This window comes from Gracilinanus agilis, chromosome 1 (assembly GCF_016433145.1).
Source record: "Gracilinanus agilis isolate LMUSP501 chromosome 1, AgileGrace, whole genome shotgun sequence".
Classification (NCBI taxonomy): Eukaryota; Metazoa; Chordata; class Mammalia; order Didelphimorphia; family Didelphidae; genus Gracilinanus; species Gracilinanus agilis.
Genome location: NC_058130.1, coordinates 255,176,983 through 255,321,161, shown reverse-complemented (window position 1 = coordinate 255,321,161; position 144,179 = coordinate 255,176,983). Strand labels below are relative to the sequence as shown.

At 39.3% G+C, this 144,179-nt stretch overlaps 5 protein-coding genes across 5 annotated transcripts in view; all 5 read right to left on the bottom strand.

Annotated features, from left to right (window-relative positions):
* LOC123231279 (integrin alpha-X-like) overlaps positions 1 to 19,202 on the bottom strand; it is a 39,039-nt gene extending 19,837 nt beyond the window's left edge. Inside the window, exons 1-13 of the mRNA XM_044657535.1 lie at positions 19,172 to 19,202; positions 13,376 to 13,481; positions 12,655 to 12,758; positions 12,100 to 12,170; positions 11,697 to 11,811; positions 6,397 to 6,527; positions 4,718 to 4,863; positions 4,091 to 4,244; positions 3,644 to 3,794; positions 3,131 to 3,204; positions 2,826 to 2,955; positions 2,517 to 2,659; positions 2,169 to 2,309 (exon numbers count right to left, since the gene is read on the bottom strand). Coding sequence (XP_044513470.1) covers positions 2,169 to 2,309; positions 2,517 to 2,659; positions 2,826 to 2,955; positions 3,131 to 3,204; positions 3,644 to 3,794; positions 4,091 to 4,244; positions 4,718 to 4,863; positions 6,397 to 6,527; positions 11,697 to 11,811; positions 12,100 to 12,170; positions 12,655 to 12,758; positions 13,376 to 13,481; positions 19,172 to 19,202 — 1,497 coding nt within the window. The remainder of the gene's footprint in view (positions 1 to 2,168; positions 2,310 to 2,516; positions 2,660 to 2,825; positions 2,956 to 3,130; positions 3,205 to 3,643; positions 3,795 to 4,090; positions 4,245 to 4,717; positions 4,864 to 6,396; positions 6,528 to 11,696; positions 11,812 to 12,099; positions 12,171 to 12,654; positions 12,759 to 13,375; positions 13,482 to 19,171) is intronic.
* Positions 19,203 to 31,612: 12,410 nt separating this feature from the next.
* LOC123231278 (60S ribosomal protein L37a-like) lies at positions 31,613 to 31,894 on the bottom strand. Its single transcript, XM_044657534.1, has one exon. The coding sequence runs from the start codon at positions 31,892 to 31,894 to the stop codon at positions 31,613 to 31,615; it is 282 nt and encodes a 93-aa protein (XP_044513469.1).
* A 1,966-nt stretch (positions 31,895 to 33,860) lies between these two features.
* Positions 33,861 to 80,306, bottom strand: LOC123231277 (integrin alpha-M-like). The gene is made up of 30 exons (XM_044657533.1): positions 80,258 to 80,306; positions 78,523 to 78,628; positions 77,748 to 77,851; positions 77,240 to 77,310; positions 76,987 to 77,101; positions 70,143 to 70,273; positions 69,775 to 69,920; positions 63,961 to 64,114; positions 63,577 to 63,727; positions 62,952 to 63,025; positions 62,590 to 62,719; positions 62,329 to 62,471; positions 60,222 to 60,362; positions 59,897 to 60,106; positions 54,399 to 54,529; positions 54,107 to 54,264; positions 49,893 to 50,047; positions 47,906 to 48,037; positions 47,745 to 47,818; positions 43,706 to 43,847; positions 43,480 to 43,596; positions 43,318 to 43,397; positions 43,096 to 43,179; positions 41,878 to 41,956; positions 40,748 to 40,855; positions 40,508 to 40,585; positions 39,864 to 39,977; positions 39,624 to 39,725; positions 38,975 to 39,085; positions 33,861 to 34,052 (listed from the first exon to the last, which is right to left on the bottom strand). The coding sequence occupies exons 1-30, from the start codon at positions 80,304 to 80,306 to the stop codon at positions 33,972 to 33,974; spliced, it is 3,471 nt and encodes a 1,156-aa protein (XP_044513468.1). The 3' UTR covers positions 33,861 to 33,971.
* A 9,161-nt stretch (positions 80,307 to 89,467) lies between these two features.
* Positions 89,468 to 114,139, bottom strand: LOC123250500 (integrin alpha-D-like). Its single transcript, XM_044679600.1, has 30 exons — positions 114,109 to 114,139; positions 113,394 to 113,499; positions 111,911 to 112,014; positions 111,750 to 111,820; positions 111,057 to 111,171; positions 107,723 to 107,853; positions 107,338 to 107,483; positions 104,687 to 104,840; positions 104,076 to 104,226; positions 103,446 to 103,519; positions 103,062 to 103,191; positions 102,793 to 102,935; positions 102,001 to 102,141; positions 101,681 to 101,890; positions 100,448 to 100,578; positions 100,171 to 100,328; positions 99,860 to 100,017; positions 99,555 to 99,686; positions 99,323 to 99,396; positions 95,292 to 95,433; positions 95,094 to 95,210; positions 94,910 to 94,989; positions 94,689 to 94,772; positions 94,010 to 94,088; positions 93,258 to 93,365; positions 92,984 to 93,061; positions 92,681 to 92,794; positions 92,444 to 92,545; positions 91,769 to 91,879; positions 89,468 to 89,548 (listed from the first exon to the last, which is right to left on the bottom strand). Exons 1-30 carry the CDS (start codon positions 114,137 to 114,139, stop codon positions 89,468 to 89,470), a joined length of 3,456 nt encoding a protein of 1,151 aa, XP_044535535.1.
* Positions 114,140 to 141,225: 27,086 nt separating this feature from the next.
* The window catches only part of TRIM72 (tripartite motif containing 72), a 14,000-nt gene continuing 11,046 nt past the window's right edge, over positions 141,226 to 144,179 (bottom strand). Inside the window, exon 7 of the mRNA XM_044657532.1 lies at positions 141,226 to 141,964. Within this exon, the coding sequence (XP_044513467.1) occupies positions 141,396 to 141,964 (569 nt within the window). The 3' untranslated portion in view covers positions 141,226 to 141,395. The remainder of the gene's footprint in view (positions 141,965 to 144,179) is intronic.

Sequence of the window (144,179 nt, the reverse complement as noted above, 5' to 3'; positions counted from 1 at the left end):
ATATGCATTCTAAAAATTAGAAAGCCAACAAGTAAACAAAATTAAAATAAATATGAAATGAGAGATTAAAAATTAGAGAATAATTAGTTAAAAACAAAAAAAAACTCCATAGAAATAAAACTAAAAGCCAGTTCTTTGAAAAGACCAATAAACTTTTAGCTAATCTGATTAAAAAGAGAGAAGAAAATCAAATCAATAAAATAGTAAGGCAAAGCTAGGTGGTTCAGAGGATAGAAAGCCAAAACTGGAGACAGGAGAATCTGAGTTCAAATATGACCTCAGACACTTCCTGGCTATATGACTCTGGGCAAGTCACTTAACCCCAGTTGCCCAACCCTTACTTATTTATTATGGATTTAAAGACAGAAGGGAAGTTTCTTTAGGAAAAAAAAAGAGAAAAAAGAAAATGAGCAAAGTGAAATCAATACAAAAGCAGGAGAAATTATAAATAAGTAATCAGAACCTGTCATATACAGTTATATACTAGCAAAATTGATAAAAATTGAGCCTGCAAAAGAAATAGGTTAATAGGGAGGGGGCAGTGAGGTGGCTCAATGAATTGAGAGCCAGGCCTACAGACACAGGAGGTCCTAGGTTCAAATCTAGCCTATGACACTTCTTAGCTATATGATTCTGGGCAAGTCACTTAATTCTAAGAAGGAAGGGAAGGATTAAAAAAAAGAAAGAAATAGGGGAATACCTTCGAAAATATAAAATACCTAAATCATCAGAAGACTAGATATAGACCTGAAAGAAGGCACTCTCAGAAAAAGAAATAGATATAGTTATAAGGGAAACACCAAGGAAAGCTCCACTAACTTTGCTTCATCTCAGCACCTAGTTCTTGCATCCGAATGTAATCTGCCTGTGCTGGTGGTTCAAACTCATTCAAATCAGCCAAATGCTCTCTTTATCTTCTTAACTCGTTATTGACCATTTTGTTATGTTCTCCAGGACAGAGATCATTTTTCTTGGCTGAGAAAGCTGAAGCCAAATGTGAGTTAAGTAATTTTCCATAATCCAATATTACCATCCTATCTATTGCCAATAGGGGTCCTTTCCTTGGTCCTCCTTTCTCCAATGCCTATATGTGTGTCAATAAGTAAGAGGACATGGATGAAAATATGTATATATTAAACACACACAACATGTATATACATGTATACATCCACACATGTAAATATATGTATATATAACACATGTATATATCCTCTTCTTATGTAATGCTTTATATATGTGTGTACATTTATATATGCATATATTATATAATACACAAACATACTTTTACATCTATAGTCTCCTTCCCTTTTGTCATTTTTAATATATAGGTATGTGGGGGATCTGCATATGTATAAGTATTCAAGCACATATGTACCCACAATTATGTATATAAACTTTTATATACATACACAATTTATATATATCTTCATTATACTGGGCTCATTCTCTGATTTAGTCCTCCTGACACTAATCTTGGAGGCCCCTGTATGCTTTAGTATTTATCTGTTGTTGCTTGCTCTTGCTTCTGTCTTCTATCTACATCATTTTAAAATCTAAATGGACTTATGAATTTTCTCTGTGAATTCACCTTAGTCTCTTTATTTATTTATTTATTTATTTGTCTGCCTGCCCATTTATTTATTTGTTTATTTATGTGTTCATTCATTTATTCATTTATTTGTTTGTTTGTTTATTTATTTTTGAGCCCTTACTTTCCATCTTAGAATCAATACTGTGTATTGGTTCCAAGGCAGAAGAGCAGTAAGGGCTAGGCCAGTGGTTCCCAAACTTTTTTGGCCTACCATCCCCTTTCCAGAAAAAATATCACTTAGCCCTCTGGAAATTAATTTTTTTTATATCTTAATAGCAATTATTAGGAAAGATAAATGCACCTGTGGCCATCACTGCTCCCTTGGGCAGCACCCACCAGGGGGTGGTAGCACCCACTTTGGGAATCACTGGGCTAGGCAATGGGCATTAAGTGACTTGCTCAGGGTCACACAGCTAGGAAGTGTCTGAGGCCAGAGTTGAATCCAGGACATCTTTTCTCTAGGCCTGGCTCTCAATCCACTGAACCAACCAGCTGCCCCCCTCTTTAATCTCTTTAGAGATGTCTTTAGACAATTTTCCTTCGCTAAACTCCCATCCCTACCTCTAAACCTCCTTACCTGTAAAGGTAATATGCAGATGGACACCTGGCCTCCATGGTTCTGTTCATAGTAATGGGGAGCTCCAATGAGGATCAGGTCAGTGTTGCTATCTCTGTTAATATCCACAGGACAGAGTGTGGCCCCAAAATAGGAGCCAATCTGAGGAGACAGAAGCTGAAATCACATTCCACTCCCACTCCAGAGGAAAAAAGCCACTTTAATCCCAGAGTCTCCTAAGTACAAAAGTCTTCTTTTGAGCCCCTCTCAATACCTAGAGTGCTCTCTCTCATAGAACTCATAGAAGTTTTTCTCTCCCCACCAGAACTGCCCCTTCTTCCTTGTAACCCCAGGTTCTTAGTTCTTCACCTGTGTCCCTTTGACCTCAGCCTTCTGTACCCAGGTTCCACGTCTCCTGATGAAGAGTACAACCTTCCCCACGTGCTGGTATCGGGGGGCTCCCAGGACAAGACTTGGAGCAGTATTCCAAATGAATGCTTCAGTAGAATAACCTGAAAAGACAAGACCTCAATCTCAATCTTTACCTTATGGCCCTCATAATGTTCTTCCACCAGGATGTTCTTCCTCAAGCCAATCTCTTCCTGGACACCAACTTCCCACCCCTACTTGGTCCCATCCCCTTAGTTCTTTTCTTCTTCCCAGTCTCTCTGTACTCACCCAGGTAAGCATTGTTCATGTCCGTATCCACACTGGATGTCTTGATAAAGGTGGAGGGTCCAGTTAGGGAGTACAAGAAGACACCGCCTGACCAGTCAAAGCTTCCCACGGTTCCAAGGGCTGGCCCTTCCTGGGAGAAAAAGTTTCAGAACTGGGGATGTTTGGAGAATGAAGATACACTATCCCAAACAGAAGTGCCTGTCATTGATGGAACAATTTTCTTCTGGACCTTTCTTTTCCTTTCCTCTCTTCCCTATTCCCTCCTCTCCCCTGTCACCCTGCCCTAGTGATGGATCCACACTTACTGGTGTAACTGCAACACTGAAGCCCTCCTGAGACATTTCATGCTGGAAGGAGATACTGTCCCTGGACTTGGTACCTGTGAAGAGTAAAGGTTCTTAAATATTTTATGGAAAAGAATTTGGATAGTGAAGAGAGATGGGCACGAGGTTTGGAAGTGTAATGGCTAGGATGAGGGATTCAATATAGTTCTAGATTTTGTAGGGAAGGAAAGAAACAAGTATTTATTAATTAACTACTATATGCCAGGAATTGTGCTAAGCACTTTACATGTATCTCATTTGATCCTCTCAATAATCCTGCTATCAGGGTCCCCATTTTACAACTGAGGAAAATGAGTTATTTGCCCAGGGTCACAAAACTAGTAAGTGCCTGATTTGAATCCGGGTTTTCCTGACTCCAAAGCCACTGCTCTATCCACTGAAGAAACCTGGACTAGGGATAGGATGCCTACATCATGGAAGATAGGTTTTGGGAATGAAACATTTTAAGGGCCCAGCAGTGGGGCTCTGACTTACCCTCGATGGCAAAGATCTTTTCTTTTAGCTGATTTTGAATGTTGCTGAGTGCTCCAAAGTTGTCAACCCAGAATATGTGATCCTTTGAGGGTTTTGATGCTATTTCATTTAGTTCTTCTCTGGAGGCTGGACGTCCAAAAGCGTATCCCACCTTCGACAAGGAAGAAGAGGGTTAGAGCCATAGGGAAAAGGTCTTCACCCCAGGAAGTTCTGAGGGGGGAAAGGCTTATGTCTTCCAAGTTAGGACAAGGTTTGCATACTCTTGAGAACAAGAGGTTGGGTGAGAGATAAGGAAGTTGGGCTTGACAGAGGGCCTTACCATTGGAGGACACAAAGAGAGGAAGAAGCTGCCCCCATTTTGGAATAAAGTTATGAGAGAGAAGTTTATTCATGACTTGGAAAGGAAAGAGAGAAGAGATTTGGGAAAATTTTGAGGTCCTTCTGTACCCCAATTGCATATCGGATTATTCCAGCTTTCTCTGCTTTAGGAATGACATGACTATATTCCAAGGGGTCGTTATATTTCTCTCCATCTGTGATGACAATGAGGATCTTAGTGGCATGTTCCCGTGCTCCACTTGTTTTCTGAAAGAGTTCATTTCTGCCCAGGGAAGAAAGAGGACCAAATTCTTGTGGAGAATTCATACTCACTGAGATTGACCCTAAGTAAGAAAACTCATTAGGTCTAGAAACATAGTTGACCCCAGGGAAAGAATGAGCAGGAACATAGCTGCTCCAAGGAGGGAAGAGACCAAACCCAAGTACAGTTCAACACTGAAATATAACCAAGGAATGGGTCAACACTATTCTCTTTGTGTATCTGAGGCTGAATCATTCAGTTCTTCTTAAACTAAGTGAAGGAGATCTGGTCCTGAATAAGGTTCTAGTCCCAGGGACATCAGGAAAATGGGCTTTTTTTTTTTGTCTCTACTTCCCTACTTTCCAAAGTTGCTCCTTTCTATCAACAGGAGCAACATCTTTTATTCCAATATCTCCTTTGATACTCTCAGCAGAGAGCAAGGTAGCTGTACTAGGATGGAGTTAGACGTGGCATGTCAGACGAAGGAGACTTACATGGCTTTTTTGATGCCTGAGGCAGTTTTTGTCATTCCACGAAGTTGATGAATGTTGTCTACCAGCCTTTCAACATCATGACTGTGCTTGAATGTGTCAAATGTGAAATGCGTGAAGAATTCGGTTGCGTACTGCATCAGGGCAAACTGTGGAAACCAAAAGCCCCCTTGAGATCACTCTATTCACATTTTCTATAAGGAAGTAGGATGGTGAGGTTGGGGGAGTGTGTGTGTTTGTGTGTGTGTGTGTGTGTGTGTGTGTGTGTGTGAACAGACCATCCTCTTTTCACTACTCCTACAAGAAAGTTTGATGGTGAAGGACCTATAGCTGTGTCAGTCAATTCACATTTATTAAATGCTTACTAGGTATCAGGCATTGTGCTAAACACTGGGATACAAAAAGAGGCAAGAGACAATTCTTGTCCTAACAATCTAATGGAGAAGACAACAAGCAAACAATTACATATCAACAAACTACATATATGTGTATATATGATAAATAGGGAACAATTAAAAGAGGAGAGGCACTAGAATTGAGAGAGCCTGAGTCCTGAAGAAGATGAGATTTCAGCTGAGACTTAAAGGAATCCAAATAGGTGGAAGGCAGAGATCAGGAATCAGGAGAGCTTTTTAGGGATGAAGGTCATTCGGAGAAAATACCTGGAGTTGAGAGATGGAGTGTCTTGTTCAGAGGAGAGCAAGAAAGCTAGTATCATGGAACATGTATTATATGAATAAGTGGCAAGGAGTACAGGGTGAAAAAACTGGAAAACTAGGATGGGGCTAGGCTATAAGGAACTTTGAATCTCCAAAAGAGATTTTGAATTTGATCCTACAGGTAGCTATTATTGAATAGACATGATTTAGGGAAATCACTATGGTGACTAAATGAAGGATGAATTGGAGTGGGAAAAGACCTGAGGCAGGGAGTCTCACCAGCAGGCTGTTGTGATAGTCCAGGTGTGAGACAATAAAGGTTTGCACCAGAGTGGTGACAATGTCAGAGGTGAGACAGGACATATTTGAGAGATGTTGCAAAAGTGAAATCATTAGGCCTTGGCAACAGATTGGGTATATGGAAGAATAACTGGTGAAGAGTTAAGGATGACATCCAGGTTACAAGCCTAAAGGACTGAGAGTATGGTGTTGCCCTTGACAGTAAGGGCAATTTTAGTATCAGGGGAAAGGTTTTGGAGGGAAAGATAATGAGTTTGGTTCTGGATGTGTTGAGTTTAAGATGTCAAGTGGACACCAAGTTTGAAATGTCTGAAAGTTTTGGAGGACAGAAGAGAGGTGTGGGAAGGATTGGGAGATTTGAGAATTGTCAGCATGGCAATGGTAATTAAATCCATGAAAGCTAATGAGATCACCAAGCAGGAAGTATAGAGGGAGAAGAAAAGAGTCCAGGACAGAAACCAGCGGTACACATATGATTAGAAGGCATGATCCAAATGAGAATTCAGCAAAGGAGACTGAGGAGTGGTCTGATTGGGAGGAGGAGAACCCCAAGACCAGGTGTGGGTATAAATAAATTGAGTCAGCAGTGATTTGATGTCAACAACTGAGAAGAAAGGTCTTCCTGCATGTCCCAATACCTGCTTCTCTATTATGCTCCTTGATTTGTGTCCTCGGGTTTCCCTCCACATAACCAAACTAAGGTAATCTGTCCCAGCAGCTTACCTGTGTGCTGGGTTTTTCAAATTGACTTATCACGGCTTTCACAAAGTTTTTCATTTTCTGAAAATCAGGTGCAGAAATGCTTCCAGAGCCATCGATCAGGAACGCAATATCAGTGTCTTGTTTGGGACACTCTGGAAGAGAGAAGAAGGGTAGGAGTATCAAATGAGAGACTATTTTGTAAACCTTAATGTACCAGATAAATGCTATCACTGTTAACATCATTATTATTGTCATACCTATTTCACCAGAGCTACCCACTTCCCAACTAGGTGGTTCAATGGATAGTGTCGGGCCTGGAGTAAGGAAAACCTGAATTCAAATCTAGCCTCAGACACTTACAAGTTCTGTGACCCTGGGCAAGTCACTTAGGTTGTTTACCTCATTTTCCTCTATTGTAAAATGGGGACCTTGGAGAAAGAAATGGCAAACCACTCTAGTATCTTTGCCAAGAAAAATCTCATTAAAAAAAGGATCATGAAGAATCTGACAGGACTTAACAACCACATTCACTTCCCTTTAGTAATGTTATCACTAGAATATACTCTCCAGGCCTTTCCAATCCCCTATCAGGGGGAAAAAAAAAAGGCAGGATTGTAGATGGAAGGGGACTTCAATCCCGGCATTTTAAAAATATAGAAAGAGTCCCAAAGAGAAGTTGCTTATTCATGATCTCATAGGTAGTGTCAGAGCTAAGATTAGTTCCTCTAACACTGACCCAGTCAGTCCTGTTTCCCACTTTAGTTCCCTTATTTCCCTTTCAGAGGGTTCTCTAATGTCTACCAACAAAGACTCTAAATACCCAGAATTTAGAAACTTCCCCTTTCAAATTCAGAATCCTTCCCACTCAACCAAATACAGGCAGGCACCCACTCCATTCTCAACTCAACTTCCTTCTTCTCAAGACAAGGGTCCTTCAACCCCTTCCAAAGCACAAGGGAAGCTCTCTCCACCAGAATGGGAGGAGTTCCTTCTCTTGTTTCAATACCCTTCTATGTGTCAAACATGGGTGGTTCTGGGTATAAAAACAAAAGGGAATAAATAGTCCTTTTCCTCAAAGAACTTATATTCCCTGGGAGTACATCAAGGGCCTCTTGACATTAAGAAGGAATGCCCTCTAAGTGGAAAATATTCCAATCATGAAATTTCCATTCTCTATATTCTGTCTAGGGCTCAAGATAGTGGTGATGGGACCCAGGCTTTGATCAGGTACCCTGTATTGATGGATTCTCCCAAACTGGATTACCTACCTTTTTCTGGCTACCTGTCTATTCCCAGAGTTGAATGTCCAACTCAGAAGTAACCTGCTCTTGTCAGTCTGTGACATGTATATTAATCCTGAGCGTCATGTCCTATAGAATGAGGGGTTTGGACCAGATGGCCTCTAAGGCCATTCTGAGCTCTCAGTCTATGATCTGTGTTCTTGAAGGGTAGTTGAAGGTCCACTTCCCAGCTCTCCATTTGGATTGGCATGTTGCAATGGCAATGGTTTGCCTTGTTCCCTCCTCAGCCCTCCATCCACACACCTTCTCCAATCTTATTGCACACCACATCATTCCTATCAGATGCTGTCCAGTCCATCTGAATTACAGAGGAATCTGGCCAAATTTAAATGACCCTTGGGCCAAGTGACCTCTACTCTCCTAGCTTTCCCTCTCTATCTCCATAGACCCATTCATCTAGCACACTATGACATTTCCAAGTATGTTCCAGCCTTAGCTTAGGTCCTACCTTTTACAAAAAGCCCTCCCAGTTCTGCCTTCTCCCTCTCCTCCAGGCAGGTCAGTGGCACAGGATAGTGCTTGGAGGCAGCAAGTTGTCATTCAATCACGTCCTTAGGCAAATGGGTTAAATGACTTGTCAAGGGTCACACAGCTAGTAAATGTCTCAGGCTGGATTTGAACTTACAAAGAAAGAAGAGACTTCTTGATTTTAGGATTGGCACTCCATCCTACCTGCCCTTATTCAGCAAGGCCTGTGTTCAAATCCAGTGTCAGAAATTTACTAGCTGTGTGATCCTGGGCAAGTCACTTAATCTGTCTGCCTCAGTTTCCTCACCTGGAAAATGGGAGTCTTAACAACGCCTGCCTTACAAGGTTATTGTGAGAATCAAATGAGGTAATATTTATAAAACTCCTGGCACATAATAGGTGCTTGATAAATACTTGTTCCCTCCCTCTGCCTCTCTTTTCTTTGAAATTTCCTTCTATTTACACAGGACATATCTTGTTCTTTGCATACTATCTCCTCCATTAGAATGAGAGATCTTTTTTGTTTTTCTGTATCTCCCCAGCACTTAGCACAGGGTCTGACTGACACATAGGAAGGGCTTAACATGAATGCTTGTTGACTGACTACTTATGACTCACCCTAAAAGACATTCCATCCCTCTCCTCTATGCCTTTGCAGGGTCTCTTCCCCTCTGCCTGGAATGTACTCCCTTCTCACCTTTGCCTTTCAGAATTTACCTCCCTAGTTTCCTTCAAGGCTCAGCTCAGGTGCCCCCTCCAACCTGAGACCCATACCAACCACCAGGTCATCAGTGAGTGGCCTGCTACCCCCTCCCCTGAAATTACACAGTATTCACTTTGCCTCTATTGAGTACTTACTTATCTGCAAACATCTCTCCCCAGTGGAACCTGAGCTCCATGAGAGCAAGGACTGCTTCTTAAACTTTAAGCCCTTCTCATCCATCTTTGAATCAATACTGTGCATTGGCTCCAAGGCAGAAGAGCTATAAGGGCTTGGTGATGGAGGTTGAGTGAGAGTCATACAGCTAGGATGTGTCCACCTTGCTACTCTGACTGCCTTTTTTTTTTTTTTTTTTGTCATTTGTCCTCAGCACTTAACCCAGAACCTAGGGCGCATATTGTTGTTTAGCCATGTCTGACTCTTCATGGACCATAGCTATCCATGGGGTTTTCTTGGCAAGGATACAGGAGTGGTTTGCCATTTCCTTCTCCAGGGGATCCAGTAGATTCTTTTTGTCAGGCAATTGAGGTTAAGTGACTTGTCCAGGGTCACACAGGTAGGAAGTATCTGAGGTCTGATTTGAATTCAGATCTTTCCAGCACTCTATCCACCAAGCCACTTTCCTCCTAAGCATACAGAGGGTTAAGTGACTTGCCCAAAGTTCATAGAGCTAGGAAGTATCTGAAGCCTGATTTGAACTTCTTGATCTTGATCAAGATCTTCTTGACTCCAGGTTCAGTGCTATTAACCACTGAGTCACAGTTGCCTCTGTAAGGCACATAGTAGTTGTTTAATAAGTGCTTGTTCTATGAATGAATACTCTTCAGTATTTTTCCCTTTCCCCTTCCCATCAGGAGTATCCATGATCAGGTGGCTTAGCAGCTAGAGAGTCTGGCTTTGAGACAAGAGGTTCTGGATTCCAATTTGACCTCAGAAACTTCCTGTGTGACCCTGGGCAAGTCACTTAACCCCCATTGTCTAGTCCAGTGATGGGCAAACTACGGCCAGTGGGCCAGATACGGCCCCCTGAAATGTTCTATCTGGCTGAGGACATTATTCCTAATCTGAAGAATACAATGAGTAGGATACAATACAGTGAAACTTCGAAAGAGTTGCCTTAGAAACAGACTGACAGATGAGCATTTCCTTTCCTTTGGCCCCCTCTTTAAAAAGTTTGCCCATCACTGGTCTAGCCCTTGCTGCTCTTCTGCCTTGGAACCAATACTTAGTACTGATAAAGGTTTAAAGTACTGGTAAGGATTTAAAAATAAAAAATAAAAACTATTACAAAGGGGGGCAGCTGGGTAGATCAGTGGATTGAGAGCCAGGGCTAGAGACAGGAAGTCCTAGGTTCAAATCTGGCCTCAGACACTTCCCAGCTGTGTGACCCTGGGCAAGTCACTTGACTCCCATTGCCTGTCCTTGCCACTCTTCTGCTTTGGAGCCAATACACAGTATTGACTCCAAGACGGAAGGTGAGGATTTAAAAAAAATTTTACAAAGAAGGAAACTATAAGTAAATTAAGCAAACACAGAATAGTATACTTGTCAGATCTCTGGGAAAGGAAAGATTTTAAAACCAAGCAAGAGTTAGAAAAAATTACAAAATGTAAAATAATTTTGATTATATTAAATTGAAAAGTTTTTGTACAAACAAAAACAATACAACCAAAATCAGAAGGGAAACAACAAACTGGGAAAAAATCATTATAACAAAAAATTCTGACAGAGGTCTAACTACTCAAATGTACGAGGAGCTAAATCAATTGTATAAAAAATCAAGCCATTCCCCAATTGATAAATGGGCAAGGGACATGAATGGGCAATTTTCAGATAAAGAAATCAAAACTATCAATAAGCACATGAGAACATGTTCTAAATCTCTAATAATTAGAGAAATGCAAACCAAAACAACTCTGAGATACTACCTCACACCTAGAAGATTGGCTAAAATGACAGCAGGGGAGAGTAATAAATGTTGGAGGGAATGTGGCAAAATTGGGACATTAATGCATTCCTGATGGAATTGTGAACTGATCCAACCATTCTGAATGGCAATTTGGAACCATGCCCAAAGAGTGCTAAAAGACTGCCTGCCCTTTGAGCCAGCCATACCATTGCTGGGTTTGTACCCCCAAAGAGATCATAGGTAAAAAGACTTGTACAAAAATATTTATAGCCACAATTTTTGTGGTGGCAAAAAACTGGAAAATGAGGGTATGCCCATCAATTGGGGAATGACTGAACAAATTGTGGCATATGCTGGTGATGGAATACTATTATGCTCAAAGGAATAATGAACTGGAGGAATTCTATGTGAACTGGAATGACCTTCAGGAATTGATGCAGATTGAAAGGAGCAGAGCCAGAAGAACATTGTACCCAGAGACTGATACACTGTGGTAAAATCGAATGTAATGGACTTCTGTACTAGCAGCAATGCAATGACCCAGGACAATTCTGAGGGATTTATGGAAAGGAACACTCTCCATATTCAGAGAAAGAACTACAGGAGTGGAAACACAGAAGAAAAACAAGTGCTTGAACACATGGGTTGATGCGGACATGATTGGGTATATAGACTCAAAATGACCACACCAATGCAACTATCAATAATATGGAAATAGGTCTTAATCAATGACACATGTTAAAACCAGTGGAAATGCACGTTGGCTATGGGTGTGTGTGTGTGACAGGGGGGTGAAGGGGAAAGTAAGAACATGAATCATGTAACCATGGAAAATTTTTTTAAAAAATAAAATAAAAAAAATTTTTTTAACTATTACAGTATCTTCCACAAAGGATCTTAGAGCCTCCACATAGTGACTCACTTTGTAGGGCTGCTGGGAACTTCTGATGTTGCTGCAAGTTTGAATTCAACAGAAAACAGAAACCTTTCATATACATGTTCACCCCACAGGCTTGGTGTATTGTGGGTCCACAGGCCTGAGGAGACAAAAAAAAAAGGGTTTGAGGGGGTCAATGGGTCCCAGAGGTTCCACCTGAGCTCTAACCCAAGGTAACTACTTTTTTTTCACATGCAGACACTGTGTCCCCCAGCCCCATCTCTTTTTAACCTCTATTACCTGCCCTTCTTCCCCATCCCCTCCTCTGAGCTTCCCTGGCTTCCTTTAAGTTCAGCTAAAATTCCAACTTCTATAGGAAGCCTTTCCCAATCCCCCTTAATTCCAGTACCTTCCCTCCATTATCCTCCTGTGACCCAGGCCAACTCACCAGAATCTGTGAAGGGTTTGTACTAGTTGTTAGAGAAAGCCCCAGGGACATATCCACTGCCTCTAGAGGGACTAGAGAGACACAGAACATATAGGGCACATGAGACTGAGAGGTCACCCCCTTGGGCTTCTGCAAAGTATATAGTAAAGTAGAAAATATAATGGTTTGGGATCTGGAGGATGAAAGCTCAAATCCCAGGTCTGCCACCTGTGTGACCTAGAACAAGTTATTTAATCCCCCTGGGCCTCAGTTTTCTTCTCTGTAAAATGAGAAGACTGGATTAGAAGTCCTTTCCATCTCTAAAGCTATGATCCTATCATTCTGCAAGATGTGGGAAATTAAAGAAAAGATACTGGGGGTGGGGGTGAGGCAGGGAGAGTGGACAGAGGCAGTAGGTCTTGGAGGCTGATGGATTAAGTAATGGAAAGCAAAAAGTCTGAATTCCAGTAGAAGCATCAAGTCTCTGAAACAGAACAAAAAGCTCAAGGACAGGAGAGAGTCAGAAGCAGAAAGCAGGAGAGAGAGTATGCTCCCAGGACAAGAACCTTTACTCACTCTGCATGGGGATGGGCTCACAATTCCTAATGCCATATTCACAGTTGTAGAGTCGGCCTGTCTGGTTAATGGATGTCCTTTCCAGTGGGGCTCCTACCACCAAGCTGTGGGGAGAAGTGGAAACCTGGAGCTTATTATGGGAGCAGGAGAAAGGAGAATCACAGAAGAACTCTCATTACTAGGACCAGGGAGAATAGACAACATGGAGGAGAAAGCCATATCACCCTGAGAAGTGTTGGAGGGGAGATTTACTTAAGACTTCCTAGTGCCATTTTGAGAATGTTCCCAATTTCAATACAGAGACTAGGTTATTTGTGACTTTTCCTCCCTCCCAGAATAAGAGAAAAGTTTTGAAAGAAGAAATCCTAGGGAAGATGAAGGCACGTAGAAGGGAAGGGGAGGGGGAGGGAGTAAGTATATAGAACTTACTATGTGCTAAGGGCTACGGTAGAATAAGTATATAGCACCTACTATGTGCCAGCCACTTTACAGTTATCTCATTTTATCCTTGGAAAACCCTGCAGGGTAGGCATTATTATTTTCCTCATTTTATAATTGAGGAAACTGAGGCAGAGGCAAAACGACTTACCCAGGGTCACTAGTCAATATCTGAGTCTGGATTTATCAGGTCTTCCTGATTCCTGGTCCAGCATTATATCCATTAGGCCATTTAGCTGTTAGCCTAAGCCACCTCCAGATTACATTATGTCCATATCCTTACCGAGAACCCTCATACAGGACCACAGTATGCCCAAACTCAGCTCCATCTGCCTGGAAGATTGTAGGATATTCCGTGTCCAGATTGAATCCATTAGAAGAGGCCAGAGCTAAAGGGAGGAGAGGAAAGCAATCAATAAAGTGCCAGTCACTGTATGTGCCAAATGTTGGGACTACAAAAAAAGGAAAAAGACAAGGAGCTCAAGAAGTCTGACAGGAGAAAGAACCTGAAAATGGTTTTGTATAAATCAGAGGAAAACAGGAAAGACTGGAAAAAATCAACAGAGGGAAGATACTGGAATTAAGGGGGATTGAGAAAGACTTCCTACAAAAAGTGAGATTTTAGCTGGGACTTAAAGGAAGCTAGGGAAGCCAGGAGGTGGAGATGGGGAAGGGGAAAATGGGGAACAACCAGTGAAAATGCCCAGAGTTGAGGTGAAGCCTCTTGTTGAAAGAATAGCGAAGGGGCCAGAGTAGTGATTCCCAAAGTGGGCGCCACCGCACCCTGGTGGGTGCTACAGCGATCCAGGAAGGCAGTGATGGCCACACTTTTTTGTATTACATTCTATTCTGAGTTCAGTAAATAGTTTCATAATTTCCAGGGGGTGCTAAGTAATATTTTTACTGGAAAGGGGGTGGTAGGCCAAAAAAGTTTGGGAACCACTGGGCCAGAGAGTAATTTATTTTCCTGTCAGCTATTCATTTCAATTTATTTGTTTGTTTACTTATTTTTTAAAAACCTTACCCTTCTTCTTAGAATTGATATTAAATATTATTTCTAAGGCAGAGGAGCAGTAAGAGCTAGGTATAAGGTTAGGTGACTTGCCCAGATTCACACAGCTAGAAAGTGTCAGCTACTCAACTCAATTTAACTTAACTCAATAAATAAAAAATATATGTAATATTACATGTTATATTTTATATAAAATAATTTAATATTATATTTATTATATAGTAGTAAATGTAATATTCTATCACTATTATAAACTCAATAAAAATCCACTATGTGTAATATACTTGCTATGTTTCCAAAGACTCATTTCCTGCTTATGTAATTTAGTTAGGAAGATGACTTGTCCAAAAACAAATATATATATAGTACATTATATATTTTGTACTATATATTATATATCTTGACTTCTGCATTGGTAGAGGTAATTCTACATTTGTGCAGTCTGAAATTCTCCTAACTTAGCACAACCTAACATTCCCCCTCTCCTTCAGTGTTATAAACCCAAACTCTGCTCTTTGTCTGCGCCATAACCTCTGATCCCTGGACCCCTCAGTTCCTTCCCAGGCCATCACTCTAGCACTAGTTACACTCTTCTCCTTTCCCCAACTTGACCCTTTAAATGAACCAGCTCAACTCTATAGTGTCCTCTCCTCTTGAGACCCTTGTACCCTTATCATATCACCCATCTTGCCCTTCCAAGTCTCAGGTTTGGTTTACTCCCACCATCTGCCACTATTGCTGACACACTACTGGAAAAAAAAAAAAAAAAAAAAAAACCTCTAGGAAAAAAAAACCAACACAAAATCATTCTGGACTGTCTACTACAAATCTATGTTACATGACCTCAACTAGGCCCCTCACCATGTCAGGGCAATCCCTTTACATCTCCCTAATTGAACCATTCTCCCAGTCGCCGTGGTGGCTTTTACAAACTTTTCTTTCCCTCTTCAAACCTTTCAAGTTTCTTCTCCCCCATCCCTTTCAGTTAAGAACCTTGCTTCATGTTTTACTGCAAAAAATTGAAGCCATTCACCAAAAACTCCCTCTTCTCTCTTCCTCATATGATATTACCCATATGCCGTCTGCCATTATCTCCTCCTTCACCCTTGTCTGAATAATGCGGTGGCCCTTCTTGCCAAGGAAAACTCCTCTATGGGAATATGTGGTCCTATTCCACCCATTCTTCTTCAGAAAATTGTTCCCTTTGTAACGATAAACTTATCACTCTCTCATCTTCATTTTCTTCCTCTCTATTGGCCGCTTCTCTCCTGCCTAAAAATATACCCATGCCTTCTCCATCCTCATTCTTTCTTTCATCTCATTGTCTGAATTCCAACCATCATCTAACCTAAACTTCTCTCTTCACAGTTTTTACTAACAATCTTTTAATTGCCAGATCCAATGGTCTTTCCAGTCTTCAACTTTATTTCTCTGCAATGTTTGACACAATAAATTACCCTCTTCTTGATATTTTCTTCTCCCTCAGTTTTCATGACATTATTCCCTCTTCTCACCTATCTACTGAATGTTCAGTTTCCTTCCTTATCCCCCACTCCCAACTTTTCAGTCTACTTAAAATCTTGCATCTCTTACTCCTGACTCCACTCTGAAATCTAGTGGTATTGGCCTCGTTGTTTCTTGGGTCTTCCTCCATATCTGGATTGTCTTCTTCTTCATTTTCACCTACTGGTTTCCCTGGTTTCCTTTAAGTTTGAGCTAAAATTCCACTTTCTACATGAAGTCCTTCCCAATGCCTTTTAATGCTAGTGTCTTCCCCATTGTTGATCATTTCCAGTTTATCCTATAGGATAAGGCACTAGCTTAGTGTCTAGTTGTTTGCTTCCTGTCTCCCTTGTTAGATTGAGCTCCTCAAAGCCTGCACCATCTTGCCTGTCTTTGTATTCTTAGTGCAAGAAGACACATCATCCCAATTCCATGTTGTGCACTCTAACTAGCTACTTTGGGAATCAAGCTAAAAAGGTCCAGGTGCAATTCTGAGAGATTTATGACAAGGAATGTTCTCCATCTCCAGAGAAAGAACTGTTGGAGTAGGAATGCAGATGAACGCATACCTGATTTTTCAATTGTTTATTTGGATTTATGTTTTGGGTTTTTGGTTTTATAAGATCACTCACAAAAATAAACATTATGGAAATGTTTTATATGATAATACATGTATAACCCAGATCAAATTGTCTGCCAGCACCTGGAGGGGGAAGGAAGAGAGGGAAGGAGAGAAGTTCTATCATATAATTTAGGAAAACTTGTGTGGAAATATGTTATAACATGTTTTAAAAAGAAAACAGTAAAAAGGTCCAAGTGCCATATTTATCTTAAGTTGGAATCAAATTATGGAGAGCCTCAGGAGTATGGATTTTATTCAGAAGGTGATGGGCAGCTATCAAAAGGTTTTGAGCAAGGTAGATAGAACCCAAATCTGGCATCGATATGTTGGATTACTTAGAAAGGGGTCAGGGAGAACAGTTAGTAATCGAAAGCAATAGTCCAACTAAAAGGTAATGAGACCTTGAACTAGGAGAGTGTCAGTGGGAGTAGGAAGAAGGAAAAAGGTGATATTTCAAAGGTAGAACTAATAGGATCTGACAATTAATTTTATATAAAAGAGAGGAATCAATGATGCCTTTTTTATTTTCAAGGAAAGGGGTCTGGGAAAATGGTGTTGCTACTAATGAAAACGAAGTTTTTAGAAGGAGCAGGTTTTGGGAAAGGTGCCATGGGGATAACTAGATGAAGACACAGTTGGAAATGTAGATTTGAAGCTGAAGATACGTCATTCACATAAGCAACCATTGTCATGGATGTGAAAAAGATTGCCAAGAATGAAAGAGAGAGAGAGAGAGAGAGAGAGAGAGAGAGAGAGAGAGAGAGAGAGAGAGAGAGAGAGAAAAGACAAGGACAAAGTACAGAGCCTTGGGAAGTTCTCATAACTGGTGAATGGGTAGATAAATAGGAACCAACAAAGGGGACCTGAGAGGCATAGTCAGAGTCTGGTTTTTATTTCCACAGGGGGTAATTATCATAAGTCACCTAGTTAGAGATCATTATAGCAAGTAGAGAGCACATAGTGTATAGAGATCTGGGCCCCGAAGATAACTGAGGATAAGCCACTTAACTTCTTTTAGCTTCAGTTTTCTCACCTCTAAAATGAGGAATATAGTAGTATCTACTTCCTAGGATTGTTATGGGGCTCAAGAGAAAATATTTAGGGACAGTTTGTGGCTCAGTGGATAAAGAACTGTTCCTGGAGATGGGAGGTCCTGGGTTCAAATCTGACCTCAGATACTTCCTAGCTGTGTGACCCTGGGCAAGTCATTTAACCCAAGTTGTCTAGCCCTTCACTCTCTTCTGCCTTGGAGCCAAAACTTAATATTGATTCTAAGACAGAAAGTAAGGTGTTAATTGTTTGTTTGTTTATTTTTCAGTTACATGTAAAAACAATTTCTGACAATTGTTTTCCAACATTCTACAATTCAGATTAAGGTGAGAGTTTAAAAAAAAGGAAAATATTTGCAAAGCCTTAAAACAATATTCATGCTAGCTATTGTTATGTCACAAAATAACACATTTTATTTCCTCTTCTTTGGTCCCTTTGAAAAACAAATCAGAATTGACTAGAAATACATGTGGAAAATGGCTCAGGAAATAAATTGAATCATCCAGTTTTCTATAGGCCTTTACAGTTACAAAGTGCTTTATCTACATTATCTGTTTTGGTCCTCACAACAACCCTGTGAGGTAGGCACTTAAAGCAATATTGGTGCTTTAAATTTTTTCAAACTTTAGTCCATCATTGTAAAAGCTGAGGAGAACCATGGAGGGGGCAGGGTTTCTGAAGCCAGTGAAGGAGGCAGTATCTAGGAGGGGTTGGTCAACTAATGATATCAAGTATAGTCCAAGGGTGGAGAATGAGAACTGAGAAATGCTATTATGCCACTGATGATTAGGTCACTGAAGACTAAGAAAATTGATCCAATTCAGTGATGGGGAGGAAAGCAGATGAGAAGTTCTTGAGGAGAAGGAAGTGAGAACTCTTAAGAAAGTTGATTCAATTCAATAGTGGGAAGGAAGTCAAATTAAAAGAAATGAGAGGAGTAAGGTAGCAAATGTGGACAATCACTCCCAGGATCAAATATAAAATCCTGTGTGGTTTTCAAAGTTCTCCATAACCTGACCCTCCTCCCAAATCAACTTTTTGGTCTTCTTATACCTTACACCCTTACTTCCATATTCTGAAATTCATTGATACTGGCCTCTTTGTTGTCATTCTTCAAACAAGATACTTGATTTTCATTGGCTGTCCTCCATAGTTGGAGCTGCCTTCCTCTATCTGTGCCTACAGGTTTCCTTCAAGTCCAAGCTAAAATCCCATCTTCTACAGTAAGCCTTTCCCATGGATGGGACCATGATATGAAGGGGCAACAGATTGGCTTGAAGGTGGTTCTTTTCATGTTTTGTGCAAACAAAGGTGGAGAGGAAGGAATGACCAAGGGGGAAGGGAGGCTGAAGAAGCAAGAAAGAGAAGTCTGATGCTGGATCTTTTCTCTTCCTTTCAGTCCTAACTTCCCTAAGCCTCCTGTATCCCATTCTCAAAAGTCCCTTTATATCCCTTCTCACTGCTTTCTACATGTCCTAGTTTTATCTCTAGCCCATTCATTGTTCCAGAGAATGCTATTACATTGGGCTCTGGCTGATCTGATCCCCTAATTCTTTTCATCAGTCTTCTTTCTCTCCACCTGCTTTTAATTCTTCCCAAGAAAGTTTAAGGGAAAAGGGCTAACTTTGAATCAAGGTAGCTCAATTCTGTTTACTTTAGGCTTCTCTAAAATGCATCCACACAGATAACATTTCTCTCTGAACTTTCTTGAACAGCTCCATATCTGAGCATCAGTTAACATAGTTTGCACTTTATCTGATAGGGACTACATTTCCAGAATCTCACATACTAGCTCTCACTCTCAAAGTTGGTCATTGACTCTCTTCAACCTTCCCTCCCTCCAGGTGAAGCCCATATCAAGCAACCAATAAAGCTGAAGGTCCCAAACTCACCCATTAGCAGGAAAAGGGCAACAGACACCATGAGTAGAAGGTTTAGGGGACTTGTATGTCTTCAGTCTTCAAGGAAATCCCAGAGTAGAAACTGGAACAAAAGCAATAGAGGAAGAGATGGTTTGTAGACCAAATAGTAAGGAAGGGAAGTCTCTTAATGACTCAGAGGTAGAGGCGGAGAAGAAACAACATAAATAGATTAGTTAAGGGGCTGAGTGAACTTCCAATCAATTACTTATCTTCAAAGAAAGTATTTCTGACTTAGACCTTCTCCTTATGGGTGTGACTGACAAGTTTTAAATGAAGCCAGAAGGTCTCTCCTCATAGCAAGAACAAAGGTAGTTTTTAGTCTTTTGGTACTTATTCGTAGTTGATATTTTTGCTATTTAGTTTTTTTCACTAGTATTCAACACTTCCCATGACCCCATTTGGGGTTCTCTTCTCTTGATACTGAAATAGTTTCTCATTCCCTTTTCCAGATCATTTTACAGATGAGGAAGCTGAAGCAAATAGAGTTAAGTGACTTGCCCAGGGTCACACAGTTAGTAAGTGACTGAGATCAGATTTGGACCTAGATCCTCCAGACTCCAGGCCTATACTCTATCCACTGTGCCATCTAGCTGCCCCCTTCCCTGATATTAGCAATCATAATAAAAAGGAAAAAGTTGATAGGTAAGTTCAGCAAAAACAAAAAACAAAAACATAATTTTACAGATTCTCCTCAGGGAATGAAATATGATCATTGATTCAGTATTCGGTTGAATTTAACTTTTGAGTAGTATTTGAAGGTCCTATGATACTCTTTTATCCTATCTCCAAATATGAGTAAAATTTTAAAAATTAAAAAATGTATCTTCCTTTTTAATACCAGAGAATAAATTATAAGACCACGTCTCCTTTCTCCTTTCCAATTCCTCCCTCTTTCTATTGAGAACTTACATTTCCTGACCTCCAGACCCATTATTTTTCTCTATCACATACCCCTTAATTCCCCAAACTCTGAAGTATCATCTTTTTGGGGTTTGTGTTTGAGTTCTGATCTCTCACCCACAAATTTTTTCTTCCTTCCAGTCAAGTCACACCTACAAGTATTTATTAAGCACCTCTGGGCAAACAAAGAAAGATGAAAATAATTATTTCCTGCCCTCAAAGAACTTATGGACTAATGGGGAAGACATTTATGGATGTAAAAGCAAGATATACACAAACATACATACACATGCAGGATAAATTGGAAAGGCATTACAATTAAAAGAAGCTGGAAAGATATTAAGCAGAATGAAGGTTTTTAGCTCAGATTTGAAAGAATACAGGAGATGTGGAGACAAGGGAAAAAGTTCTATGTATGGAGAGATAGCCAGTAAAAATGAATAGGGTGAGGAATGGCATGTTTTGTTCTAAAAACAAGAGCATGGAAGCCAATGTCATTTCTGGAAATATGGGGTAGGGAGGGTCAAGTTATGAAGGACTCCTAGAACTTAAATATTGTCCAGTATAATCCTCTTCAACCTTAGAATTCCTCCTCTACTTCCTCCTAGACCTCTTCCTCCCCTCAAACTTTTAAAAACGACTCTTCTTGGGGCAGCTGGGAGGCTCAGTGGATAGATAGCCAGCCTGGGGATGGGAGGTCCTCGGTTCAAATATGGCCTCAGAAATTCCCTAGCTGTGTGATCCTAGATAAGTCACTTCACCCCAATTCCTTAGCTCTTGCCAGTCTTCTGGCTTGGTATCAATTGTTATTTTTTATGTATACCTTACCTCCCATCTTAGAATTCATAATAAGAATCCATTCCAAGCTAGGCAAGTAGGGTGAAGTGACTTGCCCAGGGTCACACAGCTAGAAAGTGACTGAAGTCAGATTTGAATCTAGGACCTCCCAACCCCAGGTCTGCCTCTCTATCCAATATTCCACTTAGGTGCCCCATTAGTATCGATTCTAAGACAGAAGGTAAGAGTCAAATCCCCTCTCCCCCTTCCTAGCTCTTCCCATTCATTCATCACATATTTATATCAAAACACCTATATTGGGCATCGTGTCCTGTTCCCTATTTAGACTTTAGAGTACTGGTTCCTTGGTGTTGCTGTTCTTTGGAGAAATGTGAAGAGTGCAAGGCTGCCCATTTCCCCTCCAAGCTTTGGAGGGCTCAGAACTCCACTAAGAAAGTCCAGGAGAAGCATTAAGTGGGAGTGGACAGAAAAGCACCAAGGGCAAAGGAGGTATCCATTCATTAAACAAAATACTTATAATATTTTAGGTCTTGTGGTAGGCAGGTACTAGGAAAGATGGAAAGCTGAACAACTCATGGTCTAGTTGAACAGCTTTCCATCTTTCCTAATACCTGCCTACCACAAGACCTAAAATATTATAAGTAAATTACTTATTTGGCAAATTACTGATCTGAAAATATATTTCCATGTCTGGACTTTAAACCTTTTTTAAAAAAAGTAGGGGCTCCATTTTTTGTGATAGCAAAGAATTGGAAACAAAGTAGTTGTCTATTGATCGGAGAACAGCCAAGCAAATTAGGATACAAGAAATAGTGAATGGAGGGGTAGTGAGGTGGCTCAGTGAATAGAGAACCAGGCCTTGGAGACAGGAGGACTTGGGTTCAAATTTGACCTCAGATATTTTCTAGTTGTGTGGACCTGGGCAAGCCACTTAACCCCAGATGCCTAGCTCTTCCTAATCTTCTATCTTGGAACCAACACTTAGTATCAATTCTAAGACAGAAGGTAAGGGAAAAAAAAAAAATGAAATGAAGAATAGGATGAATACAGATAAACGTGGAAAGATTTATATGAACTCATGCAAAGTTAAATAAGCAGAGCAAGATAATATAACATAAAATAATGTAACATAATGTGTGATGTGGTATTTAATATTTTATACTGTATAGCATTCTGAGATTTACAAAATGCTTTCTTCACAACAACCCTATAAAATAATAGAGGTATTACTGGGCAGCTAAGTGGCACCATGGGTAGAGTGGGCCTGGAGTCAGGAAGACCTGTACTCAGATCAAGCCTCTAACTGTGTGTAACCCTGAGCATGAGGTGGAGAAGGAAATGGCAAACCACTCTAGTATCTTTGCCAAGAAAACCCCAAAAGGGGTCATGAAGACTGAAAATGACTTAAAAACAAGAAGTATTATTAATCCCCATTTTTCAGATGAGGAAACTCAGGCTTTGAGAAGTTAAATGATCTGCCGGTGGTTATACAGCTGAGTAAATGAGGCAGGATTCGAACATAGAACTCCTGACCCAAAGTTCAGCTTTCTCTCCACTAGTTAGTTAAAGAGCTTATTAATAATGCCGTTATGGCTCTCCTACCTTGGAACCCATCCACAGAGTTGACTCTAAGACAAAAGGTAAAGATTTTAATTTTTAAAGAATGAATCAATAGTTTGTTTCAGTGAGTCTAGGGTGTGCATTCCAAAGAGAATAATTTTGGGCCCAGGAAGGGAATTAGCAGTAGCACTAATAATCATCATCATTATTAAGAAGAACAAAAATGACTAGCATTATATAATGCTTTTTAAAAAACCTCTTATCTTCTGTCTTAGAATTGACATACATATATATCAGTTATAAGTATTTGAGGTTAAGTAACTTGCTCAGGGTCACACAGCCAGGAAGTGTCTGAAGTCACATTTGAACCTAGGACCACCCTTTCTAGGCTCTAGGTCTGCCTTTCTACCCACTGTGCTACCTAGTTGTTCTATATAATGCTTTAAGGTTGGCAAAGCATTTTACAAAAAAATCTCATTTTACCCTCACAACAAACCTAGAAGGTAGGTGCTATTACTAATTCCCATTTTTTATAGATGAGGAAACTGAGGCAGACCATGATTAAGCCACTCACTAAAATTCACACTCTGGGCCAAGGGGTAATAAGAATAGTTAGGTTAGTCCTAGAAAAAAAAAAATATTTTTTTGTATGAGTTAATTTAGAAGTTGAAAATCTTCTGGTTGGACTAAAGAAAAAAAAAATTTATATGCACACTTGCTTACCTAAACCTATTAGTCCTGAATTTGTATATTCTTTTTGTTATTCAAAGTAAGCAATAAGAAACATACCTGGACCTTCTAGGAAATATGGAGAAATGGGAAAGAAAGGAAAGAAGGAAATGGATGTTAGGAATCTGGAAATGTTAGTAGTAGCAAAGGAAAGTGGGGCCAGGATTCAAGTTCAGGTGTAGCAGTTTTTTGAACTCAAGAAGTCAAGCTGGCTCTGAAGCTCATAATAACTACAATTATTGATAAGAGAGATCAAGTAAGGGAAGAGGTAAAAATGGTATCCCTACAAACTTTACTTTTTATAAGGGAAATAGACAAAATCTGGAACAAAAAAGAATAAAAACAAATATAGGTTAGCTCATGAATGAGAGAATATATTTGAGAATGAACTAGAAAGGATTAGAAACCAGAAGGATAACAAAGTAAAAGAAAACTTCTTAGAAAAGGGTGCAACAAAAGAATGTTACTTAAAATATGAGGTTAGGGAAGGAGAAAGGGACAATTTTGAACAACTTGCACATTTGAAGAAAGGAATACAGTAAAAGGGTATGACAGAGAGAAAAGAAAAGAAGGAATGAACAGTTTAAGTATAACAAAATGTTAAAATAATTAGCTCAGGTCTTTTGAGTGGGGAGGAAGAATTAGGTTTGGTAACCTCTGGGACTAAAGGCAAATTATTCACCAGTGGCTTCTTAGTCAGAGTGCCTCAAAAAGCTGAGTATGTGCTAATGAGACCTAAATCCCAGGGCTGATCCTACTGCATTTATTATAGTAGGCTTTGCAAATATATAATCTCCATTAATCAGAGAGGTTGACTTGGGTCATGTAGCTAGTGAGTATCCATCCAGGCAAAATTCCAGATCTGACTCTAAAGTTTAGTACCCTTACCACTCTGCCCTCACACGCCATTAACAAAAGAACAGCACACATTTACACGTTTCCACTACAGAAAACAATTCTTCCATCAATTCAGGAACAAAGATTATATTTGTTGTGGAGAACTCATGTATTAAAATGGACCTTCTAGGAGTCATGGAAATTATGCATTTGTATAGACTTTGCTGTAATTATCTTAATCAACAATAGTGAATATTAAGGGATTTGAGAGAAAAAGCAATCCAAAGTCCTGTTCTCATGGCTACTGGGGAGACAGGTAAAACTTAAAATGTGGTTGCTATGGGGTGGTGCCCAGTGAGGGTGTATGTCAGGGGGGTGTTAGAAACAGTTGTTTCCTGTTTCAATACCCTACATTTTAGTTGGAACCAGGGTTGGGCTTTTTTTAAGTGGGGTGCCAGTTCAGTCAGCCCCCAGAGACTAGTTTTTTGAGTAGAGAGCAAAGCAGCTGCACCCCCTGTACCTCAGGGAGGAGTGGAAATTTTGTCCAGCAGCAAGTTTGTGTATTTCTTGAATTTTGCCTAACTGCCCTTGGGTTGTAAGTGTGTACCTGGGCTCTGTGTGTGTGTGTTCTCAGCCTTTGTGTCCCTGAGTTGTGTGGGGATTCTTGCTAGGGACCCAGAATTCATACAATCAGACCAAAAACACTATTGTTCTGCATACTTGTCTAAAGACCAAAGGCCCAATAAATTAATATTGAGCCATCAACAAACATTTACTTAGATTGTAAACTATTTGAGGGCAGAGACTGTCACTTTGTTTTCATTTGTTTTTGTTTCACCAGTATTTAGAGTCTGGCATTTGGTAGTTATTTCATAAATATTTGTTGATAAACTGACTGATTTTGTAACTACTCTATGTTAGACTCCATATTAATCCTAACCCTAACCTTAAATTAGTTTTTAATCCTTGCCCTAAATTTATTTCTAACCCTAACCCTACCCTAGATTACTTTCTATGAAGAAAACAAGGAGTCTTCTATTTTCAGTTGGTTTTTAACTTGCAAATGAACTACTTGAGCTTTAGGTCCTTTACTGGGATTAGATCATATAAGAAAAGTTTCCTTCTTACACTTCACAGCATCGGCAACATCTAATAACTTGTAAATTTGCTAGACTGCAAAAAGGTGCAGTCAAATGTAAGTTTACAAAGGTAAAAGGACACTAGAGGATAGGCATAGGGATGGCGATCAAGAAAGATGAGGTTTGAGCTGTGTCTAGAAATGAGAGGATGCTATGAATTGGATGTTAATCTGGGGATGCATCAGGGCAGAGAGGTGGTATAGTGGATAGAGTATTGGACTTAGAATCAAGTAGATTGATTCCTGAATTCAAATCTGGCCTCAAACATTTACTGTGTGACCCTGGGTAAATCACTTAATCCTATTTGCCTCAGTTTCCTTATCTGTAAAAGGAGCTGGAGAAGGAAATGACAAATCACTCCAGTATCTTTGCCAAGAAGTGATTGAACAACAGTTGGGAGTACATCCCAGGCACTGAGGATAGCTGGTGAAAAGGATGCCAGGGAAAGATGGGAGTGTTGTGTATGAGGAAAAGAAAGAATATCATTCTGATTTTAGAATAAAATGTAAACTTCTCTGTTGGGCATTTGGAGCCCTCTACCCTCTCTTTTCCACCTAATTTCCTCAAACATGTCATCTTACTCCCCCTCACTCATCCTTCGTTGCCAGTCAAACTGGCTTTCCAGATATTCTCAAAATTTGAAATTCTGTCTTCTATTTCTTTGTCATCTTAATGCTTGGTGTGTACTTTCTCCTCTTCAACCGCTTAGAATTCCTAGCTTCCTTCAGGTCTCTGCTCTGGTATGGCCTCCTGCATGAAGGTTTTCCCAATTTCCCCCAGAATCTCGGAGTTGTTGTGTTCTCTCCTTCCACAATTTATTTTGTATTTATTTATGTGTATACAAACAGTTCATGCTCTAGTAAGTGGACCATTCTGCAGACTTCTACATAAAGTGATTTTTACATAAAGTCAATTTGCGCTAGGATGTGGGGAAGAAAGGGAGGAAGGAGAACTTTGGCTTGTGGAGGAAGGGGATCTGCACACGGTTCAAGGGCATAGTGGGGCTGGAGACGGGGAAGCAAAAGCAAAAGGAGGAGGAAAGTGGAAGGGGGTAGTGAGAGGGTAATCACGTGGGCAATTGGCCAGTGAGAGGAAGAACACTAGGTGGTGGGGGAGGGGTGGCAAACATGTCGAGGCTGGGCAGGGACAGAGTAGAGAGGATGAGTGACACATGCGGTCAGGACAGATGCAAGCAACTTTAGCAAGGATGGGGAGAAGACAGACTAGTGGGTGATTTGGGCAGAGTGGGGCAAGGGTTCTACTCTTGAACTGGAGGTCTCAACAAGTCCCAAATCCTGCAGCCAAAGGCAAAAGTGATCTCTCCACGTCACTTGGAGGGTGGTTCAAAGTGTTTTTTTGGTGGGGGGGGGGAGGAGGGAGAGAGTGTAGGGCAGAGTGGGAGGCTGCACACGGCCAAGCAGAGGGGCAAGAGTGGAAAGCAAGAGAGCACAGTACTATGCAATAAAGTATAGTATTATATATTTTTTGGGGGGGAAATATAGATTTCTTTCAGAAATCTTTATGTAAAGTCAAATTTACTAGATGTAAGTTTACATAAAGTGAAAACTGTCTCTCTATATTATAACATCTCAATAAAATGTAAACTATCTTTGTATTCCGACTGCCCAGAAGAATGTCTCATATTTTTGAGATAAATTTTTATTGACCTTTTGGTTTTTTTAATCAGAATTTATTCTAGTATCCTTCTGTGCTCCCAGAAAGCTACTTCATATAACTAACCATATATTTTAAAGAAAAAAAAGAGGAAGAAGAGACAGACATATCAACAAAACTGATTGATAAATCTAAACAGTCTAAATATATATGTACCACAACCTTGGACTTCCCAACTCTGCAGAGAAGTAAAGTGGAGGGCATCTTTTTATAGTTCTTTTTTGGGGAACCATATTTGTTCTTTGTAATTTTGCAACATTCACTTTTGTTTTGTGGTTGTTCTTTCTATTTATATATTTTTATTCATGTCGTATATTGTTTTCTTGACTTTTATTACTTTTTATCACATGGTATAAGCTTTTCCATGTTCCTGTGTAGTTTCAGTACAGTACCATTTCATCACATGCTTGTACCATAATTTGTTTAGCTATTTTCCCAATCCATGTAGTGCCTCACATATTAATAAATGTCTGTGGAACTGAATTGAGTCAACAACTATTGTTCTATATACCTACTTTTTCATCTCTGTAAAATATTTATGATAATGATCTACACATACAATGGTAAGCATGTATTGTCCAACTGACAAATGGTCAAAGGATATGAGCAAGTAATTTTCAGATGAAGAAATAAAGTTATCAATAATCATATGAAAAATGTTTAAATCACTCTTGATTAGAGAAATGCAAATTAAAACAACACTGAGGTATCATTTCACACCAATCGGATTGGCCAACATGGCAGTAAAGGAAAATGATAATTATTGGAGGGAATATTGCGAATTAGGACACTAATGCGTTGTTGGAGTTATGAACTGATCCTACTATTTTGGAAGGCAATTTGGAACTATGCTCAAAGGGCCATAAAACTGAGCGTACCCTTTGATTACGTAATACCTCTACTGGGTCTGTATCCCAAAGAGATAATAAAAAAGGGGAAGGGACTTGTACAAAAATATTTATAGCAATTCTTTTTGTAGTGGCAAAGAAGTAGAAATTGAGGGATTGTCCATCAATTAAGAAGTGGCTGAAAAAATTGTGGCATGTGTTGGGGTTAGAATACTATTGTGTTGGGGGCAGCTGGGTGGCTCAGTGGATTGAAAGCCAGGCCTAGAGATGGGAGGTCCTAGGTCCAAATCTGGCCTCAGACATTTCCCAGTTGTGTGACCCTGGGCAAGTCACTTGATCACCCCATTGCCTAGCCCTTACCATTCTTTTGCCTCGGAGCCAATACACAGTATTGACTCCAAGATGGAAGGTAACGGATTTAAAAAAAAAAAAAAAAGACTGCTATTGTGCTATAAGAAATGATAAGCAGGATGATAAAAAAAAAATAAAGCTGGAAAGATCTACATAAAGCTGTTCCAGAGTGAAATAAGCAGAACTGGGAGAACATTGTGCACAGCATCAGCAATATTGTAAGATGATCAAGTGTGAAAACTTGGCTACTCTCAGCAATACAGTGATTGAGGACAATTCTGAAGAACTTATGACAGGGAATGCTATCTATTCCCAGAGAAAGAACTGTTGAATTGGATGGATGAGGGTCAAAGCATACTATCTTTCAAATCATTGCATTTATGATTTTATTTTGGGGTTTGGGTTATGTATGAGTGTGCTGTTACAACAATGATCAACATGGAAGTGTGTTTTGCATGATAACACATACATGGCCCAGATAAAATTGCTTACCATCTCTGAGTAAGGGGAAGGAAGGGAGGGAGAGAGATGGTTTGGAGCTTATAATTTTGGGAAATGTATGTTGAAAATTATTATTACATGTAATTGGGAAAATAAAATATCTTTGAATCAAAAATAAATAAATAAAATTACCTCTAAAAATGAAAAAGAAAAGAAGAGAAGAAATAAGAAACAAAGATAAAACTATAAAACTGATGAAGAAAAAAAGTCAAAACTTCATGAAAACCTAAGAAAGGAAATGGCAGATAATTTTCTTCATTAGATCAAATCTCAATCACACAATTGACTGGGAGGTGTAGAGAAAATGAGGTCATACAATGTTTACTATTTATTGGTCTAAATTTTAAAAATCCTTTATATAACTATGGCAAAATGTTTTAAGTCTCTCCCCATACCATTTTAAATCTCCCATTTATATGGTAAGATTCTGCTAAATCCTACATTGCCTCTTTTGAGCCTTATAATAACTCTGTGAGGTAAGTACTCCAGTCATAAGTAGGTTGAGGTGATCAGGACCTTGTCTCAGGCCAAACAGTTGGAAAGATATCTCTCCTCCCATGTCCACCTTGGAGGGAGTATTCCACATGAACTCCTCCTCTGCCCCTACCCACCCAGGTCCTTGGCTCAGCCTTTTCCTTAATTCTCTCCATCCCAACTGCATTCAGTCATTTTGCATCATAAAAAGCTTAGGTGTCCCAGACATTTCTTCTCCCACATTAGTAGCACCCCAGGGGAGTTCCTCTCTTGTACAATTCTTCCTGATGAACACGACTTTTTCTCTGGCAGCTCTCAACAAAAATAGGGGGCTATTTAAAAGTGAAATACAGGCACTAGAGGGGACAGATTAAGGCAGAAACCTATGAAGGCAGTCGTCCTTATTCTAGAAAGAGAAATTGTCAAGAGGGAGTAATCTATATTACTGAGTGACAGAGACCTTTTAACTTTTCTTGTCTGGATGAGAGAGATAGATAGACACAATAAGAGATCCTTTTCTCTGAACAAGTGTTATGTTGCTTAGGAGAGGCAACCAAAAACCAGGTTGATCTGGAATGATATAGAACCAGTGATGGCCTTAAGAGCAGTGAGAGATCATGGCAAGGGCAAGATCATGGCATGATTCAGGATACAGAAGAAACCTCATGACATGTTTTCCTACCTGGCTTGATTTGTCTAAAAGTAAAACATGGTAGAAAAAGGTTTCATCAAAACCCAAATCAAAACCATTATTAATACAGATGGGGAAAGTAAAATGGAGTAACACCTCTAAATATAACAGAAATCAGAGTAATTATATGAAAGTAAGAGAAAATTTAGAAAAGGTTGCCACACAAAAAATTGGAAAATGAGGGGATGCCCTTTGATTGGGGAATGGCTGAACAAATTGTAGTAGCTGTTAGTGATGCTATTGTGCTCAAAGGAATAATGAACTGGAGGAATTCCATGTGAGCTGGAACGACCCCCAGGAATTGATACAGAGTGAAAGGAGTAGAACCAAGAGAACATTGTACACAGAGACTGATACACTGTGGCACAAGTAGTGAATGTAGTGGACTTCTCTACTAGCAGGAATGCAATGTTCCAGGACAATTCTGAGGGAATTAGGAGAAAGAACGCTATACATATCAAGAACTGTGGGAGTAGAAACACGGAAGAAAAAGATTTGCTTGATCACATGGTTCAATGGGGATATGATTGGAGATGTAGACTCTAAATAATCACTCTATTGCAAATATTAATAATATGGAAATGGGTTTTGATCAACGATGCATGTAAAGCCCAGTGGAATTGCTTGTTGGTTCAGGGAGGGGGAAAGAGGAAGGGTAGGGAAAGAACATGAAACCATGGAAAATTTTTCTTCATTAATCAATTAAATAAAATGAAAAAAAAAAAAGAAAGAAATGGTTGCCACAAAAGAATATTACTTAAACTATGAGGTTTGGGGGAAAGGAATGATTTTGAACAACTTATTTGAGAGAAAGGTTACAGTTAAAGAGAAAGGGGAGAGGGCAGAAGAGAAAGAGAGAGAGAGAGAGAGAAGAGAATTAGCAATTTTAGTATAACATTATATTAGAACAATTAGCTCATTTAAAGCCTCCGGGCAGTATAATGACCTTTGATTTTTCCTCTGTTGCTTTAGGAATTTTATATTAACAAAAAGTTAGAAATACCATCACAATCACAATGAGCCACCAGCTAGGAAAATTTGTAATATTTAGGCAGAGGTTTGACTCTGCCTTAATTTAAACTCATTTATTTCTCACTAATTTCTGGTATCTTTGTGATTGAGGAAAATTTCAGATTACTGTAAACATTTGGTTGAAGAAGCAGCAGAATATATCACCATGCCTATGAAGAGTAGTTACCCATCAGGAAAGTTGAGGAAAGAGTGGACCTTTCTTTGAACTTTCATCAGTCCTGGTGGAATTGTGTATAGCAGGGTTTGGCAACCTTTTTGGCCGTGAGAGCCATAAATGCCACATTTTTTAAAATGTAATTTCGTGAGAGCCGTACAGTGCTCACAGTGCGCGCTCCTGTAACAGTGTCTGAAAAAAAAATTAACTTTATGGCTCCTGTAGAAAGAGCCATATGTTGCCGACCCCTGGTGTATAGGATGGCTTCAGCAAGAGTTCCTGGTTCTGAGATACCCTGAGGGCCACTGGCCATCCCCTCCCTCTCTTTTCTGCTCAGTTCTAATTTCTTTCTTTTTCACTAATTGTCTTTGTGTTCTCTTCTTTCTGGCTCAGCTCCTGATGCCCTAACTCTCTTTTCTGTTGCTACACCTTTGAAATTTCTCAGCTCCTAAATTTACTCTTCCTTTTATAGATAGAGTCCTGAAGATATAATCCAGTTTCTTACTCTTAACAGACTGTTTCTGCCACCTAACTGAACCGCTTTGATTGATTCAAGGAGATATCTGGACCTTGTTTACATGCAGTAAACAACAGAGATGCATTGTTACCTGATAAAGGCATCAGATCTTATCATCTTGACTTTACTTTTTTTTAAAAAAATTACCTAAATTAGCCCACTTATTGCTGGACTTTAGGCTACAGACATTTGCTAAAAAGGTTTTACTAATCTTTCAATTCTTTCAGTCTTCTGATGGCAGAATTGACTGTGACTACAGAGTTGGCATTGGAGGTCCATGCATCATCACCAGGTACTAGTTTCATACAAGATCCATAATACCAGATATCCACAGCTTGTCTCTTCATTTTGGTCTTGCCACAGAAGGAGCAGGTATATTTGGCATGCTGGCCAACTTCAATTTTCTTCACCATTTTTCTGAGGGATATGCTATATAAGTATGTTCCCTGTTTACCAACAATTCCTACCTTCTTGGTACATTTAGCCATGTTGCCATCTGCAAGTCTGGAGCTTGGAGAGGCTTGACATTTATTTTGAATAGAAAGGGGTGTTTTAAATAATTTACTCTATTGGACTTTTCCTCCCCCTCCCCCAATCCCATTCCCCTCAATCATTCATAAAAAACCTGGGCATTGAACCACTCTTATAGGGAAATTAAGGAAAAGCAGGAACTGCTACCAAAGCAGACAGGGAAGATTCCAGAACTCTGGAGAGTGAGTTTCTCCTGGGAGCAGTTGATTTTTTCTCTCTGGAGGGAGTCAGTGTATGGACTTCTCCTGTGAGCAGTTTATCTCCTTGGAAGTGGTTGAGTGTGTATCTGAACTCCTCAGGTGGACTGAGTGGATTTGACCATTACTCCCCTTTCTTGTGGTTGTCCATCTGGTTCCTGTTTGTGTTTCCTGATACTCCTATTCTGCTGGGACTCTTACCAAACTCCTGAAGCCAACTGTCACTGAGAACCTCTCTCTTTTGACCCTTTGAACCTGCTTACCATCCAGCCTTTTTCCCTACTGAGTTATCATCAAGGGGCCGGGATGGGGAATTTGGTTAGTGAGGTATTTGTAGCAGCTGGGATCTTTAGGTAGAGAGAGTTAGAGCACTTACAACCTGGGGAAGACAACTACTGAGTTCTGGTAGGTTTAGTTACATCAAGTAGTCAGATTGTCCCAATCCCCTTCCCTTCCTGCCCTTACTTTAATAAACCCTGCTTTACGTCATTGTGGGTATCCTGTCAGTTTCTCTTATTAGCCTTCCTAAGCCTGTGTACTTCTGATAACTGGCCCTAACCAAGCAACCAGTTGCCTAATTTTTATTTCACCACACATCTTAGAAACAGTGAATTACTCTTTCCCCAGAAAATCTTCCAATCTTTCTAATTTGGTTAGGTTCCAGGTACATGCCTTTCCTTCCTGCAAAGCATTTATTCAACACATACCTGCATGTGGTGATAGGCCTTGGGTGCCAAACTACTCTTCCCCCTTAAACAGTCCATACATCTCAATGTCTCTGATATTCATCCTACCTCACCAGCTTTGCCACTCCCATCTTAATCATTCCATCAAAAGCTTTTGACAGGCCTAAACCCCCCTTTCCCCCTTCCCCAATGGAAACTATCAGCTCCCCCTCCCCCAAACCATCTAGAACTTCCGAACAAAGCAGTCATTCCACCTAGCAGGACATTGTAACTTCTTTCACCTTGACCCAACAAATTCAAGATGGATGTAGTTTGAACCACACTGTCTGTACCATGCTAAGAACTATACTCTCATGAGAACGAGCTGCCCCTCACCACCCCCCCCCAATCCAGGCAGAGACAGTCAATGAAATAACCCTCTACACCCCATCTTTCCCCAAACCCATAAAAACCTCTTATCTCTCCCTACCCAGAAGGGACCCTTTGCCCACATTCTTGGTGTTGGGCCTCCCCCTTTGCCTTTGCTGCGCCTAATAAAACTTGCTGAATCGCCCTACTCTGGTCTCATATTGCCTCTTGTGTCGGACCATCAGTCAGGACTGACAGCTTTCTTGGCTTCCAGTGGAAATACACTCACGTGAGGAAAGAAAAAAAAATCTCACTTCTTTTAATTTCCAGATAGAACAATGAGTTGATGCCCCCTCCTTACACTACCTTGCCATGCCCTGTCCCATGTCCAAGGACAGACACCCACTGGAGGGAAAGGACAGGCAGTAATCTGCCTATTTCAGGATTTATGCCCACACATGAACCACAAACAATTTTTATCTTGCCAGAAGGGCATTGCTAGTTGGAGCCACCTCTGCTCAAGAGAGTTACCCACCAATAGAAGTGTGCACACACTGTAGAGAAACCAAGCAGTTAATTTCATAGAGGTATTTCATATATTCATTCATTCAATGACCTGAATGCATGAATCCAGATATTCTACTCCTTAAGAGAACAAACACATGAAAAAAAAAAACCTTTATTTCCCTCTTCGGCTGGAAATAAGTGGATTGGCACCTGGGCAAGAGGAGAATTGGGGTACATGTTTAACAAAAGGCTATTTATTAGTCTTCTTCAGAAGAGGTTGAAGATGAAAGGAGCTCTTATTCAGGAGGAGCTATGGCAGCTGCATTTTCCCCAGGGTCATTCATCATTTCTTTGTATTGACGTTTGAAGAATCCAAGCTATAGGGATGGAGAGACAGTGAGTTAGTGACAGAGGAATGAGAATCATAGATATTTTCTTCTTTCTCATTTTTTGTATATCAGGAATAAATCAGGGAAATGGGAACTATGTTGGGGAGGTCCCCAGGAAAGAGAAAATTTTGAAGACCTGTGGAGGTGGAAATGAGAGAAGAAGCAGGGACAAGGAAAAATAAGGCAAGGATATAGAGAAAATTGGGGAAGTAGGAAGGAAAACACCAAATAAGGAGTAAGAGAAGCAGGAGGAAATGAGAGATATGAGGTAAAAGAACAATGAAAAGAGAAGTGGCAGCTGGGTAGCTCAGTGTATTGAGAGCCAGGCCTAGAGATGGGAGGCCTAGAGATGGGAGGTCCTAGGTTCAAATCTAGCCTCAGACACTTCCCAGCTGTGTGACCCTGGGCAAGTCACTTAACCCCCATTGCCTAGCCCTTACCACTCTTTTGCCTTAGAGCCAATACATAGTACTGATTGCAAGACGGAGGGTAAGGGTTTATTAGAAAAGAAAAGGAAAGGAAAGGAAAGGAAAGGAAAGGAAAGGAAAGGAAAGGAAAGGAAAGGAAAGGAAAGGAAAGGAAAGGAAAGGAAAGGAAAGGAAAGAAAAGAAAAAGCTATGTTAGATGATAGAGTAAGTGGTTGTAACTAAATGAAGCTTTTGTATACTAATATAAAATTATGACAAATGACTCAAATTAATGTAAGAATAGCAATGAAGAAAAAAAAGGAAAATGAAAACAAAAACAACAAAAAGCTCACTGGAAAACTAACAGAAAAGACAAAGAAATTAGTAAGCAGGAAAGGGCCCCATAACAATAAATACATCCTCCAAAGGAATGGAAAGGAAGGATAGATAAATCTTTAGAATGAAAGAAAAAGTGGTGACAAAAACAACTATACTTTCAAAGAAAGAAGGTACATTCTTTAAGAGCATAGTTTAAAATAAATATGAAATATAAAGGAACATATGATTGAAAGTCATTGAGGGAATATTTCAAGAAGTTGAATGAGAATTGAGAAAGTAAAGATCTAAGTGGAAAATCTCAGTGAAGTAATATACTATGATAGAAATGACTCAGGTTAAAAAAAGGAAGAGATAGAAAAACAAGAAAAATAATTCAGGGAAATAAGTATTATAAGTGTCCAAAAGGAAGCAAGTTATACACCAAAAAGCATTAATTTAAGTGATACAAGACAAAACAATGAGGACAAAAAAATGAAATAATCGATTGAAATACAACATGTTGAAAAGCAAAGGAAATTGGCCTGTGTCCCAAAATTGGATCTATAAAACTTGAATGTAATCCATCGCAGAAAGAAGATGGTTCTTCATTAAAGTAAGAAATTTTTAATCTTTATTAATTGATCCAGATCTAGGCAAAACCTTTGACATACGAAATAACCAAGTAGATGAAATTTAAACAAGGTAATATACGATTGAATGCAAATAGGGAATTAGGAATAATCTTGTGTTAATTGAAAGCACCAGGAATTGTTTTGGGGTTGGCTGTTTTCATTTATTTTTGTGAAATGGTGGAATAAAAAGGGAAACATCTTTTGTTTGTTCTTTTTTATCTTTTCCCTGAGTCATATAGGAACTTGTACTCAAGCTAAGGATCTGGTGTTTTACATATTTCATATCTGTAACATTTGTATTTTGCAAATGTTGTGGGAATTGTTTTTATACATGCCTTAAAAAAACATAGTAGCAATAGTCAAGAAAGAGAGGAAGCTTGACTATATAGAAATTGATCATTCAGTGCTTGTGGAATAATTTCTTTCAGTTTTGAGTCATATACCAATGAATCTTTCTTGTAGTTAGGTCTCTTCAACCAGTGAATCAGTTTAGAATAGATCATTCTACATATTTTATAACTACCGACAGAGCTTTATTGTTTAACTTGAGTTCCTGTGGACTAAAAATGTTCTTTTTATTTTTAAAGACAATCCATCCTTGAATTTAACATAGGATTAAAATATTTAAAATTGAATTATTAACAGATTTATTACCTTTTGAATGTATATTGAAGTATACTGGGTGTTGTTTACTAACAAAAGCAATCTTTGCAGTGCCTCACATGATATAAATACCATTTCTGAATGTTCTCTTCTAAAATAGGGCCTTTGTTATTTTGAAATCACACCTATTATGTTGTTAATGATCTTATGATACTACTATAAAGGTCACTGAAGAAACAAAAGCTAGGAATTTAAGGGAAAGATCCCTTAATAAAAGTCATCTGGAGGATTGAAAAGAAGGTGGTTTGGAGAGAAGTGAAAATTTTTTTTTCTTGAAATCAAGGGCCATAAAGCAAAGTTAAGTAAGATGAGGAAGGGGATAGAGGAAAAATACTAGTCCCTTTCCCACATTTTCATCTAGCTCCTATGAAGAAAGGCAACCAAAAATAAATAAAATTTTCTCAGGACAACATGAACCCTCGGGCCTGTCTTTTGTGTTTTTAGGAGAAGTGGTTGGTGAATGATAATAGATTCTTTAGAAACAAGATAGATTTTATCTCTATTTGGTGTGGCCAAGAGATTGAGTAAGATTCGAATGTTAAAAAACCAAACAAATAGTATGATATTTTGAACTAATGAATAAAGAAGGAAGTCATGCAATAGAATTGAATAGAGGAAAAACCAACAATTAAGACTTTGGATGTTAATAGGCTCAATTCACCAATAAGAAGGAAGCAAATTTCAGGATGGATTAGATAACAAAACCCAATAATGAGTTAATTCCAAAGCTACATCTTATCCCAAAATAGATTCTATGTATCTAATAATCTATCTGAATAGGTACAGTTACCCAAAGGGATAAATAGGCTTCCATCCATTAAGTCTCACAATGATGCTTCATTACAGTAAGGAAGTGATCCTGGATTCTTAAAGACTACCAACCTAGTGTCAATTCCGGTAGATTCTACAATGCTTGAAAAGCTTAGAATATTGTCATAATCCCAGACTAATTGTGCTTTCTAAGATTTAGTCTAGCTCAATACAGAGAAACTCATCAGCAATAGTGTGGGCACTTGATGACTAAATATTGTCATGGCAACCTATGCAACAGTAATCTGTAGGTGTTGCAAAAGGCCAGTGATGGAGAACCTTTTAGAGATCATGTGCCATGCCCCAGACTCCCCCACCCTTACCCAAGACAGGGTAGGAAGTGCTCCCATTGGGCTGAGAAGAGGGATGGGTAAAATGAGGAATGTCCTCAGCAGGGCAGAGGGGGGGAGGGAGCAGCTCCCCCAGTCCCTCTGCCTTTCTAGTAATGAACTCTGGTGGGCAATGACCCACATGCCACAGAGAGGGCTCTGCGTGCCCTTTGAGGCATATGTGCCATAGGTTCACCATCATGGCTGTAGGTGGTAATCTTGGTCAATTGGTCATTGCTTCTTTCTACTCCCTGCTCTTTTCTAGAAGGGTGTGGAGCTGAATATTTCTAGGTCATACCTATCTCCTCTCCTGGGACCAGTTCAGAGTATGACTTTCTCATAGGCTATTTCCCTTTCTTCCCTGCTCCAGTCTTCTCTGAAATTGAACACTAGAGACTAGAAGTTTTGTCAGCCATACTGTCACAACAATTGGTTTGCTTTTAGTCTGAGGGCAATATAATGGACTTCAGGTCCAGATGGCCCCTCTTTCTCTGTTATTTTATGACATTTATATTAGATGTAAAGTTATTAATAAAATCATAACTGCTCAGGCATAGTCCTAATTTGAATAGTATATATTTCCAGCTCACTCTTGGCTTCCTTAATTTTTCTTGGCATAGACTAAGTATAGCAACCATACAAACCTTTATAACCAATTATGAACCAAATTTAGGATAAAGGAAGTAGCTTTGAAAAAAAAAAAGAAATAAAAAAGAAAAATAATATGACAGCATCTAGTTTTAGACAGGCATGGGCAAGGGAAGTCGGGGAGAGAATAGACCTTTTGGAACTTCTCTCTGTCCTTAAAGCCATACTTGGCAGCAACCAGAAGAAACTCTGAATCCTGGAGAAAGCTACATTGGGCAGAAATTTTATGCCAGAGGGGCATGAAGAGCAAGTGCAGGAGGGAACAGAAAAATAACATCAACAGAAACAGTGGTAGGTCTTGTGACATCTGGAATGTGGGTTGCCTTTCCAGAAGATCTATGCCATATATATTTCCTTCATGCATGCCTCTCTGCTAATGTGCCTGGTGTTTCCACACCTCATCCACATACCCCCTCGACAGCCCCCACTGACGGTGTATCTATTTATGAGAGTATGCCTCAAGTTTATAAGGAAAATGTTTTATTGCTACTTTCTTACTCTGCTCTTTAATTAATGGTCTTTGATTTAAATACATTGTATTCTCTGATTGATTAATGAAAGTGTTTTAGTAGGGATTATGAGCTATGGTTTGAGCTATGGTTGTGAGCTAATGCATACTAACAGAATAGCTTGGTAATGCGAGAGTTAGAGGCTACCCTCTAGAGTTATAATTGGTTTTTTTTTTGTGAAGGAGGTTAATCATTATGATGTATTCTATGATGAATATGCAATAGTTTTGTATGATTTGTTCAAAAGCAAATCAATAACATTTTTAAAGAATATATTTATATTTATATATTTGTTGCATATATAAATATATAAATAAAGGATATAAATATATTTATATTACAAAGGGAGAAAAATCTTTAAATTTGAGAAGAATGTTGGGGATGGGGGATGTAGAATAAGGGATATATATTTTTTTAAACTCTTACCTTCTGTCTTGGAGTCAATACTATGTATTGACTCCAAGTCAGAAGAGTGGTAAGGGTAGGCAATGGGGGTCAAGTGACTTGCCCAGGGTCACACAGCTGGGAAGTGTCTGAGGTCAAATTTGAACCTAGGACCTCCCATCTTTAGGCCCGTAGAATAAGGGATATTACCTTGTATAATCCGACTGTGATGAGTGCCAAAACCACCAGTCCCCCAATACTGCTGCCCACAAGGAGGGGAACAGGAGAATGAACTTGATATCTTTCAACTTTGGTCTCTGTCTGGATGTCAGTTGGCAAGAGGTGTTATATAGAGGGAAAAGAAATGTCGATGAACAAAAGTAATTATATTGACTATTTTTACAGCTTTCTCCCAAATTTGTTCTAATACAGTACTCAGGGGATTCTCTATCTAAATTTTGGGTTCTCTTATTAAAATCTTATTCCCCTTGAATCCAAGTTACTAACTCAACATGAAGCCCCTCTATTTTGGACTCCTAAAACACCAAAAGGTCCACATTACTACATGATGCCATCTGGAAGCATTACTCCTTAAATAAGACTTTCCAAATCCAAGTTCTATTCCTGTCTTGAAATAGTTATACTCTGTTACATAGGGTGGTAGATTTAGGATTAGAGGACCTGACTTCAAATTCTGGCTGTGTTACTTGGATGACATTGGGCAGGTCATTTAACTTCTCTGGTTCATCTGCTAAAAGAGGGGGCTGCATTGGATGACCTCTAAGATCTTTTCCAGCTCTAAGTCTTGTGATCTTCTGATCTCATGTGTCAAGAGATAGTTCTCATAAAGACAGATTACCTGGGCTCTTGCAAAAATCTCCTGTCCTGGAAGTAATTCATATATGGACTCATCGAAAATTATTTCAGCCAAGCTGGTAAGCAACAGGTCATTATGCTTTGTCTGTGGGGGAAAGTGAGATGGGGGAAATTACAATAATGAGTTATTTGAGATCAGACTAAGAATACAGAATATGTCTAATTCTTGTATGGGCAGAACAGCTGATTTGAGATGGGAGCCTATTGTTATATGTCTACATACCTGCTTGATCCAGGCAAAGCTCAGGTTACCTTCAATATTGAAGATCAATTCCTCTTGAACATTAAAGGAGGAGATATTACAGTGAAATCTCAGGCAGACAGCAATGGAACAATTCTAGGAGAAAGAGGTGATGAGAGCCAGGTAGGTGGCTTAGGGGATAGAAAGCCAGTCCTGGCGATAGAAGGTCCTGGGTTCAAATGTGGTCTTGGACTTTTCTTAGCTATGTGACCCTGTGCAAGTCACTTAACCTTCATTGCCTGCCCCTTACTGCTCTTCTGTCTTGGAACTGATACTTAGTATCGATTCTAAGACAGAAAGTAAGATTTGTTTTAATAAGAAAGGAGTGATAAGGGAGAGTGACAGATCAGAAAATACAAGGTGGTACTCTATATAATAATAGCTAACATTTATGTAGCACTTAAATATTTGCAAAGCGCTTTACAGTTATTGTCTCATTTGTCTCCTAGATGAGAAAACTGAGGCTGGGGTTTAGTGACTTGCCTAAGGTCACACAAGTGGCAGTAGGATTTGGCTAACTAAATCAGTAACTGGTTCTTATATAGTGTAAGAACATCTGAATTTAAAAGCGAGTCTTCTGTAGCTCCAGACATGCAGGTGCTCCTGGAGTTTAGGTCTGTTCTTACCACAACTGAAGTTTTATAAAGCTGTTTCAGGAAGTCAGAGTGACCGGGATCTCTTCTCTCTGAGGTACATGGAAGATTCTAAGGAAAGAGAGAGACTGTCAGGGACGAGATTAAAATGAGAAATCCTGAATTAGCTTTGAAAGGGAATCCAGAATTGTGTCCAAGAGAGGTCTAAGAGATACTACAAAATCCAAGGTAAGGGAAAAGAGAGGGAGAATCAAAAAGGTAGCAATAGAATACCTGTGAAGGAATGAGTTTAGGATTTTTCCAAATGTCTATCTTGTTCAACTCAACTGGGATCCAGAAGTCAATTTGAATGGGAATTTCCCGATGACCTAGGTTATTCACCTGTAGAGAGAGGTTGTGGATTTTACCATTTACTTCCTATGTTCTCCTATATGTTCCTTTCTAAGGCCAAATAATATATAGCCTCCAGGAAGTCAGCTCTTCCCTCATTTCCAAGATTTCAAGGCTACAGGTGCAGAACTGTAACTAGGGTAAGGTAGTTTGGGCTTTGTCCCAAATACCATCTGGTTGGATTGTAGGAATAAACTCTTTCCTCTTTCCTGTTTCTTGAACCTTGATTATCTGCCAGAATGTTCTACTAGAGGGTAGGAAGAGTAGCTCTAGGAGATGACAAGGGAGTGAGGTTAATGGCAGGGAAGGTTAGGAGAGGAAAAGGGAAAAGGACTCTAATTCCTATTCAGTTCACTCCTAATCCTCCAAACCACTTCTCCCCTTTTTCCTGTTCTGTTCCATTCCTTATTTCTCTACCTTCTTTTAGTTTGTATTCTGGAATGATTTACTGTTATAAAATTTATTTCATCTTATATCTTTTTATCACAGGCCTTCCCTCTTCTGATATTAACTGAAACCTGGCTTTCCCTTGAACATCTCTTGGAACCATCTCCAAAGCTGATTGCTCATTCTCTTATATCACTTGGCACACAGGGCCAAGATGAAGAGTTGACATACTCCTTCATCCCCATAGCCATCTTTAGACTCCCTCTCTACCTCTCTCACTCAGTAGTGATCATTCTTCCTTTAATAATTATTCTTCCTTGTCCAGATTCCTGCTGCCTTATCTATGCCCTTCCAGATCACCTAAGAAATTCAATACCCATTTTCTGCTCCATTTTACATCTAACCCCTTCAAAAACCTGGTTCTAACCAGTTCTTTATCCTCCAGTTGACCAGAATTGCCTTTCTCCAGTTTCAATCAACCATGAATAGGAGTGGTCATATCTTTAAAGTTATGCCCCATCTCTAATCCCTACAACCTCTGCAGGCCCAGTTGCATTTGGCCAAGTGTTTGAATTCCTAGTTACAGCTCTCCCCAGATGTCATGATCTTCTGCACTATTCCCCTACTTGGTATCTGTGCTTCAAAACACGGATGTTCTCCTCTTCTGAGGCTGAGAAGTTGAGATATCTTGTAGATTCTTCAAGGCTGATGGAAGAAAAGATGGGAAATGGTACAAGATTAGAAGCAGTTCTGCTAGATTTTAAGCCTCTTGGAGGCATGGGTTATTTATTTTTCTTTTTTTTTCTCCCCAAACTCTTATTTTCTATCTTAGTAACAACTCTAAGACAGAAGGGCAAGCATTAGACAAATGGGATGAAGTGACTTGCCCAGGGTCACACAGCTAGTAAGTGACTGAGGTCACATTTGAACCCAGGTCCTCTAGACTCCAGGCCTGGCACTCTGTCTACTGAGCCACCTATCTGCCCTGCATGGGCTATTTCTTAACTACCATTCCATTTATCTATAGTATCTTACACAAGATAAACTATCTATTTTTGCTGACTGGATGAATGAAATGTATAGTGTAAAACCCAGCATTAGGAAGACTTGTGGAGCATACACCTCTGTCTGAATGCCAGAGGAGAATAAAAGGACAGATTGGTGATGGACAAGAAAGAGAATATAGAATCAGAGATTCAGAACTGGAAGGGATCCTTTAGGTCATCTAGTTCATTTCTATCATTTTAAAAATAAGGAAACAGGGGGCAGCTGTGTAGCTCAAAAGATTGAGAGCCAGGCCTAGAGATGGGAGGTCCTAGGTTCAAATCTGGCCTCAGACACTTCCCAGCTGTGTGAACCTGGGCAAGTCACTTACCCCCCACTGCCTAGCCCTTACTACTCTTCTGCCTTGGAGCCAATACATAGTATTGGCTCCAAGACAGAAGGTAAGGGTTTAAAGGTAAGGGTTTAAAGAAAAAGAAGAAAAAAGAAACAAGGAAATATAACCTCAGCGAAATTAAGTGACTTGCCCAAGGGCACCAAGTGGCTAAATGGCAGAGCCATTATTTAATTTCAGACCTTTCATTAGAAATTCAGTGCTCATTCCATTGAACCACATTGACCTCACATCTCCTATAGGAGGCAGAATCCAGAGACATGGAAAAATAGAGCAGTAAAAGTGAAAGAGAGGGAGAAAATTATCACCCTGATTATCAAATAAAAATAGTGCCTGACTTTTGAACATACAGCCATATAATACTGCAATTATGGACCAGTCTCAGCATGGTAGGAAGGCTGACTGCATAAGTAGCCCTGTAGGAGCGTGGAATAAAGGGAGTGAGCACCTTCTGATCGTTGGGTGGATGGCATATTTCACTGGTAGCGCCAACTGGAAGGAAGTCTTATTGGTTGTGGATGCATTATTCTCACTGGAGAAAAGAGAAGGAGGTCCATTCAGATGAGGCCACAAGGAAGGTTTGTTTGACTAAGGACATCCAGTGGGCAAAGGGGAGAGTCCTCCCATCAACAGGAGGTAGGGTTTTCCACATAAAGGGCATTGATCTCACCTGACCACATTTGCCTTGAAGACCATTTTGTTTCCAAGTGAAGCCATAGGCAAGACATCAAATGTTACATTGAAGTTGATCTGAGTAAGGAGAGAAGAGAGAAAGTGAGAAGAGGCTAAAAAAACAGGGAAAGAAGAATGAGATGAAGGTGAAATTGCTGACCTCACTTCCTTCCCGAAAGATGGGGTGATTAATACTACAGCTGCTACTTCTTATACTCTCACCCTCAGCTGTCCCTGACTCACAGAGCAGCCTCGTGAAACGACTTCGTGGCTGATTCTGTAGGAGAAAAAGAAAACAGAGATAACTGAGTCTATCACAGAGAGCATAGATCTCTGGAGAGGGCAAAAAACTGGACAAGTCCGATTCTGCCTTAGAGTTGAGTTACCTGAATCATTGATGCTCGTCGAAAGGACAGTCCTGGGGGATGTAAGAAAGTGGCCACGGTCCTATAGGAATCTTCACCTTGGTTCCTCACTGTCACTGATACATTTATATCTTGGAGGCTTCCCACCACCACCATTTGAAGGCTACAAGGGAAATGAAGGAAGCAGTCAGTATTTAAGAAATTAGGGAAGACAACATAAAACAGAACTTTGTACAAATGAGGTATATGCAGGATAAATTAGAGTTTTTAAGGAAGGAAGTGACATGGTCAGTATATGCTTTAGGAAAGTCACTTTGGTGGCCAAATGGAGGGTGGACCAGAGAGGGAAAAGGGGAGACACTTGAGGCAGGCTGACCCTGAAAGTCTGAACTCTTTTATCTCCAGAACTTATACCCAAGACCCACTGCTGTCCAGGTTAATGACTGACTCCTTTACCTAGCCAATTATTTCAGGTAGGTTCCATTATGCTTCATTTCTAATCCCTGCCCATCTTCTTGGCAGTTTTACCAACTGCTTTATTACCAAGTCTTCCCTTCTACCTCTCTCTTCTCTAGTTCTAGAGCCTTGATCAAATCCACTCTGCTAGTATCCCTGGAAGGGCAAAGAAATCTATTTGTAACCCTCCTCAGCATCCTAAATGCTTTCTAGACCAAAGTTCCCCTCCATAGCTACCACTCTTCTTAATTTTTTAATGTTGTTTTCAGATTATAAATCAATACAATTTTAATAACCATTTTCTGATATTTTGCAATCCATATTCTCTCTTTCCCTCTCCCCTTCCCAAAATGGCAGGCAATATGATAGAGGTTGTACATGTGCTACCATACAATATTTATTTACATGTTTGTCATAGTGCTACTACTCTTCCATGTATATTTTCTCCCCCATTAAGAATATAATCACGAGAAACTGTTATCTTAAGCTGTCACTCAGTCATCTGATCAAAAACATTTTTGTACAATGTAGGGAGAAAGTGCCGTCTTCCCAGTAGACAAGACTTGCAATCTGTCTTATCTTCAGTTCTATACCCTGACCTCCCTACCCTACCATATCCAATATATTGCTAAAGCCTGTGGATTTTATCTTCCTAATATCTTTTAAATATATCCCCTTCTTTGCTCTGACACTATCACCATCCTGGAGCAAGTTCTCATCCCCTCACACCTGAATTATTATTATTGTTATTTTTAAAACCCTTACCTTCCATCTTAGAATCAATACTGTGTATTGGTTCCAAGGCAGGAGAGTGGTAAGGGCTAAGCAATGGGGGTTAAGTGACTTATCCAGGGTCCCACAGCTAGGAAGTGTCTGAGGTCAGATTTGAACCCAGGATTTCCCATCACTAGGCCTGCCTCCAACCCCTGGATTATTGAAATAGCCTGGTAGTTGCTTTCCCTGACTCTCACTATTTTAGTCCATCTTCCACTTAGCTGTCAAATCATTCTTCCTAAAGCACACACCAACCCTTTCAATAAATACCAGTGCCTAGTAGGATCAAATATGAAATCCTTTTTGGCATTCAAAGCCTTCATAACCTAATCTTCTGCCTACACTTTCCAGCCTCCTTATGCTTTCCAACTTTCAATCCCCAACTCTACCTACATACTTGGTGATCCAGTGATACTAGCCTTCTTGCTGTTCCTAGAAGAAGAAACTCCATCTCCACACTCTGGGTACTTTCATTAGTTGTTACTTTTGTCTAGAATACTCTCCCTCTTCATCTCTACTTCCCAGATTCCCTGGATTCCTTCAAGTCCTTGTACTGCCTTTCCTCAATTGGTTAACTTCAACATATCCTATATTGTCTTATTTCTGTATAGTTGCTTTTCATATTGTTTCTTTAGATTGTCTTTTGCCTTTCTTTCCTTAGCACAGCACCTGTCAGAAAGTAGACACATAATAAATTTATTATCTAGCCTCAGACACTTCCTAGCATGACCCTGGGCAAGTCACTTGCCACCCCCCCCCACACACACACACCTGGCTCTTACCACTCATCTACTTTGGAACTGATGTTTAATATTGATTCTAAGACAGAAGATTAAAAAAGAAGGGTTAAAATGCATATTGCCTGACTGAGTATTCTTTTTTTTTATTCATTTTCATTCATTCATTCATTAAAAATTTTATAAATGGAAAATGAGAAATTAAGTAGTTTTCCCATAGTTGTATAGGTAGTATCTGAAGTAGTATTCAAGTAGAGCACATTTAACTTTAAGACCAGCTTTCTTCCATGATATTCTGTTGTTTCCTTTGGCCATAAAGCTAAATGAGGCAATAGGATCAAGACGAACCATGTCAGATGTGCCAGAGAGATTAAGGAGTGTGAGAACACACAATATCCATTGGATTTATTTATTGAAATCCTCTTCTCTCTTCGAATCAATTCAAGTATTGATTCTAAAACAGAAGAATGGTAAGGTATGGGTTAGGCAATTAGGATTAAGTGACTTGTTCAGGGATACAGAAGTGTTAGTGTTCAGATTTGAACCCAGACCCTCCCAAGTCCAGGTGTGGTACTCTATCCACAGAGTCACCTAGCTGCCTGAGATTTAGCAACTGATAAATTATTAGTGACCATGAAAAAAAGCAAAGTCAGTAGGCTGGCAAAGATGGAAGCCTTCTTGTAAGGGGTTGTAAGTAGGTGGTAATGAAAAAGAAGTGGCCAATATGGATAACCCTCTGTAGAAGTTAGATCTTAAAAAGAAGCAGAGAAACACATTAACAGATTGAGCAGGTGGTAAGATCAAGGGCATATTTTTTTTTTAAGGGAGATATAAACATGTTGAGAGGCAGGGAAACACAGAGAGGTGGAGACCCAGAAATAAAAACAGAGATATATGAATGAGAAGGTGATATCTGGAGCAAAGTAATAGAAGAGACAGGATCAAAGATATTGGTAGAGAGTCTAGCCTTGGGAAAGAGGAGGGCCACTTCTTAGATCAAAAGAAGAGTTTATAAGTCATCACAAGACAGATAAAGAAGGGAATTGACGAATTTCTTGCTATGTGATCTAGATTGTGAAATTTTAATTTAAAATATTTAGCTCTCAAGCATTTATTTTCTCACCCTCCTCTCCTCCCACAACTGGGAAAACAAACAAATCCTTAACAAAGATGCATCAGTGAGGAAAATAAATTCCCACACTTACTCTCAATTTTCTCTATAAAGTAGGAGTTTAAGCAATCTGCTAATTTGAGGGGAAAGTTAAGGGGTCGAAGGGAGAAGAGAAGGTTTGGAAGAACGATCTGTGGGGAATGTGTTAGAGAGATGAACAAAATGATTGCTGTGAAGTAGTAGAGTTCCACTTGAAGGCATGTAGCATCAGTGTTATATACCTATTCTGCCCAGTTTTATAATTTCCCATAGTATCCCTCTACTTCTCAGAAAGCAGAGCAGAAGTGAGAGATAGAATCAGGCATGGCTGAATAAGACAGGAACGTTGAAAAATCAAGGAAGCAAGTGTTTTCATATTGAAGGGGAAGGCAAGATTGAAATGGATGACCCAAGGCTCAAGGTTGAATTAGGAAGAATATGAAGCCAGATTAGGGTGAAAAGCCCTCATTCTTTTCCCCCAGAAGAGGAAGTGCTAGAAGAATTAAAGCTTGTGTTGAGGACAAAAAGAAGGTTTAGGAGTAGGAAAAGTGGAAAAGAGGAGATTGTCAAAGAGGGAGAATTTCAGAGTACAGGATCTTGGAGGAGGAATAGTTTTAAGAGATGCTGAAGTTGGAAAGCATCTGGATATTTGAAATGGAAGATTTTAAGAACAAAGGAGAATAATAATACCTCTTGCTGCAGCTAGGTGGAGCAATGAGTACAGACTCACCTTGAATTCAAATTTGGCCTCAAACACACCCTAGCTATGTGATACTAGCCAAGTCATTTGTCTCCGTTTCCCTCAGTTTCTCATCTGTAAAATGAGCTGGAGAAAGAAGTAGCACACCCCTCCAGTACTTTTACTAAGAAAATCCCAAATGGGATCATTTGAGTTGCAAACGACTTAAAAGACTGAGCAACAACAAAAAGCAGTAACTCTTACCCCAAGAAGCTGAAGGTGATGCTGAGATCATCTTGACAGACATTATCACTGCCACAGTTCTTCTCAAAAGGTAACTGCAAGAGAGAGGAATCTTGCATCCTGATCTAATCCAGTCTGAGATCTATATCCCCACATCCTAGCAGCACTACCCCACAACTCACAGCTTCAGTGAAGACTTGGATCGCATTTGGTGCTAGAACAGGTCGGAGGTTTCCAGTTAAGGGGATGGGTTGCCCCACTAGAGAAAAGTTGAAGCGTAGGATGATGGGGGTCACTGGGTCCTCTACACAGGTCTGAGGGAGAATTAGTGTTAGAGAATATGGTCTTGTCTCACTGCATTGGTTTCAGTGTTTCATAAACATCCACTAAATACAGGTCCCTTGATAAGCACTTGGGATACAAAGATTAGGATAATAAAAGTACAAAGATTCCTCTTGAGGTCTGTGCCATATATACCTCTGTAAGAATGTATAATATTCATTTTTGTTTCCACAAATAAAGCCAGAACAGGGTGAAAAACGTGGGGGAAAAGGTAGTGTGGAAAGAACTGAAAGTTATACTGAGAACAAAAAACAGGTGTTGGAGTAGGAAAGGTAGAAAGAGAGATTATTAAGGAGAGAGAATTTCAGAATTGGAATTGCAAAGAATAGGAAACCAAGTAGATTCCTATAGTTTGGGGTATAGCTAAATGAATTCTGGCATATGAATGTGATGGAATATTACTGTAGGGTAAGAAATGATGAATATGAAGAATATAGAGAACCCAGGAAAGATTTACACCATCTGATGCAAAGTGAAGTAAGCAAAAAACAAAACAAACAAAAAAAACCCACAACTACAATAAAAATAGAAAGAATGATAACAATGAATCAATTAAAAGTGAATATTGCAAAATGAGAACCCAAACCATGACAAAAAAAATTACAAAGCATGGCTCAAAAGAAGAGGTATGAGGTAACAGCTAGGTGGTTCTGTGTATTAAAGTCTAGAGATAGGAGGTCCTGGGTTCAAATATGACCTCAGACTCTTCTTAGCTATGACACTGGGAAAGTCCCTTACTACTTTTGCCCAGCCCTTACTACTCTTCTGCCTTGGAACCAACACGCAGTATCAATTCTAAGATGGAATGTAAGGGTTAAAAAAAAAAAAGAGGTATGAGAAGATATTACCACCCCCTCCCCTTTGTAAAAGTAGGAAGGCCATAGCTGGGGTGTATTGTATATATTTTCAGACTTTTTTTTCAAAATATTCATTTATTTTGATGATTTTTTTTCTCCTTTTTTTCTCTTCATAAAAACATTATTTGTTATATGAGATTCTCTCTGGAAAATATTCTGTAGATGTAAAAATAAAAGATATCAATAAAAATTTGTTTTAAAAATATTTTAGCATGCTGTAATAGAAAGGGCAGTAAATTTGAAGCTGAGGATCTAGGTTCAAATCCCACTTTTGCTACTTACTGCTGTATAGCTTTAGGCAAGTCACTTAGTCTTTCTGGGTCTCAATTTCTTATATGTATAATGAAAAGGTTGGACTAGAGGATTTCTGAAGTCATTTTCAGTGCTAAATATATTATCCTATGTAAAGTTTATGACCTAATGATAGAAGACATGGAAGCAATGAGTTTGAGCTCGGTCAGACTTTGGAAGATAGTGGAAGATAGAAAGGTTTGGCATGCTATATATCAGATGGCATGCAGTGCACTCTCTGTGGGCATGTGGCTGCCCCACCCCCACAAGAAATTGTTACTAGAAAGGCAAAGGGATTTGGGCAGAGCTGTTCCCCTCCCACTCTCTATACTTGCCGAGGACATTCCTCCTTTCACCAACCCCCTGACGACTTGGACATTTGCTAGCTATGTAGTCCTGGGCAAGTCATTTAACTCTTTTTTGCCTCAGTTTCCTCATCTATAAAATGAGCTGGAGAAGGAAATGACAAACTGCTCCAGTATCTTTGTCAAGAAAAACCCAAATAGGGTCCTGAAGAGATGGACATTACTGAAAAATGATTGAAAATATCACTAAAAAGTATCACTTTCAGACTGGCACAAGGGAGGGGCATGGAGAGGGAAAGAAGAGAAAGAATGCATATCTCATAATTTTTATGACTTTTCTCTTACAGATAAATATTTTTATCTCCCAAGCTCACCGGTAGCAGCAATTTCACTTCTTCACAGATCATTTTCCTGCCTACAGTCATAGTTCGCCTCCTTGTATGGTTCTTTGTCTCATCGAAGATGGCACGAGGAAAAGGGCGTCCCGGGTCCAAAGTCAGGTCATATGTCACAGAGCTCCAGATTTCATCTGGGTAGGAAGGAATATTTAAGGACAGGTGTCAGATTCTTGACTCTTCCATTAAGATAAGAGGGAATGGGAGCAGCTGGGTAGTTCTGTGGATTGAGAGCCAGGCCTGGAGATGGGAGGTCCTAGGTTCAAATCTGGCCTCAGACACTTCCTAGCTGTGTGACCCTAGCAATTCACTTAAACCCCATTGTCCAGCCCTTACTACTCTTCTGCATATGTATTGGTTCTAAGGCGGAAGGTAAGAGTTTAAAAAAAATAATAGGAAATGAGGATGTCCTGGGTTATATTACATTATTAATAGGTTTATTTAATAGATTTAATTATTATTATTCAACTTGTTCCTACTTGGACCACACACACATTCACCCACAGGAAGTTGTGATTAGGGAGAGAAGTAAACTCTAATGAAATAAGTATCTAAGGAGCTTGTGAATAAATATTTATCTTAGCAGCATCCACTCCAGGAAGTAACACCCTTTGATTATCTGTCCTCCCCACTTTCCTGAGGCCAGACTTTATTCTATATTGTGAGAGTAGGGTCCTGGGTTATTATGGAGGAGAGCAAAAAACAGTGAGAGAAGGATGTCTGATGCAAACTCCTTCAGAAAGGCTTTCTGTTTACTCAGAGTAAACAGATTTGGTTCTTGGTAGGGAGGTCATCAACTTTACCAGGCTTATTTGGCCCTTTTTACTCTTTCCTGAGTTGATTTCTATGGCAATTGGGGAAAATATGGGGGTTGAAAGTAATATCTTCCCCACAACTCTACCTTTGCAGTTTTTCTACTTAAAACAGTTTGAAATGATTGAACTTCTGATCTAGGTTCCTAACTCAGAGGTACATAACTGGTGTAAAAGTGAATTTTTGGATCATAACAGAGGTTTGATTGAAAGGTTACCTGAGCAGCCATTGAAGAAAAACAATTTAAAGGACAGACTTGAAAATGACTAAAAATTTCCCTAATTAGCTGACTGGGGTCTAAGAAATGAGGAAAATGGTAAGAAATAAAGAAATCTCTGGGCCATCATTCTGATTTAAAAGGATTCTCAGAGCATTTTCAGCTTTTGCTGCTACTAAGCTGTCATCTTGGCTCTGCCTCTCTCCTCCCCATTGTACTGATGGGGCCCATCATTCTAAACTGAAGATCCAAACTTTAATCATGATAAATTAAAGCTGGAGGTCTCACTGTGCTCAGCTGATGGCAAAGATCCCCTTTAGATGTTTAACAGTGTGTCTTACAGGTTTTTGAAAGTTAACTAAAGGTCACTAATAAGATAGAAGGTACATTGTATGTTAAGAAACATGCCATAATGTTTGGTAACAAGGTTTTCTAACATTTGATACAAAGTAATAAATTCTAATAAAAGGTTAAGATAAGAAATTTTAATTAATCCTCTAATTAGTAGTTCAGAACTATAATACTCCCTCTGAGAAAGGTTAGGTCAAAGTGACCTATCTTGGTCATAATACCCCGGGGGAACTTGTAGTTGGCATATATCTTCAAAGGACCGATGTCCTGGACATGACAAGGTGGTTTTCCTTTGATCTCATCAGCTCAGCTGTCCACTCATATTCCAAATGAACATGGCTTATTTCTTTGTGAAGAATAAACACAGACCTGAAGTGTTTATTCCCCCAACAGAAGCCCTTAATCTAATTAGTTGCTACAGTATTCTAATATACCAAACTACACCCTTTCTAATACTGTGGTTAATATTCTGTTATTATAATTGACATCTTATACACAGCTTACTAACTGAATCTAACGTTTTCTAAAAATCATAGTTGTAATTATCTATCTAAAGGATTCTATATGATCACTTGGCTCATGATCAACAATATAAAAGAACAAAAGACAATTTTCCTTTCAGATCTACATCACATATACCTAACGACACCCTTGGTGCCATAAATGTGAGAGCTGGTGGACCCTTCCTGCTATGGGGAAGTCTTATCACAGAAGACTTGCAAGGTAGCTGCAGAGAACAGCTCCCTCTAAGCTAAGTTACTGCTAAAAACTTGCAATAACAACTGGGCAAAGAAGTTGCATTGCAGCCAGCATCTGATGAAATCCAACAGTACTGATGATACTACATTGCAGGTAAAGATGTGTAGCAGACAATATCAGTAGGTCAGCAGAGCTGCCCAAGCAGGAAGAAGTTCAGCTGGAACATTTAGCAAAGAAATGATACCACAATATTGGAGACATGTTGCCCAGCCATGTGTATGCCCTATGGATGTATCTGGTTATATGTATTACTCTTACATATTCCCCACGCATGTCCACTTCCATATGTTGCACATTTCCTGAATGTATTTCCTCTCCCACTTGTAGTATAGTAATGTGAAAGGGGTGGGAACCCTGTGCATATGGGAGAAATTTTTCCTTTCTCTTATTTAACCATGCTAAAGGTCTTGCTTTAAATTAACGTCTTCTCTGGTTGGCCAAGTAAAAGTAAACAGGGGTGAGGATTCTTGAGCTGTGATTTTTGAGTAGATACTTACCCAGAGATTTCCTTGACCTTGGAGTACCTTTCAGGGAACCCATGTGTTGAAGCCTCAGATGAACTTTTCTCTCCTTTCTTCCCAACTAATCATGTCTCAGCTATCTCTCTGATTTTCTCCTGAGCTGAGAGAACCTGGTATTGGCCACCAGTCTTCATCAGGGTGGGGCAGATAGGGTCTTGCAGTGGATAGAGTACTGGGCCTGGACTTAGGAAGTCCCATCTTCCCAAGTTCAAATCTTGTCTCAAATGCTTACTTGCATGACCCTGGGTAAGCCATATAACCCTTTTTGCTTTAGTTTCCTCATCTGTAAAGAAATGGCTAACCACTTCCATATCTTTGCCAAGAAAACTCCAAATGGTGGGCCCAAATAGGTTCATGGAAGATTCAGATATGCCTGAAAATGACTCAACAAAGGCAATAACTTCAATGGGGAGCCTTTGTAGGTAAGCAAAGACTGAAACTGAATGCCTTATTGACTGGTTGTACATAGCTATTCCACAATTTTGTCAGCCCTCTTCTATTCTGAATTCATGGAGGCTTTTCTTTATGCAGAATTCATGTTAACATTTCTGCCTGTTGAATTCTGACTGTTCCTTCAAGGCTTATCTTGAAGTTACCTTCTTTATGAAATTTTTCCAGATCTGTTCAGGTGAAAGTGATTTCTCTCCCTCTCCCTCTCCCTCTCCCTCTCCCTCTCCCTCTCCCTCTCCCTCTCCCTCTCCCTCTCCCTCTCCCTCTCCCTCTCCCTCTCCCTCTCCCTCTCCCTCTCCCTCTCCCTCTCCCTCTCCCTCTCCCTCTCCCTCTCCCTCTCCCTCTCCCTCTCCCTCTCCCTCTCCCTCTCCCTCTCCCTCTCCCTCTCCCTCTCCCTCTCCCTCTCCCTCTCCCTCTCCCTCTCCCTCTCCCTCTCCCTCTCCCTCTCCCTCTCCCTCTCCCTCTCCCTCTCCCTCTCCCTCTCCCTCTCCCTCTCCCTCTCCCTCTCCCTCTCCCTCTCCCTCTCCCTCTCCCTCTCCCTCTCCCTCTCCCTCTCCCTCTCCCTCTCCCTCTCCCTCTCCCTCTCCCTCTCCCTCTCCCTCTCCCTCTNCCTCTCCTCTCCTCTCCTCTTCTCTCCTCTCCTCTCCTCTCCTCTCCTCTCCTCTCCTCTCTTCTCTTCTCTTCTCTCTCTCTCATACTAAGTATCATTTCTAAGACAGAAGAGTGGTAAGGACCAGGCAATTTGGATTAAGTGACTTGTCCAGGGTCACACAGCTAGGAAATATCTGAGGGCAGATTTGAACTTAAATCCTCTCAATTCCAGGCATGGCTCTCTGTCCACTGAACCACCTTCTTTATATTTTCTCAGAACAATTTGAATAGACCTCCTCTTCTGCCAGTCCAAGTTTTATCATCTCTACCCCACTCCCATCCCAATTGCATTGTGAGATTCTTGAGAACAAAGAATGGCTTATTTTTCATCTTTGAATCCTTGCCACAGTGCTTTGAGCACAACATGGGGCTTAATTAGTGTTTTCTGAATTGAAATTTAATGCTATAAATACATCATCACCAATTCTTACTTAGTCGGTCTATTGTATTCTTATGGATAATAAGACAAACTTTGGCAACTCCAGCTTCTTCATTGGTTTTCTTTTGTTCCTGACACTCATAAACAGACTTCATCAGTTCTCTGGGGGTGAATTGCATGGACACATCCATTCTCAGTACTGGTCGGGCTCTATGGGGAGAGAACAGAGGTGTGGTAAGACAATATATAGAAGGCAATAGTTTCCTGGATTCCAAGCAATAGAAAAAATGGATCTTAGTGGTGGGATAGCTTGGTTGCTCATAGAAAACAGACATAATTCTTACCTGAGTACCAGCACCTTCCCATTGGCCCCCACAGCCACATCCATGAGTCCATCTTGACTAATGTCTTGCCCCCCACTCAATGACTGTCCAAAATACTGGAGCGTGGAGGAGAACTGGGAACCTGAAATCCTCTGAGGGGAAAGAAAAGTCAGAGAAGTAGTTGAGAAAGGAGTAGGTGAGACATTGATTAATCACACAAGAGTATACTCAAGATATCCAATGGTAGTTACTGCCAACTTCCTCAAGGAATTATCAGGAATTTTCCTCTCCAGACAACAATTTTAAGATAGAATCTATCCCCATAGTTCCATGTTAGCCCCTTTAAAGTGGGTTATTTACACATGGGTTAGTCTAGGCAGAAAAGAGATGTAATTAATGTCTGGGGATCCTATTATACTTAAGAAATTTAGAGTTAAGTATATTTAAAAGGTGCACAGTATTATTAGTTTATCTTAACTTGGCTTTGAACACACAAGTATAGTTCTTACAATTCTCATGTATTTTACCCCCATATCATTCAACTCAAGTTTGGATGAAACCAAATCTTTTTGTTATGCTTTCCAATGTCAGCCTCCTTAATTCCAGATTTAAATTTCATTTTCTTAAGTCACTTGAACCCCATGCTAGTTGATTTTCTCATCCTATATTCTGTGACCTGAATTTGCTTCAACTAGACTCTTTTATTGATCCAAGTCAGTTTCTATACTAGGGTTTTCTTTCTGATCTCATGGATTCATGCTTGTCAAACTATTCTTTGGAAGGGTCTTCTCTGCACAATTTCCCCCTTCAGCCCTCACCAGACCGCTGGGCGATCCAGGATGAACTTAAGTTGGGGGAGTGACCAAGATATAAGGTCTAGTCCTCAGCATAGTAGTTTCAGAAACTTGTTTTGATAAATTCACTCTAGGATGATGAAGCTTTAAGAGACTAATCCATGCTTAATTACATTCCCAAGAAACTGCCTTCTAAGCAAGAATACCAATTTGTTCATTTACAACTGGGGATATGCTTGACATAAGAACTGGCAACTCCTTCTCTGGTCCCTTGAAGATTCGTGAAAACAAATTAGAGGTGGGAAGATTGTTTTGTGAGCACAAGACTAGAGCAATGGGAGGTAGCAGCTGTTGAGGGATGATTCTCTTCTCTATTGAGTTCTATTCATCTAAAAAACTGAGCGTTGTCCATTTATTTTCTTTAGAACTCTTACCTTCTATTTAAGAATCAATACTGTGTATTGGTTCCAAGGAAAAATGGTAGTAAGGGCTAAGCAATTGGGGTTAAGTGACTTGCCCAGGATCACACAGCTATGAAGAGCTCTCTGAAGTCAGATTTGGACCCCAAACCTCCCATCTCCAAGCCAGGCTCTCTATCCACTGAGCTACCTAGCTAACCTTATAGCAAAAATGTTAATAGGAATGTGATTTATCCCTACAAGGAAAGTATTCACTTTGGTTGGTCATTGAGAAAGGTTCACATATTAAACATAACAAGATTTAAATTAAGACCTTTAGACAGTCTATAGAAATGATTCTTACCACTTACTCTTCTTTCTTCCATCACTCTATTAATATTAACATCAGTGCTTACAGTACTACTACTACCTATAAGTGCCTGGATAGCAGATAGTCTCTTACCAAGCATATACTTGATGAGCAGCTAGGTGGCATAGTGGATATAGCCCCAGGTCTGGAGTTGAGAGGATATGGATTCATATCTATCTGGCCTCAGACACTTCCTAAATGTGTGGCCCTGGGCAAGTCCCTGTTCACCTAGCCCTTGTCCTTCTGCCATAGATTTGTCACTAAGACAGAAAGTAAGGGTTAAAAAAGACAAAGAATGTGCTTGAGGCCTTCCAATTTGATAGAATAAGCACTATGTTAGAAGAGTCTTTAAAAAAGTAACACACAGACTTGCAGAACCTGAGTTACAGAGACCCCACAGGCTGTTCAGGACAACATATACCATAGCAAGAATCCCTTCTAAAACACACGTTCTAAGTCATCATCTGGCCTTTATTTGTAGACCTCCAGTGAAGTGGAAATCCCTATCTCCTGATATCCCTACTTTAGGTAGCTCTAATTGGTAGAAGTTTTTTCTTCCACCAAGACTAGATCTGCCCCCTTGGAACTGCCACTCACTGCTGCTAGTTCTGCCTTCTGGATCTAAGCAGGACAAGTTTAATCCTTCGAACACATGGAATCTCAGATACTTGAAGAAATCTATTGTGTCCCTTCTACATTTTCTCTTCTAAAGGCAAAATAGTTCTAGTTCTTTCAACCATTCTTCATATGGAAAGAACTAAAGGTCCTTCACCATCTTGGTTGCCCGTCTACAGACATTTCATCAACTTATCACTACCCTTCAGAAAATGTGGCAGCAAAAATTGAACACAGTGTTCTGTGTGCTCTGATGTGCTCTGAATCTACAGGAAGGACTACAGTGAGGTTATCACCTCCCTGGTTCTAAACATTATGCTTTTCTCAGGGTAGCCTAAGATTGGATCAGCTTTCTTGGCTATTGGTTCACTGAGCTCAGGGTCTACTAAAACTCTTAGCTCCACCAGATTTGCAGCCTTTGTTTTGGCCATCCTCTTGTACTCCTTCCCACCAGAACTCAGATTCTGTTCCTCGGATCCTCGTTCTGATAGGTTTATCTTGACCAGAACCAGACCATCACACATTTATAGATTTCTAGACCACGTTGCTGCATGCATACTCTTCCTCTCCACCTTCTTTCCACCTCCCTTTAATGCATTATTTCCCCCCTTCCCATAATGTAAGACCTTTGAGGGCATGGACTGTCTTTCTTGCTTGTCTTCATATTCCCAGGGCTTAATATAATACCTGGTACATAGTGTTTATTTAACAAATGCTTTCTTATCCATTTGCTTCTTATTTTTAATACCACCTGTCATATTACGTCAGCCATTCCTCCTCTATCTTGTACTTGTGAAGATTTAAAAAAAAACACCTTACTTTCTGATTTAGAATCAATACTATGTGTTCTAAGGCAAAAAAGCAGTCAGGCTGGGCAATAAGAATTAAGTGACTTGGTCAGGGTCACATAGCTAGGAAGTGTCTAAGGCCAAGTTTGAGCCCAACTCCAGACCTGGCACTGAGCCACCTATCCGCACTGACATAGAATTATTAATATATACTCTTTGGATCTAGCCAGTCAGCCAGTTGTAAATTCATTGTTCACACACATTTTTGAGCATTTATAGTGTGTTCTGCGTAAACTCCTATGCATTACAAAAATCCATACAGTCCATAATGGGAACACTAATACAAAAGATATTAGTTCCATTCATTGATTCAAGCATTCAAACAAGGAAAATTTATCACAAAGAAAGTGGTCTGACTTGTAAGGAAAAAGCACTGGAAAACTGACTGGACAATTACAGCCTAGAAGAAAAGGGAAATAATTAATTTTTCCTCTAATGGCTCCTGAAAACTAGGGAACCAATTAATTAGAGTCCCAGGTGAAGAACCTCTCCGGAAAGCCCCTATAAATGAAAAAGGTTTGATATTTTCCCCAGACAAAGCCCTCCTGGGTAGTGAGGCTTTAAGCTCACATCCCCAGCTCCCCCTAGGGATAGATTGGGTCCCCAGAACATGGCTACTACTCCCTTCAGAATTCTAGAGGTAACTCTGACAAGTTGGGAGAGGTTTTCTAATATTATCATTTAAAATTGATTAGGTTAAAATTAGAAAACTGTAGAGTGCTTTACTACATGTTCATATTTTTAACAGCATGTGAAGCTATGGAGTTTTGAATTGTGGAACTTTGCCATGAGTTTTGAAGACTTAAAATTGCAAGTTGCCCAAAGGGCAATAGAAAGATACATTGTATGTACAAGTATAAGGCAAGTTACTACCACTGATGACTTAAGGTTGATGTCTTCAAGAACATGTGATATGACTGGAAAAGAATGTGGACAAGGTCAGCTAGGTGGCTACTTAATATTGATTCCAAGACAGAAGATAAGGGTTAAAAAAAGAAATTATCTTGTATCTATTTTGTATGTATATTTACATGTGTACACACTATTCACTCTGGTAGAACATAAACCTCTTGAGGATAGAAACTTTTATTTTTGTCATTGCATCTCTAGTTCCCAGCACAATTGGACACTTAATAAATGCTTGTTGATTGATCGATTTCTAAATATTTGTCCATCCTTCATTCTTAGATTTGATTTTTAAAATTCAAGTATAAGAATTCATTTTTATCACTATGAAATTTCATCTTATCATCTGTGGGTTATTCCAGTCTGTCAGTAGGTTTTTTATATCCTGATTCTGTCACTGAATCTATTCCTCTTAGCTTAGGGTAGTGATGGCAAACCTTTTAGTGACAGAGTACCCAAACTGCAAACTGCATGGAGAAGGGAAGAGAGCAGCCCAGCCTTGTGTCCCTCTGGTTTTCTAGCAATAAATACTGGTGAACTCTGTGCTGGGGTTATGAATGTACGTGCCCACAGAGAGGGCTCTGAGTGATCCCCCCCCCCCAATAGGTGTGCCATAGATTCACCAACATGGGCTTAAGATGATCTGCAAATTTGTTAAGTATGGCATGTCCATCTCCAATTATATAAGGAAAAGCTTCCAAAATTTTGGGACCTGCTGTCTAATGGATTCTTGGTCAATTGTGGATTTTATGTGATAACCTCAGAGATTCATTTCAACCCTTTGAGATTCTGTTAAGTAACTAATGTTCAAATGTGGTTGGGTATTCACACTTATAACATAAGCAGCTTGGTGGAACAGTGGATAAAGTCCTAGGACTGGAGTCAGGAAGACTAGTCTTTCTGAGTTCAAATATGGCCTTACACATTGACTGATTATGTGACCCTGGGCAAGTTACTTAACCCTGTTTTCCTCAGTTTCCTTATCTGTAAAAATGAACTGGAGAAGGAAATGACAAATCACACCAGTATCTTTGTGAAGAAAACTCCAAATGGGGTCATGAAGAGTCAGTCATGTCTCTTCTATCATGACATGGGCAATATAGAAATATATATTGCAAGACAACATTGATATAATCTATATCACACAATATAAACTATATTACACTTGGGTGGGGGGGGCAAGGGATGAAAGGAGAAAATATGAATCCTAAAATGTCAGAAAACAATTGTCAAAAATTGTTTCTACATGTAACTGAAAAAAAATTTTTTAAAGTCAGACACAGCTGGAGAAATGGCTGAACAACAATAGAATGACATTTATGCTTGAGTGCAAAGACTACTTTTTAAAATCTTTGCCCTCTTCTTTGCAGCAAAGGGATTTGCACACAGTAGATGTGGGAGAAATACTTGTTAAACTGAAGAGATATAATTACTTTTATATATGAATTAGCATAATTATAATACTCTTGTGATTTGGGAGGAAAGCTTTCAATCACAAAGACAATAGGGCAAAGTGCCTACTTTTAAAGCAATCGAGAGAAATATGAGATACCTAAAGGAGTCAAGTTAGGAGAAATAAATGGTTCACCTGGCTATAGGAAGAGTTGATGGTGGATCCAGCCATTCCAAGAAACAAGTAGATAGCTCCTCGGTTCTCTTCCTCTCCTGGTGCCCCAACAGCCACATCTGTCATTTTATCTCCATTCAAGTCCCCCAGAACAGCCAGGGCTGCCCCAAAACGACTCAATAGATGCCCTTGTTGCCCTCGAAGGACAACTTCACAGTTCCATTTAGCCCTCTGCAAAACAAAAATTTTAACAGATTCTAAATCCTGGGATGCCCTTCCAGTCATTCATTTCAGATATCATCTCTACCCAGGACCCGTATTTCCTACCTCCCATCAATCTACTTACCCCTCGAGGTAAGGGGCAGATAGATACTTGGCCCCCCTGGTTACGTTCATAATAATGAGGAGCCCCAATAAGGATCAGGTCAGTGCTGCCTTTCCTGTTCACATCTACTGCACAGACAGTTGCTCCAAAATAGGAACCAATCTGAAGAAGACAAAGATTAAGTTATTTATGGATCTCCACAGGGATTTTGACTTTATTCCTGTGGATGAAATGTGCAGGGGACAGCTAGGTAATACAGTGGATAGAGGACCAGGTCTAGAGTTCGGAGTACCTAGTTTCAAATCTGACCTCAGATACTTCTTAGCTGTGTGACCCTGACTGAGCCAGTCACTTAACTCCAATTGCTTAGCCCTTGATGCTCTTCTGTCTTGGATTAATACAGAAAGTGAGGGTTCAAAAAAAATGAAAGTGTGTGCTTTTACTGGGCATATAACATTGCTCTTTTGATCATGAGGAGAGTACTAGATGAGCTTAAAGCCCCTTCCTTCTCTTGTATTCTGTGTTTTATTTGTAAGGAACAGGGGAGGAAATGGAGTGCATTCAAGTGATATCAGTTTCTTATATCCCCTGACTAAGTTAAAGGCAGAGCAAAGAGTTTAAAAGATTCTGTTGTCAGCTAGGCTGACCTTGTGACAGTTATTATCATCAGCCTGCCCTCGGGTCTTACCTCTAACTATGAATACAGGTAGTTTGATCAGCAAGATTTCCTTGGGGAAACCTCATAGCACAAGACAGACAAGTAGGGAAAGCTCTCCAAGAAGCCGCCCATCACCCTGCAGCTGCCCTGTTCTACCATGACTGTTACTTTGTTCTCTTGCTCTTTTTTCTTCCAACTAACACATGGGGTTGGCTTAGAGCAACATAGCAGTTATTCAGTCACTTCAGTCGTGTCTAATTCTTTGTGACCCCAATTGGGGTTTTCTTGGCAAAGATATAGAAGTGGTTTGCCATTTCTTTCTCCAGCTCATTTTATTTTATTTTGCTTGATTTGAAAATTTTTACTTTCTGTCTTAGAGTTCATACCAATTAGCAGTTCTAAGGCAGAAGAGTGGTAAGGGCTAGGCAACTGAGGTTAAGTGACTTGCCCAGGATTGCACAGCTAGGAAATGTCTGAAGTCACATTTGAACCCTGGACCTCCCATCTTGAGGCCTTCTCTTCACTGAGCCACCTATCTGCTTCTCCAGATCTTTTTTATAAATGAGGAAACTGAGGCAAACAGGGCTAAATAACTTGCTCAGGGATATACAGTCAGTGTCTGAGACCAGATTTGAATTCAAGAAGATAAGTCTTCCTGATTTCAGAGCCAGCACTCTATCCACTGCGCCATCTGATTGCCCTTATGGACAATATAATGGGCCAATTTAAAGGGTCATATGCTTATTTACAGTTGTCTACAATTTGGTCTCAAATTGAAAGGGAGGCTGGTGCTCTTATTAGGACTATTGGCAACACTTGCCATTCTCTGGTCTCCTCAGATCAATTGTCTTGCTTGCCTGATTGCTCTAACCAGTGGCTGAAGAGAAATTTAGTTTCTTCAGGTTTGCATATCAAAAAGAAAGTCTTATCTTCCAAGTTGCACAAACCACCATCCTTTTTTTCTGCAAATCTGTAATTGCTTACATGTGTGTCCATGTTGGTGAACCTTTGGCACATATGCTGAAGCATACTGGAGGGGGGTGCTCCTTTCCTCATCTCCACAAGTGCCTGAGGACATTTCTCACATGACCTGCCCCTCTGCCCAGCAGCCTAATGGGAGCATTTCATCCCTACCCTGTCTAGGGTAAGGCAGGGGGGCTCACATGTGGTGAGAGGGTTGAAGTTTGGACACTTGGTCTCTAAGGTTCACCTTCACTGGCTTATGTCCTTATCAGTCTTGATTCCTGTGTTCATTTTTGTTGTGCTTAAGATAACTTGGATAAAAATGACTGACCTCAAGAAGCTGTCATGAAGGTGAGGAGATGGCTATCCTGAGGTTACATCCCTGGTATAGACTCCTGTAGCCTCAGAGAGTGGAAGTGAAAGCAGCAAGCTGTAGAATTTTGTCATCTTTTTCTCTTCCCTTCCTCTCTTTGCATTTACACTAAACCCAACATTCACATCACTCACCTGTTGCCCCTTGACCTCAGCTGTCTTCTCCCAGGTGTTAAAACTCTTTTTAAACATTGCCACCATCCCCACATATTGATATCGAGGAGCTCCCATGATCAGACTCTGGGTGTTTTTTTGAATAACAACATCAACAGAATAACCTGAAGAGATGAACCCACAAAATAAGGAGTGTATTCTCTCTTGGGGATCCCACTTGAAATGAGGGAAGATTCTTCTTCAGAACTCTCATGTTCTCAAACATGAGGGTATCTTCCTTACCCAGATAAGCATCATTCATGTCCATGTTCACCAGGGATGTATTGATGAAGATGGGTTTATTTGGCGTTTGGTATAGAAAGGCTCCACCAGACCAGTCAAAACTCCCCACTGTACCCAGTAGAGGCCCATCCTAGGAGAAAAGGGTGTATTAGAATTAGAGGGGAAATCCTTATTACTTATCAGGATTGTGCCCATTCCAATTCCTCTGCCATGGAAAGAACTGATGAGGTACTCCATCTGCTCATCCAGATAGGAGAAATTATTCCTACTGCCTTTCCAATCTTCCCTCTGGATCCTAGCCTAGTTTACAAAACTTGTCCTCCATTTCCTCACTCCCCTGGCTTTGTGTAAAATCCACTCACAGAGGTGATCACAGCACTGAAGCCTTCCTGAGACATCTCATGCTCAAAAGAACTATTGCCCCCTGACTGGGTACCTGTGAAAGACAAAATGCCCAAATTTAGAGAGGGTAGAGAAGGTTGTGTGGGCAGCTAGGTGGTACAGTGGATGGAGCACCATTCCTGAAGTTGGGAAAACCTGTATTCAAATCCCACCTTAGATCTTAAGCTGTATGATCCCGGGAGAGTCACTTAACCCTTTTGGCCTCAGTTTCCTCATCTGTAAAGTGAGCTGGAGAAGGAACAGCAAACTATTCTTGTATCTTTGCCAAGAAAACCCCAAATGGAGCCACAAAGAATCGAGTCTCACTGAACAACAGCAACAAAAAGAGAGAGCTACATAAGGAAAATTAGGGGAAGAGAATCTAATTAATTCTATTTCAGGAGAACAGGCTTTAGAAAGGACTTAGAGGCTGGGAATCAAAAGACTTGTGTTTTGGTAAAAAAAAAAGGAAGGAGACTATCTACTAGAGAGCGCAGTATAAAATTAATTACTTCGGAATCAGGCTTAGGAGACCAGAGATCTAGGGACATGTAGGGGGATGGAAGATATTGGCCCTGGTCTTGGGCACTGGGAATTTCTTCTCACCTTCAATGGCAAAGATCTTCTCTTGCAATTGGTTCTGGATGTTCCTCAGAGCATCAAAATTATCCACCTGAAACACATGCTCCTGTGATGGCTGGGAGGCGATGGTCCTGAGTTCTTGCCGGGCAGATGGAGTGTTAAAGGCACGCCCCACCTATTACCAGAGAATAGCAGCAGAATCAGAGTCAGCATGGGAGCAGGTTCTCAACTTTTGGAAATCTCTGAGGAAAGGGAATCTCAACTTGTTTCCTTTGTTAGCCGACAATAAGATAGGCAAAGGAATTTTAAAGAGTGCATTTGTTTCTTAAGAGAAAACTGCAGGGAAGAGAAGGCAAGAATAACTATCCTTTCTTGAGAAAAAACCAGGGAGAAAGTCTTGTTCCATACCCCAATTGCATATCGAATGACTCCCTCTCTCTCTGCCTCTGGAATGACATCTCTATAATTCAGCGAATCTCCTTGTATCTGTCCATCTGTGATAACAATGAGGATCTTGGTGGCATCTTTCCGGGCTCCATTCCATTCCTGAAACAGTTCTCGTCTGTTCAAGAAAGAAAGGGAGACAGTTTTCAATTTCTGCTAAAGATTTAAGAGATTTTGAGGGGAATGCCCCAGCAGCTTTGATAACACAGAGAGTTTGGGAAAGGGACGTGATACATTTTTTAACTGATCCCTGAGGTGTGTTTGATTTGGAACAAAGGAGAGTAGAAGATGAATATGATATAGGACTGAGCTAGAATAAATTCTGGGAGAAGGGGTGCGTGGAGGAAGGACTTAATAGGTTCCTGAAGTAAGGTAGAGGTGTCTCCTTGATAAATAACCATTGGCCCATTAACCATTATTCCAATACAATCATCACTTATAAAGTGCCTTCTTAATTTTAAAAGGCTCTGTGCCAGGCTCTACAGGTACTGAATAAAACATCAAACAAATAAAAAATTAGTTTTCTACACCTGGGTGAAGGGGAAATGTTTGAGGAGGACTTTGGGAAGATGTCAGAGTAGATGGTTATATAGGAACCTACATTTTTTATAATCTCCTCAAAAAAACAATAGGAATGTTGAAATTAAATTTTCAGAAATTCTCACATAATAGTTAAAAATAAACAATGAACAAACTGAAAGAGAGCACTCACACAATGAAGATATTTTGAAATAGGAGGCAGAGGAGAAATTGTCAGAAGGGATGTATATTGAAACAACATCCAAAGTTGCATAAGAAACAATATGGGGCTTTCTGAAATACATGATTACATCTCAGGAGGAAGTAACGATGAAATTTTGCGATTTTTGAAATCAGCATGGAGAAAATGTCAAGAAAATGGAAACATGGGGGCAGCTGGGTAGCTCAGTGGATTGAGAGCCAGGCCTAGAGATGGGAGGTCCTAGGTTCAAATCTGACCTCAGACACTTCCTAGCTGTGTGACTTTAGGCAAGTCACTTGATCCCCGTTGCCTGCCCTTACCACTCTTCTGCGTTGGAGCCAATACACAGCATTGACTCCAAGACAGAAGGTAAGGGTTTAAAAAATAAAAAAAAAGAAAGAACATGGAAACATAGGATCAGAATTGATATAGTAGAAAGAAGAATGCTAGGAGATAAAGACGAGACAACAACCTCAAGATCAGAAAAAAATTGAAGTAGAAAAAGATTGTAAAGTAACATATTTGGAAGTAACGGAATGGGAGAATGGATAAAGAAACAAAAGCTTTAAATTTATAGTGATTGAAGAAAAAATTAATTCCAGAGAATTGAAAGAGAAAACCTCTTAGAAGTATAAAAAACAATGACATTTTAAATATAAAGATTCATAGAACTCTCAAAAGGAGAAACTCACATTTAAACTGTTAAATGTATGACTGCCACAATTCAAAACTATGTTAAAGCAAAAAAAAAAAAAAATCCTTAAGATGCCAGAAGGATAACTTCTAAAAAAAAAAAAATTCATATCTCATAGGATTTTCTATAAACACTTCTCACAGACACATATCCCAAACCCCACCCCAACATAGACTTGAAATATGCCAGTTATCAATTTATTAGCATCTCAACCAGGAATTTGTGTCACCCAGACCTAAATCTGGATCAGAGAATTGTAAGTACAGATCACAGAGGCTATAATCGGACTTCAGCCTAGATCACTTAGGACACAGTGAAATTTGTAGGTCCCTAACCTTAGCCAACCCAGAGAGAGATCCTGAGAAGCCAGTACTCAAAACCATGAGAAAATAGCAGGGTTCCAGGGAATAAAAATCAGAGCAAACAAGACCTTCCCTTAGAAGTGCGCGAGCTGGAGAAAAGAGTAAAATAAACCCATGATACCCATAATTAATATCTGGTTAGTAGCTCTTGCTCATTTCTAAGGGGTAAAACACTCACATTGAAATTTTAAAAACAGCTTTTGGGAGCTGGTAAAAGCTAGTTCTAGCACACTGCTGCCCAGAGCTTTCAACCATTCTTCATAACTCAGAGTTTCCAAACACCTTGAAATCCTGGCCACTCTCCTTTGAATAAGCTCTATTTGGCAATATCTTGATTAAAACGAGATGGTCACAACCAAATAATATACTCCATGCCATTTCACTAGGCCAAAATTCAGCAGAACTCAAACTATATATTATAATCTGTATCTCAAGATTACATTTGATAGCAATGTTACAAAGCTGACTCATATTGCTCCATAGCCTATTAGAACTTTCCCAGGTTCTGTCTAGTCCTGACTCTCATCTTGTTCTTTTGCAATGAACTTTTTTTTAAAATTTTTTTTAAAAATTTTATTTGTATAGCACCTTACCTTCCATCTTGGAGTCAATACTGTGTATTGGATCCAAGGTAGAAGAGTGGTAAGGGCTAGGCAATGGGGGTTAAGTGACTTGCCTAGGGTCACACAACTAGGAAGTGCCTGAGGTCAAATTTGAACCCAGGACCTCCCCTCTCTAGGCCTGGCTCTCATTCCACTGAGCCACCCGGCTACTCCCTGCAATTAACTTTTGAGTCAAAGGTGGGACTGAACTTTCATCCCCAGGAGGGCAATAACAGAGAAGAGAAAAAGGTTAGGTTCGAGTTTCAAGCCCCTATGAAATCTTGATTCTTCATTCATCCAGAGAAATTACTTCTGCCAAACAAGGAGAAAGACTAGTCAAAACTGGTCAAGGTTCTTTAAATCCACTGAGGTTGGCCAGTTAGGGTGAGGTTGAGCAGGAAAATTTGAATTGTTCTAGTCAGATGACAAGACAGAAAGTCTTCTGATTTTGATTGTCAGGGACCCCTCAGCTACTTAGATTCCATATTCCATTGGGTTTTTCTACATTAACCCAGTATTTCTCCATGGCCTGTGGACTTCCCTTGCATCATGTGCCACAAATCTTGATTAAGACTTGGCTTCCTGGTTGACTAACTTAGTTTTTCTAAGTTCGGTAAACCATCTGCCCCAGACATCTAGTATCTGTAGTATTTTGTTCAGCCCTAGACACCATATTTTAGGTTAATAATAATAATAAACTATTCATGAAAAAATCATATAAAGTACTCATGACAGTATTTGACATAACTAATATAATATAATAAATATATTTAAATAAATAATAATCCTATAAATATTTATAAGAATAAGTATTTATATGACTATTATTGTGCTGATCAGTTATTATTTTATAGTATTTGAATAATTATCATGACAATAAACATATTTAAATAAATAATAGATCATTCATAAATGATAATTATATAAATCTTTATAAGTATGTGTATGATTCTTATTTATTCTTATTATGTTATTTTTATATTTTAAAAATTTTATGTTAACATTGTATTTTAAAATATTATATGTGGGGGCAGCTAGATAGCTCAGTGGATTGAGAGCCAGGACTAGAGATAGGAGGTCCTGGGTTCAAGTATGGCCTCAGACACTTCCCAATTGTGTGACCCTGGACAAGTCACTTAACCCCTAATGCCTAGCCCTTACCACTCTTCTGTCTTAGAACCAATACACAGTATTGATTCTAAGGCAGAAGGTAAGGGTTTAAAAATTAAAAAATTAAAACATTACATGTAATATAATTTTAATTATATTTTATATTTAATAATGTATTGTATATGTTATTTCATATATCGTATTTTATATTTTATGATATGATAATAAATGTTTTAAAATAAATATAGATACTACATAAGTAATATATGAAACATTAATAATAAGTATTTCAAATTATTTAGTGATAATTTATTATTATTATTGTCTAGGGGCGAGTCATGGTGTTGAGTGTCCCATAGCATCTTTTTTGTTCAGTTCTAGGCATGATATTTTAGGAAGGAACTTGGTATCTAAAGCGAGTCTCTAGCATAGTCATACTGATTGAAACACGGAATGTTTACCCTGAAGAACAGATATCTGCTCTCTGCCCCCAACATGGCAATTTTTTCGAGTATATGAAGGGCTAGCCCTTTTGATGCTTTGGTCTTCCCTCTGTTGATTTTCTTCAATTTCTCCTATAGACATTTTGTTTGTAGGCCATTGCTTTCATGCTGTCTCCCCCAATAGACTGAATTTCTTGAGAGCAGGGTCTTTTTTTGGTTTTCTTTGTATCCCTGGCACTTAGCACTAGACTTGGAATGAAGTGGGTGCTTAATAGATGCTCACTGAATGACTGATTTTACTAATTCTATCATATGAAAGTGGATTTGGATGGGTTCTGCTTGGCCAAAGAGGGCAGAGTTAGGAGCAGTGAATAGAGGTTGCAAAGACAATTTTAGGCTTTACTTCTTAACAATTAGAGAAATACCAAAGTAGTACTGGGTACCAGTGGAGATACTGGACTCTCCCTCAATGGATGTGTTTAAGTGAAGACTGGATGACCTTGGAAATATGGTAGAGATAACTATTGTTCAGAAATATCTTTGATATGACCTGTAAATCCCTTTGAATGCTGAGATTTTGTGATCTGGTATTCATCTTATTAATTTTTGCCCATTGTTCCAGTCTATTGAGTTCATTTTAGATTTCTGGGTTGTCTTTCGTCATGTTAGCTATTGCTCTAACTTTGTGTTATGTGCAAATCTATATAAATTTGCTGTTGAAACCTTTATTCAATAATTGATAAAAATGTCGAATAAAACTGAGTTTCTGGACAGAATCCCATGGCCCTCTACTAAATAATATATTAAGAAATTATTGATACAGTCAATCACAATCACATTAAATACTGATTAGAATAAAAGATCATTTTAAGACTTGCCATGTGCATTACATGTTATTTCATATGATTCCCACTAGATGTCACAAGATACCTCCTAGTCTGAGGAGGTATTCATTAATGCTCTAGATAGGGCTCTCTGAACCTTCCCTATTATACAAAAAAAAAAAACAACCAGATAAAATAACTCAGAAGAACAGAAGACTAAGGATTTTAATCAGTCTTTTTATCTGTTGGTCTGTTCTACTCTATAGAAATGTTATACTCTATGGATCAAGAACCCCCTTCCCTGTTATATTGGGGTTGTTTAGTCATATATGACTGTTCCTGATTCAATTTGGGGTGTTCTTGGCAAAAGTATGGAAGTGATTTACCATTTCCTTCTCCAGATCCTCTTATAGATGAGGAAACTGAGCAAACAGGGTTAAGTGTCTGATACCAGATTTGAACTCAGAAAGATGAGTCTTCCTGACTCCAGACCCAGTGTTCTATCCACTATACCACCTAGCTGCCCCACTTTCCCTGTAATAAAGGAACTACTCTAGTTCTTTAGTATTTTGTGGGGCTACGTCAGGACCATTGTGTGAAATAATATAGGATTTTAGGATCATAGATTTAGAGCAAGAGACTCTCTTGTCCAATCTTCTAATTTTACAGAGGAGGAAACTGAGGCAGAGGGGTCAAGTGACTTGCTCAAGGTCACTCAGTAAAGGTGAAAGACAAGATTTGAACCCAGGTCCTTGAATCCAAAAGCATCCATTGTATAAGCTGCCTCCATAGGTTATAAGGAAGCAGATTTTGCTTCCATTATAATAAAGGCTCTCCAACAATGAAACAGCCCTCCTTGGGAGTGTTTCTATCAGAAGTCTAGATAAAAAGGCTGGAAGACCGTGTTTCAAGGATCCTGTAGGAAGGATTTCTACATGGTGTAAGTGGTAGGACCATATAATCTCAAAGATCACTGCAGACTCTAAAATGGTATTAATCCAACTTATAAATCAAGAGCTTACACTACTTTTCTAATGCCTGAGGCTGTGTGGGTCCTCCCACTTAGCTGCACAATCGGATCAACCAGGTTTTTTGAAGTAGGATCATTCTTGAAATTGTTGAAGGTGAAATGTATCTCGAAGTCATCGGAATACTGCATCAGAGAAAACTGGAAGAGGTTGGGGAGAATGTCTTGGGTTACTATTTCTAGAGAAGTCCCCATTCAGAGCCCTTGTCCAGAAAGACCAGATATTTACTCCAATTTTATCATACTTTTTGAAACGATTTGACTTCCAAACCCACTACTCATCCTTCTCGTCCCCTGCTCCCATTCCTACTTATTTCTAGTAATGTAACTTGGATATCTCCCAATTCATCTCGGAGCCCTCACCTGTGTATTGGTTCCCTTGAACTGGTCCATCACTGTCATGACAAAATTCTTCATCTGTACAAATTGCTGAGGTCTAATGCTACCAGAGCCATCAATCAGGAAGACAATGTCATTTGCTTGCTTTGGGCATTCTGGGCAAAGGACGAGAATGAACCATTACTTATTACAAATAATGATAATCATAAAATAATAGTTGTTGAGTTGTTTTCAGTTGTGTCCAACTCTTTGTGATCTCCTTTGAAGTTTTTCTCATTGGTGAAGATACTGGAGTGGTTTACCATTTCCTCCTCCAGCTTGTTTTATGAATGAGGATATTGAAGCAGAGTTATGTGACTTGCCCAAGGTTATACAACTAGTAAGTGTTTGAGGCAGGATTTGAACTCAGTAAGAGGAGTTCGACTGGCACTGTGCCACTTAGATACAAAATAATAGATTTGAGAGGAAAAAAACTACATGGTCAGTGTGTGTGTTTAGGTTCTTTGGGACATCAGAACATAACTATTTGATATTTCCTTAACCTAAGTCCCTAGATAAGTCCATTATCACTCAAAAATCCAACTACCCTATTTCTTCACTAGAATCCTAAGACATTACCTCTAAGTATTCTAGAATCCCTAAGTCCCCTTCCCTTCAGAGTATGGGTTTCTAAATTTTTGAGATCTCATTGACATGGGTATTTCTTTCATCAGTGTAGAAGATAACTCAATCATGTATTTTTTTATCTTGTATGTATTTTTTGTCTTTTAACAAATAAAAGTAAATTTTTATTGCTATATTTTGTTTTGACATCACATTTATTTCCCAATGGGGCAGGTAGGTGGTATAGTGGTAAAATACTGAGCCTGAAGTCAGGAAAATTAATCTTCTTGAGTTCAAATCCTGCACCAGACACTTACTAACTGTGTGATCCTGAGCAAGTCATTTAACCCTGTTTGCCTCAGTTTCTTATCTGTAAAATGAGCTGGAGAAGGAAATAGCAAATTACTCTACTACCTTTGGCATGATAACTCCAAATGGAGTCACAAAGAGTCAGACATGACTGAAATGACTAAACAACAAATATAAATCTAATTACTCCTTTACTCTGCCAGCACTTGATATAGTGTCTGGAATGCAGTGGGTATTTAATATATGCTTGTTAATTTGATGACTCTATTCAAAACCCTTCGATGGTTAACTATAGCTTACCAAATACAGTCTACATATGCCTGGCTGGCACAAGTTGGCACAATTTCTTTTTTTTTTGTTGTTGTTTTTTTTTGTTGTTTTTAAACCCTTAACTTCTGCTGTGTATTGACTTATAGGTGGAAGATTGGTAAGGGTAGGCAGTGGGGGTCAAGTGACTTGCCCAGGGTCACACAGCTGGGAAGTGTCTGAGGCCGGATTTGAACCTAGGACCTCCTGTCTCTAGGCCTGGCTCTCAATCCACTGAGCTACCCAGCTGCCCCCACAATTTCTTTTTGAAGTCCTATCCACTCATTTTCATTACTGCAACTATCATTATATAACTCCCAAATCTAGAGATTTCTAGACAGCACACTTCTGCTTGAACTTTTTGGCATCATAGATTCAACATGCCCAAAGCTGAGTTTATCTTTTCCCCCAAACCTAAATCTCTTTCAGGTTTCCCTCTTTCTGTCAGTGTCAATGTATTGTCTTCTATATTTGAAATCTTTGTGCTACTTTTGATTCTTTCTTCTCCCTTCCCCCAGATCTTATCAGCAGTTAAATCCTATTGCTTCTATCTCCAAAATAAATCTGAAATCTGCTCCATTCCCATTTTTTCCACTGCCTACAATCTATTTATATTCAACTTATAGTGCAATCAGACTTTATTATTCATGTAACACTATTTGACCATTAGACAACTACTGGACACTTAATGTCTTTCCAGATTGTTATTGCACTGATGTATATGAAGCCTTTCTTTCTATTGTTAGCTCATTTGATGTATATGCCAGAAGAGGGCTCTTCTTATCACCTGCTCAGACCAATGTTTCTTTTTTTTTTTTTATTGAAAGTCCATTATTTCTTTTAAAAAATATTTTAAACTCAAAAGAGTATTGTATTTTTTTAAAATAAAATTTATTTTTATTATTATGAAAAACACACCTCCATATTGGTCATTATTGTAGGAGCACACTCATACATAACCAAAACTCTAAAATAGAACTGGAAATACACTGATTTGAAAGATATTATGCTTTGATTCATATCCATCCAACTTAACAGTTCTTTTTCTGAAGGTGGATAGCCTTCCCTGTCATAAATCTTTTAGGATTATCCCAGATCATTGCACTGCTGAGAGTAGCCAAGTCTCCACAGTTCATCATTGTATAATATTGCTGTTACTACATACAACATTATCCCAATTCTGCTTATTTTGCTCTGCATCAGTTCATGCAGATCTTTCCAACTTTTTTCTGAAATCATCTCGCTTATCATTTCTTATAGCACAATAGTATTCCATCACCAACATGTACCACAATTTGTTCAGCCATTCCCCAAATGATGGACTTCAACTCAATTTCCTATTCTTTGTCACCACAAAAAAGAGATGCTATAAATATTTTTGTACAAGTATATCTTTTCCTCTTTTTTATTATCTCTTTGGGATAGAGTTCCAGTAGAGCCATTACTAGATCAAAGAATATGCACAGACTTCTAGCCCTTTGGGCATAGTTCTAAATTGCCCTCCAGAATAGATTAGTTCACAGCTCCACTGACAATGCATTAGTCAGACCAATGGTTCTTAAAGTATGATCTGAAGACCCCTGGGGCCATCGGTTCAGTCAGTAAGGTAAAAAATGTGTTCACAACTGGAAGACCATTATACACAGTAACAGCAATATTGTATATGATCAACTGTGAAAACTATCAGCAATGCAATGACCTGGGATAATTCTGAAAGACATATGTCAGGGAATGCTATTAACTCCAGAGAAAGAACTGTCAGATGAATACGGATCAAAGCATAACATCTTTTGCATCAATGTATTGTTTTACTTTGGGGTTTTGGTTTTATATGAGTGTTCTCTTACAACAATGATAAATATGGAATTGGGTTTTACATAATACATGTATGGCCCAGATCAAATTGCTTATCATCTCTGAGTGGGGGGAGGGAAGGGAAGAAAGAAGACTGTTTGGATCTTATAATTTTTGAAATGTATGTTGAAAATTATTATTACATGTAATTAGGAACATAAAATATCTTTGAATTAAGAATTTTTGAATGTGTTCACAAGATGTTATTTGCTTATTGAAATACTCTTCCCCTGGCCATATACATGTATGTATGTATGTATGTATGTATGTATGTATGTGAATTGTTGTGTGATCATTCAATTTTTCTTGACAAAATTATTGAAGTTGTTTGCCATTTCCTTCTCTGGTGTTTCCCCATTTCCTTCTCAGATGAAGAATTGAGGTAGATAAGAGCAAAGTGGCTTGCCCAGAATCATATTATCTGGTAAGTGTTTGAGGTTGGATTTGAATTCAGGTCTTTCTGAGTCTGTGCCTAGTGCTCTATTCACTGTGTCACCTAGCCACTGTTGCTGCTGTTCACTGTTGCGGCTGTTACTGCTGCTGCTATTATGTGTGTGTGTGTGTTAGGGGTGGCGACTAGATTATTTTGTTATTCTTCAGCCAACATAACATATTGAAACATATTGAAACAGATTAAATATTGAAGTGGACATGAGAATCTAGCTGTTTTCTGTTAAGTCAGACATTGAAGAACTTTGCAAAAAAAAGAAAAAAGAAAAGTCAAACATTGCTACTTTTATAATTTTTTCTTTTGAAAAACAGTTATTTTCATATTTTAATAAAAATGTATGTTGACATGTATTACTGTCATTTTAATTAATTATTATTTCTAAATGGATAATTTCTAACATGATAAATATTGATAGGTATAAGCCACATAAACAAGAGTTCTTTGGGGTCCCCAATAATTTTTAAGAGTTTAAAATGATCCAGAGACTCAAAAGTTTGAGAACTACTAGCCTAGAGTATTCTAGTAGCTTTTTAATTGGTCATCTTGGGCAAATGGCCTCCCTTCAATCCATCCTTCACACCTCTATTAAATTACTCTTTCTTAAAGCACAAATCTTACTGTGTCATTCTTCTTTTCAAAACTTTTCACTGGTTCCTTGTTGACTGCCAAGTAAAATCTATATATCATAGACTGGCACCCGAGGCTTTTCAAAATTTGTAACAATCTCCTTTTCTTGAAATCCTGGCTAACCTTCAAGACTTTGGTGAAGTTTTACCCTTCCTCCACAGCCACCACCTTCTCTTTATCCTCACTCAATTTGAAATAATAATTTCTTTGTGGGAAAGAAAACCTTTTTTACCTTTCTTATGTTCTTATCCTAGTCTCTATTCTGTATATTAATTACTTATTAAATTATAGCAGAAAGAGAAAATAAAGTATAAGGGTCAGAGTCTGAAAGACTTTGGTTCCAATATTACCTTTGATGTTTATACCTATGTGACCTGGGGAAGTCATTTAACCTCTATATGCTTCAGGTAACTCCCTAGGACAGATCTCTTGGCTGTAGATGGTTGCATTTGTGGAAGGCATTCCCAAGCTGAGAGTTCTCTGTGCTGATGAAATCAAAATCTTTGTGTTTTCAAGTATATGGTAGATTTGTACATGTGTAAACTCCAAAAGTGCAAGGACTTTGCCTTTTTATCATTAATCTTTGTAATTTTATATATTTTTATAATTTTAATAATAATTTTATTATTATACAATATAATATATACTAATTTTATAATTTGTCTTTGTGCCCCTCCCAGGGCCTAGTATGGTACATAGTAGACATTTAATAGTTGTTGAAACAATGATGAATGAATATTTGATAGGCACTTAATAGTTGTGGAAACAGGGGGCAGCTAAGTGGCTCAGTGGATTGAGAGTCTGTCACAAAGATGACAGGTCCTGGGTTCAAATCTAACCTCAGACACTTCTTAGCTGGGTGACCCTAGACAAGTCACTTAACCCCCATTGCCTAGCCCTTACCACTTTTCTGCCTTAGAACCAATACACGATGTTGATTCTAAGACGGAAGGTAAGGGTTTTTATATTTTTTTAAATAGTTGTGGAAACAATGTTAAATTAATTAATTTAATTAAATTAATTAATGTGATACATAGCAGGCACTTAAAAGTTGTTAAAACAATGAATGAATGAATATTTGATACATAGTAGGTGCTTAATAGTTTTGAAATAATGAATGAATGAATGAATGAATGAATGAATGAATGAATGAATGAATCTTTGCTCTGGCTAGGACTCAGGGATTCTATGACCTCAGAAAGAATCCTCTGGATGGTGCCAGCCTGGCCCACAGTTGTGTTATAGTCTCTTGGACTCTGTTTAATTGCATTTCAGTATTCTAACAACCCCTTTGGGGATAATCATACATTGGAAAGTAGCCTCTATCTATATGTTGTGGACATCAAATATGATGTGTATAGTGCAGAGGTGCAATCAACCCTGAAAAATGCTAACTGCAGAATTTCTGGCAGTTAAGAGGGCTTAGAACCCTGACTAAGGGCAGTTGATCCCTGAGGCTTGGACAGAGCGGAAGGGGCAACTAAGCTGGGCCTTCTGGCTGAAACCTGGCCTTGAATTTGTGCTTTTCTCTTGAGATTTTGTAGCTTAGCTAATTCCTCTGGATCTCCCTGACCTTCCCTATTTCATTCCCCATTTCCTTTCCTGATTTCCTCTGGGTTTTGGGAGAAGGGTGGATTTTGGGTGGTAGCAAACAAACTTTGAAGGCTTGGTTTTCCCCATTGACAAGTAGGGCTTACCCTTGATACAAACTATCTCCTGATTCATTGTGTGTAACTTCCATAACCTTAAAGGCAACAAAGCCTCCGGGGTTGAGTCAGGGCAGGCTCTTTCTCAGTCCACGCCATTCCTGTGTCCCTCCCCCACCTGGAGCTTCTCCCTAGGTGGTTGTCAGAGAAACCTTGTATCCCTCTGTCCTTTATAATCAACCCTGAAACTTAATAAACTCGGTTGTTATTTAATCAAACCTTTTGCTAAACCATCGGTTGAACCATAAAAGAGGGTTAAGAAGAGAAAGGAATTATTTCTCTTTGGTTCCTGAGGGGAGCTGGAGGCATCCATCTTGGAGGAAGTGGTGATCTCTATACTTCCTCTGAGAAGCCCTTCTATTTCACAGACGGGGAAGAGCCCTGGGACTCTGTCTTTGTGAACTTGAGAAAATGACTAGAAAGCCCTCTAGTTTCAAACCATTTCTGACTGGCCCCAACCTTTGTTTGTAGAAGTGCCCTTCCTACCTGGAAGGGTTCAACCTGTTTCCCTTCAGTGTCCTCTGTCTCAAGCCTGGGTACCCAGTGTGTGTCTCCCTGTTGCAGCTGCCTGCCCAATTACCTCATCCTCTCCCCTTGTAGCTCATTATACTTCATCGTCCTATATTTCCCTAAACTCAGCCATTCCCTTACATCTCTCCTACCACCTCAATCTACCACCTCCACTATTGCACCCTCCTTTCCCACCTATTGACTTACGGACCCACAAACCCCATCCACTTGCTTTATTCCCTTATTACATGTGTCCTTGAGGGTCTGATGAAACACCCCTAAAAAGACTGAGTCAACATCAGGCAAATAATCTCTCCTTTCTCAACATTGTAAGATTAAAACTGAGATATCGTATCTTTGTTGTTATAAAAGAAGTTGATTTCAGGCTGCTGTGAACTGTGGCTCACTGATATATCATATCCACTATCGGTTCAACCACAGTTGAGGCTGCTCTTTTCATATCCTCCCCACCAGCATCCAGGCATCCCAATTAGTGACTTACCTTGTAGGGATTCAGGGAAATTAAACTCCTGCTTCAGGTCCGAATCCAACATGAAGCACAAGCCATTTATATATGCGTTCTCCTTGCATGTTCGGTGGACTATAGGACCACAGGCCTGGGGATCAGAAGGAGTTTGAGGGAAACTCTTCTCCAAAACACCAACTCTTTCCACATTTAGACATTTGACTGTCCAATCCCCACCCCTCCCTGCCTTCTGGACTCCATTATTCTCCCATTATTTGGGCTAACTTACCAAAAGCTTTTTGGATTTTTCTTCAGTCGTCAAAGTAAGTCCTAGGGACATGTTTACTGCCTCTGGAGGGACTGAGGAGATCCAGACATGCATAGTCACACAACATAGAGTACATAGAACTGGGGGAGGGGGCAAGGATCAACTATTTGGGCTAATGCACAGTTATGCTGAGAGCTACAGTGGAGGATGTCTCCATTCTAAGAGATAAGTAGGGTCTGGAAAGTCCAAGGAAAAATATCCAGATGTATGTGTGCAGGTGTATGCATGCACACACACATTTTGAGGGGGGATGGGGATGGGAGAGAGCAACAAGGGTGAGAAAGTTACAAGTTAAATGGTGGGGAATTGGCAACTTAATTCTAGACAAGGAACTCAAGTCTGTGAGGTAGGGCTGAGGAGAAGGACGGCTGGGTTTCCTGAATTTCTTAATAGGTATTTCCTAAAGTCCTAGAGTAGAGAGAACAGCAAGAATATAGGATGACATCCCAGGCCAGGGGCTGTTACTCACTATTAATGGGAATGGTCATACAGGTGCCAGTGCCAAATTCACAGTTGTAGAGTTGCCCTGTTTGGTTAGGCGATGTTCTCTCTAGGGGCGCCCCAATCACCAGTCTGTGGGGAGAAGCTTGAATCTAATGATACCACAAGGGACAAAGTATACAAAAGATCTCCCATTTGGGAGCAATAAAGAAAGGAGGAGAATGCCATATTATATAGAAGGAACTGGGAAGGGGAAGAAGAGGGGAACATAATCTAGATAGAGGAAAGGAAGGCTTTCATAGGCAGAGAATTATTGTAATTCATAGCTTTGTTTTAATCCTTATAGAATTCTTGAGTCTGAGTGAGGGATGCTTGTGACTTTTCTCTTGAACTGTTAGAAATGGAGAAGACATATGAGATCAAATTGGGGGCTGGTGGGGGTTGGATAAAAATTTCTCCAAACCTCTTAACTTCCAAATGATAAGATTACAGATTTAAAAGGGACCTTAGAGGTTGGAGAAATCATTTAGTCCAATTTCTTTATTTTATTGTTGTTGTTCAGTCTTTTCAGTCATGTCTGATTCTTAGTGACCCAATTTGGTCTTGGCAAAGAAACTGGATTGGTTTGCCATTTCCTTCTCTAGCTCATTTTGCAGATGAAGAAACTGAGACAAACAGGGTCAAATGACACAGGGCTAGCAAATGAAGGTCATATTTTAATTCAAAATGAGAATTTTCCTGACTTCAGGCACTCTATCCACTGAGGCACACAATTTTACAGATGAGGAAATAAAAGTCCTTACCCAGCTTGCTTGAACTGGACCACAGTCTGTCCAAACCCAGCTCCATTTTCCTGGAAGATTGTTGGATTCTCAGTGTCCAAATTGAAACCATGACAAGAGATTAACCCTGAAGAGAGGGATGGCAGGAGATGATTTGAAAAGGGATGTGTTCCTTCTTTCCTTAGATTTCTCTTCTAAAATTTACCACTTTCCAGACTTCTCATAGACCTATTCCAGGTTTGTTGTTTTCCTCGGTGTTTATCTCTTTCCTCAACCACACTTTTCTCTAAGGTAATAATTAGTGCCATTTCTTCTGGCGCTTGGATTTCCTATATATTTCCACTGTTAACCAGTTGCCCTTTTGCTGTCCTATTGCTCTGCCCAATATACTTTTCTTCTTTCTACTCAGTTGTGTAATCTCTCCATTAAACAACTAGAATTTTCTTCTTTGATTTTACCCTTCCCTATTTTCCCTCACTCCCTGAAGAAAATATACAAAAAAGGGAAATAGTCCATTTCTATCTTTCCTCCTTCAGAAATCAGATAATAAGAGTCAGCTCTGCTCCAATCCCTCCTCTTCCTCCTCCTCCTCCTCCTCCTCCTCCTTCTTCTCCTCTTCCTCCTCCTTCAAATGCTAGATACAATAAATACTTTAGTGTACTTTTAAGATTTATTGTTATTATCATGATTTTAGTTCCTAGGAAATCAGAACTAGGAAAAAAAGGGCAAGAGATCTAGCCTCTCACTCTTCTTAGTCTTATCCAAGAGTTCTTAACCTAGAGTCCATGGACTCCCAAGTTGGCAGAGGATAGACTTCAGGGCTACTATGAACTTGGATGGGAAAAAAACAAATCACTTCATTATCTCCACTAGCCTCTAACTGAAGTTTAGCATTTCCTTTCCTTCAATTATGACTTAAAAAAAAAAATTCTGAGGAGTCCATAGGTTCAGTAGTAGCTAACTAGCAGCTAGGTGGCTCAATGGTAGCTCTTGTCCTAGAGTCAGAAAGACCAGAGCTGAATTTTTGCCTGAAACTTACAAGCTGTGTGACCTTGGATAAGTCACTTAATTTTTATTTGCCTTATTTTCCTCAACTATAAAATGAGCATAATTATGGTATCTACCTTATATGATTTTTTGAGGATCAAATGAAATAATATTTGTAAAGTGCTTAGCATAGTTCTCCTGACACATGGTAGGTGCTATATAACATTATTCTCTTCCCTTCCTAGATTGCTAAAGACATTCTAGCCACACAGAAAAGTACTCCTAGTTTTAATCCTTTTCCCAATAGGATCTTAAACCCCTAATCTCAGTCCCTTTATAGAGTCCTATCCCTCATTCTTATTCATGTGTATTCAGTTCAAGGGTATGTAAGAAAAAATGTTTAACAATTGACTCTCCAAAAATGTATGCACATTGCACATTTAAATTTAATCTGCATTATTAACATTTTCTCCAACACTTTATTAAAACTAAATCAGTAAATCAGGCTCTGTCTTGTAAAGTTGGCTTATTTCTGAGATGCCTGACTGACACTCTGAATGCTCACACTGAAAATTTAAAATCAGCTAGAGGGTAAGATCTGGCTCCAGCACAATTGCCCCCCCCCCCCCAGCAACCCCATCCCTTGCCCCTCTATTTCTATTCATGTTTATTCAGCTCTTCCTCTCCATCCAACAAATCTCTAAAATGTCTGACCTCTTCCTCCGCCAGGAGCCTTCTATTGTGCCAGTTCTGGGTGACTCTTACTCACCTATTAGCAGGAAAAGGGCACGGGAGGCCACCGGTGGAGTCTGTCCCATTGTGGATTCAGGGCGGCTTCTAAGTAGAAAACAGATAAAAGAGATGGAGGAACTACAGAAAAGAAGTGGTCAGGAAACTAGCGAGTAGGGAGGAAGAGAAAGGAGAAGGAAAAGAAAGAAATCTATTCACTGGTGCTCTTGACACATAGCCTTAGCTTTAGTTTCCTGCTAGACCCAGTTATATTGCCTTTCACAGTTTATTCTCCCCACAAACCTCATTTCTCAATCAAAACCAGACCCATAGGAATTAATTCGAATGGATGACAGTAGAACAATCAACATTATGAAACAAAAGCAAGACAAAAAAGAAGCAAAAAACCAAACTGCAATCAAAAGAAGCTTGCTCCTTCTGTGACTATGGGAAACAGTGTGAGTTGAAAAGACTTAGTGGATTCACAATGATGGTGATTTTCATCTAAATCAATAAACCAACACATGATCTGCTAAAGGAGATCTTTTTTTTGCATTCATTAAAATATACTTTTTTTTGTTTGGTCATTGAGACTCCCCCAACGAGTAAAATATATACAAACTATTCACATCCTTTGTCCCAGCAAGCTCATTAATGAGTATGTACCTCAAGAGGACAAAAAGACTTCACATTAAAAAAAAAATTATAGCAGTACTTCTTGTGGTAGAAAAAACCCTGGATCAAAGTAGGTGTCTATGAATGAGAAAATGATTAAACCAATTATGCTATATTAATGCAATATGATAGATGGCATGGGCATTGTACCCCATAACCCAGGCAAACTGTAAGCAGGGAAATTCCCTAGCTCCTTTCTGTCCCTGTGACTCCTAACCCAAGAACCTCTGATAACTTCTATAAGACCCTGAGATTATCATCATCCTTGGATCGTCCTTTAGTTTGAGATGGGATGGATATAGAGATGCACCTCCAGGTTACACCTTGATACCATCGGGCTGTATCTCAGGCATCCATCTGTTCCCTAAACTATGAGGGTCTTCAGGCAGACCCTGGTCAGATGACCAAACACCCCACCAAATGCCTGAGTGTTTACCACTCTAGAATCACCGCATACCATGACACAACATCATGTCCTCATTGTTGTAAAGAATATAAAAACCCCAGGTCTGAAGCATTCTGGGAACAACCCCCCAGGGTTGTTCCACTCATGCTGTCTTGCTGGCCAATAATCCTATCTTACTAATAAATCTCTCTTTTTACTTTTAAGCTAAGTTTCGGAGTCTTGCATTCTTGCAAAAGGTATCCTTCCCGAACCCAGAGGTTCACCATTACATCCCACAACATTGGTTGTACCCCACAACAATATAGATGCTATAAGAATTACTGGATATGAAGAACTGAGAGAAGCATGGAAAGGCACAAAGTGATGAAGGGTGATGGAAGCTGAGATCACAAGATACATAAGGACTTCAATAACGCCAAAATCAGTTGAAAATAAATTACTTCCCATGAACAAGCTTGGCCCTGGAAAATATATGATGAAATGCACTTCCTTCTGCTCAGTAAGGAGGTAGGGGACTTTGAGAGACATAAGGTTGCGTATACTATCAAGTATATTTGCTTTGTTATTTGACTTTGCCGAGGTTTTGTTATTGCTGCTGCTATTTTTATTTTGCTGTTACAAAGAATGGTTCAGTGTTGGGTTGGGGTGAATATTGAGAAATGACTATGCCATTAAGAAAAAAGACATTATTGGTAAAACACTAAAAAAGAAAATGCAGTATAGGTGATCCTCCTACCTAGAATGGGGATCAGTTTCTTCAGGTGAGAAGGAGCAGAGATGCTGGCACCATAGCCCTTCACTCAGTGAACAAATTCCTGAAGAATGGCTTCCATTCCATGGAGTCTCTCTCTATCTACTCCAACCCCCCTCCCCCACCTCTGAATAAGAGTATCTCTGCCACTTTCTGTCATGACTAAAAGCCAGTGTGAGCAGAGCATATAGAATGTACCTTACTTAGAAGTCTGGTCACTGTCATGAAGTGTGGGCAGTGGAGGGTCCTAGGACTAGTCAAAGTGGATTAGAGTCATCCACCACACCAAGAACAGTTGGGCACCAAAGTAAGTGACCACAGACATATGTATCACAGAACATGTCAAGCTCTCACTCTCTTTCCCCTGACCCCAGAGTACTGACTTACTTGGCAATTCAATCCTATTTAACTTAAGTCGATTCATCTCAAGAGGTATGTGCAAGGTTCTTAGAAAGAAGTGACAGGGAAGCCCTGGGTTCAAGTTCTGTTTCCAGAATGCACTATCTGAACAACCATTGACAACTTCCTAAACTATAAATTGCTGCCAATTGTTGATTGGTGTTGATGGAGGGAGTTTCCATGCTGATGAAATAGTTTCTATATAATCTGGGAGTTCCTCAAATTGATAAAATCACATGATAGACCCTCTTTCCCACTCCTGCCCCCAAAGACAAATGACAATGTAAAAGATACAGCAAGTAAGTATTAGGGTTATAAAGAAAAATAAATGAAATGACCAGCTCCTACTTTCAAGGGTCTTTCTTACATTCTACTAGAAATCACTGTCACCAGAGTAATCCCTAACCACCCTTACAAGGGGGTGGGGTCCCTTGCAGATAAGAAGACCACTGATATTCAGGAAAGCCAATAGGAGGTAATATGTGCCATGTACCAAATACTTTCACTAATGCTGTTGTCAAAGAGTACCAATGACATCACAGAGTGATGTCTTGACTTGCTCATGAATTGCATTAAAAGGAGGCAGAGTTACACAGTCATCAGTCTCACTTTCTCTTCTGGAGTCATCAAAGTCCAGTGACAAAACAAAAGTCAGAATGACTGGTGATGGCCCAGGATGCATTGGATGTCCCTGGCATCTTCCATGTCTGACCAAGCTCTACATGCTTCACAGTACCTTCATGGCTGTTAGAACAAATTGTCCTCATCCACACTTTCCACAGGGGAAGTCTTCACCTATGTAGGGTAGATCTGTTGCCCATACTACAACTTCTTGGAGTCACAGGTGAGAGGAGAGTGAAAGATTAACACCCAACATGGGTGAGCAGCCCCGAAAAGGCTGGGCAAACCCTCCCACCAGAGGTGCTAGTCCTTCCTGAACATCTCATATACCCGATAGCACTAATGCTGTGGCAATTAGAGCAAAGAAGAGATCACTATGGGTTGGAGTGATCAAGGAAGGTCTCATAGAAGATGAAGGTTACATTGAGCCTTGACAGATGGGTAGAGATGATGATGCAATTCATTTCAATTCAACAATCTTTTTTAAGCACTTACTAAGTGCTAGGGACTCAAAGACAAAAATAAAAACAGCTGCCCACACAGTTTTTATCATACTTAATGGAGAATCAGAAAGGAGTGGGGTGATCCAGGTAGAGGGAATTGCATGAGCAAAGGCACTGAGGTGAGAGGATGAAAATATATTCTCTGTGACTATGAAATCAGATTGTCTAAGCAGTGTTGGCAAATGTTTTCGCATTCAGGTGCCCAAACTGCAACTTCAAGCTGCCTATGAGCCTCTCACATTATCCCAGAGAGCTGAGGGAGGAAGTGCTCACTTTGAGTGGCTGGACAGAGGGGTGGAGCATGCAAAAAATGTCCTAAGGCTCTGGGAAGAGTGGGGAATGGAGCAGCAACCCCCCTCCACCATCCAGCAAATGTGCCAATACTTCACCAGTGCTGGTCTAGTGTATGGGGATGTATAGAAAGAGTAGTGGAATTCTAAGTTGAAGGGTAGATTGTAGAGTTTCTGGAAAGCCAGGTTAGCACTTTTGAAATTTGTTCTATATACAGTGGGGGAGCCATTAAAGAGTTTTGAAATGGGGAGCTGCATGATCAAAGCTGATTATGTTTTTTAAAATTATTTATTTTTATTTTTGTTAATTATTACATTATTATGATGAATGAGGAAGGTCAAATTGGTGGCCAAAATTGGTGGGGAAATGGGATGGATGGAAGGAAAGAGGGCCTTTCCTCTCTGTGAAGTCAACAAACATTTGGCCTTTATAAGGGACACCTATCATGCTAAGTGCTAGGAGGCGCTGACTTTCATTCAGCTGCTTCTTCCCTGTGGGTAACAGCTTTCCTCTCAAATCCAGTTCTCCCAAGATTTGTCACTGGTGATTAAAAAACAACAGTAAGTTTTCTTATATTTTGGTCCCTTAAAGCCTGTTTCTTCTCCTGGCTTGCAATTTATTTCTAGGCATATTTGAATCCCTATGCCTATGCCAAGATCCTTTCTACTATGTCCTCACAGCTCCAGCTGTTTTCAGCCTTTCCTCTTTAGAATAAAGGACGGTTTCTTTTGTAGATCTCTCTATTTCTGTCTTACTGTCTCTATCTCTCTCTGTCTCTCTCCCTGTCTGTGTCTGTCTCTGAAAGCCGCGAAAATAAAACACACTGTTTAGCAGTATTGCTGGCTGACAGAGTTTCAGAGTGGTTAAATAAAACCTAAATAGAAAACAGCACATCAGGAACTGAGAAGCTCGCATCTATTGCTAACCAGAAGGGTGGGAGTGAGGGTGGGACAGATAGAGTGGCCTCAGTGATTTCAAAAGGGTCCAACTCATCACTTGGCCTCCTCCCTGGTGCTGCAGCTTCCACTGTGAGTCAGCAAAGGATCAGTTCAGATCTTCTGATGGGCTATCATGGCTTAACTCAGCAGTTCTTGATTTCCATGTTAGACTTTTGAGTTCCCATTCCCTGCCTTCCTGGAATTTCTGATCCATAACTCCCACCTTGTCCATGCCTTCCCCCCCCCCCCAAAGCAAGAGAGCTCTGAGTTTTGGAGGTCTTTTCAGTAGGTCCAGTGGTCAGTACCACCCTGAAGGCTCTCTAACCCAAAGGTAGGTTACATCAGGAAACTCCTCCAAAGATAAGCTGTGGAGCAAAATGCATAATTTCCTTTGCCTTGCAAGAAAGAAGGAAATGGGGGGAAAAATGCAGAAGTGACCTTGTGGTCTAGAGTTTGGAGGTTAGTCCTCGACCGATGGGTTCAAGTTTGTTTTGAGGCTGTAGAGAAACATCACTGATCCTACTGTGGTAGTGAGGGAGCCCAGGTCTTTGAATGCACGCAAGAACTAAATCTCCTTTTTCAATTTCTTAACAAAGTATTTTAAAGTGATCCCTTCCCCAGAACCTGAGGTGGTACAAGAGGATTATACCTCCCAAATCTTGGAGATGGGGTGGGAATAAGTGTGTATATTTGTGACACTTCAGAGATTTTGGAAGTACAGTTCTAAACCACTGCAATAAAGTGAATATTGCAATAAAGCAAATGTCTCAATAAAGAGAGTCACATGAATTTTTTCATTTCCCGGTGCATATAAAAGTTATTTTTATACTATACTATAGTCAAGTGATAGTGAACTCTTAGCAACCAATTGCCCAAATTGCAACCCTCTCACCACATGTGAACCCCCTGCCAGATAGGGGAGGGAGGAAGCACTCCCATTGGGAAGCTGAGCAAAGGGGCAGGTGAGGTGAGAAATGTCCTCAGGCACAGTGAAGAGGGGGAAGGGAGCAGCCCCCTCCGGCACACTCCAGCATGCATGCCATAGCTTCATCAACATGGCTATAGCCTATTAAGTGTGTAAAAGTATTATGTCTAAAAAAAGTACATACCTTAATTTAAAATATCTTATGACCAAAAAAAGCCAGCCATCATCTGGGCTTCCAGAGAGTCCGAATCTTTTTGTTGGTGGAGGGTCTTACCTCCATGTTGCTGGCTATTGACTGATTAGAGGGGTTGCTGAAGGTTAGGGTGGCTGTGGCAATTTCTTAAACTAAGACAATGATAGGGCTTGCCGCATTGGTTGGCACTTCCTTTTGCTTGAACACTTTTGAAATTTGTTCTAACACAAGGGGGAAGCCATTAAAGGGTTTTGCACTGGGGAGCTGCATGATCAAAACCATGAATTAGGAAGGTCAAATTGGAGGCCATTGCAGGGTTCTTAATTGGCCTCATTTCAAAACTGTTCTGTTTCCAGGAATAAGGAGGCCCAAGAACAGGGAGAGAGATAAAGAACAGTTGGTCAGTGGAGCAGTCAGAACACATGCAACATTTGTCAATTAAGTTTTCCATTTTAAATAGATGGAGTTGGTGTCACCCCCAAATAATTACAATAGTAATATCAAAGACCACTGATCACGAATCAGCATAACTGATATAATAAAAATATAAAAATTTTAAATGTTGCAAGAATTACCAAAATGTGACAAAGAGATATGACATGTGGAGAAAATTACCCCAAAAGACTCAGTTGATGCAGGGTTGCCACACATCCTCAATTTGCCAAAAAATGCAATATCTGTGGAATACAAGAAAGCTAAGCACAACAAAATAAAGTATACCAGAATACATTTTTTTTCTTAAAGCAAGCAGCATGAAATAGAGATCCCATAGTCAGCTGATGAAATGTGGCTCAGTCTGAAGGAATAAAGATCCAGTGCCCCATTTTCTCTTTTGTTTGCTAGTTATTGGCAGGGGTTAGTCAGTGATTTCAACAAAGACTCCTTTGATAGTAAGAAATTTCCGCCCATGAAAAGGGAAGTGGGAGTGAGTTCTTGAGGCATGTCTAGCCAGGACCCCTAATTCAGAAGGTTACTGACAACTTCCTTGGCCTGCCCTACTGACTCTTATTTAAAAATTTTAATTAATAATTTATGAAAATTCTTCCTTTCTGTCCTAGTAAGAATTCTAAGACAGAAGGTCAAGGACTAGGCAACTGGGGTAAAGTGACTTGCCCCAGATATCACACAACTAAGAAACGTCCAAGGCCAGATTTGAACCCAGGTCCTCCTGTCTACATGCCTGGTTCTCTATCCACTGAGCCACCTGTCTCTTACTTCCCTTACTTTCGAGTGCCAGCTGGTGGTTATACAGGCATATCTAGAAAGGTAAGGTGTTTAGGGGCCTGGGATGAGTTATCCCAGGAGCTAACTTGACCTTTCTTCTCCCCAGTGGTGTAACTGCTGGCCATGGTCAGTTCCCTCAGACCAAATCCCTATAGATCCATTGTAAAGGATTTGGCCAGCTCAGGCATGGAATGCTCTGAATCAGATAGTTATAGTTTATTGTACTCATCTGTCTGATGTTCCCTGGCTTTAAAATATAGAAGAGACAGGAAAAGTGATCAAAAGGTGGGCATCATGTTAGAATCACTCAGCACTGGGAGCATCTAGGTGGCTCAGTGGATAGAGTCAGGCCCAGAGACAAGAGGTTGTGGGTTCAAATTTGACCTCAGATACGTCCTATCTGTATGACCTCAGGCAAATCATTTAACCTCAATTGCCTAGCCTTTATGACTCTTCTGCCTTGGAACTAATATTTAATATTGATAAGACAGAAATTAAAAAAAATCCCCTACATCTCTAAGAAATGGACATCCCTTAAGCAATACATTAAGTAACAAAGGGATTTAGGTGATACCAGTGATAGATTCCTGGACCTGGATTCAGGAAGACTTGAATTCAAATCTGGCCTTAGTCACTTGCTATCTGTATGATCCTAGACAGGTCTCCTAAGTGCTGTCTCATTTTCCTCAATTATAAAATGAAGATAACAATAACATCTATCTCACAGAGTAGTTGTGGTGATTAAATGTAAATGTAAAGGCCTTGACAAATAGTAGGCACTTAATAAATGCTTTCCCCCTAATCCTGATGGTGAAGATTATTTAAAGGAAAAATTATTTCTCAAATTAGTTCTTCCTTAGTGGCAGGGGAAAACGGGACTTTGTCAGGCACAGCAATATCAGATATCTTTTTCTAATGACCATGTCTATATAAGGACCCTCCCTGGGCATGGCCCCATACATTTCATGAACAACTGACCACACTTTTCCCACCCTTCGAATGTGCTTGATTCCAGGTACATCCCCACCTTCCTGCCAAAGTATTTATTCAACATCTAACTGCATGTGATGACTTTTAAAGTGAACCAAACATGGCAAAGAATTGGAAACTAAAGGGATGTTCCTCAGTTGGGGAATGGCTGAACAAATTGTGGTATACCATGGTGATGGAATACTATTGTGCTGTAAGGAGCGATGGACATTTCAGAAAGAGCTGGAAAGACCTTCACAGACGGAAACAGAGTGAAATAAGCAGAACCAGAGGAACATTGTACACAGTAACTGAAACATTGTGGAGTGATCAAATGCTATAGATTCTGCTCCTAACAGCAATACAATAATCCAGGACAATTCTGAGGGACAAAGAATGCTCTCCACCTCTAGAGAAAGAACTGTTGGAGTATAAATGCAGATGAAAACATATGATTTATCACTTATTTATTGGGGTATATGATTTGGGGTTTTGACTTTATAAGATCATTCACTTATAAAAATGAACAATATGGAAATATGTGTTGTGTGATAATACATGTATAACCCAGATTGAATTACTTGTCAGCTCCAGGAGAGGAGAGGGAAGAAGGGAGGGGGACCATTTGGATCATATAACTTTGGAAATTATATGTGGAAATTTGTTATTAAAATTTGTTATTAAAATGAAATAAAGATAAAATGAACAACAAAAAAATAAAGTGAACCAAACAACTCTCACCCTTGATGAGTTAGGCCTCTCTCTGCCTCTGACATCCATCTTACCTCACCAACTTTGTCACTACCATTTCAGCCTGTCCATCAGATACTTTCCTTTCTTCCCCTGGAGGCCTACATTCCCATGTGGAAAGGGGGAAAAGATGCCTCCTTTTTATTTCCAGTTAGAAAAAAAAGTAGGTGCTCAGTCCTTATCCTATTTTTCCAAGTTCTGTCCCATACCCAAAGACACACATAACCCCAAAGGGAAGAACAAACAACAGTTTAATGTACATGTATGTGAACCACAAACAGTTCTTATCCTATCAGAAGGGCTTTCCCAACTTCAGCCACCTAGAGTCAAGAGAGTGACACACCCACACACCCACATAAATATGCACACACAATAGAAAAGCGAAGTGGTCCTTCATGTGAAATGTTCCCACATATTCTTTCATTCAATAACCAACCAGCATGAAGTAAAATATTTTACTCCTTAAGAGGACAAACCTATGGCAAATCTTTGTCCTCCTGCTAAAGAAAATAAGTGAATTAGTCCTAGAATAAGAAGAGGTGCACTTGTCTAGTAAAAATCTCTCAGTGATCATCAGAAGAGGCAGGAGGTAAAGGAAGAAGCAGTTACTCAGGAACAGCCATGTCCAGTACTGCTTCCTCAGAGCTATTCATCATCTCCTTGTACTGACGTTTGAAAAATCCAAGCTGGGAGAGAGACAGAGAGAGGCAAAATTCAGACGAAAGATTTTAGATGATGCTAATATTAATTTATAAATTATGCTCCCGTCTTTATTTCTGAAGCTCACAAATTATAAGTATTTGCCCTTGCTTCTGGTTTTACTTAATTATGTAAAATGGGACTCAAAGTCTAGAAAGTTCTGAAGTTAGCTACATATACATAATAAAGGCAATAATTTGAAACAAGCTACAGTGGAAGGATGATAATGGCAGAAGCAGCACTAGCCAGAGAATGTCATCTTTTGTCCTTTCCTCCCATGAGATACTGTGTTCAAAGCAGCTAGGCAGGACAAAGGATAAAGTGCTGGGCCAAGAGTCAGGAAGACCTAAATGAAAATTCTGCTTCAGAACCTTACTAGTTGTGTGATCCTGGGTGACCCACTTAATCTCTGTTTGCCTCAGTTTCCTTAACAGTAAAATGGAAATGATAATAGCATTTATTGCAAAGGGTTGTTATGAGGATCAGATTACACAATATTTGTAAAAAGCACATTACACTTTGACTAATACATAATAGAAATTATACAAAGGCATATTCCCTTTCTCAAACAAATGAATGTGAGAACAAAAAGAATCACAGTATTGAAAAAAACTTGGGGCTTGCAATGTCCAGACCCAAAAAACTCTTTGTAGTTTGTTGTAAAAGCAGCCTCTAAACCAGTGGTCCCCAAACTTTTTTGGCCTACCTCCCCCTTTCCAGAAAAAATATTACTTAGGGCCCCTGGAAATTATTATTTTAAAAATTTTAATAGCAATTAATAGGAAAGATAAATGCACTTGTGGCACCCCTGAATTGCTGCAGCACCCACCAGGGGGCAGTGGCGCTCACTTTGGGAATCACTAAACTGTTGCCGAAACAACTATATTTTAGCACTCAGAAATTAAAAGGAAATTACATAGAATTTCTAACCCCAAATCAGATTGTGGCTTCCGACAGAATCCCTTCCCTTGATGCAGGGGAAGCAAAGAAAGATATTTTAAAATAGACTAAAAACCTGGGGGCTTTATTTATCTGACTGGCTCTCCTGTCTTCCAAAGAGCTTGGATTTTAGAGCAAAGTCTTTCCTTTTGAAGAAGAAAAACATTTTATAGTCAAGGATGTGAGAACTGATGGATTCTCCTTCTGGGAGAGAGAAGCCATTCGTGAAGGGCCTGCTTTTCTAAAAGAACTCTATCTTCAGCCTCTGGGCTTTAAAATAAAAGAGAGGTGGCAGACCCTTACATTTCTTCCTATGGAGAAAAGGTAGCATCTGGTTTAAGCCAGAAATTGGAAGCAGAAAAAAAACCTTCATATCATTGTATCTAATGGAGCCACATTCAGCAACAATTTGAAGAAACACGTCAAGGCTTGGAAAAAGCAACACTTGGCAGAAAGGAATATGGAGAGGAGGACAAGAGAGATCAGTAAATTAAAATCACCAGAAGATACTTTTGGCCCTCACAGACATGCGTTACCTCTCTATCAGTGTGTCTTGACCACAAATAGTTCTCATATCTGGGTGTACTCTAGCCACATTTTTCCTTAATAAAGAACTGTGGGATTTTATCTCTGTGCTCTCTAAACATATATCCCTGGCCAGATGAGTTCTCTGCATGTCTCTCCACATATTCTATATATGTCCAACTCTCCACAAGTAGTATACTTATGAAAGAAGATTATGAAGGAAATGCTTTATTGTTATTTCTTTATGGTAAAATTTCCTTATGTACCTTTGCTTTCAATAGCTTCCTCTGGTGAACCAGTGAAAGCAAACACATTGGTGGGAGCCCACCAGCTATAGTTTTAAACTGTTTCAGAATACCTTGTTTCTGGGATAATATATTTGGGGAAACTAGAAATTATGGGTCAGATATTTAATTAAGAATATGCTGGGATAATACATGTATAATCCAGATCAAATTGTTTATCATCTCTGAGAGGAGGGAGGGAAGGGAAGGAGGGAGACAATTTGGATCTTATAATTTCAGGAAATATATGTTGAAGATTGTTATTACATGTCATTGGAAAAATAAAATATCTTAAAAACTTAAAGTTTTATAAGTGTTAAAAAAAAGAATATGCTGAAGGTTTGTACACACCAAAACAAAAGTTATCAGATAGAAATAGAAAAAAAAAAGAGAAAGAAGAGGGGGCAAATCTGACAGATCAAAGGAGGATGTTAGATATAGAAGAGTGAGAAATATCACCTTGTACAATCCAGCTGTGATGAGTGCAAGGAGCACCAGTCCCCCAATGCTGCTGCCCACAATGAGGGGAATTGGAGAATAAACTTGATATCGTTCTACTTTGGTCTCTGTCTGGTTGTCAGTTGGAAGGAAGTGATAGTGAGGAAAAGGAAACTCCAATTAAGAAAACAAATCATAGTAACTCTTTTCTTTTTTCCTTCAAATCTCTTCTGGCCCACAACCAAGGGCTTTCCTATTTTAATTCTGAATTCTCTTGGTAGAACTTTATTTCTTTGGAATCCAATCTATTAGCCTAATATAGTTCCTCTCTTTTCAGGCTCCCCTTCCCCCACCAAGATCGAACAAACATTAACTTTCTCTATATCCCTGGGCCTCAAACCCTGTTTCCCATACCTGTTCCCTGGAAAGCAGGTCTTTCTCCACCCAAGTCTCACTCCTTTCTTGAAATATTTATACCTTTCTACATAGGCAAGAGTGGTAGATATGAGTCAGAGGGTATGGATTTAAATTCTGTCCCTGCCAGGTATGCAAGTTATTTAACTTCTCTGGGCCTCAGTTTCCTCATCTGTTCAAAGAGGAGACTGGATCAGATGACTTCTAAGGTCCTTTCCAGCTCTAAATCTATGATCTTATGGTTACATGGATGTACAGATTATTTCCATAAAGACAAGTTACCTGGGCTCTTACAAACATTTCCTGTCTTGGAAGTAGGGCATATCTGGTTTCATTAAAAAGTATTTCAGCCAAGCTTGTAACCAATAGGTTGTTATAAATTGTCTGTCAGGGGAGAAAGGGATGAAAGAGTGGGGGACGATGGGATGGAACCAGGGGTTCTTAGACATGGACAAAAGAATAGGGAAAAATCTAAATTTTGAATGGGCACAGCAATTTTTTTTTAACTAGTCTCCATACCTGCCTAAACCAGTCAAGGTTGAGGTTGCCTTTGATGGTAAAACTGAGTTGTTCCTGAATGTAGAAGGAAGGGACATCACAGGATATCTTCAGGCAGACAGCAATGGAACAATTCTAGGAGGAAGAAGCAGTGACTGGATCAGAAAAAGACTGATAGATCAGAAAATACTCTATTGTGCTCTGCTTGAATTTGACCAAATAAATCGGGAATATGGCTCTGAAAAAGGAATAACAGCAAGTGAATGGAGCAGCATGTGGCCCTGGTACTCCACTGCCACTAGTTGATTTGAGGTCCCTCCTTACCAGCACAGGAGCTTTCTGGAGCTGTGCAAAGAAGTTATCATTTCTGGGGGCTTTTTCCTCTCTAGTACACGAGAAATTCTGAAAAAAAGAGATATTGTCAAAAATGAGATCAAGTTGGGGAACTCCAGAGTCAGATCTGAAAGGGAAGCAAAAATTCTTTTGTACAAGATGGTTCAAGACAGTCATTGGCAGGGAAACAGAGATAGAGACTTTCAGATTTCATTTAGGGATGAGAAGGTGAAGCTAGAGGAAATAGAGACCAGTCCTGATGTACCTGAGAGGAGTTAAACATAGGCTTATCCCAAATGATTATCTTGTTCAACTTCACTGGGACCCAGAAGTCAATTTGGATGGGAAGATTCCGTTGACCCAGATTGTTCACCTGCATATAGAGAGTGTGGAGCCCAGTATTCACTATTTAGATTTCCTCAAAAGCTCTTCTTCAGAACCAAGGAGGATAACTTCTCTCAAAGTCAACCATTCACTTCTTTCTAAGATATTAGGATCAAGAGGTCGCAGCTTTCTATATGAGCTGACCATTACTTTTAATGGCAAATTTCCACATACATTTTCCAAAGTTACATGATTCATGTTGTCTCCCTCCCTTCTTTCCTCCCCTCTCCCAGAGCTGACAAGAATTCAATCTGGGTTGTACATATATTACCATTTAAAACATACTTCCATATTATTCATTTTTTGTAAGTGAATAATCTTATAAAACCCAAACCCCAAATCATATAGCCAAATAAACAAATGATAAATCATATGTTTTCATTTGAATTTATACTCCTACAGTTCTTTCTCTAAAGGTGGACAGCATTCTTTTTCATAAGTCCCTCAGAATTGTTCTGGATCTTTGTATTCCAATTGTCCATTACTAATCCTTGTTATTTCCTAGAACCAATCATCTACCCCACCTTCTTCCTTGTCTGCTTCCTTCCAAGCCTCCAGCATGATTATTCTCATATCTAGTTTTATTTTCAAAACCTAAGGTTCTTTCACCAGTCCCCAGCCCCTAACTCTCACTTGGTATTTGTGTTCCACGACACAGGTGCTCTTCTCTTCTGAGGTTGAAAAGTTGAGATATTTTGTAGATTCTTCATGGCTAATGAAAGGATGGATTGAAAAACAGATGGACACTTCCCAGCTGTGTGACCCTGGGAAAGTCATTTGACCCCCATTGCCCACCCTTACCACTCTTCCACCTAGGAGCCAATACACAGAAGTTAAGGGTTTTAAAAAAAAAGCAACAGATGGAACATAAAGTGGTACTACTAGAATATAAACACCTCAAGGGCAAGGAACTATCCGTTCCTCACCACTTAGCAAAACACAATAAATAATATCTGTTGAAGGAGCATGAGTGTGAAATGTAAGTCACATTCATTAATTTGTACATGTCTTCTTTTTCCCCAGTCTTTTTCTCCCTTTAGGAACCTGAAGAGAATCTGGAAACTTATGACTTCTCTCTTGAAACTGAAAACCAGAAGACAGGATTTCTCTTTTCCTAATCTCTCCAAATCTATTCCTTTTGAAATCAGGGAACATTGAGCAACCAATAGGCACCAGGGAGGAGAACTGTATGAAAATGGCCTCTGAGCCACAAGCCCACACATACAGTGCTGCAACTATGGACAATCTGAGCAGGGTGGGAAGGTAGGCTACAATGATAGCCCTCTAGGAGCTTGAGGGAGAGAGCTCACACCTGATGATCACCATGTAGACAGCATATTTCACAGGTAGCTCCAACTGAAAGACAGCCTTGCTGGTCTTGGGTATGTTATTTTCACTGGAGAGAAAAGAGGAAGGCCCATTCAGGGAAGGCTGAAGATAAGGTTTGTATGCCCAAGAACATCAAGTTGGCAGGGGGTAGAATCTAGCAGTCAGCAGGAAATAAGGTTTTTGAAAGCAAGGCAATGGTCTCACCTAGTCATGTTAGCTTTGAAGAGTAGTTTGTCTCCAAAGGAAGCCATTGGGGAGACATCAAATGTTATATTAAAGTTGATCTGAATAGGGAGAGAAGAGAGAAAGTGAGAAGAGATTTGAAGGGAAGGAGTCTGGGGTGAGGGGAAGAAACAGAAGGAGATAAAGGAAAGATGGTATTGCTGACCTCACTTCCTCCCCGAAAGATGGGATGACTAATACCACAGAGGGTGCTTCTTAGCTTCTTATCCTCAGCTATTCCTGACTCACAGGTCACAGGAAGCAAACTTGGAGGTGACCGACTCTAAGGAAGGGAGGAAATCAGAAACATATAATAGACAGTCATCTAGAGGAAAAGAGCTGAAGAAAGATCAGTTGGAAATACCTGTATCTGTGATGTCCGCCGGTAGGACAGGCCTGCAGGATAGCGAAATGTGACCTCGGGTCTGTAGGAGTCTTCACCCTGGTTCCATACTCTAACTGCAACACTCATCACCAAGGAGCTCCCAACTACAAGAGTCTTCAGGCTACAGTTAATGTGGGAGTCAGTCAGAAATTAAGACGTCATTAGTTAACATTAGCTTAAAGAAAAGATCGAAGAACCTTGGACAAAGGAGAAACAACGAGTAGGAGAGGAAGCTGGAAGTTAAGTCTGTGAGTAATAGAAAAGAATATGCTGAGAAATAGGAACAGAATATGCTGAGAAATAGGTTTGATAAGAACAAACGGTGTCAAAATTTATTATTTTGGCTAACATGGATGGGGTAATGGGAAAGTCTGATGAGTTAGGGAAATGGTGATGGGAATAAACACTTTTGAAGGGCCTTATATGTGCCAAGTACTCTGATGCTCTTTTTACAAATATTTCCTCGCTTGATGCTCATGAAAACATCGTAACCTCACAATAGCATAATAATAAGTGCTATTATTACTCTCATTGGAAAACTGAGGAAACTGAGACAGACAGAAATAAGTGCCTTACCTCAGATCACACAACTAATAAGTGTCTGGGACTGGTTTTGAACTCAGGGCTTCTGTGACTCATGGCTCAGTCAATCCATTGTACTACCTAGCTGCCTCAGATGCTCTAAACAAAGCATATTTTGACATATGCATAATTTTCTACAAGATCTACTATATTATTCTTGTGGAGAAGATGGTGAAATATCATTTGGATACACAGCTAGTTACACAATTCTACCTAAAGAATATTGATCAATGAATCAATTTCAATCTAGAGGGAATTTTCTTGTTTCTACCATAGCTTCTTAGATTTTTGTCTTGCCCTATTGAATATTTTTTTAAAATCTTAACTTTCTGTTTTAGAATTGATACTGTGTATTGGTTCCAAGGCAGAAGAGTAGTAAAGACTAGGCCAGTGTTGGGCAAACTACAGCCTGCCAGCCAGATGTGGCTGCCTGAAATGTTCTGTCAGCACAATATTATTCCTAATCTGACAAATACAATGAGTAGGATACAATACAATGAAACTTGGAAAGAGTTACCTTAGAAACAGACTGACAGATGAACATTTCCTTTCCTTTGGCCCTCTCTTTAAAAAGTTTTCCTGTTACTGGGCTAGGCAAAGGGTGGTTAAGTGACTTGCCCAGAGTCACACAGCTAGGCAGTGTCTGAGGCCGAATTTGAACCTAGGACCTCCTGTCTCCAAGCCTGACTCTCAATCCATTGAGTCACCTAGTTGCTCCTATCTTGAATATTTTAATAAACAATTTGTTTGAAGAAATAGATGGCATTCTTTTCAAATCATCATTTGAAACCAAACTGGTAAGAATGCCTATTACCCTAATAGAAGAGGGTACTAGGGCTGTACTAGGGCTAGAAGTTATATCGTTCAAGGAACAGTTGAATAAAATGGATCTATTTAACTCAGAAAAGATTAAAGGGAGACATAATAGATGTCTGAAAAATGTTAAGAGCTAACAATTCAAAATAATGTCCATCATGTGGAGCAATGAGTCAAAATTAGTGAGAATACATTTAACAGGGATAAATATAAAGTTCTTTCCTTCAGTTAAAAAGCAAACAAATAATGGTACCTGTACAAGAAGGTAGAGCTGAGACTTAATAGCACTTCATATGTAAAAGACCTGTTCTTGTTCAGTTGTGTCTGATTTTCCATGATCCCATTTGGGGTTTTCTTGGCAAAGATACTGAAGTGGTTATCCATTTCCTTCTCTAACTCATTTTACAGATGAGGAAATTGAGGTAAACAAGATTAAGTGACTTTCCTTGGATCACACAGCTAAGAAGTATATGAGGCTGGATTTCTTCTCAGGTCTTCCTGGCTCTAGGACTGGTGCTCTATCCCCTGTATTACCTAGCTTCCCAAAAGACCCAGGGCTTTTAATTAATCCCCAGATTCATGTGAGCAATTTCTTGATTGCAAAAAAATAATTGTAATTTTAGAGCTTATTTAGATAAGCACGGTGTCCAGATCAAGGAATATATTAAATAGCCCCATTTATTATTAGAGGACCTTAGGGGGTGGTGATGTTTACTGTGGCAGCTTATTGTAAGAACACTAACAAACTAGTATATCCAGAGAGTTACCAGGATGGTGCTGGGTCTAGAAATTATGTCATTTAAGAAACAGTTGTATGAAGTTGATCTATTTAACTCAGAGAAGACTAAGGGGAGGCATAATAGAGTATCTGAAAAACAGTAATGGTTGTCATGTAAAGGAGACAATAGATTTGCTCATTGTTGACCAACTGTTGGAAATCACAGCGGGGCAAATTTCTGCTCAACACAAGAATTTGCTAACAATTAAAGCCATCTTATGGGGTCCTAAGATTGCAGGATTTAAAGCTAGAAATGACCTTAGAGATCATCTTCAAGGTAAGGAAGGGCAGCTAGGTGGCTCGATGAATAGAATGTTGCACCCAGAGTCAAGAAGATTCATCTTCCTGAATTCAAATATGGTTTAAGACACTTACTGTTTGTGTGATCCTGGGAAAGTCACTTAAACCTGTTGGACTAGGTCTTTATCTGTAAAATGAGCTGGAGAAGGAAACGGCAAACCACTCCAATATCTTTGCCAAGAAACCTCTAAATGAGGTCACAAAGAGAAAGACGTTGACTCAACTTCCAGAGAAAGCATTTATTAAAGCACTTAATATGTGTCAGGGCCTGTGGGAAAAACTTCACAAAAGTCTTATTTGATGCTCACAACAATACTGAAGGTAGGTGCTAGTATTATTCCCATTTTATAGTAAAGGAAATTGAGGCAGAAAGAGGTTAAACAACTTATCCAGTTAGTAAGCATCTGAGGCCAGTTTTGAACTCGGATTTTTCTGACTCCAGACCTGGAGTTCTATCCATTGGACCACCTAGCTGTCTCAGTTGAAGAAATTGAGACCCAAGTGAGGTGTTTTGCCTTGCTTAGGATTCTAAGTAGTAAATGACAGAGTTAGGATTCAAATCTATTTCCTGAACTTATGAGTGACTTTATACTTTTTTTTTTTTTTGCATCCTTTATCACTACTCAGAGGTTTAACTACCATCTATTAGGCATGCTTTAAAAGTCATTCCAAAAATCAAATTCTTCATCTTACCCCACATCCTGCTCCTCTTCCTATTTCCATGACTGCCACCACCATATTCTCAGTCACTTCCGTTGGAAACCTCGGTTGTCCTTGACTTCCCCTTCTCATTTGCTCCCAACATAATCAGTCACTAAATCCTGTGTATTCTACGTCAGGAATCTCTATGGCACCTCTACTGTGATTTCCACATTTATTCTCACCTCTCAGGTCATTACATCTTACAACAACAATGTAAATCTGCTCACTGGCCTCCTTATCCCCACTCTCTCTCTACCCATATTTATAAGGAGATCTACGTGTCTTGATGCTTCACACATACGTACAAGTCTGAGAGCATTGTTGCATTTCTCCATATTTGGATTTGCCAAATAAAGTCCAAACTTCCCAATACAGCATTCAGGGACTTTCAGGATGTGACTTCAACCTACCTTTCCAGCCTTATCTCATATTACTCTCCCTTCTGTACTATGTGCAGCTAGATAGTGCAATGGATCGAAATGAGGAAAATCTGATTTTAAAACCTCAGATATGTGTTAGCTGTGCGACCGTGGGCAAGTCACTTAACTTCTGTTTCCCTCAGTTTCTTTATCTATAAAATGAGGTTAATAAGAGCATCTACCTCTCAGGTTTTGTCTTGTTTGTCTTTCTGTTCCTCAACAAATAGCTCAGTGCCTCACAAATAGAAAGTACTGAATAATGGATGTTCAATTCCTATATTTAATTAGAAGTCAGATTAGACAGCCTCTAAAGTCTGTTCTATCCCTAATGTGCTATGATTTTATGATCCTTAGATCTTGGGATATAGCAGCTTTGAAGGTAGATGGAAGAAAAGGGTGGCAATGCTTTTTACCTCAGAAAGCTAAACATAATCTTGAGATCATCTTGACAGATGCTATCTCTGCCACAGTTCTTCTCAAAGGGTAACTGTTAAAAAAAAGTGGGGGCGGAAAAGGAAGGAAAGGGAAGGGAATCTTAGTATTCTAATCCCTCCAGACCCTACTGCTTTCCTAGACCTTGGGCATCCTGCTTACTCTTATCCCTTCTCTCAACCACTCTGTAGCAATTTTTCCCTCCTGACTCACCGAGGCAGTAAAGACTTTCTGAGAATCCATGGCCAGTATAGGTCGGAGGCCCCCAGAAGTGAGTATGGGCTTTCCCTCCAGGGTAAAATTGAGACGAAGAAGGATAGGGGTCACTGAATCCACCACGCAGACCTAGGTAAATCAAATATTCTTACCCTCAGGATCCCCAATTTTTGACACTAGGTTTTCAAATCATCTGCAAGACATTCCCTCCCTAGCCCCACCAATTGTCAGCCATCCAAAAATACTTCTGGCAACATCATTTCCCTCTTAAAAACCAGACAGCCTACCTACCCCAGGCTTACCGGTAACAACAGCTTTAAGTTCTGACAAAGCTTTGTAAGCCTTATGACGATTTTAACTCGATGCAGTATTGGGTTCTTTGTCTCCTCAAAGATGGCACGAGGAGTCAGACGCCCAGGATCCAAGGCCAGGTCATAATCCAGAGAACTTTCTACCTCCCCTAGAGATAATGGGAATATCCAGAGAGACTGAGAGGACACAGGGAGCCTAGAACTCCCATATCTGATTTAGGAAATGAGGCAGGGTTCCTAGATGACACATGACTAGAGTATAAGGATGGAGAAACTCAGCCTTAGGGAGTTAAGGGACTCACCCAGATGGTCTGGAGAGCTTTTCTGGACAGTAAAACAGATTTCGACACTCCCTGCATCTTTATTGGTGGCTTCCTGTTCTTGACAGTCAAACACAGACCTTGCCAATTCGAAGGGCATAAAATTCATGGAAATGGCAACTCTGAGAATGGGCCGTGTTCTGTGGGACAGAAAGCAAAGGTAGAGAATATGTCAAATAGGTTTTGGGAGCCCAATTAGTGGTGTTCTTAAGCAGAATATTTGACATTAGAGGATAGGAGGGAGTGAGGCTCTTCTCACCTGAGCAGGAGTACCTGTCCCTGAGCTCCCACAGCCACATCCATGAGGCCATCCTGGGTGAGATCTTGTCCCCCACTCAGTGACTGCCCAAAATATTGGATGCTGGGAGAAAGCTGGGAGCCTATAATTCTCTAGAAAGAGAATGCATGAAGAATCAGAGATCATAGAAAGGCAATTTAGAGAATAAAAGATACAAAATAGGGAGATAAGAAAAGTGAGGGATGTAGGAAAGAGGTAGACAGAAAAAATAGGTACTGTGAGTTCAAAGTCTCTAATCTAGTATAGATCAATGGATTAGTAAAGCAAAGAGTGAAAAGAGGAAATAAGGTTAAGGACTGGATTAAGATTTTATTGATAGAGGAAATTCTGAAGTGAGGAAACTCCTTTTACCAAGGCAGGCAGCATCTTAGAGAGCTGTCTAGAGCACTAAGAGTTAGGCTACAAAGCCATTATATATCAGAGACCAGACTTAAATGCAGGTTTTCCTGCAGGTCAGCTCTCCTATCCACTTTTTGTTATTTGAGAGACAAAGAAGAAGAGAAGTCTCAAGTCAGCCATTCTTCATTCATGTTCTTATTCACTAATTCATTCAACTAGTATTTGCTAAATATTATGCTATTCACAGTATGAGAAATACAAAAATGGTGGAAAACAGAGATCCTCACCTTGAAGATCCTATATTCTAGTTGGAGAAGACAAGCCAAAGATCCATGAAATCGTTAGAAAGCAAGGAAAGGTAACATATAATCAAGTATATTATTATTATTTGAGAGGCAGCATGACTTAGTAGATAGAGGACCAGCTTTGAATATAGCTGGAAGATTATTAATGACCTTAGTTGCTGGAATAATGATTTTTCTACTTGTGATTGTCACTTCAGAGAAATTCTTCTTTAGGAAGATTAATCTGGAAGCAGTACTTAGGAATATTGATAAACTCGGATAGGGGCAGCTAAGTGGTCCAGGGAATAGAGTGCTGGACCTGGAGTGAGGAAAACTCTTCTTCCTGAGTTAAATCTAGCCTCAGGCACTTATTAGCTATGTGATCCTGGACAAACTAATTCACCCTGTTGGCCTCCGTTTCCTCATCTGTAATGTGAGTCAGAGAAGGAAATGGCAAACTACTCCAGTATCTTTGCCAACGAAACCCCAAATAGGGTTGCAGAGCTTCAAATATGAATGAAAAATGACTGAACAATAAATCGATATAGGCAATATAGGCATAAAGCCTCACCTGGCTATATGAGGGATTGATGCTGGATCCAGCCACTCCATGAAACACATAGATAGCTCCATGGTTTTCTTCCTCCCCTGGTGCTCCCACAGCCACATCTGTTAACTGATCACCATTTATGTCCCCCAGCACAGTCAGGGCTGCTCCAAAACGGCCCAAGGGGTGTCCCTGCTGTCCCCAGATAGTAGCCTCACAGCGCCATTGAGCCCTCTGTAAAATGAAAATGGCCATCAGCTTCAAAACCCAAGTAACATTTCCAGTCATGAATCTCAGACATTCTTCCCCTCTCAGAAATTCCTGTACCCCATTAAGCTTCTTACCTGTGTAGGTAAGCTACAGACATGTACTTGACCCCCTCGGTTTTCTTCATAATAATGGGGGGCTCCAATGAAGATGAGGTCAGTGTTTTGGTCTTGGTTCACATCCACAGGACAGAGTGTTGCTCCAAAATAGGAACCAACCTAAGTAGATAGAGGCTGAAATCCCATGTTTTCCTGATGCTCTCCCCTAATGCACTTCTAGAAGTACTGGCAATGAAAAGTAGTCATAGTCTACTACTTCCCAGATGTAAGTACCTTCATCCTTAGAACCCCAAAGTTTCCTGAAGCACCAGAGTCATCTCCGTCATTTTCCATAGAATACCTTTTCTCTCTTTCTGACCCTTTGGTAAATGTTAAACAACTGGCTATTGACAGGGATACCGACCACATTTTAAAGTTTTATCATTAACATTTTCCCCATCGGGTTTTTTTTTTAAAGTCTAGGCCAGTGGTGGGCAAACTACGGCCCACAGGTAGATGTGGCCCCCTGAAATGTTCTATCCAGCCCGTGCAACATTATTCCTAATGTACATCATTGTAAAATGTACCATCGTTATTTTTTAATAAATTATATTGGCCCGCCTAAAGCGTTTTTCCTTTCCTTTGGCCCCCTCGTCAAAAAGTTTGCCATCACTGGTCTAGGCAATCAACAATAACATAAATCAAGCCCTGGCTTCTAGCAATTGCTACTTTATCAGATGTGAATGATTACCCTGAAAATTTAACAACCAGCTCTCACCAGCCAGTTTGAGCTGGATCCTTGCACCTCACCCTTTACAATCACTTCTTCACCTGTGTCCCTTTGACCTCAGCTGCTTGCTTCCATCTCCTTGAAATCTGGGTGAAGATGATGACCTTTCCAATGTGTTGGTAGCGAGGGGCCCCTAGGACAAGCTTTTGAACCCCATTCTGAAAAGCCATTTCCATAGAATAGCCTGAAGAGACAAAACACCAGTGGATTCGCCCTTTCTTCATTCTTAGTATCATCTGTTCATCCTTCTTTTTCTAGATCTGATGGCCTTCCCTTTGACTTTCCCTTCTCTCTTTCAGCCCGTCCTTACCCAGGTAAGCAGCACTCATGTCAACATCCTCTTTTTGTGTCTTAATAAACACAGGGGCCCCACTTTCGGGGTATAGGAAGAAACCTCCAGACCAACCAAAGCTCCCCACAGCTCCAAGCACTGGCCCTGCCTGGGAGGAAAATGAATCAAACTTGGGTCGGGGAGATGGTGAAAAAATTTGAAATGTGGAGTGAATTCCTACTCTACATTTCAAAAATAATGCATTTGCTCCCCAATAACTCAATCCCTTATCAGCAAAGAAGTCAAGGGAGAACCTAATTTTCCTATTCAGAATAGAAACAGCTTAGTGAACACAATTCATTCTCTCTTGTGAGCCTATTCTCCCCTCCTGGAGCCCCCAGCCTTCTAAGGGGATCAACTCACCGAAGAAAGCACAACACTGAACCCCTCTTGAGACATCTCATGCTCAAAAACACTACTTTTTCCTGACTGGGTACCTGTGAGGAGGCAAGACGTGTGAATTCAGAAGGTTGATTAGATTTTCAGGGAATGTATGTTGAAAGTTCTTAGTATCCTCTTTGGTATGTTGAGAGTTCTTAGAATCAGAAAATGGAACCTAGAGAGGACAGCAAAAGACTTGGAACCGGTATATATGGATTGTGGTAGAAGCGGGGGGGAAAGCTAGATTTCAGGAAGAAAATTTAGGGCCTGAGAAATGGGTTGCTTTGGGAGGGCATAGGATGAGGGAAATAAGCATTTATTAATGTGCCTACTATGTGCCAGTTGCTCTTTTTCCAATACATATGGTGCTATGTAATTTGATTCTCACAATAACCTTTTGAGGTAGGTGTTATTGTCCCCATTTTGCGTTGAAAAAAACTGAGGCAAACAGAAATTAAGTGTCTTGCCTCAGGTTACACAATTCATAAGTGTCTGGAGACAGATTTGAACTTAGGTCTTCCTTACGAAAGACCCAATGCTCTATTCTAAGCACTAACCCCTGGAAGCAGGCTGTGCTGGGCCTGGACTTGGACACTAGGAATTCCATCTCACCTTCAATGGCAAAGATCTTCTCTTGCAATTGGTTCTGGATGTTTTTCAGAGCATCGAAGTTATCCACCTGAAACACATGCTCCTGTGATGGCTGGGAGGCGATGGTCCTGAGTTCTTGCAGAGCATACGGACTGGTAAAGGTATTCCCCACCTATCACCAGGGACAGCAGCAGAACCAGGGTCAGGGTGGGAGCAGATTATTACCTTTTAGAAATCTCTGATAGAAACAAAATTGCCAATTCTGTCCAGAGAAAATAGCTAGACAGACAGCTGGTAGAGTGGAAAGAGTAAAGTGTGGTGTCAAAGGAACCAAGTTCAAATCCTACTTCTGATGATTGCTACCTGTGTGACTTTGGACAAGTCACTTAATGTGTCTGGGCCTCAGTTTTATCATCTGTAAAATGAGGAGATTGGACTAGATGGTCTCTTAGGTCCCTTACAACTCTATTCTTCTATGTTCTTATGAAGTAGAAAGAGTTTGCTATTCACACAGAAGAAACTATAAGGGATGTATTTATATCTGAAAGAAGTTGCAAAGGAGGGGAAGCAATAATGAGGATCATCCTTCCCCAAAAGAAAATAGCCAGAGAAAAGCTTTTCTTGTCCCATACTCCAATTGCATATCGGATAATCCCTGCTCTCTCTGCCAGAGGGATGACATCTTCATACTCCAAGCTATCACCTTCCTTCCTCCCATCAGTGATGACAATTAGGATCTTGATGGCATCCTTCCGAGCTCCATTCCAGCTCTGAAACATTTCTTTCCTGTCCCAGAAAGTGGAAAGGAGAACATCTCACATTTCTACCAAACTTAGTCATGACAGACTTGAGGAAGAAATTTCAGCCTTGCAATGGACTTAAAGACAAAGCTAGGGGGCAGCTGGATAGCTCAGTGGATTGAGAGTCAGGCCTAGAGTAGGTCCTAGGTTCAAAGCTGGCCTCAGACACTTCCCAGCTGTGTGACCCTGGGCAAGTCACTTGACCCCCATTGCCCACCCTTACCACTCTTCCACCTATGAGCCAATACACAGAAGTTAAGGGTTTAAAAAAAAGAGAAAAAAATAAAGACAAAGTTAGTTCATGGGATCAGAAAGGATTTCAGATATTGCTGAGTTCCAATTTCACTTTGCAAACAAAGAAAATGAGATCAAAACATGTTAAATGATAGGTTAAAAAAATTAAATGAATTCCCTAGAATTATACAATTGAAAATGAAATCCAAACAGGTTAAATGACTTCCCTAGAATTATACAATTAATAAGTGTTTGAGGTAGGATTTGAACCTGAGTTTTCTTAATACTCAGACTGCTCAGGAGGGACAAAACAGCCTCCAAGTGTAATCCTGACATATGCCTGACTTGTGGGAATCAGTGTGGCTTAGTGGATAACAGGCTAAACTCAGCATCAGGAAGACCTGGTTTCCAGGTTACCTATAAAGCTTACCAGATGTATGACCATGACACAGTTGTCCAAATTCTTGGCTTCATTTCTAGTATCAGGGGATTAGATTCAAAGACCTCTAAGATCTTTTCCCATTCTATATCTGTAAATCTATGAGATGCCACAAGATAATATATTACAGACTGAGATACAAAAAGGGGATACCTTCTGGGAATGGAGAGAGGAGAGAGGAAAGAAAGAGAGAGAGAGAGAGAGAGAGAGAGAGAGAGAGAGAGAGAGAGAGAAAGGACAACAGTCTAACAAAGATAACACCCTAAATTTGTATAGCACATCCTTATTTTCAGAATGCTTTCATGTCAGTTATCTTATTTTATCCTCTTAACAATCAAGAAGAAATGCAAGACAAATATTAACTACCCTCACTTTATGGAGAAGAAGAATGAAGTTAAATAACTTGCCTAGAGCTACCCAGCAAGTCAGTCTCAGGTTTTCTGGCTCCTACTTCATGGCTCTAGCCTCAGGATCTCATAGATTAGGTAGCTAGATGGNCTATATCTGTAAATCTATGAGATGCCACAAGATAATATATTACAGACTGAGATACAAAAAGGGGATACCTTCTGGGAATGGAGAGAGGAGAGAGAGAGAGAGAGAGAGAGAGAGAGAGAGAGAGAGAAAGGACAACAGTCTAACAAAGATAACACCCTAAATTTGTATAGCACATCCTTATTTTCAGAATGCTTTCATGTCAGTTATCTTATTTTATCCTCTTAACAATCAAGAAGAAATGCAAGACAAATATTAACTACCCTCACTTTATGGAGAAGAAGAATGAAGTTAAATAACTTGCCTAGAGCTACCCAGCAAGTCAGTCTCAGGTTTTCTGGCTCCTACTTCATGGCTCTAGCCTCAGGATCTCATAGATTAGGTAGCTAGATGGATAGAGATCCAGGCCTGAATATTGGAGATTGTGGGTTCAAATCTGGCCTTGGACACTTACTAGCTGTGTGACCCCATGTAAGTTGCTTAACTATAATTGCCTAGCTTTTACTATTCACCTGTCTTGCCAGCGGTACTCAGTATCAATTCCAAGATAGAAGGTAAGGTTATGGTGTTTTTTTTTTTAATCTAATGGAGATCATTCTCTGGCAAAGTATGAACTGGTTAACTTTGGTGAGGAAATTACAGCAACCTTAAAGCTATGAAACCAGTTCAGAGATGGATGCATCAGAAAGCTGAATGAAATCCTAAAATCTAGACTGGTTCCAAGGATGAGTCAGCAAACAAGTGCTGGTATCAGAGGAAGTTGCTTGAGATTCCAAAGTCCAAAGATCCCTGTATTCTATATGTATGTAAATCTATCCTGTTCACTAGAGGTCCCAGACTCTAGCTTTTCCTGAAGTCAGTGAAATGGATAGGTTTCCAATATAGTTTCCATAGTATTTGGGGAGAGAACTGGGGACATGCCAAAGAAGATGACTTGTATCTCCTACTAGTTCTTGATTCACTCTTAAGACCAGCATGCAAGATCAGCAAGTCTTAGATCTTGATATTAGAATTCTAAAGGGGAAGGCATTTAGGTGGCAGAGTGGATATAATGCCAGACCTGGAAATCAGGAGGGCCTGAATTGAAATATAGTCTCAGATACTTCCTATTTTGTGTGACCCTGAGCAAGTCACTTAACCCTATTTGCCTATCCCTTGCTTGTCCTTCCATCTTAGAGTTGTTACTAAGACAGAAAAATGAAGGTTAAAAAAAAAGAATTCCAAAAAAAAGAAAGACTCTATTGATTTGGTACTTGAAGAAGAAACACAATGGGACTGTCCTTGAATGAGTCTACAGGAAGAGGTAAGATCTTACACTACTTTTTGAATGGCTGTAGCAGTATAGGTCAACCCCTTGAGCTGGATAATTGGATTCACCAAAATTTCTGGGTCAGGAATAGCCTTGAAATCATTGAAGGTGAAATGAATCTGTAAGTTATTGGAGTACTGCATCAGAGAGAACTGGGGAGAAAAAAAGAAAGAATAGTCTGGGATTACTTTGAAGAAAATGTCCCCTGTTCAGAACCATCACTCAGAAACATAAAACTCTATTTGACCTTACTTCTGACTTTTACAATCCAGTTATCCCCATCTAACTGACTCCTTCCCTACCCAATCTTGCTCCCAACACCTCCTCCAACTCCAATTGTTTCTAGTAACAGAACTCAAGTATCCTCCAGTCCACCCCATGGCTTCATCACCAGGGTGTTGGTTCCTCTGAATTGACCCATTATTGTTCTGACGAATTCCTTCATCCTTGGAAATTCTTCTCTTTGAATACTACCAGAACCATCAATCAGGAATACAATGTCACTTTCTTGTTTAGGACACTCTGGAGAAGGGGGAAGAGAAAAAAGAATTGTTCAGCATAGAATCATGACCCACTCTCTTTATTTAAAAATTATTATTTTTAATTTTAATAACAAATTTCCACATAACTTTTATGAAGTTATATGATCTAAATTACCTCCCCTCCAGCCTCCCTCCTGGAGCTGGCAAGCAATTCAATCTGGGTTATGCATTTATTATCACGTAAAACATATTTCCTTATTACTCATTTTTGTAAGTGAATATAAAACCAAAACCCCAAAACATATACCCAGATAAACAAGTGATAAATCATGTTTTCATCTGCATTCCTACTTAAATAGTTGCTTCTCTGGAGGTAGATAGCATTCTTTGTCACGAGTCCCTCAGAATTCTGGATCAGTGCACTGCTATTAGTAGCTAAGTCTGTCACATTTGATCATTCCATAATATTGCAGTTACTGTGTAAAATGTTTTCCTAGTTCTGCTTATTTCATTCTGCATCACTTCATGTAGGTCTTCCCAGCTCTTTCTGAAATCATCCTGTTCATCATTACTTATAGCACAATAGTATTCCATCACCATCATATTGATGTGGGAGAAACATACCCGAGTTTGTGGTAAGGTCTCATCCCAAGGATGGGAGACTTAAATTCTGTTCAACCCAGAAATAAAAAAAAAATTTTATTTGAGATGAAGTGGCTTTTTGTGATATAATAGCCTAATGACTGGTGGAATGGTCTAGGGTAGTGATGGGCAAACTATGGCCTGTGGGATGTGGCCCCTTAAAATGTTCCATCTGCTGGTGGACATTATTCCTAATCTGACAAACACAATGAGTAGGATACAATACAATGAAACTTTGAGTTGCCTTAGAAACAGACTGACAAATGAGCATTTCCTTTCCTTTAGCCCCCTCTTTTAAAAATTTGCCCATCACTGGTCTAGGAGCTAATCAGGTAATCCTAGGGCTGATGGGTAATCCCCAGTGCTAGTAGAGTAGATTCTTTGGAGCTGATAGTATGAAGTAACAGCTCTGTTGTAGAGTGGCAGCTTCCACTGTAGAATGGCAGCTTCCACTGTAGAGTGGTAGCTTCCACATCCTGTGGATCAGGGTTGGCATATTTATTGGGGTCTGCTAGCTTTCCAGACTCAGGTGGAGGGCCATAGGGAATAAGGAGTATTGCAAGATTGGGGGATTCTTCTGGAATGCCAGAGTCCCCAGTGCATAGGTTCCATGTACCTCCTTGTCATCATTTGTCAATGCTAAAGAGGTCTTGCTGCCCTTCTAGAGTGGGAACATGGGTGGGAGGAGATGTGGTACATTGGATGACCACTATAGGTAATTAATTATTTCTAAGAACAGAGCAGATGCCTAGTATGGAATGTTACAGATCTAGTATACCAAGTGGATAATTGAACAATCTATAAGATTTTGGAGTATGGGCGTCCCATTCCCATTACTGCCCCTTTCTGCCCACTGTTAGCCCACATTAATATACCAGTTTGTTCAGCCATTCCCCAAATGAGGGGCATTCCTTTAGTTTCCAATTCTTTGCATGGTTCCCCCTCTCTTGAAGGAAGTAAATAGCTGATCAGAGGGGACACCAGCAACATTGCTCTCTAAAGAAGACATTAGGCTTCATTATTATGTAAGCCAAACATAAGTCCCAGTTCTCCCAGAAGCATCCCCTCTCGTGAACTTTCATAGTTCAGAGTATTTCTCATATGCATTCACATTCTACATTGTATTATATTTAATTGCATACTTTTATGTACCTCTCAGCACCCACCCAATCCCTTGAAGATAGGAACCATGTATGTCTTATTTATGTTTTGTTTTTGCCCCCTCTCTGCTCTGTGCAGGGCTCTGACAACAACAGAGACTCAATAAATATTTCTTTAATTTGATTTTTTCACTTCAGAACCAGAATACATCTTCCCATGCTTCTACATCACATTCCACCTCCCTTTACCAGAAAAGTCAATCAGTCTGTCGAGAATTTATCACAAGAAAAGTTTATCAAGTGCTTCCTATATGTCAGGCATTGGGCTAACCACTGAGTTGAGGATTCCCCAAAAGACCAGAATCAATTCCTTCCTTTTGGGTGCTTACCTTTGAATGGGAGACCTTTCTCTCCCAACACACAAGTCTCTTCTTTTGGGTTACAAGAGGAAAATTGGACAATGGGATCAGGAAAAGAAGTTGACTTTTGATTTCATTGATAGGGGGAAAACCCAAGTAGGTTATTGGCAAGTCAGAACTTTCTTATCTTAGAGACCTGCTTAGAGCATTGAGAAGTTATGAGTAGTTCAGGGTCACAATGCAGAAGCAAGACTCAACCCGAGGTGTTTCTGACTCTGAGGTCATATTTCAATCCAATTACAATAGAGATTCTTAACTTTTTTTGTGTTGTAGACCTCTTCAGTAGTTTGGTGAAGCCAATATAACCCCACTTGGGACAATGTGTTTAAATTCACAAGATAAAATACATAGAGTTTAAATGTTTTATGTGTGTGTGTGTGTGTGTGTGTATCTAGATATATGTATGTATGTATTCATTGCTATTCAGTCCTCTCTAACTCTTCATTACCCCCATGGATCATCGCTATCCATGGGGTTTTCTTGGCAAGGAACCTGGAACATTTTGCCATTTCTTCCTCCAGTGGATCCAATGGATCCTTTTGCCAGGCAATAAAAGGTTAAGTGACTTGCCCAGGATCCCAGAGCTAGGAGGTATATAAGGCTGGATTTGAACTCAGATCTTCCTGATCCAAACACTCTGATTGCTGTACTTGTGTGTGTATGTGTATATAAATGTATTTAAAGCTTATGAACCCTAAGTTAAGAGCCCTTATAATATGCCCTACTACCCCAATGATCAATATTATAAAGAGTAGATCAGCCTTGTAAACAATAGCTAAGTATACAGATTCCAAGTCCTCAGGTAAGAGTTTAAAAAAATAAAGTAGGTCCTAGCTGTCCATCTCTAGAATAGGGGGTACTCCCACCCTGGCTCAAATAAAATGGGCAAAGAAAAGCCCTCAGCCTGGTCAGAAGCACCTGCTTTTTGTTCCCAGTGGCTTCTACGCCACAATAAGGATAGACATTTTCCCCTCAGCAAAGGGTGTTTCATGTTCTCTTTGAAGTCAGGGAGCTATAACGAGTCAGTGGGTTACAGATGATGCAGCGAGAATCATCTAAGGACCAGGCTAACTGGGGCTTACCCTGAAGGGCAGTAGGGACCTTCTGGACTACTTGCAGTCTGGAATTCAGTAAGAAGCAGAGACCATTCAGGAAGAGAATCTTTCCACAAAGTTGGTGCACTGTGGGGCCACATGCCTATGGGGCAGAGAGGGACAGATGAGAAGAAAGGTTGCACAGGTTCTACACTGACTTAGGATCAAGAGTGCTAGGATTCTCCCCCTTAACTTTTTTTTTTTTTGAACCATTACCTTCTGTCTTAGAATTGATACTGAATATTGGTTCTAAGGCAGAAGAGCAATAAGGTCTAGATAAACAGGGTTATGAGACTTGCCCAGGATCACACAACTAGGAAATGTCTGAGGCCACATTGGAACCCAGAGCTTCTGACTCCAGGTCTGACTCTATTCACTGAGCCACCTAGCTGATCCATTTTTTAAAAACTTCCCCCTTGCCCTTAGCTTACACTGATTTAAGGATCCAGGGATCCCTCCAGGCCTTAGGTCACACTGATTTAGGATCAAAGGGTCTAGTCTACAGTCATATATTTAGGTCCTTAGAAGCCATCAGTTCCAGCTCCTTCATTCTACGGAGGGGAGAAGTAACCTGCTACAGCTATGTCTGGTGGCAATGGTCTCGCTGACTCCAAATCCAGTACTCTCCCTGTCATACCAACTATCTGCCTAATTTCAGCTTCCATTTCTTGGCAAGCTTACCATGAGCTGAGAAGGACTGTTGGTCGCACTCAGAGTCAGGCCTAAAGACATATTCACTGCATTGGATGGAACTAGAGAGAAAAACACTCAATTATATTCGCCTGGGCCAGGGAACTTGGAGCCAGAGGACTCCAGAGTCCAGAGGGGAAGCCATTACTCACTCTGTAGAAGGACAGGCTGGCATCTTCCAGTGCTGTATTCACAATCATAGAGGCGTCCTGTCTGATTCAGAGATCCCTTCTCCAGGGGGGCTCCAACCACAACTCTGGTTAAGTACAGATAGATACTTTTAAAACCTCATCCTCCTTCGTTCGAAACTATGTTTATCTCTCCCTATCTAAAATCACTGCCATAAAGTAACGTATTTTTAAAAAGTAACAATAAAAAAAAATTTAAGTACACAGAAATAAACAAAAAGATATTTAGAAGGGGAAATAAGCAGATGGCTATTTTGTCTTTTGTTAAAATTATTATTAAACACTGAAAAAACTCAAGTGTAACGTAACTTCAAGATTTTCTACACAATCCTGTTTTGTTGTTCTTCATGATCATGTTGCTGATCAAATTAATTTTTTAAATTTTTTAAATAATTTTTATTGTTTTATTTTTTTGAATTTTAAATTAATTTTACATTTTTAAATTTAAATAAAAAATTGTTGAATTTTGAAAAGCAAATTAAATTTTTAAAAAGGTAAAAAATAAAATAAAATAAAATCACTGCCATAGTTTCAAGATAGATCTTGGGCATTTTTTAGGAATATGGTACAATGGAAAGATCATGGAATCAGAGGACTTGAATTCAAATCCCACTTCTTGTATTTGTTATTTATGTGACCACAGGCAAGTCATTAGACCTCAATTTTGTCAGCTAAAACGAGGGGGTTGGACTAGATGGCCTATGAGGTCCCTTCCAATTCTATGACTTTATTTATAGTAAAGGTGGAAGCTTGACTTGGAATAGACCCACAGGGTACTATCCCAGGGAACAAGTGTCAGAGTTCCCCTGGAAACTTTTAGGAGGCTAGGGACTTTGACATTTCTAGCCCCCTTACTGGTGTGGAAAACCACAGATTAATATAACCTGTTGTATTTTGATTTATGCTGGTTCAGTTTTACTTGGGAGTTCTGAGGCTGCCACTCAAGGTTAGAATACATTGGATACATGCTGCCTGGCCATATGTGGCCCACTAACACTCCTCAGTGCAGCCTGAACCAGATTAGAATGTAATTGGGAATTATGTAACAAAATAAGTCAAAGTATGATATGACAGAAGTTGTTCATTTGTGATTTTCAAAATCATTATTCACCTGCAGGAAACTATTTCTGTTTGAATTTTGACATCTCTGAGAGTACTGAGATTTAAGGGACTTTCCCACGGTCACACAGAGCACTTGTGAGAAGCTAGAATTTGTACAATCAGACAATAATGCTAAAAGTCTAAGTAGGGGAACCACTACAGTTCTCAGCTAAGGTCTGGTGCCATCTGAACCGCACTCTATAATAGAAAGGTTAAGACCTTTACTTTAGAAGATCCAAAGGAAAAAGGAGGAGAAGGAGGAAATCAAAGGGAAAAGGCCAAGGGGTGTGGAGAAGTGGGTATTATTCAGAAGTTTCTCCTGGTCAAGTTTTCCTCAAATTCTTACCTGGATCTTTCAAACTGTGCTACACTGTGTCCAAATCCAGCTCTGTCCATCTGGAAGATCTTGGGATGCTCTGAATCCAAGTTGAAGCCACAGCAAAAGGTCAGGGCTGTAAAGAGAGATTATTCTCCTTACCACCAGCTTTTCTCAAATGTCCATTTCCTTCACAAAAACCAGTTTTTTCTCATTCAAATTACATTTGTTTCCCTATCTTTCTTGGACCACAAACATCCTGAGTTTCAGTCTCTCTTCCCAAATTCATATTTTCTCATACTCAACTTATTCCCAGAAAATTTAGTGTTTTACACTAGTAGGCTCTATTTTCTGTGCATTGACCCTGATGAGTGGCTCCAATTGCTCTCACATTATCTGGAAACTCTTACAGATGGCTGGTCATTTTCTCTCTATATATTACACCTGAACTTGCTAATCTATTACCAGAAACCAAATAACCAGCTTTCTCCCTTGGTTCCCATCCCCACCCCCTCCATGCCATACTCCACTTTCTAAATTTTCTTCTAGAATCCAGACATCTTATCTTTCAGGTTTTCCTTTTCATACCTTTCTAGAAATGGCATACTCCTTCCCTATGCACCTGCAATTAGCTTCTACCCCCTACCCCCATTATTTCACCACAATTCAAGTATCCTGTTCCTTCATTTGTAACTTTCCACCTTAATGGCGTTACTACTATCTACTTTGAAGGACTTTAACTCACCAGTTAATAAGATAAGGGAACCAATGGCCATGGTTTAAAAAATTTGAGGAGCTCGGGAGTTCATCACAGCTCAAGGGGGCTGATGAGTTTGGATAAACAGATGTTCAGGTAGGGAAGTAGTAAGGCCTGATAACTAGCCAAGGATTGTGGGGCAGGAAGTGAAAACAAAGAAAAAGATAAGACAATAACTTGCTCCTGTCTTCAGACTCCCTTTCTACCTAACCCACATCTATCTTGAGGTCTACTCCTCCCCCACTGATTTCCACAGAGTTCTCTTACTAGAGATCAAGTGCTTCCCCATTGAGAGTTGTTTGGAAATAATACTAAAAGCCCTAGTGAATGCTGCTTAGTTATTTTAAATTTTTAAATAATATTTCATTTTCCCCAATTAAATGTAAAAAATATTTTTACATACTTTAAAAAAAATTTGAGTTCCAAATTCTCTCCTCTCAACCCCTCCCCTTTCCCACTTGCTGAGATGGTAAGCAATTTGATATAGGTTATATAAGTGTGATCATGTAAAACATATATATATATATGCACACATATATACACATACATATATGCATGCATATATATACATGTATATATAGTACTTTGTAAAAAAAGCTTTATATAAATATGATAATATTATATAGAATATAGTATCACAACATAATTTTACCACAACTCTGTAAAGCTGGTCCTACAAGAAATTATCATTTACATTTTGCTAATCATGTCACAGTTGTGTCAGAGGTAGGAGTTGAACCCAAACCTTTCAGGTTCCACTAGATCTATCCAAATTAATCCTGGAAAGCTGTTGGCAAGCTTAATCATAGAATGAGAATGATTACCTAGAAAGAGAGACAATCCTCAGGGATTTAAGTTGAGTTCTCCTAACAGCATTTTAATATCGAGACAGTTAGTTGGAGCTTTGATATCGAGTAACGTACCATTACATTAAATATGATAAAGCAATGAGTGCTACCAGAAGCCTACTGATTCATAGGTATGAGAGCTCTTCCCAATGGTTCCATATATCTAGTCTAGAAGAAATTTCTTGAGCTGGTACAGAAAAAGTCCTACTGGTCCTGGGAGGCATCACGTATATGACAGTGTGAGTCTCGTGCTTTGCACAATAAAAGGAGAGAGTTGCCAACTCAAGCTGCATATTAAAAAAGCATGAGTAGTAGCAAAATTTTGGAGCTGATATGCATTTCCATCAAGTCCCTACAAGGGGAGAAGAAAACCATTAGCAAAATTCTAGTGGAAGCAGATAATTGGTAAGCAAGGAGACCCATAACGAGAGCATTTTAATTATGTCCTACTGATTAGTTTGGGAATGCTTAGACTCTGGGAGAAGCCTTAGTGGATTCTATATGTAGGCTTTCTTTTGTTTGCCCATTACGCCACTAGTAAAGACAATACAGACTTTACAACAGGTTTAGCCATGAGTCATGGCTCTCTTTGACCTATGCTTTGGAGTCTTCAAGAACTGGGCATATATAACAGCTTATATCCAATACCTTATTTGAAAGGTTAGCTGAGATCAGACCCTTGCCTATGACCTCAACTCAGAGGAGCATAAAGGTATGGTGTTTACTTTGTTGTTAGGAACCCTATCTAGAGCATAGAATAATGGTATGAAATCTTCTTGTCCAGGGGAAACACAAGATAGCAGACTAGTAGAAACTCATCTCATGTAAAGTCTGAGCAATTTGTTGTTCTTTGAAATAGCTCTGGAGAATGGTTGGGACTCTACAACCATTTATTTCCCATTAGGGAATTAGACTCCCTGGTGAAAAGAATCATGAATTGGATACTGCCTTTTATCTCCTTTTCCTAATCTTTTCACAAGAGCAAGGAAAGAAGGCAAGAGACAATAGTGTGCAAAATGTGTAGCAAAATATGATGATAATGGGGAAAGATTCCATTTCACAGAGTGCACTGGGTTAAAAAAAACACTTAGAAGTTGTTGCTTAGGAGAGTAGGAAACACTGGTAAGAGGAAGAAGAAAAGAGGAAGAAGCACTATGAGATGTATAGAAGAACTTCCATATTATGTCTTCAGGTTGGAGGTAAAGAGATCTTTCTAATGGCAGCAAGAGAGAATTTTGAACTATATGCTGAAGATAAGAGTGATGGTAGCAGTAATCCCATGACTTTCGAGCTGTTGAGTGCTCCACTGTTGGTGTAATCAGATCCCAGGAACCATCCATACTGGAAGAAGTATTTTTTATTTTATTTTTATTTTCAGTTCCAAGTTCTCTCCACTCCCTCCATCGATAAAGCAAGAAATATAATACAATACATATGAAGCCATAAAAGACATATTTCTATATTAGCTATGTTTGAGGTTAGGGGAAGCAAGGAAACTAAAGGGGGGAGAAATGCCTCAATCTGCACTCAAAAAACAAAGAAAGAGATAGCATTTTACATCAGGAGTCCTTTGGAGTTGTGGTAGATCATCATACTGATCAGAGTTATTAAGTCTTTCACAACTGATTATCTTTACAATATTTTTGTTACTGTGTAAATTGTTTTCTTAGTCCCACTCAATTAATTTTGTATCTGTTCATATAAATCATCACCGGTTCTTCCGAAACTATTCCCTTTTACCATTTCTTATAGCACAATAGTATTCCATTACATTAATGTATCCTAACTGGTTCAGCCATTCCCCAATTGATCTCAGTTTCATATCTCCTCAGTTTCCAATTCTGCTACCACAAAAAGAGCTGCTCTATATTTTTTTACATATGGTTCCTTTTTCTTTGATCTCCTTGGGGTATAAATCTAGCAGCATTGTTGCTGGATCAAAGATTATGCACAGTTTAATTGTTGGGTTTTTTTTTTTTTGGTTATAGTTCTAAATTTCTTTCCAGAATATTTAGACTAGTGGTCTATTGCATATTTTTATGGGACTACATGTCAGCCTCATTAAGGATAAGGGTCAAGTTCTCTTTCCTTACAACATTATCTTTCCAGAAAGGATAGATCCTGAAAATTGATTATACCACTAATTGTGCCCCTCAACAGTCTGAATGACCTGAACATTTGGAGGCTATCAGCAAAGGGGTCAAGCCAAGAACAAGGAGATAAAGAGAAAACAAAACATCAGAGGCTCTGGTCTGCTAGGCCATTTTGAATGCATCTGCAAAGGATCTCCTACTTACCACATGATTAACTGACTGGAACAAGTTGCAGAATATGTTGATATACATACTACAGATTTAATCCAAGGTACTTCTATTACGTGTTTTCATGACTCTCCCAGAGGCAGATCTTCCAGTCTCTCCTTAAGGCGACACCTCCAGAGGTGCTCCACAACAAACCTGTCCCCATTACAAGAATAATATAACCTCAGGATAGAATTTGGGTCTGTGTCAGTCAAGAGCTCAGATGTAACTTATGCTGGTTATACAGGTTACGATTCTAAAGAACTTATTAAATTGGAGACTAACCAGTAGTGTTTAACAGCACAGGAAACTTGGGGTCCTGTTGCTACCTCTTCTGCTAACTTTTGGATAAGAGGCATCTTCTTATCCAGTTAGATCTTCATTACTAGAACAAGGTAATGATGCTACCCACAGGCATGGAGAAGAGGGAAATAGCAGAGGTACAGAAAGGAGGTAACATCTTACACTCTCCTAGCCTTCAGTTCCATATTCTCAATTTAACCCTCTACTAAAAGCTGATCTCTCTTTCCTCTCCCCAATAGTTTTTTATGAAGTACCAGTGACTAACCAAAAAGTATATATTACAACATCAATAGAGTTTTCAAATTAAAACATTTGAGAAACAGCTGGAGAAAGAAGAGGGAACTGGACCCAATATGCCAAAGAAATGAAGAAAAGAATTTTCTTTGGGCCTCCGGATGTTGAAAGAAACTCGAAATGAGGAACTTCCTTCAATTTCAGGTATTTCCTCGCTCAGAAGAAAAGTATCTGGAAATATGGTTTAATCATAGAGTTAACGAAAGGAATAAGGAAATCCTTTACCTGGGTCATTTGGCCAGAGTCTGAGAATTTTTAAATTAAGTTTTGGGAAATAGCATAATCAAGATCTCAGAGGGCAAAATGACTGGAACTATGGTATTGTATTGATTTGAATCACAGAAAGATATGGTGTTGTAGAGGACAGAGTGTTGGCCTTCAAGTTAGGAAGAAGTGGTTTCAAGCATTGCCTGTCATGCATATTTGCTGTGTGATCCCACTTAACCTCTCAGTGCCTCCAGGTAACTCTTTAAGATTGAGCAACAGGACAGCTGGGAAACACAGTAGATTGAGCACCAAGTCTGGAATTGAAAGGATCTGAGTTCAAATCTGGCCTCAGACACTGCCTATTCCTACTTGTGTCTAGTTGGGCAAGTCATATAACCCCAATTGCCTATGTCAACTTTATTTCCGGAAAACCCAAATTTGCCCCTTGTCCTTTAGGAACTTGCCTTGGGGGGAAGTCCCTGACTGACCTGACTGACCTGACTGACCCTACCTCTGAACTAAACTTTGAGGTACTTCATGATCCCAGTTTAAACAAGATTAGTAGTCAATCAAGCCTTAGGTATCCTTCTTTTGTTTTTTAAATTTATTGACATTAACTGGGTCATTCAGTCCCTGGCTGGAAACATCTTTTTGTAGCTAGTGTAAAACATCAGTCTCTTCCAGTCAGTCAAGTCCTGTCCTCTTCCCTTCCTTGTATCCAATGTGGAGCTAATCAATCATTCTTCCCTGCCCTTTGTTCCCCGAAAAGGTATATAAGAGCCCTAGTCTGTTATTCTTTGGAGAATCATCTTTGGCAGTGATTATCTCAGAGACAATGTTCCCAGAGTCCCAGAGTTTTGGCTCTGTGTTGTATTTAGCTCTTGACTCTGTGTGGTGGCCAAATATTAAGAACCTATCTCTTACCTGATTAAAGATTTGGTTTTTCTGACCATTTTAGTGTTCTATGTTTTCCCAAGTTGACACCTAGATGCTCTCTTCCTGTTCTTCTGTCTTAGAATTGATACTAAGGCAAAAAGAAAAGACTTTTTATTTTTTATTTTTTTAAATTCTAGGAACTTCCTTTTCTTTATTTTATAAGTCTTTTCGTCCTTTTAAAAATTATTTATTTATTTAGAATATTTTTCCATGGTTACATGATTCATGATTTTTCCCACCCCTCTTCCTTCCCCCTCCCGGAGCTGATGAGCAATTCCATTGGGTTATACATGTATTGTTATTCAAAATCTATTTACATATTATTCATATTTGCAATAAAGTGATCTTTTAATGTCAAAACTCCTATCATATCCCCATCAAACCACATGATCAATCATATGTTTTTCTTCTGTGTTTCTATTCCCACAGTTCTTTCTCTGGATATGGATGGTGTTTTGTTTTTTTTTAAACATTTATTAATATTTATATTTTAGAAAAGTTAACATGGTTACATGATTTATGCTCTTACTTTCCCCTTCACCCCCCAACCTCCCCACCTCCCTTGGCTGATATGCATTTCCACTGGTTTTAACATGTGTCATTAATCAAGACCAATTTCCAAATTGTTAATAGTTGCATTGGTGTGGTACTTTCGATCCCCAATCATGTCCTCATCAACCCATGTATTCAAGCAGTTGATTTTCTTCTGTTTCCTCTCCTGCAGTTCTATATCTGGTACTGCTGGGCCCCCTTCCTTCACATTTTTTTTCATTATTTCCCTTGATATTCTTGATCTTTTGTTATTCCAAATGAACTTTGTTATAGTTTTCCCTAATTCAGTGAAAAAGTTTTTTGGTAGTTTGATAGGTAGGGCGCTAAATAGGTAAATTAATTTGGGTAAAATGGTCATTTTTCTTATGTTAGCTCGTCTTACCCATGAGCAATCAATGTTTTTCCAATTGTTTAGATCTAGTTTTAATTGTTTGGAAAGTGTTTTGTAGTTGTTTTTGTATAATTCCTCTGTTTGTTTTGATAGATAGATTCCTAAGAATTTTATATTATCTAGGGTGATTTTATTCTATTTATTTATTTGTTTGTTTTTTAAACATTTATTAATATTTGTTTTTAACATGGCTACATGATTCATGCTCCTACTTTCCCCTTCACCCCCCGCACCCCCTCTCCACCCATGGCCAACGCACATTTCCACTGGTTTTATCATGTGTCATTGATCAAGACCTATTTCCAAATTGTTGATAGTTGCATTGGTGTGGTAGTTTCAAGTCTACATCCCCAATCATGTCCACCCCAATCCATGCGTTCAAGCAGTTGTTTTTCTTACGTTTCCTCTCCTGCAGTCCTTCCTCTGAATGTGGGTAGCATTCTTTACCATAAATCCCTCAGAGCTGTCCTGGGTCTTTGCATTGCTGCTGGTACAGAAGTCTATTTCATTCGATTTTACCATAGTATATCAGTCTCTGTGTACAATGTTCTTCTGGCTCTGCTCCTTTCGCTCTGCATCAGTTCCTGGAGGTCTTTCCAGTTCACCTGGAACTCCTCTAGTTTATTATTCCTTTTAGCACAATAGTATTCCATCACCAGCATATACCACAATTTGTTCAGCCATTCCCCAATTGAAGGACATTCTCTCCTTTTCCAGTTCTTTGCCACCACAAAAAGCACAGCTATAAATATTTTCGTACAAGTCTGTTTATCTATGATCTCTTTGGGGTACAAACCAACAATGGTATGGCTGGATCAAAGGGCAGGCATTCTTTTATAGACCTTTGAGCATAGTTCCAAATTGCCAGCCAGAATGGTTGGATCAGTTCACAACTCCACCAGCAATGTCCCAATTTTGCCACATCCCCTCCAACAATCATTATTCTCCCCTTCTTTCATTTTAGCCAATCTGCTAGCTGTGAGGTGATACCTCAGAGTTGTTTTGATTTGCATTTCTCTAATTATTAGAGATTTAGAACACTTTCTCATGTGCTTATTGATACTTTGGATTTCTTTACCTGAAAATTGCCTATTCATGTCTCTTGCCTATTTATCAGTTGGGGAATGGCTTGATTTTTTAATACAATTGATTTAACTCCTTGTATATTTGAGTAATTAGACCCCTGTCAGAGTTTTTTGTTATAAAGATTTTTTCCCAATTTGTTGTTTCCCTTCTGATTTTGACTACGTTGTTTTTGTTTGTACAAAAGCCTTTTAGTTTAATATAATCAAAACCATTTAATTTACATTTTGTAATTTTCTCTAACTCTTGCTTGGTTTTAAAATCTTTCCTTTCCCACAGATCTGACTAGTATACTATTCTGTGTTCACTTAACTTATTTATAGTTTCCCTCTTTATATTCAAGTCATTCACCCATTCTGAATTTATCTTGGTGTAGAGTGTGAGATGTTGATCTAAACCTAATCTCTCCCATATTGTTTTCCAAATTTCCCAACAGTTTTTGTCAAATAGTGGATTCATGTCCCAAAAGTTGGGATCTTTGGGTTTATCATACACTGTCTTGTTGATGTCACTTACCCCAAGTCTATTCCACTGATCCTCCCTTCTGTCTCTTAGCCAGTACCATATTGTTTTGATGACTGCTGCTTTATAGTATAGTTTAATATCTGGTACTGCTAGGCCCCCTTCCTTCACATTTTTTTTCATTATTTCCCTTGATATTCTTGATCTTTTATTCTTCCAAATGAACTTTGTTATAATTTTTTCTAATTCAGTAAAGAAGTTTTTTGGTAGTTTGATAGGTATGGCGCTAAATAGGTAAATTAATTTGGGTAGAATGGTCATTTTTCTTATGTTAGCTCATCCTACCCATGAGCAATCAATGGCTTTCCAATTGTTTAGATCCAGTTTTATTTGTTTGGAAAGTGTTTTGTAGTTGTTTTCATATAATTGCTGTGTTTGTTTTGGTAGATAGATTCCCAAGTATTTTATATTGTCTAGGGTGATTTTAAATGGTGTTTCTCTTTCTACCTCTTGCTGCTTTGATGTGTTGGAAATATATAGAAATGCTGATGATTTATGTGCATTTATTTTGTATCCTGCAACTTTACTAAAGTTGTTGATTATTTCTACGAGCTTCTTAGTTGATTCTCTAGGATTTTTTAAGTAGACCATCATATCATCTGCAAAGAGTGATAGCTTAGTCTCCTCATTGCCTATTTTAATACTCTCAATTTCTTTTTCTTCTTCTCTAATTGCTACTGCTAGTGTTTCTAGTACAATGTTAAATAATAGAAGAGATAATGGGCATACTTGTTTCACCCCTGATCTTATTGGAAAGGCTTATAATTTATCCCCATTGCATATGATGTTTGTTGATGGTTTTAGGTATATACTGTTTATTATTTTTAGGAAAGGTTCTTCTATTCCTATACTTTCCAGTGTTTTAAATAGGAATGGATGCTGTATTTTGTCAAAGACTTTTTCAGCATCTATTGAGATAATCATGTGATTTTTGTTTGTTAGATTGTTGATATGGTCAATTATGTGGATAGTTTTCCTAATGTTGAACCATCCTTGCATTCCTGGTATAAATCCCACTTGATCATGGTGGATAATCCTTTTGATCACTTGCTGGAGTCTCTTTGCTAGTATTCTATTTAAGATTTTTGCATCTATGTTCATTAGGGAGATTGGTCTGTAGTTTTCTTTCTCTGTTTTTGATCTACCTGGCTTTGGAATCAGTACCATATTTGTGTCATAAAAGGAATTTGGTAGGACTCCTTCTTTGTTTATTATATCAAATAATTTGTGTAGTATTGGGATTAGTTGTTCTTTGAATGTCTGATAGAATTCACTTGTGAATCCATCAGGCCCTGGAGATTTTTTCTTAGGGAGTTCTTTGATGGCTTGTTCGATTTCTTTTTCTGATATGGGATTATTTAGGTATTCTATTTCTTCTGCTGTTCATCTAGGCAATTTATATTTTTGTAAATATTCATCCATATCTCTTGGATTGCTATATTTATTGCCATATAATTGGACGAAATAGTTTCTAATGATTGCCTTAATTTCCCCTTCATTAGAGGTGAGGTCTCCCTTTTCATCTTTGATACTGTCAATTTGGTTTTCTTCATTTCTTTTTTATTAGATTGACCAGTACTTTGTCTGTTTTATCTGTTTTTTCAAAATACCCGTTTTTAGTCTTATTTATTAATTCAATAGTTCTTTTACTTTTGATTTTATTAATTTCTCCCTTGATTTTTAGTATTTCTAATTTAGTTTTCATCTGGGGATTTTTAATTTGCTCGCTTTCTAATTTTTTAACTTGCATGCCCAATTCATTAATCTCTGCCCTCCCTAATTTGTTAATATATGCATGCAAGGATATAAATTTCCCCCTGAGTACTGCCTTGGCTGCATCCCACAGAGTTTGGTAGGATGTCTCATCATTGTCATTCTCTTCAATGAAATTGTTGATTGTTTCTATGATTTCTTCTTTGACTAGCTGGTTTTGGAGAATCATATTATTTAATTTCCAATTAGTTTTTTATTTGCCTGTCCAGGTGCCCTTACTAATTACTATTTTTATTGCATTATGATCTGAGAAGTTACATTTATTATTTTTGCTCTTTTGTATTTGTTTGCAATGATTATATACCCTATTACATGGTCAATCTTTGTGAATATACCATGTGCAGCTGAAAAGAAGGTGTATTCCTTTTTGTCCCTATTTATTTTTCTCCACATATCAATTAAATCTAATTTTTCTAGGACTTCATTCACCTCTCTAACCTCTTTCTTATTTATTTTTTGGTTTGATTTATTTAGATCTGAAAGAGGAATATTTAGATCTCCCACTAGTATGGTTTTACTATCTATTTCCTTCTTGAGCTCTACCAGTTTCTCCTTTACAAATTTGGATGCTATACCATTTGGTGCATACATATTGAGCAATGTTATTTCCTCATTGTCTCTACTGCCTTTTATCAGGATGTAATTACCTTCCCTGTCTTTTTTAATCATATCTATTTTTACTTTGGCTTTATCAGAAATCACAATTGCCACTCTTGCCTTCTTTTTCTCATTTGAAGCCCAAAAGATTTTGCTCAAGCCCTTTATTTTAAACTTGTGTATGTCTACCCGCCTCATATGTGTTTCTTGTAGACAATATATGTTAGGATTTTGGTTTCTGATCCACTCTGCTATTTGCTTCTGTTTAATGGGTGAGTTCATCCCATTCACATTCAGAGTTATAATTATCAGTTGTGTATTCACTGACATTTTGGTATCCTCCCCTAGTTCTATTCCTTCTTCTTACACTATTTCCTTTTAAACCAGTGGTTTGCTTTAAGCCAGTAACCCTTGTCACCTCCCTTGATTTACTTCCCTTTTTACTCCCTCCCTTATTATTCCCCTATTTTAATTTTTAAGGCCTAATGAATTCCCTCCCCCTTCTTCTCCCCTCTCTTTTTTGACCTCCCCTCTCCCCTGCTCCCCTTGGTTTATCCCTTCTGACTTTCTCAGTAGGGTTAGATAGAGTTTTATATCCCAATGGATATAGTTACTCTTCCCTCTCAGGGTTAATTACACTGAGAGTAAGGTTTGAATATTACCTCTTAATGCTCTCTTCCTCTCCTTCTTATAATAGTATTCATCCCTTCCCCTTCCCATGCCCTCTTTGTGTGTAATAGAATATCCTATTTTTCTTATTCCTTCAAGATTCTCTTGGTGTCCTCTACTATTCACCCCCCCTCTTTCCCTCACATCCAAATCATCTTAGACCATTCAGTATTCCAACCTCTCCCTATGAATAATTCTTCTAATTATTATAATAGTGAATGCTATAATGGTGAGCAGAGTTCACTACAGAGAATTATACATAACATTTCTGCACATAGGAGTACCAATAATTAGATCTTATTGAAGCCCTTAAAGAGGCAAATTTAAAAAATATGAGTTTTCTTACTTTCCCTTCTATTTCATATTTACCTTTTCATGTTTCTCTTGATTTTTGTGGTTGGATATCACACTTTCCATTTAGTCCTAGTCTTTTCTGTGCAAATGCTTGGAACTTTTCTATCTTGTTGAATGCCTAAACTTTCCCCTGGAAGAATAAAGTCAGTTTTGATGGGTACGTGATCCTTGGTTGTAAACCTAGTTCTCTTGCCTTTCTGAATATCATATTCTAAGCCTTGCGGTCTTTTAGTGTGGAGGCTGCCAGATCCTGTGTGAGCCTGATTGGTGCTTCTTGATATCTGAATTGTCTCTTTCTGGCTTCTTGTAAAATTTTTTTCTTTTACTTGGAAGCTCTTGAATTTGGCTATTACATTCCTGGGAGTTGTCTTTTCAGGGTCTAGTGTAGAGGGTGATCTATGGATCCTTTCAATGTCTATTTTGCCTTCTTGTTGTAGAACTTCAGGGCAATTTTGCTGAATAATTTCTTTTAGTATGGAGTCCAAATTTCTATTAATTTCTGCTTTTTCAGGAAGACCAATGATTTTCAGATTGTCTCTTCTAGACCTGTTTTTTTGATCTGTCAGTTTCTCATTGAGATATTTCATGTTTCCTTCTATTTTATCAGTCTTTTGACTTTGTTTTATTTGTTCTTGCTGTCTTGATAGATCATTGGCTTCTACTTGCCCAATTCTTTTCTTTAGAGACTGGTTTTCTGCTATAAGCTTTTGATTTTCCTTTTCAGTTTGGTCTGACCTATTTTCCAGCTGTTTGATTTTGGTCTCTAATTTGCTTATTAATTCTCTTGATTTGGGGGCATCTTTTTCTAATTGCCCAATTCTAGCCTTTAGAGACTGGTTTGGCTACAATCTTTTGGTTTTCCTTTTCAATTTGGTCATTTCTGGTCTTTGATTTACTTGCCTCACTTTCCAATTGTGAAATTCTGCCTTTTAAACTGTTATTTTCTTGCCAGATCTCTTCCATCTTTCTCATGATCTCAGATTTGAACTCTTCAAGACCTTGTGACCCATTTTCATTGTTTTGGGAAGGTTTGGATATGGTTACTTGTTTGTTCTCCTCTGCTGTTTCCTCTGTTGTCTGGATTTTTTTCTGTGTAAAAGTTGTCAAGTGTTAAATCTTTTTTCTTCATCTTTCTCTTCTGGTTTTTCTGATGATTCTGGCTTGCCATTGTAAGCTGAGTGCCCTCTCAGCTTTATGCTCGCGCCCAGGATCTGTCTGTACTCTTTAGACTCCTGAGATCTCAAGTCTAGTTGTTCTGGGACAAGCCTCCTGGTGGTCTTCTTGCTCATTCTTCTGTCTGAAGCTCCTTTAACAGTCTCAGGGAGCTGTTTCCACAGTCAAGCACCTCTCTACACTGGGTCCCCACTCAAGGTCCACTCCTGCACTCAGAATCAGCCCCTGAATCCATGCCTTAGTCCATGCCTTAGCCCATGCCTGTGTCAGCCCCTTTGCCTGTGCCTGGGCTCAGGGTCTGTGTTCAGAGTCCATGAGTTCTTTAGCCTCTTGGGGGGTCTTAAGTCTTGCTGCTCTCAGTAACAAGCCCTGGTGAGCTGCCAATGACTAAATGGGTGCCCCAAACTTGCTCTGACTCTTGTGCGCTGGCTTTGGCATTGTAGGTGGTGTGGGGTGGGGGAGGAGGTTGCTCTGCTCGTGTTTTTGTGAGAGCTTTTTCACCCCTTTATAGCATGGAAATGCCCTGATTCCACGTACCTTTGATGCTGAGCCCTGTTGTGGGGTCCCTTCTTTCCTCTGGATTTGTTTTTATGTCTTCTTGAGGAGTCCTATATGTGTGGTTTAGGAGAGGTCAAGCAGCTGCTTTTTACTCTGCTACTATCTTAACCTGGAATCTTGTTATTCCACTATGGATAGTGTTTTTTCTAATAATTTCCTCTGGATTGTCCTGGATCATTGTATTGCTGCAAGTAGAGAAGTCTGTTACATTCGCTTGTGCCATAATGTATCAGTCTCTGTGTACAGTGTTCTCCTAGTTCTGCTCCTTTTGCTTCTGCATCAATTCTTGGATGTCTTTCCAGTTCACAAAGAAATCCTCTAGTTCATTATTACTTTTAGCATAATAGTATTCCATCACCATCATATACCACAATTTGTTCAGGCATTCCCCAATCGATGGACACCCCCTCATTTTCTAATTTTTTGTCACCACAAAGAGCAGAGCTATAAAATTTTTTGTACAGGTATTTTTATTATTATCTCTTTGGAGTACAAACTCAACAGTGGTATAACTGGGTCAGAAAGTAGGCATTCTTTTAAAGCCCTTTGCTCAAAATTCCAAATTGCCCTCCAAAATGGCTGGACCAATTCACAACTCCACCAGCAGTGTATTAGTGTCCCAATTTTGCCACATCCTCTCCAACATTTATCACTTTCCTTTGCTGGCATATTGGCCAGTCTGCTAGGTGTGAGGTTGTACCTCAATGTTGTTTTTAATTTGTATTTCTCTAATCCGGAGAGATTTTGAACACTCTTTCATGTGCTTATTGATAGTCTTGATTTTTTCACGTGAAAACTACCTATTCATGTCCCTTGACCATTTGTCAATTGGGGAATAGCTTGATTATTTGTCAATTTGACTTAGTTCCTTATATATTTGGGAAATTAAACCTTTGTCAGAGAGTTTTATTATAAAAATGTTTTCCCAGTTTGTTGCTTTCCTTCTAATTTTGGTTGCATTGGTTTTGTTTGTATAAAACCTTTTTAATTTGATATAATCAAAGTCATTCATTTTATACTTTGTAATGTTCTCTATCTCTTGCTTGGTCTTAAATTCTTTCCTTTCCCCAGATCTGACAGGTATACTATTCTATGTTCACCTAATTTATTTATGATTTCACTCTTTATATTTAAGTCATTTACCCATTTTGAATTTATCGTGGTATAGAGTATAAGATGCTGATCTAAACCTAATTTTTCCCACACTGTTTTCCAATTTTCCCAGCAGTTTTTGTCAAAGAGTGAGTTCTTGTCCCAAAAGCTGAGGTCTTTGGGTTTATTGAACACTAGCTTGCTGAGGTCATTTACAGCTAGTCTATTCCATTGATCACCCTTCTCTCTCTTAGCCAGGATCATATTTTTTGATGACCACTGCTTTATAATACAGTTGAAGATCTGGTACTGCTAGGCCCCCATCCTTCACTTTTTTTTCATTTTTTTCCTTGATATTCTTGATCTTTTGTTCTTCCAGGTTAACTTTGCTACAATTTTTTCTAATTCTATAAAAAAGTTTTTTGGTAGTTTGATAGGTATGGCACTGAATAAATAGATTAATTTGGATAAGGTTGTCATTTTTATTATATTGGCTCATCTTATCCATGAGAAACTAATGTTTTTTTCCAATTATTTAGATCTTGTTTTAATTGTGTGAAAAATGTTTTGTAGTTCTGTTCATATAGTTCCTGTGTTTGTCTTGGCAGATAGATTCCTAAATATTTTATATTGTCTAGAGTGATTTCAAATGAAGTTTCTCTTTGTAACTCTTGCTGCTGAGTTTTGTTGGAAATATATAGAAATGCTGATGATTTATGTGAGTTTATCTTATACCCTGCAACTTTGTTAAAGTTGTTAATTATTTCCACTAGCCTTTTAGTTGATTTTCTGGGGTTCTTTAAGTATACCATCATACCATCTGCAAAAAGTGATAGTTTAGTCTCCTCATTGCCTACTTTAATCCCTTCAATTTATTTTTCTTCTCTAATTGCTATCACTACCATTTCTAGTACAATATTAAATAATAGAGGTGATAATGGGTACCCTTGCTTCACTCTTTATCTTATTGGGAAGGCTTCTAACTTGTCCCCATTGCATATGATGCTTGTTGATGGTTTTAGGTATATACTGTTTATTATTTTGAAGAATGCCCCTTCTATTCCTATACTTTATATAGTGTTTTCGATAGAAGTGGGTGTGGTATTCTGTCAAAGGCTTTTTCTGCATCTATTGAGATAATCATGTGATTTCTGTTGGTTTGATTATTGATATGGTCAATTATATGGATGGTTTTCCTAATATTAAACCATCCTTGCATTCCTGGTATAAATTTCATCTGGTCATAGTGAATAATACTTGTGATCACTTGCTGAAGTCTTTTTGCTAGCATTTTATTTAAGATTTTAGTTTCTATGTTCATTAAGGAGATGATCTATAGTTTTCTTTCTCCATTTTTGGTATGCTTCACTTGGGAATCAGTACCATATTTGTGTCATAAAAAGAATTTGGCAAGATTCCTTCTTTACTTATTTTGTCAAATAATTTGTATAGTATTGGGATTACTTGTTCCTTAAATGTTTGATAGAATTCATTTGTGAATCCATCTGGCCCTGTGGATTTTTTCTTAGAAAGTTTCTTGATGGCTTGTTCAATTTCTTTAGGAAAAGACTTTTAAAAAAATTTAAAAAAAAGAAAGGCAAGTCAGAGCAAGGAAAAGAATTCATGATCTTGGAGACAAAAAGATAAATCCTGCCTCACAGTTATTAATAATAAAAATACTTAACATTTATGTATATAGAGAGATTTAGAGTTACATAAAACTTACTATTTGCCAGGCCCTGTGCTAAGTATTTTACAGTTATTATCTCATTTGATTCTCACAACAACTCTGGGAGGTAGGTGCTGTTTTTTACCTTTATTTTACAGATGAAGAATCTGAGGTCCAGAAAAGTTAAGTGACTTGTCCAGAGTTACATAGCTAGTAAGTGTCTGAGGCCAGATTTAAACAAGTCTTCCTGGGATTCTGAAATCATGTGCCAATTCAACTATAACATTTTTCATTTGGACTTTGTTTATATTTGAGAGTGTGTATAATAACAGTTGGCTGTCTACTCTAGGAAAGAGTGGGAGTTATACAGAGTCACCTAATAAGAGTAAGATTTAGGGGCTGCTGGGTGGCTCAGTGTAAGGTGTGCTAGACCTGAAGTCAGGAAGTTCAAATCTGGCCTCAAACATTTACTAGCTATGTGACTCTAGGCAAGTCACTTAACCCTGTTTGCCTCAGTTTCCTCATCTGTAAAATGAGAAGGAAATGACAAATTACCTTTGTATCTTTACCAAGAAGACCCTAAATGGGGTCACAAAGAGTTGGACACAGACTGAAAAGCAACCAAACAGCAAAAATTTAGAAATTAAATCTATGTGAAAAGACAATTGTAGGTGGATTATAGGATGCCTGGATTCTAAGATAAGGAGGGGGATCACTAGAGAGTAGTTGACCAATGGAAGAAATAGGATTGTATCTCTGAGGGGTCAGCTAGGGGCATAAATTCTGTCATCTATTAGCTTCTCACTTTAATTTTCACAATATCCTGATGAAGAAATAATGATTCTTAGTAATTACATAAATAGATGGAGCAACTAAAAGGAAGAGATGAGTCACACACTGAACAAATAGATTAGAACTAAAATCCAAGCTAGTGCATGAAGAGCCATTTAAAAAAAAAAAGACCTACAGGGGAAAGAACCTACTTGTGCAAAAACATTTAAACAAATAAATAAATGATTGCTCCTTTTTTTGTGGTGGCAAAGAATTGGAAATTGAGGGGATGTCCATCAATTGGGAATGGCTGAACAAATTGTGCTGTATATTGTTAATAAAATACTACTGTCTTAGAAGAAATGATAAGCAAGATGATTTCAGAAAAAGCTAGAAAGATCTTCACGAACTGATGCAAAGCAAAATAAGCAGAACTAGGAGAATATTATACACAATAACAACAATACTGGACAATGATCAACTGTGAAAATTCTCAGCAATGCAACGATCTGGGGCAATCTTGAAAAACTTATGTCAAGGAATTTTTCTAGAGAAAAAATTGCTGGAGTCGTCTTTCACATCAGTGTATTTATGGTTTTATTTTGGGTTTTGATTATGTATGACTTTGCTCTTACAACAGTCATCAGTATGGAAGTGTTTTTTACATGACAAAAAATAAACGGGGAAAAAAAGACCTAACATATTCAGTGTTTGACCACATTAAGAGAATGTCTGGAGGCAGACTTGAGTAGGGGGGAGGAGAGTAGAGGAGAGACAGAGAAGGAGAGAGGGAGAGAAAGGGAAAAGAGAAGGGAAAGAGAGCCCTGAAGTTATTTGACTTGGGAACATTCAAACAACAGAAATAAAAGAACTATAAAAATAATTGTAAAGAAAAGACTAAATGATTACATCAATTGTCTCATGTTTCAATTGTTTTTCAGTTGTCAGACTATGATTTCACTTGGGGTTTTCTAGGCAAAGATACTGGAGTCGTTTACTATTTCTGTCTCCAACTTATTTTACAGATGAAGAAATTGAGGCATAGTTAAGTTATTTGCCCAGGATCACATAGCTAATAAGTATGTGATGCCAGACTTGAACTCAGGAAGTCTTCCTCATCCCAAATCAGGTGTTCTGTCCACTGCACCACCTAGTTGCCCCTTCCTGTTTATAAGTTATTATTAAAAGAGATTAATTTATAGGGCAAAAGAAAGAAGGAGAAATTATCAAGAGACAAAAAGGATGAAGGAAATCAAGATTTAAGGGGAAGAATCAGAAGAAAGGGAAAAAAGATGAATGAATATTCCTTTGATTTGTAAGTGAATTAATATTTTGGCAGGAATTGAAAATCGCAGTGAAAAATTGTGTGAATTCATAGAGGGAAGGTAAAACTTAGTGAGTAGTGGGTTAGCAGTGAAGGAATAATAAAAATTCTTTTCATTTTTCAACAAGAGAAGAATGCATAGAATGATATAGGAACAATGGAAGAGAATGACTAGAGTGAGACCAGTAAAAGAAGAATTTCGCAGAAAAAGAAGAAAAGAAAGGGTAGCATGAATATATAACAAAGCATGTATCTGTGGGGCGAGACAAGAAACTCTGATGGATGTTTGTCTGAAGGGAATTTGCACATTAGGAGATCACCTTCTCTGAGAAATGATTTTTTCTCAAATAACTGCATCTCACCAGAAAATGGGCTATATAAGTTCCAAGGGCAGCCAGAAATCAGAGAGAGGGAACACAGAATCAGAGACAGAATGATATGGTCTTAGGAGTAGAGTCTGACCATGGGCAGTGGGTAGGACCAGATGTTCTACCATACAATACAGCATCTTCCATGAATCACCATTTTCAGTGAGGTACAACAATAGGGACAATGAGGTAAGATCTACCAAAGCAATTATAAATGCAAAGAGAGAAAGACACAGGGACAGAGAGACAGACAGACTCAGAGATAGACAGAGAGAGCTTAGTTTGGGTATTTTAATGAATAAGTGAAAGAAAAGTTCTTGGAAAAGAGCCCAGCAAAATAAAATTACTAAAACTAAGAATTTGGCAGGGAAAGGAAGGGAAAATTATGAACATGCTCAGCTGGGTGGGAAAGAAAAGGTTCAAAAGAAATAAATAAGTAAATAAAGATCAGGAAAGTTTTTATTTTAAACTTACTTTATTACAATCCTGATAAATATCAGCAGGCATGAACATTTCAATGTACAAAGAAGAATAGAAAAAGGATTATATTGGCAATTGAATATCTATTACATATACATACCATACATGATGGTGTCATTAAGAAATGGCATGCTTAGAGCACCCTAGAGAGTCAGCTAAGAAATGAATTGACTGCTTCAATTAAGCAGCAGGATAGAAAATAAATCCACATAAATTATTAATCTTTCTGTTCTCCAATGTTTGCTCTTAGATTTAGAGAAATATTTGTTACATTATGGAAAAATTCATTTATTCCTATGAGTTCTAGAGTTTTTCATAGAACTGGATGTGGGATTTTGCCAAAAGCCTTTTCAGCATTTGTAGAAATAATGTTTTTATTATTTATGGTATTTATATGATTTCTAAATGAAAGACTTAGTTATGTTGAACCAATTGCTGGCATGTACCCAACCTGGTCATTGGGTATAATCTTTCTATTATGTTGTTGTAGTCTGCTTACTAATATATTTTTTTAAACCCTTAACTTCTGTGTATTGGCTCCTTGGTGGAAGAGTGGTAAGGGTGGGCAATGGGGGTTAAGTGACTTGCCCAGGGTCACACAGCTGGGAAGTGTCTGAGGCCGGATTTGAACCTAGGACCTCCCATCTCTAGGCCTGACTCTCAATCCATTGAGCTACCCAGCTGCCCCCTGCTTACTAATATTTTATTTAACATTTTTTGCTTTAATGTTCATTAGGAATATTGGTCTATAGATTTCCTTCTTTGCTTTATCTCTTATCAGAGGCATATGGTCATATTTGTATCAGAAAGATGTGTCCTCTTTTCTTGTTATTGCAACCAGTTTCTTAAATATGTCAAATGAGTTAAATATTTTTGGACGTTCAATTTCACTTGTAAATCTATTTGATCCAGAAGTTTTTTCTTTGTTGATCACTTATGGCTTATTCAATGTCCCTTTCTGATATTAAGTTATTTAAATGGTCTATTTCTTCTTTTGTTAGTCTGGGTGTCTTAAATGTTTGTTAATATTCAACTATTTCCTCTAAGTTGTTGATTCTTTTAGCATATAAGTAGGCAAGATTGTTTCTGATAATTATGTCCTCTTTGACAGTTGTGAGTTTTCATTATCATTCAATTTCATCCATTATCACAAAATGTTGTGGGCCAAGCCTGACTTGATTGGTGCTTCCAGTCACTGAGACTCTCATAATTTATCCAACATTTAAGAAGATGAAATTTACTCAATGACCTAGAAATGGCATTCAACAAGAATACATCTCTGGCTTAGGTAGATGAAGTCCTTATTTCTCTATGGACCACAGAATCCTGGTTTTGGAGCTGGAAGGGGTCTTAAAGGCCTTTGAGTACAATCCTCTTGGGAATCCAATACATAGTGAGGGAAGTGAGGTACAAAGAGACTAAATGACTTGCTCCGGGTCACACAGCTAGTGTCTAGGTAGGATTTGAACCCAAGTCTTTCTGACACCAAATTTGGCACTATATACATTACATTGCTCTCCAACTTCCCTGACTTTTAGGGGAAAACCAGCCTACCATATACTTCAGGGACTATAGTAGATATTGTTCTCATCACCAGCCATCCTTTATGAAGGTCTTTATTTTCCTGAGTAACTCCTACTGGATGATAGAGAATATGGAGATTTATTTCCAGGTGCTATTTCCTAAGGTCAATGTGCCAGGAATTTTTAAATGATCAAATTCTAAATTAAAGAAAGACAGACAGTATTATACCACTACAACATGATGAAACAATGCTGCAATTAATAGATTGCAAGTAAAAAAATTAAACCAAGTATGCAACACTACTTGGCATGCATAGGGTCATAGGAAAGCATTAACAGTAGCTATATTCATATATAAACAATTTGGCTATAACTGGACAACAGGTCCCAATAAATAAAAATCCGTAGTGCACACACATTAACCATCAACATATATTTAATGCAGGGGCAGGTGGGTAGCTCAGTGGATTGAGAGTCAGGCCTAGAGACAAGAGGTCCTAGGTTCAAATCTGGCCTCAGACACTTCCCAGCTGTGTCACTCTGGGCAAGTCATTTGACCCCCTTGCCCACCCTTACCACTCTTCCACCTAGGAGACAATACACAGAAGTTAAGGGTTAAAAAAAACCAAATATATATTTAATGCAATAATGGTCAGAATGTGAAGTGGGATACTTCATAACATGAGTCCAGACACCCAGATATTCAATAATTGGAACCATTATTTATTGATTAAAAAAAAGAAAAGAAAAAGAAATCTACCAGCTGGGACAGTCTTCCCTAGTGGAAGCTGTATCAGATTATCATGACAAGGCACCTTATATAGGATACAAGATGCAAGGCTATATTCCCTTTCACATCTAGGTTCTTATTTGTCAAGACAAAACTCATCACAAAACATCAGTAGTGATAAGTGGGTGACATTTAAGGGGTTATTTACTCTTCACATATACCTAAACACTCAACCTTAGTTAGCTATATGTTTACTCTATATCAGTGATTCCCAAAGTGGGTGCCACCACCCCCTGATGGGTGCTGCAGTGATCCAGGGAGGTGGTGATGGCCACCGGTGCATTTATCTTTCCTATTAATTGCTATTAAAATTTAAAAAATTAATTTCCAGGGGGCTAAGTAATATTTTTTTCTAGAAAAGGGGCGGTAGGCCAAAAAAGTTTGGGAACCACTGCCTATATTCTATCCTGACCTATTTATTTGCACATAAACACTCATCCTCAGTTAACTATGAGTGTTTATCTTGTATTCTATCCTGACCCATTTGTTTGTACTGGTGTCCTTTTGATATCTGCAGGGGCAATTTACGACTCTGACCCTCCACTTGCCTAGGTTGTTTGCCCACCCGGAGGGCCTAGGTCAGTTTCTTAAATAATGCAGGAATGGATTAATCTACTTCGATTCTACTTTATTCTCTAACCTATTCCATTTATTGTCTACTTCAAATGGAAAGAACAGCTTTGTATTTATAATCATTCTATCTATTGGAATAATAAAAGTGAAATAAAAACAAGACAAAAAATTTTTTAAATCAAAGATTTCAATATCAGAATAGAGCAGAAACATTCAGTGAATAAACATAAAATTACCTTTTACAATGGACATCTAAAATATAAAAGGTAAAAAGGAGAAAAATTCTCTAAAAAGATAGCATGAAATTCAGACACAAAAAAGAGAGAATATTATTATTATTATTATTATTATTATTATTATTATTATTATTATTATTATTATTATTATCAGACTGAGAGCATGCTAGAGTGGCTTTAATGATGTTCCACAAGTCTGCTTAAAGAAAAAAGAGAGAGAGAGATTGAGAAATCACAGACATAGCTCTGATGACTAAAAGCAATTGGTGTACATGGGCTCTCCCTCTTTTGGGGGCAGTATCTTGACCACTCTTTCAAGCAGCTATGCAGGCACCTGCTCTGCAAAAGCGACTGTGTACACAAAGCACAGACTTTCTGCTCTTCTCATAATGTAAAGCTTTTTTATTTTTTTTTAATATTTTATTTTTTAGAAAAATTTTCTATGGTTATCATAATGTAAAGCTTTGTTTGACTCAACTTTCCTCTTTTTTTCTTTGTTGTCATCTGACTCTTCATGTCCCCATTGGGGGTTTTCGTGGATACTGGAGAAATTTGCCATTTCCTTTTCCAGCTCCTTTTACAGTTGAGGAAACTGAGGCAAACAGAGTTAAGTGGCTTGCCCAGGATAACACAACTAGTATGTGTCTGAAGCCAAATTTGAGCTCAGCTCCTCCTGACTCCAGAAATGGCATTGTAACCACTGCACCACCTAGAGGCTGCCCCCTTTTCTCTATTGGATTCAAAAAAAGAAACAATTCTAGGATTTAAATAAGTTTTTTATTGCTCCTAAATTGCAGACCTAGGCTTTCTTTAGTTGGCTCATTCTTATTTTACAAAAAAACTCCTTTTTCTTCTATTGGACTTTCATTCCTCTTTCCACTCTGCAAACAGCTGGAGTTCATTGACCATTAAGTTTTGACCCTTGATCAGTAACTGCTAGGAAACTGAAACTTCCCAGCGCTGGAAGTTTGCCTAGCTGATGAAGAAGGACAAAAGGCATAGAAGGAGGGTAGGGATTAACTAGTAAATGGGGAAAAAAATCATTTCTCCCTGAAGGGATGATAGTAAAGAACATTGGTAACTCTTGGTTTGAAAGGCCAATTGTAAGAGGCATAGGGGATGGAGTGCCAGTCCCTGGGTCAGGAAGACTCCTCCCTCTGAGCTCAAATCTGACTTTAGGCAAACTCTCAGCATTGGGGAGTTTCAGTTTCCGAACAGTTGTAAAACTTGATGGTCAATAAACTCTAGCTGTTTGCATTGGTCACTCATTCAGAGTGGAAAGAGGGGTTACTAACTGTGTGACCCTGGGCAAGAAATTTCACTTTGCCTCAGTTTCCTCCTCTGTAAAATGAACTGGAAAAGGAAATGGCAAACCATTTTAGTATCTTTGCCAAGAAGACTCCAGATAAGATCACAACGTATTGGACATAACTGAACAGCAACAACTCTCCTCGTTGGTGAAGATTGATTACTCAGTGTACCATGCCTGCATGATGGGGAGTGAAAGAGGAGAATCGGGGTTCTTCTGACTTGCACATTTTCTCCAACTCTTGTTTCACTATCTATTTGGATAAAAGAGTTTCTTTGCTATTTGTGTTCATTATGGAGCTGGCATTTTGGTAGAAAGGAGATCCAACCTTGTACATAAAAAATTTGGGGTCCTTCTTCACCATTAAGAAATAGGGATTAGGGGGGCAGCTAGGTGGCTCAGAGGGTTGAGAGCCAGCCCCTGAAATGGGAGGTCCTAGATTCAAATCCGGCCTCAGACACTTCCTAGCTGTGTGACCCTGGGCAAATCACTTAACCTGTATTGCTTAGCCTTTATTTCTGTTCTGCCTCAGAAGCAAGACACATATTGATTCTAAGCAAAGAAAGGAAGGAAGAAAGGAAGGAAGGAAGAAAGATTAAGAGTTTACTTTAAACCTAAAGATTAAATCCCCTAGGGCAGGGGTCGGCAACCTTTTTGGCCGTGAGAGCCACAAACGCCACATTTTTTAAAATGTAATTTCATGAGAGCCGTACAGTGCTCACAGTGCGCGCTCCTGTAACAGCGCCTGAAAAAAAATTGACTTTATGGCTCCTGCAGAAAAGAGCCAGATATGGCTTGAGAGCCATACGTTGCCGACCCCTGCCCTAGGGCCTAGTCCTAGACCAATGGTGGGCAAACTTTTTAAAGAGGGGACCAAAGGAAAGGAAATGCTCATCTGTCAGTCTGTTTCTAAGGCATCTCTTTCAAAGTTTCACTGTATTCTATCTTACTCATTGTATTTGTCAGACTAGGAATAATGTCACAGGATAAAACATTTCAGGGGGCCACATCTGGCCTGCGGGTTATAGTTTGCCCATCACTGCCCTAGACAAATACTATTTAAGAGAACAGATAGATATAATTCTAGCCAGGCATCCCTTCTCTCTGAGGAGAGCCTTTAGTCCTAACCTTCTGCTTTCCTTCCAGGCAGAAATCAATATCCCTTGGAGAAGGGTGGGGGAAGATGTCTGTCCTAGCCTTCCTGAAAGCTATTTCAGACAGAGCTAACCGGACATACATAATCTGCACAAACAAAACAGCCACACACTCCATCTCTGATTTACATAGTGTTGTTAAATTAGGATAATATTCTTTACTGCCCTTTGGGCTTACAGGTGTAGTGCAGGGATTACCCAACTGCCAGTTGGCACCTGGCAAATGGCACATGCCATGCCAACATTCCATTCTGATAACTGACAAGTATGCATGAGCCAATATTGCAATGCAAAATCCCTGCAAGACACAGGCCACCTCAAGGCTCCTACCTAGTTAGCAATTCAGGCCAAGACTCATCTTCATAGACTCACCCTGAGGTACTGATCCAATTACCTTCATGGAAGAGAAAATAATTAGGAGGTTATTTCTATGGTATCAATGATTTTTTAAAAAAAGCATTCATAAATAAGATCTGTGTGGGTGGTAGCACCAAGGATAGACTTTATGAAAGAAGTGAGGCTTGAACTAATTAGTTAAGGATAGGATTTGAAGTGGCGGGGGTGGGGAGGGGAGGCAGGGGAGAAAGAGAGACAAAGACAGAGAGAAGTGAACAGGGCATTTCAGGCAGGGTTATAGTCTCTACCAATGTGAGTCATAAGAGTCATGGAAGGATTTTAAGCAGAACTCATTGTCAATTCAATTCAGTTCTCTTCAGTTCAGCAAACATTATTAAATGACTACAAGATACAAGGGCCTAGAAGCAAATCTATATCAGATATCCTTGCCCTCAAGGAACTTACAACCTCAATAATACTTTAGATAAGTCACTTCATCTCTGAGGACCTGTCTCCTAATCTGCAAGAAAAATGAAGGCTCTGGACTAGATAGTTCCTTCTAGTTCTGATATTTGATCCTATAATATCATAATCTAATGAAAGGAAAGATTTTTCATCAAATAGCTATAATGCAAAGAAGATTGAGATGAATGCAGAGAGGCAGGGGGTAAAATGCAATAAGTTACTTAAGGACTAACTTTCACCTGTGGGTGTTAGGCAGTAGGAAGAATATTATAGGCATGAAGAAAGCATCTAAGCTATGACACAGGAAAGCATATGATGAAAATGGAGACAAAAGTTGGAAAGTGTAGCCACTTTGGGGAAGAAAAAGAGCTCAGCTTTGGACATGAGTTCGAGGTGAATAAAGAGATGTCAGTTGGGAGTTGTTGAAAAGGAGTTGGAGCTCTGAGGGACCTTATCAGGTAGGAAGCCCTCCATAGAGCAATATAGATTTGAGAATAGTTCATACACATGCAAAATCAAAACTGTGGTAGGTGGATCAATTTATTTGAACTGTCTGAATAGGATACAGAGAGAACAGCTGAGAACAAGTAACTGAGCCAACAGGAAAGGAAGAAAAATACAGTCAGAGAGACAGAAGGAAAACTGGCAGAGTAAAATATCACAAAACAGTGGGAATGTGGGTAGACCAGGTCCAAGCATGCCTCCTTGGAGAACATACACATTCCCAGTCATATTTAGGATCTCTGTCATTTAAACTAACTAATCCCTGCCTTAAGTTATTCTCTCTTATTCCTCTTTTTTCTCTCTTCCTGTTTTTCTCTCTCATTCCTTTAAACTCTTAAGGGTTCTTGTTAATTTAAAACAATCATTGATTTAGAAAGATCATAGTTTTAGCATGGATTTAGTGCCATAGCTTCATCTCCATAAAGAAAACAAAAGAAAAGAAATATTTTAATCTTTGAATCACGTTGGGCCTTGGAGCACTTGCCCAGGAATGTGAGGAGAGCTGTGGATGTACTGAAAGATACCTCTCCCCTTAAAGGAATCTCTGATAAAGTATGGGGTTCAAGAGCTAGAGAGAGAACAACACTACAGAGGTGTGAGGGGATAATTAGGGAAATGCAGCAGGAAGGGAGAATAGCAGCATTGGGAGTTGGGAGGTGGTGGCTGGTGCTTTATATGAGTTTTAATCCAGGGAAGGAATGCTCTGACAGCCTGGGTAATGTTTTGGCTCAGTTGAATGGTTTGTCTATAGGGGAATCCCCTTCCCATGTAACCGTTCTTCCTGTGACCCTGGTTTGAAACCAGAGTCATCTATCATTCTTCATTTCCCCATTTGATTAGAGAGCAAGTCAGTTCCTCCTTCATAATATTTTTCATTTCTCCCCTCATTCAAGATCTTATCATCTCACCTAAATAATGGTAATGGTCTCCTACTTGGTTTCCCCATATTGTTTCCTCTCCTTTCTAATCCATCTAATACACAACTACCAAATCAAGAAATTCCAGTAGTTCTCTACCGCCTCTAGCATAAAATATTAACTCTTCTGCTTAGTATGCAGAATCCTTCACAATCTGATTCTGTGTTTTTCAGATTTACTATATATTATTATTATTCCCCTTCAAATACCCTTTATTCCAGGTAAACTAATGTTCTTGCTGTTCCCCATACAGGATACTCCATTTCCCATATCTATACTTGGCCAAGCCTATCTACCTCCTATATCTGGAAAGATTTTCCTCCTCACTTCTATCCTTTGAAAACTCTAGCTTCTTTCCTAGCTCAGCCCTGATCACCTCCTCAGAAGATCTAATCTAATTCCCCCTCCCTACCTCCAGTAATTAGTGCCCTAGTCCCAGAAAACTATTTTGGGTTTGCTTTGTATATATTTTACATATATTTCTTGTACAGCTAGCCTCCTCTACCACTTCCATTAGAATATAAAATTCTTGAAGGCAGGTACCACTTCAATGTATCGCCAGATACCTACCACTGTGCCCAACACATAGTATGTGAATGAATAAATGAATGAAATGAATGAATGAAATAAAATGAAAATAAAGGAAATGGGGATCCTGGAAGTAGAGGGAGCTGATAAACTGGGGGTGGGGGAGGGCAGAGTATTAAAAGATCAACAGCATCAATATCAAAGTCACCAAGGCTGATGGCAGTGGGATGATGCCTCAGACTATGGAGAAGGGGTCCGGACATGAGAAGACAAGGGACAATGTGTTCTGTGCTTTAGTCACTGGATTAATTTTCAGCTCCCCAGCCTTTGAAGCTACATGAAAGAAAGGAAAACCAACAAGAGGGGTGGGTAGGAGCAACTGAGATAGAAGTAGGGACAGGCTCTTAATTTCCTCCTCATTCAGATGAGACCCCCTTCAACTTAGACCTAGGTGAACCCTGGGTCGAGTTCATGTCTCATCCTCCTTCCAAAAATCCAGACACTGGACAAGTCACACACTGTGGTCTCCTTTATTAGTTACGATTTCCAAACTTTAGAACTGCTCCCTCCCTCCTACCTTATGCTGTTCGATAAGCAGTAAATTCTGAATAAAATACTTGTCGACTGACAACCGTCTGCCCCCATCATCTGTCTCCTATTCCTCCTGATCTGCCTCTCACTGCTCCCCATCTGGCCCCAGCAGCAGCAGGGGTTGTGCATTCTTGCCCTTGTCGTGCCAGCAGACGTCAAAGAAAGGGTAGACGGGGCCAGGGAGACGCTCGTGAAATGCGTAGAGAGGGACCAAGTTATCGAGGTCGCTGGCATCGTAGAAGCTGAGGACGCCGTCCCGGAAGCTGAGATAGAGGCCGATCCTCGAGGGCCGGCCTTCCACTTTGAGCACCTTGGGCTCCTTGCTCTCCACGTGAGCCTCGTACACTTTCCCTTCGCGCAGCCCCAGCATCCAAAAGCCCTGCGAGGGGGTCGGGTGCAGCTTTCCCCGACGGTTGACGTCAGCGGAGATCAGCCCCAGGCCCCAGCGGGGCTTGTCGCCCACCTCCACTTCCCAGTAATGCTCGCCCTCCGACAGCTGCTGCTTGGCCACCAGCGCCACCGCTTTGTCGAACTGCTGCGGGTCATCCCCCGCTGGCGGCGCCTTTTGCTCCACGCACTCCACCCGCCTTCCAGACGGGGATACCAGCAGGCTGGGATGGGCAGAGGCTGGGTCGAAGGTGAGACTTCCTGGGGCTACAAAGGCGATGAGAAAAAGGGTAGAGTAAGGAGAAGGAAGAAAAAAGGCTCTGGAACTTTGGACAACAGGCAGTCCATCATCTTCCCTCCTCTTGTACATGAAATTGCCTTTATTGCTTCCTAAAGAATCACATCAATTCTTCTAGTTAGGCAACTGCAATTAAGATCCCAGAAATAGACCCAGTGATTAAATTAATTGTCTATAATATATTCATTATAATAGCTAAGGAGAATATGAATCGACTTGGTGTGTTAGAATTGAATATGAAGAGCTTCTTTTAGAGGAATAAAACTTCAGGTCTTTGTAGTAATCAGGGGAGCTGTAACTCACAGCAGATGAGCTGTGCTCATTTGGAACATGGAGTGCACAACCTGGGTTGTTTGTCTTAATGAGGACAACCTAAGGAAGACAACCTTCACAGGTCAGGATAATATTTGCCCTTTTGAGGATTTATACTCACTATAGGCTCCTCGGACTTTTATGACCAAGATAGGTGTCTGGCTTATCTTTAAGTCTCCTTCCCACAGTCAATGTTATAAATTCAGACCGATTATGCCAGTTGATCAATTAGAGATGACTGAAAAATGTGCTCTGTTCAGATTCATCCCATATTTACTGTTATTGTTTCTTCCACATTGCAATGATGGATTGTGCTCATGAGCCATACTTTCTAGATGTTGGGACATTTAAAAAAGGCCATGGTCTTGCAAATCCTTCAGATATCCAAATAAGAAGTCTTAATTGGTGTTAAATCCCCAAAAGGACAGGGGCAAATGGGGGTCCCTGTCTTAAACCTTTTATTAGAATTTATTAACTCTCTTGGCAAATATTTCCCAAACTTTAGCAACTTTTTCACCATTTGGTCTTGTTAGTCACTTATGTTAATTAACTTGTCAAAAGTCTATAAAATGAACTGTTGAACATCTAAATCAAGTTTGTGCCACAGGCTGGGCATGGTGAGATCATTGACTATATTTGCCTATAGGACAAGTATAAAAATCATCAGAGTATTCTTATCTAAGGACCTTCGGGACAATGGGTGCACCAGAGAAAGGCAGTTCCTTTCCCCATCCTCAACCCAATAAATGCTTGTTGATTGATTTGAACCAGGGCTTTAATTTTGCCTCAGAAACTAGCTGTGTGATATAGGGCAAATCACATAAGCCCTTTAAGTCTTAGCTTCCTCACCTATTAAATGGGGATAATAATAGAACTTTATTGTGAGGATCAAATGAAGTAGGGATAGAGACCAAAACTTATGATCTCATTGATTATAAGAGAACTCCAACAAGGTGAGGAAACTCCCTTAACAATGCAGGTTAGCATTTTATCTTCAACTAAATTGAGATCTGCTTAGATCACCCAGAGGCGAAGTTTAGAGTTAGTTAGCCAATATATTTCAGAGGGAGGACTTGAATAGAGGTCTTCCTGGCTTTCCTATTCTTTATCCCTGCATAATGGCATCTCTCCTAAGCCTGGAGCATTTACAAAAGGTACTCCTCCTTAGTGGAGAGAATGATGGCACCTCACTGGAGAGAACTTCTCCCTCCTTCTTGCTTCAAGAGATGACACTTATGTTTCTATACTATCTTTGAAGCAAGATGGAGGGATGGAAGGAGGGCAGGAAAGAACAGACGAAATCAGAAGCATATTGAAGAGCCATCTTTCCTCTACTTCTCTGCCTTCCAAAGTCTATTCTCTCTCCACAGAGTCTCTCCCTGAAAAGATTCTGGAACCATTGTCATCTTCTCTCAAAGCAAAAAGGAACAACATCTCTCCAGGTTCCAATCACCATTCTCTTCACCAATGAGGAGGCTTATGCAAATAAATCAAGGCTTGGGACCTGGGTTACATATGTAAAATTCTCAGAAAATTTTAAAGTGCTGTATTATTACTGTATTAAAGTGCCAGCAATTATTATTATTATCTTATTGCTATCATTGTTGGAAATTTTTTCCATGTATTAAGATGAAATCTAGAAGCAGTATTTGAGTTGGGCCTTGGAAGGGTAGGTAGGATTTTTTCCCCCACTGGAAATAGCATTATTCCAAGTAAAAAAAATTGGTATTTGGGGAATAAAAATGGTTGTCATTATCATCATCATATCTAGCATTTATATAGCACTTTAAAATTTGCAAAGTGCTTTACAAATTTTGTTTTATTTGAACCTCATAACAAATCTAGAAGGTAGGTGCTATTTATTATCTCCAT

Coding starts and splice junctions, on each gene's coding strand:
- LOC123231278 (XM_044657534.1), bottom strand. CDS start 31,894: ATGGCTAAATGTACCAAGAAGGTAGGAATTGTTGGTAAACAGGGAACA.
- LOC123250500 (XM_044679600.1), bottom strand. CDS start 114,139: ATGGCCATTGGTTCCCTTATCTTATTAACTG. Junction 100,018..100,170: donor AAGCTCTCCAGACCATCTGG/GTGAGTCCCTTA, acceptor CATTATCTCTAG/GGGAGGTAGAAAGTTCTCTG. Junction 93,366..94,009: donor TCGTGGAACACAAATACCAA/GTGAGAGTTAGG, acceptor CTCTATATGCAG/GTGAACAATCTGGGTCAACG.
- LOC123231277 (XM_044657533.1), bottom strand. CDS start 80,306: ATGGGACAGACTCCACCGGTGGCCTCCCGTGCCCTTTTCCTGCTAATA. Junction 69,921..70,142: donor TCAAGGGAACCAATACACAG/GTGAGGGCTCCG, acceptor AACCTCTTCCAG/TTTTCTCTGATGCAGTATTC. Junction 62,472..62,589: donor CATGAATGATGCTTATCTGG/GTAAGGAAGATA, acceptor TCATCTCTTCAG/GTTATTCTGTTGATGTTGTT.